The following is a 144,179-nucleotide window of genomic DNA, read 5'->3' as shown; positions in this document are numbered from 1 at the left end:
ATTTAGACATTAGCTAATGTAGAAAAGAATGTGCGAATCAAATTTGATTGACAGTTTTAATTGAACTAAGTCTTTAAATTGCAGTGGATTTTGGAAAACAAGGGACGCTTGTGTATTTCTTTGTGGCACGGAATTTGATTTTGCAATAATATTCCTTTAATGACTTGTTCTTGTAACCTTAGCTACAAGTGGCGAGTAATTTTTGTGCAAGCGTTCGCTCGATGCTCGAGCTGTATCTGAATTGGTTGGATTAAGTGTAGTTGATTTGAAAAAGTTATTTCACTGAGCAAATTTAACGTCAAAATTTTTTAAAGCAGGCCTACTTGCGGTGCGTCCTCTATATCCGGATTAGGTGAGTCAATTGTAGGTTTTTTAGGAGTATGGACTTGCTCTGCGAGTTAATTTAAAATTTTAGCTAAACGTACAGGCGGTGCATGGCTGATGTTGAAAATGTCACTGTCGTTGAAGAATTGTTTCAGAGTAGTGATGTATTCAGCAAATTTGTCATCTTAAAAGAAATTATTTAAATGATTAGTTGGAAAATTTTTTTGTTTTGTAATTTTTTAGCATCAAATTCAATGTTTGAAAGTGTAGCGACTACGAAAATTTTATAATAATTTGATATACTTTTTGCTGATTGATATGAACTCCGGGTAAAGTAGTCCCTTAATTCCATTTTAGCTTGCAGTAAAAGCTCTATTTTGAATTGAAATGGTAGCAGACAATCAACTCACTGCTACAAACGACTGTTATGAGACGCAGTAGAACAAAGTTTTTTAAAAAAAGAATGAAGAGCCTCGTGATCGGTTGTGACTGAAATCTATTTTACCATTTAAATTTATTTTAATTTTCTGAATTGACCAAACTACTCCGAGAGTAATTGAACTCATTTATACTGTATCGTTCTTCATTAAAATCTACAAAATCTCGAAACAAATGACACAGCTTTCCATCCATCGACGGTCTGTTGCTCAAGAGCTGTCCCGAGACCGGAACGTGAAGGGTCACATTTAACCTGTGTTTCGAATTGCCAGTTATAGTGAGTATTATCATTGTGATTTGCAATGACATTAAAACGTGTAGTACGCTCTTCAGTCTAATTGTATTCTACCATTTGTCTAAGTATTGGTCATGAAGTATGCTAAAATTGGGCGAAACTTGGAATAATTTTTTTTGATATAGTGTTAAGGAAGCCAGGGAGGATCGAAGTTTTCAAGTGCGTTTTGTGTGTTAAGTGCAAGGATGAACGATGTTTTTGATTCAAGACGGGAGGTGCCCGACTGAGTTATGTTGTACTCTAACCACAAAATGCCTGGTTAAGCGAAATGTAATTTTGGTTGATTTATACGAGGGTTATCTGCATCAAGTTTTGTAATGCAGTCTGAATTAAATTAAAGTGATCATCTCCGGAAGCTTGGCATAAGATTAATATGTCATCAAGAAAGCAGTGAGTCAATGAAAGTCAGTTTGGAATCTATGTTTGCCTGTTATATCAACTTTTACAATATTAAAATAAATGTTTCTTTTCCGGTATCAGGGTGGAGATTTAGTTGGCTTTAAGTGTTTTTGTGGTCCATAATGAAAAAAAATTTTTGATGCGGTTCGTTTTGATAGTTCGTAAATATTTGTAACGTGGAAATAAATATTGTGTCATTGTTAGGCCTCTGATATTTTTGTGAATAGATTGTTGACAACATTTGAGTCAAGAGCAGATTTTATAGCTTGGTCCTTTTTAACTGTAATAACAACGGATGAAATGAAACACTGATCTGTGCATTTCTTCAGTTTTTCTCTGTTTCCCTCATTAAGTGATTTTTCCATGTCGCTATTGACTCTTTCTTGTAAGTTAACAGATACTCGTCCCCCTTTTTGATGTTTAGGTTGGAATCTTAGGTTGGAAAACTCAGAGTCAACAATGTTTGCTTTTGAACGTCCAATTGGTGAACTTAACTTTGGAAATTGTTTTGCTTTTCTACGTTTTAATGGGCAATGTGGAGTGTTATTGTTGATCATGCTATCTTTTGATTGTGGTTAGAGTTATTTTTATTGAAATAACAAGCGCATGAAACAAATAGCGACCAATGAGAGGTTTTAGGACATCGCGAACTACCACAAATTCAGCATCCTCGATGCTCCAACCATTACTTGCCACTGGAGGAGTTTGGAGCATACCAATTACAGGAATTGGCTCATTCGCAAAAGCTTCTAGCTTTTTCGCGGTTGTGGTTGTTAGCCATCGTGCAAGAGATAAGTTGTTGTAAAATTCTGCAGCTAGTGACTTGTTAGGATGCTACAAAGACTTCCATAATCAAATAAGAGACCCTCATTTGTGTTTCCAATTCGATTTTTCGTATTTTTGGGTTGGCTTTGATAAGTGGTATTCTGAATACTTGCTAGAATTTTGTTATCTAAACCTTCATAATCAGGTTCGCATTCCGGGTTGTAGTTCATATTAGTGATTGCGTTAACTGAATCATCTGTTGCAGCCGAACCGATTTTATTAACATTTGAACGAGGAGTTTTCGGAGGACTAGATTTTTTCTTACGGCACAATCGAGCAAAGTGATTTGTTGAACCAAAATGATTATAAGTCTTACGTTTCGTAATCTATTTTTCTTTGTGATTTAGTCAACAAGATAGGCCACAATTTCAGCAAAACTGATTCGTAGGTCGAGTTTATTGTTGGATATTTAAGCTGGTGTTCGCGTTGCCAAATTAACGTCGTAAAAAATAGCCCTCAGTTGAGGTGTGGATTGAGTATTTCAAAGTTTAATTTGGCTTCGGTAACAAAACTCCATGTTGATTGCCTATCGTAGTGTCTGGCCAAGGTCAACCATCTCTTTTAGAAGTTCTCGCTGAATTTCGGCGCCATGCATTTTAGTAACAAATAGATTCTTTATAAGAGTATCTTCTCAGTTGCCCAAATCACATTTTTGCAAAAATTCTTTCAATTTCCCGTAAAAAAGCTCAATTGATTGTTCTTTTGTTTGTTTTGTCGTGAGTACCATAGAGTAATCAAATGTGATGTACCTGGCTCCAAAACAGGCGCTTCAATGCTGCGCCGGAGTTCTGCTATAGTTAGATTATCCATTACGAGGTGCCAGTTGCGACTACTAACGGTTCTCCCTCCTTCAGTGCCAATGCTAGGAAATATTGCTAAGACATTGCTCCAATCCTCTTGACTCCAGGGTTACCGCCGCATATTATTGCAGTTTCCATTTGACATTGACAACGATTTTCCCAATCCAATTCAGCTGTGCGTTCCGCGCTAATCTTTCGCGTTCCGATTGTGCTGATGGTGCTTCAACGGTGTCTTCATAGATAGATTCGAGTGGGAGTTGATCTTGTTTTGGTTGAGGGCCAAACGGTGTGTCACGCTTTATGTTTTTTTTTCGCTAGGAGGGCTAAACTTAACTGTGTCTACCATCCTTCCTATTCAAGAGGAGGGTCCAAACATGGCTTCCCACAAAAGGGCTTAATGCCTACAGAAGCGGAATTGTGCACTGGATCTTGAGACTCCAGTTGGCTTTCATTTTGTCAGACTGCTGTTTCGCTAGTCGGTGTTTAGTTTTCTACTTTAAACAGAGTGATTCGTTAGACAAATCTTAACAAACTTTTTCTACTATAATTGAGAATGATAACGTCTTGTAGAATTATTGGGTTATAATGGGCAACTGTACGCGAGATACAGAATTAAGGTAGTGGTAAGATATTAATTCCCAATGCTGAAATATGAAAAGCAGACGCTGACATATGCTTGAACAAGGCATGTTGACTTAGGGTATAAATTAACGAGACATGACTTCTTAACAACTGACCTGTAAATAGTATAAGTACATGATATATGATTTTACTGCACTAGAATAAGTATATGATTTAGCATGTACGACATCCGTATTGCGCACGTCCATCGGATTGCTTTACCGCCCGGTTGTAAAACTGCTACCCACTCTCCCAACATCTTCTTCTGAGCCGGGGATTTCATTTGGTAATTAAATGCAAATAAATAAAATTTTAGCCAATCAGAAGAGTATTTTAGATAAGGATATAAATGAATTAAATATATTCTAATATAAGTAGAATGTTCAGAAAAAGTTCGTTTAATTTTGTTTCAAAAATCTAATCACAAAACTTGTCGACTAATACAATATCCGGCCTTATAATTTAGGTTTTTTGGATCCAACGGTACAATTGTTGACCGGCGTTTCACTGACTCGTGATTGGACAAGACATCGGCCAAATGAGCACCAAAGTTGTGGTCTAACGAACCACTCGTTGCTATGTACTGACCAATGTTAATGCGTTGTCTTGATTTGATAGCACGTAGCCTAATGCTGATTTATGCACACGTTGCTTGATATGAAACTTTTGATTGCCTATGAAAAACGTCGAATAAAGACGTCGATTCACTGGTTTATCCGGACTAAATAGAAGTCTTTTCTAGGCTGAGAACCTCTTCAGATCAATGAAGCCAACTTTAAGTATTTCATTTGCGAAGGAATTAATACCCTTTTCCACACTGAGTGAATCATTCTTGAGATTATCCTCGTGGAGATGGGCATGGAGTACAAAAACGGAATTTCAGTTTGGGTTAAACTTTGTGGGCCGAGAATTGATAAATTCTGTTTTTCGGGGAAATGGAGTATGAGAGAAGTGCTCTAGAAGCAAACAAATACCCGAACACATAATTTGTCATTGCATGGACTGCATTCTTTCAAACGTTGCATTGCTTTCTCATCAAATAATTTGTGAAAAAAAACTATTTTCGTCTGAAACTCAAAACTGCAGAACCGTACACTCTCTGCTCCAAGTCTTGCTAGTGAAATTCCACGCTCGTAGTTACTCTGCTTCGCAAAGGAAGATTTTTCCGTTCAATGAGCGGCTTACCCTTAAAGATGACTTTTTGCTTGGCGACCATCAATGCTTTCGACTGCGGGAGATCTATTCCCCCGGTGATTTTATGCACCCATTACAATTTGTATATTGTTACATAGCACGTTATTGTGTAAAGAATAGCACATGCGCGGGGGGCGTAAAATTTATAAACCCACTAAGCTGCGAGGAAGGGAGGGGGGGAGACAGAATAGATCCAAGATACAATAGTAAGTTGAACAATTTGAAACGCTGCTTCCATCACTTGTTAATTATTTTACCCCGCCTGTAGGCCCCCTTTTGATCATTATTAGCTCCATACCTCAAATTGAATTAGTTTTATATGCACGTTGTAATCCCAAACAGTTTAAAAATTGCCCAGTTTTGATGAATAGTATTGACTCTATTGTTATATTGACTCCATTGTATATCTCTATTGTATATAAACAGAATAATAACAGTTTTGTAAAAAAAGATTTTTTGGAAAACGTTATCAAAGTGAACTCTTTAAAACAACCCAAAACAAAAAGTTATGGACTACGTAAAAAGGTGAACTTATGGTGGAAAACAGTTTGCAAAAAACGGGGACTTTTTCAAGGTGTGCCTCCCCCCCCCCCCAATACCTTTTGCACCCCCAGTAACAGAGCACGCGCCATTACATAGTAACTAATTCCCGGGTCGAGGTTTGGCAGTAAGTTTTCGTAAGAAATGCGGTGAAATGCGGAGAAAAGTATAATTTTCACCGCGTACTTCCTATATACTTTGCGGTGAATGCGGTGAATCGTGGTGAATTTTTTTTCACCGCGTTCTCGGTGGCGGTGAATTATTCTTTTTCACCGCTTGGCGCAATTAATTATTTTTGTTCACCGCATCTAGCGGTGAAAATAAATAACTCACCGCTTGAGAGAAAGCGGTGAAAAAAAATTCATAGCATTAGGCGGTGAAAAAAAAAATTATCCGGCACCGAGAACGCGGAGAAAAAAAACAATTCACCGCGATTCACCGCATTCACCGCAAAAAGATGTATAAAATACGCGGTGAAAATATACTTTTCACCGCATTTCACCACATTTCATACGAAAATTCACCGTGTCTTCTATCAATTCCCCGTGCTGAACTTTCTTACCTGAATCAGCGCTTCAGCTGATTTTTTTTGTCAAAGCAGGCATCATCAGACAGCTCACTGCAGACAATCTCCATCAGAAACAATTAATTTTCTTTCACTGTTCAGCAACTTTCACTCATTTTTGGGGGTCGATTTTGTGCTCCATCATATCGAAAAATGGTTTAAAAATAATTTTTTTTGATATTCTCATTATTTTTGTCTGCTTCCAGCACTTTCCAGTTTCATTTGCATCCAACTGATTTTTTGAAGAATTGCAAAAATAATTTGAAAGAAGATTACAGAACGAGTTCAAAAACTTAGGTAGGGGGGTCGATATTTTGCTCCATCATATAGGAAAAACGGTTTGAAAACAAAATTTTTTGATATTCTCACTACTTTTTCCTGCTTTCAACAATTTCCAGTTTCATCTGCATCTAACTGATTGTTTTTGAAAACAAGATGGATACTTCGGCCCACAGCAAAATCTCACCACATAATTTAACGCTTTTTAGCGTTGACACCTAGGCCTGGGGTCGAATAGCGGTGAATTATTTTTTTCACTGCATTCAAAGCATTTCTTACATTAATTTGCCATAATAGTCTATGCGGCAAAAATTTATAAGAAATAAGGCGAATTTGATGGTGAATTTTTGTAAGAAATGCGGAGAAGAGCGGTGAATTATTTTTTTTCACCGCGTTTTTGGTGGCGGTAAATTATTCATTTTCACCGCTTGATGCGATTGATTATTGTTGTTCACCGCATCTAGCGGTGAAAAAAAGTAATTCACTGCTTGAGACAAAGCGGCGATTTATTTTTTTCACCGCATCTAGTGGTGAAAAAAAAGAATTTACTGCTTTCTCTCAAGCGATGGATTATTTTTTTTCACCACTAGATGCGGTGAAAAAAAAATTCATCGCATTAAGAGGTGAAAAAAAATAAATAACCGCCACCGAGAACGTGGTAAAAAAATAATAATTCATCGCAATTCACCGCACTCACCGCAAATAGATGTAAGAAATGCGCGGTGACAAATATTTTTTTACCTCATTTCACCGCATTTCTTACGAAAATTCACCGTGTCTTCTATCAATTTCCCGTGCTGAACTTTCTTACCTGAATCAGCGCTTCAGCCAATTTCTGTGTCAAACCAGGCATCATCAGACAGCTCACAGCGGACAATCGCCATCAGCAACAATTTTCTTTCACTGTTCAGCAACTTTTACTCATTTTTTGGGGTCGATTTTTTGCTCCATCATATCGAAAACTGGTTTAAACATACGTTTTATTGATATTTTCACTATTTTTGTCTGCTTTCAGCACTTCCCAGTTTCATTTGCATCGAATTGCAAAAAAAAAATTTGAAAATAGATTACAGCAAAACTTAGGTAGGGGGTTGATATTTTGCTCCATCATATAGGAAAAATGGTTTGAATATAAAATTTTTCGATATTCTCACTACTTTTGTCTGCTTGCAACACTTTCCAGTTTCTTCTGCATCTAACTGATTTTTTGAAAACAAGCTGGATACTTCAGCCCACAACAAAATCTCACCACATAATTTAACGCTTTATAGCGTTGACACCTAGGTCGGGGTTCGAATAGCGGTAAATTATTTTTTTTCACCGCATTCAAAGCATTTCTGACATTAATTTGCCATAATAGTCTATGCGGAGAAAATTTATAAGAAATGTGGTGAATTTGATGGTGAATTTTTGTAAGAAATGCGGAGAATCTCGGTGAATTATTTTTTTTTCACCGCGTTTTCGGTGGCGGTGAATTATTCTTTTTCACCGCTTGAAGCGATTGATTATTTTTGTAAACCGCATCTAGCGGTGAAAAAAAATAATTCACCGCTTTCTCTCAATTATTTTTTCTCACCACTAGATGCCGTGAAAGAAAATAATTCATCGCATTAAGAGGTGAAAAAAATAATTAATCGCCACCGAGAACGCGGGAAAAAAATAATAATTCACCTCGATTCAACGGATTCACCGCAAATAGATGTAAGAAACGCGCGGTGACAAATATTTTTTTACCGCATTTCACCGCTTTTCTTACGAAAATTCACCGTGTCTTCTATCAATTCCCCGTGCTGAACTTTCTTACCTGAATCAGCGCTTCAGCCAATTTTTGTGTCAAACCAGGCATCATCAGACAGCTCACTGCAGACAATCTCCATCAGCAACAATTTTCTTTCACTGTTCATCAACTTTTACTCATTTTTTGGGGTAGATTTTTTGCTCCATCATATCGAAAACTGGTTTAAACATAAGTTTTTTTTGATATTTTCACTATTTTTGTCTGCTTTCAACACTTCCCAGTTTCATTTTGATTTTTTTGAAGAATTGCAAAAAAAATTTGAAAGTAGATTACAGCAAGAGTACGAAAACTTAGGTAGGGGTTGATAGTTTGCTCCATCATATAAGAGAAATTGTTTGAATATAAAATTTTTTGATATTCTCACTACTTTTGTCTGCTTTCAACACTTTCCAGTTTCTTCTGCATCTAACTAATTTCTTGAACACAAGATGGATACTTCAGCCCACAACAAAATCTCACCACATAATTTAACGCTTTTTAGCGTTGACACCTAGGCCTGGGGTCGAATAGCGGTAAATTATTTTCTCACCGCATTCAAAGCATTTCTTACATTAATTTGCCATAATAGTCTATGCGGCAAAAATTTATAAGAAATTAGGTGAATTTGATGGTGAATTTTTGTAAGAAATGCGAAGATGAGCGGTGAATTATTTTTTTTGACCCTGTTCTCGGTGGCGTTGAATTATTCTTTTTCACCGCTTGATGCGACTGATTATTTTTGTTTACCGCATCTAGCGGTGAAAAAAAAATAATTCACTGCTTGAGAGAAAGCGGTGAATTATTTTTTTTCACCGCATCTAGCGGTGAAAGAAAATAATTAACCGCTTTCTCTCAAGCTGTGAATTTTTTTTTCACCACTAGATGCGGTGAAAAAAAATAATTCATCGAATAATGAGGTAAAAAAATACAATTAACCGCCACCGAGAACGCGTTAAAAAGTAAAAACTCACCGCAATTCAACGCATTCACCGCAAAAAGGCAAAAAGGTGTAAGAAATGCGCGGTGAGAATTATTCTTTTACCGCATTTCACCGCATTTCTTACAAAAATTCACCGTGTCTTCTATCAATTCCCCGTGCTGAACTTTCTTACCTGAATCAGCGCTTCAGCCAACTTTTTTGTCAAACCAGGCATCATCAGACAGCTCACTGCAGGCAATCTCCATCAGCAACAATTTTCTTTCACTGTTCAGCAACTTTTACTCATTTTTTGGGGTCGATTTTTTGCTCCATCATATCGAAAACTGGTTTAAACATACGTTTTATTGATATTTTCACTATTTTTGTCTGCTTTCAGCACTTCTCAGTTTCATTTGCATCGAATTGCAAAAAAAAATTTTGAAAATAGATTACAGCAAAACTTAGGTAGGGGGGTTGATATTTTGCTCCATCATATAGGAAAAATGGTTTGAATATAAAATTTTTCGATATTCTCACTACTTTTGTCTGCTTGCAACACTTTCCAGTTTCTTCAGCATCTAACTGATTTTTTGAAAACAAGATGGATACCTCAGCCCACAACAAAATCTCACATAACTTAACGCTTTTTAGCGTTGAGACCTAGGCCTTGGGTCGAATAGCGGTGAATTATTTTTTTCACCGCATTCAAAGCCTTTCTTACATTAATTTGCCATAATAGTCTATGCGGAGAAATATTATAGGAAATGTGGTAAATTTGATTGTGAATTTTTGTAAGAAATGCGGAGAAGAGCGGTGAATTATTTTTTTTCACCGCGTTCTCGGTGGGGGTGAAATATTCTTTTTCACCGCTTGATGCCATTGATTGTTTTTGTCCACCGCATCTAGCGGTGAAAAAAAAATAATTCACTGCTTGAGAGAAAGCGGTGAATTTTTTTTTCACCGCATCTAGCGGTGAAAAAAAATTCTCCGCTTTCTCTCATGCGGTGAATTATTTTTGCTCACCACTAGATGCGGTGAAAAAAATAATTCATCGCATTAAGAGGTGAAAAAAAATAAATAACCGCCACCGAGAACGTGGTAAAAAAATAATAATTCATCGCAATTCACCGCACTCACCGCAAATAGATGTAAGAAATGCGCGGTGACAAATATTTTTTTACCTCATTTCACCGCATTTCTTACGAAAATTCACCGTGTCTTCTATCAATTTCCCGTGCTGAACTTTCTTACCTGAATCAGCGCTTCAGCCAATTTCTGTGTCAAACCAGGCATCATCAGACAGCTCACTGCAGACAATCTCCATCAGCAACAATTTTCTTTCACTGTTCAGCAACTTTTACTCATTTTTTGGGGTAGATTTTTTGCTCCATCATATCGAAAACTGGTTTAAACATAAGTTTTTTTTGATATTTTCACTATTTTTGTCTGCTTTCAACACTTCCCAGTTTCATTTTGATTTTTTTGAAGAATTGCAAAAAAAAATTTGAAAGTAGATTACAGCAAGAGTACGAAAATTTAGGTAGGGGTTGATAGTTTGCTCCATCATATAGGAGAAATTGTTTGAATATAAAATTTTTTGATATTCTCACTACTTTTGTCTGCTTTCAACACTTTCCAGTTTCATTTGCATCCAACTGATTTTTTGAAGAATTGCAAAAATAATTTGAAAGAAGATTACAGAACGAGTTCAAAAACTTAGGTAGGGGGTTGATATTTTGCTCCATCATATAGGAAAAATGGTTTGAAAACAAAATTTTTCGATATTCTCACTACTTTTGTCTGCTTTCAACACTTTCCAGTTTCATTTGCATCCAACTGATTTTTTTTTAAGAATTGCAATAATAATTTGAAGGTAGATTACAGCAAGAGTCCGAAAACTTAGGTAGGGGGGTTAATATTTTGCTCCATCATATAGGAAAAATGGTTTGAAAACAAAATTTTTCGATATTCTCACTACTTTTGTCTGCTTTCAACACTTTCAAGTTTCATTTGCATCCAACTGATTTTTTGAAGAATTGCAAAAATAATTTGAAAGAAGATTACAGAACGAGTTCAAAAACTTAGGTAGGGGGTTGATATTTTGCTCCATCATATAGGAAAAACGGTTTGAAAACAAAATTTTTTGATATTCTCACTACTTTTTCCTGCTTTCAACAATTTCCAGTTTCATCTGCATCTAACTGATTGTTTTTGAAAACAAGATGGATACTTCGGCCCACAGCGAAATCTCACCACATAATTTAACGCTTTTTAGCGTTGACACCTAGGCCTGGGGTCGAATAGCGGTGAATTATTTTTTTCACTGCATTCAAAGCATTTCTTACATTAATTTGCCATAATAGTCTATGCGGCAAAAATTTATAAGAAGTAAGGCGAATTTGATGGTGAATTTTTGTAAGAAATGCGGAGAAGAGCGGTGAATTATTTTTTGTCACCGCGTTTTTGGTGGCCGTAAATTATTCATTTTCACCGCTTGATGCGATTGATTATTGTTGTTCACCGCATCTAGCGGTGAAAAAAAGTAATTCACTGCTTGAGACAAAGCGGCGATTTATTTTTTTCACCGCATCTAGTGGTGAAAAAAAATAATTTACTGCTTTCTCTCAAGCGATGGATTTTTTTTTTCACCACTAGATGCGGTGAAAAAACTAATTCATCGCATTAAAAGGTGAAAAAAATAGTAAACCGCCACCGAGAACGCGGTAAAAAAATAATAATTCAATGCGATTCACCGCATTCACCGCGAATAGATGTAAGAAATGCGGGGTGAAACTTTATTTTTTTTACCGCATTTCACCGCATTTCTTACGAAAATTCACCGTGTCTTCTATCAATTCCCCCGTTCTTAACTTTCTTACCTGAATCAGCGCTTCAGCCAATTTTTTTGTCAAGCCAGGCATCATCAGACAGCTCACTGCAGGCAATCTCCATCAGCAACAATTTTCTTTCACTGTTCAGCAACTTTTACTCACTTTTAGGGGTCGATTTTTTGCTCCATCATATCGAAAACTGGTTTAAAAATAAGTTTTTTTGATTTTTTAACTATTTTTGTCTGCTTTCAACACTTTCCAGTTTCATTTGCATCCAACTGATTTTTTTTTAAGAATTGCAATAATAATTTGAAGGTAGATTACAGCAAGAGTCCGAAAACTTAGGTAGGGGGGTTAATATTTTGCTCCATCATATAGGAAAAATGGTTTGAAAACAAAATTTTTCGATATTCTCACTACTTTTGTCTGCTTTCAACACTTTCCAGTTTCTTCTGCATCTAACAGATTTTTTGAAAACAAGATGGATACCTCAGCCGACAACAAAATCTCACATAATTTAACGCTTTTTAGCGTTGAGACCTAGGCCTGGGGTCGAATAGCGGTGAATTTTTTTCACCGCATTCGCCGCATTTCTTACATTAATTTGCCATAGTAGTCTATGCGATGGATTTTTGTAAAAAATGCGGTGAATTTGGTTGTCAATTTTTGTAAGAAATGCGGTGAAAAGCGTTGAGTTTTTTTTTCACCGCATTCACCGCACTCACCGCATTTCTTACGAAATTTTACCGCATTCACCGCATTTCTTACAAAAATTCACCAAAAAACCTCGACCTTGGTTAAAATATGGCAAGATATTTTGAAGGGTGCAAATACTATGCACCCACTGAGCTGAAAAGGCGTCAGATGAAAATGTGGCAAAGTATTGGTTTTTCCGATTCTAACCCGACCCCCAAGAACTTGTATACTTGTAGTCAACAATTATGGTACAAATTTGAACACAAGGGTACTATGTTCTACATGCCCACTAAACTAGTCAGGCTAAAATAACAAACAATCTAAGCATGTCAATTCTGATTACCCCAACTAATATTTTGGGCTTTTTCCTATTATAATAGGAATCCCACAAAATTGTAGCGCCACCATTATGATGGTCTTTACCATTATAGCCTACCACCCCAGCTTAGTGCTCAGAAAACCTATACCCCCGTCATGATAAATATACCAAATTGGGGATATAATTTATGGGGAGGGGCGGCTATAATGGGAAAGACCCCATTATAAAAATTATCGTGAGAAGATTATACTCTATATGATCCCTAAGTCGAAGTGGGAAGAGAGATATCACGTGGAGTGCTCAAATTTTGTATTTCAATTTTTAATGCGAAGCTTCTGAGCGCCTTTTATGATTCATTGAACTTTTATTCTAGCAGTGTTACTATTATTTTTCTCCGATATATTGGATCACAAGTTAAGATCTAAAAATAGCGTTTTTTGAATAGACGCCACTTGTATAACACTCAAACAATACAGTGGATCAAAGTTTCCTCCAATTTGAAACACTGGGTTGAAACTGGCAGACTTTTAGCCTTAGGCTCTAACGAAAATTAGTTAGCTTTAACTTTTCTCGGAACTTGTATCTAGCAATACGGCGCATGCGTCATCGCGTAAGGGCTTGAAACTTACTCTGGTGTTCTAGCTTATTAAGAGACCACCTCTATATAAGTGTTATCGAAACTACTACTACAAAGTAGACTATAGCTCTATTGACACTCTAATGACTTTGCAATTCTTTTAAAAGCGTACTCTAAATAAAGTACAACAACAAAGTTTAAGATTTGACATCAAAAAATCGGTACTTCAGTTAAGCGTATGATAATTGACTCCGTCAAATTTCGTTTTTCTGTGGCGATATCGTTAATATGCGCAGTTTAATTTGGCTTTTTGGGGGATTTGCCCGCTTTCCGGAAAAACAATAAAGGTTAAGATCTGTATAATCAGTGCAAATTGAATATTTCCATAATTTTTTTAGAACATTCAACCTTGCATATCAAAGAAGAAAGAAAATAGGGGATATAATTTACGAGGGGGGGGGCTATAATGGGCAAGACCCCATTATGAAAAAAATTACCGTGAGAGGATTATACTCTATATGATCACTAAGTCGAAATGGGAAGAGATATATAACGTGGAGTGCTCAAATTTTGTATTTCAATTTTTAATGCGAAGCTTCTGAGCGCCTTTTAAGATTCATTGAATTTTTATTCTAGCAGTGTTCCTATTGTTCATCTCCGATATATTGGATCATGGGTACTACCCACTTATTGTTACCCATAAACTTACATTGCTTTTATTACACCTAGAAAACGCAATCACAGTGTAAAAACTAATCAGGCGCTTAAAGCTAAAGGAAGGACTAAAATAACTTTTTTTTGAATAGACGTTACTTAAATAACACTAAAACCATAATAAATGGTATCAAAATTTCTTCCGTTTGAAACACTGGGTCTAAACTGCTAGATTTTTAGCTTTGACTCTATAAAAAATTCGATACCTTTAGCTTTTTTCGGGATTGTATGTTGCAATATAGCGTATGCGTCCTCACGTCGGGGTACACAAAGTAATCTAGCGATTTATTCTGGTGTTCCAAATTATGCAGAGACAACCTCTATATAAGTTTTCTACCCAATTCTGCGTTCAGCAAAAACAATTGCGGTTTGAAATTGTATAATCAGTGAAAATTGAATATTAACGTAAGTTCTGCGAACATTGAGACTTGTATATCAAACCTGAATGAAAATCCATATTTAAGCAGCGATTGAGCCTAGATTTTTTTGAAGCTCCAATCAAGAAAATTTAACCAGCAGGAAATTTTCTATTTCACGTAGTGAATACTACCATTTAGAACCTCAAATATTTTTTAATGAGATTCCTATGATAATGTAAAACAGAATTTACAGAATTCTATGCATAAGATTATGTTCATGTTTTGTTCGACTTTTTAATTGATTACTTGTTGATCACGCCTTGATTCTTCTCCTGTATTAGAAGTGAGAAGTTTGAAATCTGTTTTAAATCTCAGTTGAAATTCTTAGTTTGAAAAAAAGGTTCCTTGAGAAGTCGCTCCTACTGAATAGTTATTCCAAAACAGTCTTAAAAAAACCCAGAGAACGGTTTCTTCTGACATCAAAATTTCAAGGTACAGAGCTCAATTTGAAGAATTGAACTTAGACTTAAGGAAGAGATGTCTACTTTTCTTGTCCTAAACTTAATCCCGTAAGTTTGGGACAAAAATAGTCTTTCACTTCTTTAAGACTATAAGTTCAATCTTTCAAACTGCAAAATTAACTTTTGATTCAAACCGTTATAAATAACCAGCTGCTTTTTTATCGGAGATAAAGATGTTTGGTTTAGTTCAACTCCTGTGTATGAAGAAAACATTTCTTTCACTGATCTACAAAAATTGAATCTTCACCTCAGTTCCAAAAGAAATTTAACACTTTCGTACCCTTTGGTTCTCTAGATGAGTTAGAACAAAATTTTCGTACCCCTCGAGCCTCGTGCCCAGCACTCGGGCTTAAGCGCCCTCGTGTCAGGGCACTAACTCCCACGAGTGTATAAGCTTTCGTTCCACCATGCACAGAGAACTACATTTTAAGCCTCACTGATTTGTGTCGGGCTTGGTTTTAACTCAGCTTCGCCTCTTCTCAACTCTGCCCGGTAAACTAATAGTTTCGAACATGAAAGGGTAGTTCTCTAACTATTACTGAGAGCTTTCACAATCTTTTACCGCATTTCAGAAGGATTCCACACCTAATTTTACTCAAAAGAACAACTTAAGAAAATGAAAAGATTGAAACAATTTGGAGTTTTCGTTCTTTTATGGTTCATAAACTCCGACTTAGCGCAACCAAAAGTAATGGTTAATGAAACTTGCGAGTTCAAGGCAACGGATTATTTGCGATGTTATTCCGAGGGTGTTTGGGAGTACGACAAAGAGTTGGGCAAATGTGTCACTGGGTTCTGTGACCGGCCCAAAAGACTCAATTTGTACAACTCGTATGAAGAATGTGTTGGAAACTGCTCTGAATCCAAGCATTGATGTACCTGCTTTACATGCATTTGTTAAAACTAAGTGAGAAACTATATACTACTTGATTTAGAATTTAAACTACAGTTTACTGATTAGGAAAATTTTAAGATCTCAAAGCTGTCTTAAATATATATGAAGATTTAACTGCACAATATAAGTAAATTCCGGCAAATTTTTACGCTTGGTGAGGGAAAAAGGGGAAAAAATTTTGGTAGATATGGAAACTATTTGGAAAACAATTTGGAAAACAAAAAATGCTTCCACGCCGCAGGTGTAGAGTAATTTTGCAAAGAGCAATCAACTGTGAACCAATTTACAGCTGATATCAATTTTCAATTTTGCACTACAAAGTTGACGAAAATTACAATTGACTATAATTGCTTCTCCTAGATCAAGTAATCAAATTCCTTTCGTGGGTCTTTCCCATTATAGCCCCCAGCTTAGTTGTCAGATAACCTATAGCCCCCAATCAAGGTTAATATACACCATAATGAGGGGGCTATATTTTCATGGGGGGGCTATTATGGGAAAGACCCGATTTCGTAATTAAATGTGCCCTTTACCCACTGTTGTTGCGGATACATCCTGATTTGGATCCCCCCATTTGATGAGTTTTGCGAAACCCAGGCACACGTGCCTTTTTATACAAAGTAACGTGCTCGATAACAACACATATTTTGTAAAGGGGGAGGGTTCAAAAAAGCATTGGTGGAGGGGCGAAACAGATCCGATGTTTTTTCTTAACTACATTTCTGATGCTTTGTGAAATTTGCGTAACAAATCGATCTTCTTCTACCGAGAAAAAGTCATCTATTCTCTAACCCTTGAATTAAATTAAATCTAAAGTCAACATTATGACTTGGTGACTCATAATTGCAGTTTTCAGCACGTGCTTTCTGGTACTTTAATCATTTCTTTCATGCAAAATTAGCTCTGTAACAATTAGTCAACTTATTTCACCCATCAGAATGCTTAAAGAAATGCTGAAATTTAATCCTTTTACCCATTTCATTATTCGGATCTTTTCCGTTTGTGCCCCCCCAGCTTAGTGGGTGCATATTATTTGCAACCCCCAGACGCACGTGCAATATTTTTACATAATGATTTACTATGTAATGACACGTGCTCTGTCACTGGGGCGAGCATAACGTACTGGGGGGGCACAAACGGAAAAGATCCCATTATTCTTTGGATCATGAACTTCGTCTTAGCGCAAGCAACAGAATATAGAGTATTAGTAAATGAGAAACTTAATTAGGAACTTGCGAGTTCAAAGCGACCCAATATTTACTATGTACCTCCATGAATAATTGGCAGTATACTAAAGAGTGGGGCAAATGTGTCAATGGGCTCTGTGCTCAACCCAAACGACTCAATTTGTACAACTCGTATGAAGAATGTGTTGGGAACTGCTCTGAATCCAAGCAGTGATGTACCTGCTTTATATTCATTTGTTAAAACTAAGTGAGAAAGTGTATATTAGTTGATTTAGAATTCAAACAACTTGCTGATTTAAAAGCTTTTTATTTTTAGATCACAAAGTTGATTGTCTAAGCTTTCCGGCGAATACTTTGTCAAACGAATAAAGTATAGATTGAAAAGATCCATTAATTCCAGCCAGCTAATGAAAAAGATCCGAAATGCCTTCTGCTATTTATGATGTGCCAACAAGCCTAAATACTGATTTCGGATCTATTCTGTTTCGTCCCCAGTGCTATGTTGTTATATAGCACGTTACTATGCAAGAAAATAGCACGCGCGTCTGGGGGTCATAAAAAAATTATGCTCGTTAAGCTGGGGGGGGGGGGGGCGAAAGAGAATAGAACCCTGATTTCCTTTGTTGTGTGAATATGTTTGCGAAGTTCACATATCACAATATTAAATCACTTATACTTTCTTCATAACTTAAGCTATCTAACTCAATTTGAGCGAGGGCTTTGTAGAAATGAGAAAAACTTCCACAAGACCAATTTATGTGGATCTATTCTGCTACGGCCCCCAGATTAGTGAGCATAAAAATTTTTATTAGGCGCACGTGCTATTTTCTTACATAGTAACGTGCTATATAACAACATACAATTTGTAACTGGGGGTCATAAAAAACACTGCGGGAGGGGCCGTTTGAGTCAGGTACTTTATGTAGTAGCACTATTACATCTTATCCCAGTTTTGAGAGATTTGAAAGTTTTTTCAGGTTGTGGGTATGACTTCTTCTCTGGTTGATCCAGAGTTAATTCTCTACCTGTATCGCTAATTGTTTTTTGTTAACGCATCTGCTACGGCAATAATTCAATATTCTTCAGGTACAGTTGTGTGGTCAAATTCTGCCTCATCAAAGAGCATCTTAGGCAATCAAATGAAATGAACGCTCTTGTTAACGTTTTCAATAGTAAACGGATATATCTGACTAAAAAATTGAACACCGCAGTCAGATATCAGAATAATAACTATTGATAACTATGAAAACAATGCAGGAAACTCATCCCTCCGGGGACAAAAAAAAAGAAAATGACGGTAACAGTTTACGAAAAAAAGCCTCTTAATCTTAATGAGTAAAATTTTTGCCGCTCGGCGCACCAGAATTCAGAGTAAAGATTAGCGTGGACAATGAGATGTTGAATTGAAACGAAGTACTTAGTTTAGTCATTACTATCTATTATAGCGCATAATTGTTTGTATTACTAATGTGAGGAAATAAGCTAACCATTAGCTAATATTGCTAGAGCTATATCGTTAAGCATTTAGCCGCCGCGCTCAGCTGAGCTTGTTGTTGTTCTTGGCTATTCCTCTGTTTCTGAGATTGAACTGCAGCAAATGGATTGTATTCTCGCAGAGTTGGAAAAAGTGCTTTTAGTACAAATTCACTGCATCTTTATAGTGATGGTTTTTACGGTTTACCAGCCGGCATCGCCTGATTGATTGGTTTACTATATCGACGTCAAATGCTTCCACGCCGCAGGTGTAGAGTAATTTTGCAAAGAGCAATCAACTGTGAACCAATTTACAGTTGATATCAATTTTCAATTTTGCACTACAAAGTTGACGAAAATAACAATTGACTATAATTGCTTCTCCTAGATCAAGTAATCAAATTCCTTTCGTGGGTCTTTCCCGTTATAGCCCCCAGCTTAGTTGTCAGATAACCTACAGCCCCCAATCAAGGTTAATATACACCATAATGAGGGGGCTATATTTTCATGGGGGGTTATAATGGGAAAGACCCGATTTCGTAATTAAATGTGCCCTTTACCCACTGTTGTTGCGGATACATCCTGATTTGGATCCCCCAATTTGATGAGTTTTGCGAAACCCAGGCACACGTGTCTTTTTATACAAAGTAACGCGCTCGATAACAACACATATTTTGTAAAGGGGGAGGGTTCAAAAAAGCATTGGGGGAGGGGCGAAACAGATCCGATGTTTTTTCTTGACTGCATTTCTGATGCTTTGTAAAATTTGCGTAACAAATCGATCTTCTACCGAGAAAAAGTCATCTATTCTCTAACCCTTGAATTAAATCAAATTTATAAAGTCAACATTATGACTTGGTGACTCATAATTGCAGTTTTCAGCACGTGCTTTCTGGTACTTTAATCATTTCTTTCATGCAAAATTAGCTCTGTAACAATTAGTCAACTTATTTCACCCATCAGAATGCTTAAAAAAATGCTGAAATTTAACCCTTTTAACCATTTCATTATTCTTTGGATCATGAACTTCGTCTTAGTGCAAGCAACAGAATATAGAGTATTAGTAAATGAGAAACTTAATTAGAAACTTGCGAGTTCAAAGCGACCCAATATTTACTATGTACCTCCATGAATAATTGGCAGTATATTAAAGAGTGGGGCAAATGTGTCAATGGGCTCTGTGCTCAACCCAAACGACTGCATTTGTACAACTCGTATGAAGAATGTGTTGGGAACTGCTCTGAATCCAAGCACCGATGTACCTGCTTTATATTCATTTGTTAAAACTAAGTGAGAAAGTGTATATTTGTTGATTTAGAATTTAAACTACAGTTTACTGATGAGGAAAATTTTAAGATCTCAAAGCTGTCTTAAATATATATGAAGATATAACTGCACAATATAAGTAAATTCCGGCAAATTTTTACGCATGGTGAGGGAAAAAGGGGAAAAAATTTTGGTAGATATGGAAACTATTTGGAAAACAATTTGGAAAACAAAAAATGCTTCCACGCCGCAGGTGTAGAGCAATTTTGCAAAGAGCAATCAACTGTGAACCAATTTACAGTTGATATCAATTTTCAATTTTGCACTACAAAGTTGACGAAAATTACAATTGACTATAATTGCTTCTCCTAGATCAAGTAATCAAATTCCTTTCGTGGGTCATTCCCATTATAGCCCCCAGCTTAGTTGTCAGATATCCTATAGCCCCCAATCAAGGTTAATATACACCAGAATGAGGGGGCTATATTTTCATGGAGGGGCTATTATGGGAAAGACCCGATTTCGTAATTAAATGTGCCCTTTACCCACTGTTGTTGCGGATACATCCTAATTTGGATCCCCCATTTGATGAGTTTTGCGAAACCCAGGCACACGTGCCTTTTTATACAAAGTAACGTGCTCGATAACAACACATATTTTGTAAAGGGGGAGGGTTCAAAAAAGCATTGGTGGAGGGGCGAAACAGATCCGATGTTTTTTCTTAACTACATTTCTGATGCTTTGTGAAATTTGCGTAACAAATCGTCTTCTTCTACCGAGAAAAAGTCATCTATTCTCTAACCCTTGAATTAAATTAAATCTAAAGTCAACATTATGACTTGGTGACTCATAATTGCAGTTTTCAGCACGTGCTTTCTGGTACTTTAATCATTTCGCTCATGCAAAATTAGCTCTGTAACAATTAGTCAACTTATTTCACCCATCAGAATGCTTAAAAAAATGCTGAAATTTAATCCTTTTACCCATTTCATTTTTCTTTGGATCATGAACTTCGTCTTAGCGCAAGCAACAGAATATAGAGTAGTAGTAATTGAGAAACTTAATTAGAAACTTGCGAGTTCAAAGCGACCCAATATTTACTATGTACCTCCATGAATAATTTGCAGTATATTAAAGAGTGGGGCAAATGTGTCAATGGGCTCTGTGCTCAACCCAAACGACTCAATTTGTACAACTCGTATGAAGAATGTGAGAATGTGTTGGGAACTGCTCTGAATCCAAGCAGTGATGTACCTGCTTTATATTCATTTGTTAAAACTAAGTGAGAAAGTGTATATTAGTTGATTTAGAATTTAAACAACTTGCATATTTAAAAGCTTTTTAGATCACAAAGTTGATTGTCTAAGCTTTCCGGCGAATACTTTGTCAAACGAATAAAGTATAGATTGAAAAGATCCATTAATTCCAGCCAGCTAATGAAAAAGATCCGAAATGCCTTCTGCTATTTATGATGTGCCAACAAACCTAAATACTGATTTCGGATCTATTCTGTTTTGCCCCCAGTGCTATGTTGTTATATAGCACGTTACTATGCAAGAAAAAAACACGCGCGTCTGGGGGTCATAAAAAAATTATGCTCGTTGAGCTGGGGGGGGGCGAAAGAGAATAGAACCCTGATTTCCTTTGTTTTGTGAATATGTTTGCGAAGTTCATATATCACAATATTAACTCACTTATACTTTCTTCATAACTTAAGCTACCTAACTCTATTTGAGCGAGGGCTTTGTAGAAATGAGAAAAACTTCCACAAGACCAATTTATGTGGATCTATTCTGCTACGGCACCCAGATTAGTGAGCATGAAATTTTTTATCAGGCGCACGTGCTATTTTCTTACATAGTAACGTGCTATATAACAACATACAATTTGTAACTGGGGGTCATTAAAAACACTGCGGGAGGGGCCGTTTGAGTCTGGTATTTTATGTAGTAGCACTATTACATCTTATCCCAGTTTTGAGAGATTTGAAAGTTTTTTCAGTTTGTGGGTATGACTTCTTCTCTGGTTGATCCAGAGTTAATTCTCTACCTGTATCGCTTATTGTTTTTTGTTAAAACATCTGCTACGGCAAAAATTCAATATTCTTCAGGTACAGTTGTGTGGTCAAAATCTGCCTCATCAAAGAGCATCTTAGGCAAACAAATGAAATGAACGCTCTTGTTAACGTTTTCAATAGTAAACGGATATATCTGACTAAAAAATTGAACATCGCAGACAAATATCAGAATAATAACTATTGATAACTATGAAAACAATGCAGGAAACTCATCCCTCCGGGGACAAAAAAGAAAAGAAAATGACGGTGACAGTTTACGAAAAAAAGTCTCTTAATCTTAATGATTAAAATTTTTGCCGCTCGGCGCACCAGAATTCAGAGTAAAGATTAGCGTGGACAATGAGATGTTGAATTGAAACGAAGTACATAGTTCAGTCATTACTATCTATTATAGCGCATAATTGTTTGAATTACTAATGTGAGGAAATAAGCTAACCATTAGCTAATATTGCTAGAGCTATATCGTTAAGCATTTAGCCGCCGCGCTCAGCTGAGCTTGTTGTTGTTCTTGGCTATTCCTCTGTTTCTGAGATTGAACTGCAGCAAATGGATTGTATTCTCGCAGAGTTGGAAAAAGTGCTTTTAGTACAAATTCACTTCATTTTTATAGTGATGGTTTTTACGGTTTACCAGCCGCCATCGACTGATTGATTGGTTCACTATGTCGACATATACAACGGCAATAGCAGAATAAGATTACATCATATAGGACACAAATGTTTGAGTTGGGTATTGTATGTAGTAGCACTACTACACCCGATACAATTACGTGTTTCCAGGGGACAATTTCGCCCACTACTGTCTGGATGGAAATGTTACTTGAACTGTTCTCGGAGTATAATCATCAAAACTTTAAAATATATCGACTCAAAAAGGTAACCAATAAATAACTTCTTCGATCGAAATAAATGTTAATATATTCAAAGGCCTCTTTTCTTTAATTCGTACAAAGTTTCGCATCAAAAGATTTTAATTTAAAAAAGTTTGGATATTCTATGCTCCTGACTGACATAAACAGCCACTCTTTTCCGTTTGAGCCCCCCACCAGCTTAGTGGGTGCATCTATATTATTTATTATTTGCACGAGCCATATTTTTACATATTGATTTACTGTAATTTCAGGTGTTCTGTAACTGGGGGATAAATATTATACTAGAGGGGGGGGGGGGGACAAACGGAATCCAACTAGGGTATAGGCGTCAGCAATCAATATCAACAATACTTTTGGGTTGTAAAACTTCAAACCGCAGCTTACTGCTTACGCACGTGTGTCTATATACACGAGTATGTAGTTTGAGCTGATATATTTGAAAACAGTATTTGTATTACTAGTCACTTACATTGCAGCATGTCTTACTTTTTATTTTCTTGTGTGTAAATTGTGTGTGTAAACTAGATCAAAAGCTTCGTGGTCAAAAACACGTCCGACTATGAATAAAAAGTTTCCTTTGCTTTTCTTGGAGTTGAGACTGAATCATTTAGTTGGTCGACAACTCAGATTTGGCGAGAAGATTATGTTCAAATCGCTGCAATAAACAAAAAAAAAACTCGGCTGTTCAAATGAACATTTAGAGAACAAAAGTTTTAAATGTTTGACGAAAAATGTTTAAAATGTTTAAGATGTTTGTTTAAGTTGTTTTTCAACTGAAAAGTTCAAAATATTGACTTCGAACTTAAATGTGTCTGTCCTGCTTAACATTTCTTTGTTACAGTTCTGTACTGGACACCCAATTGCTCCATCTGCTGTATTTTGAACATATTTTGGAGCAATACTTAACGCATCTTAACATAAGGTTTGAATTTAATGTTAATATTTTGACTAATAACGATGACAGCAAGGGATCAACTCGTCTACTACGATGTTTTGACATTCATTTATTAAACGAAAAACGAAAAGACACCTACCAGAATCACCCACTATTCAATTTCCTGTTTTGACTCGGCTTTTGCAAATTTTAAAACGGAAACTAAAGTCGAAGAATTGAAAATTATTGATCATTCCGCATTATTCCTAGAACTGGATTTTGAGTCGTTAAATTTCTAATAACAGCAAGAGAAATGAGAACATGAAATAAGTTAAAAGAAGTGCTGCTAGATACAAATTACTGGCTCTGGAATAAATTTTTGGAAGCTGCGCCGGGCATTAAATTCAACAAAATAGAGCAAAATTGGCAAACTTATTGAAAAAACTATCAAACTCATTGATGATAAATTTTGGCCTATTACGTACGCCCCATCTAAAAAAACAGAAAAATGAAAACCGTTGGCTACCTAGCAGGATTAAAAATGGGTTTTGGAGAATAGTAAACTTCTGAAAGAATACAGGAAAAATACCAATAAATTCAATGCAGAAAAATCAGAAATTTAAATTTTTAAAAACTTTGTGCAGGGACAAAATCCCAAAATCATAATCAGAAGTTGAACTGCTCAAGCAATATTAACCTCAAAAAACTTTACAGTAAGATTAACGAGTTAAATTGCAAAAATCTGTTTAAAAAAGTTTCAGATTGTCCAACAGCAGACGATTTTAATAAATTTCTTACCAAGTTAGGAAAAATTTTGCCAAAAGATTTTGATGTTTATAACAATGAAACTCTTTGCTTTGATTTCACGTTATTTCTAGAGGATAAAAATGCAGTAGAGGCTTTCAATATTATTGCCAGCCTGAAAGAGAAAAGCGCAGATTTTTTTTGAACACTGTAATTTCCTTCCAAAGACACTAAATCCTCTCATTTGTGAATGGATTGCAATGTTGGTAAACAGTGTTTTCTTTATGAAATTTTTCCCTGAAATTCTTGAAACAAGCAAAATAACTCCTATGTACAAAAGGGAAAATCAAACGATGTGAATAAGTATCACCCAATCTCTATCATTCTGTCACTGGCAAAAATTTTTGAGAAGCTTCTTTTCAGCCGAATTAACCAATTTCTAACTAAATACAAATTATCAAACCCTCACCCATTAAGCTTCAGGAACAAAAGAAGTACAATTGATACTGTTTTAGTCGTAACAGAGATTATGAGCACTTATATCAGAAAACAATTACAACAATGAACATTAGTTTATTTAACCAAGGCTTTTGATACTGTAGAACACAATATTTTGCTTGTCAAGGGTGAAAACTACGGTTTGAGGGGAGTTATTGGAAACTTGTTACGCTCTTATTTAGAAAACAAAAGCAAAGTGTTGACTTGAACAGACAAAAATTATCGATAGAATTAGTAAGCACTGGGGTTCCCCAGGGTAGTGTACTCGGTCCTCTCTTAGTTCTCATTTATGTAAATGATGTAGGAGTAGATGAGACTAACTGTAACTTGACAATCGTTTGCTTCACAATGATATCTTAGACGAAAGCAACGAAGATAAAAAAATGAAAAAAAAATTGGTTCAAAAACAACACACTAAAACTAAACAGCAACAAAACTGTTAAAAAAAATTTTTCGAGTCAAAATGTTGAATTTTCAAAAAAACTCGTTGACTGAAAGAATTGCAAAAAGAAGCAGATACCTTGGAATAGAAATTGACAAGGAATTGAAAATTGACATAGATTGCAAAAAATTGTTAAAACGTGCTTCTAAGGTAGCATCTAAGATATATCACACGCTTGCCTCATTTCAACAGCAATTTATAAAGCATACACTCAACCAGTTAATCAATATGCAGTATTAATTCACGGTACTGCAACTAAATCAATTTTAATAAAGATTCGGAATTCAATCAACTTTAAAAAATATAAAAAGCTTGCTAATATTAAAAAATTCAAAATCTGCTACATTAGAGAACCAAATTTCTACGAGTTGTTTAAGTTATTGACAAAAGTTCTGAGACAACAATCGGGATACCCCGATGTTAATAACTTCATAAACGAAGTATCAAAGTTGCAAAATAGCACTAGTAGGCTGAAAGTTTTGAGAAAGGAAAAATTAACTTGAAAAAACTTATAATCACAACTTGAAAAAATGAGAATAGTTCACGATTACTTTTCAATACATGTGTTTAGTTGCAAAAAAATTTTTTGCAATCCCTTATGAGATGCAAAAAAGAAGGGTTGGATAAAACCAAAAAAAATGCACGGGCTTAATTTTACGGTTATATGGCACTAAACTAGGAGTCGTATTTACTTTTTGTAATTATCACTGGAATGAGGCTCATCCATTGTTTGCTCAACAGACATCACTCGAAGGACTAAATGTTTGCATGATGCTCTCAAAAGGTTGTAAATTTTGCTAAATATGTACTTTGACTGTGTTTTAAGCCTTTTGAAAATTTTATTATAAAAAAGTTTTTGCTCTTATACTCTGTTTAAACATCAAGCTAAAAGTTACTTCAAATTCATTCTGTTCTTTTAATTATGCATACATACGGTTGCAGTTTTCCATGCTTACATTATTTTCACTATTGGACATTTCCATCGCCATAACTAGCGTACGTACATCTTAGTACGTAATCTTTAGTCTCAATGGATTTAGTGCCATGACACGATGGGCCAAAAATTAGGAGCTCTTTCGTGAACAATTTGCAAAAGGTCAAACGCAAGATTTTGTACGAGAACGCGAACAACTATGTAGAGGGTCAAGGATTAACGGCTTTGTAGGGCAGCTCAGTGGGTACAAAAGCGACAGATGCGAAGTGAAAAAATATTTATATTGCGAATTGTTACTCACGTGAGTTTCACGATTTAGTTTCCAGTAATTGACCCAGTCGAGTTATCTCGGAGTTTTTGAGCCTGACTTCTTTTTACCCTTGTTTCTCTAATCCGGTCAGAACAAGCTCGGAATTTCAACTCAACTTTGAATTTTTGATTCCGCTCATTAGTGTCAAGGCTTATGGGTTTTTGCCATCAGTCCTGAGCCTAAATCTATTTTAGTAATTTAATGACCTTACACGTCCAATACCAATTTTATTCAAACACTATTTAGAACACTGCACAACGCGCTTTCATTAACCTGAAAGGTTCCATTTAAAAAAAAAACAAACTAATATCGGAAGAATTGCTCTTGAACGACAGGCGAGGCAAATTAATTCAGGGGCTGTAGCCGAGATCAATTTCTTCATGGGTGCAAAAATAGTTAACCACGACGGGATTCAAACCATGGAACTTCCAATCCCCAACCAGAAGCACTGCCCACTTGGCTATCAGGCCCTTCTTTTTGCTATGCTGAAACCGATTTTATATTAGCATCAAGCTTTACTTCGGAGTGAAAAGAATAGAGATCACTCAAAAATGAACGAAACCGTAAAAAAGTCACTTGAGAAGTCAGAATGTTCTAGAAGAAAAGCGCAGAACAGTCAAGCAAACAAATTTGCATAATAAAGACTAACGCGTCTACAATACTTGCTATGAACTTCGTTCAAGAAAACGTAAAAACCATTTGCAGTGATGCTAAACTTATATAGTCTTTTCATTAATAGTGAAAGCTTTTTTGCTGATTTTGTACTTATAAGAGAAACATCAAATTGATCGCAACATAACCAACTAATATCCAGCGAATTGCTCTTAAAAGACGGATCGAGGGGCGTGGGCGAATTGGGGTAGCAAGTGAGGCGATTCAGGGGTGGAGGGTGGCTAGCGAGTTTTTCCTCAGCTGGCGAGTTGTGTACTTAAAAACTAATAAAGCTCAAAAGAGCTCCTCGCGACTTAAACTTTTTATCCCATTTTGAAGGCCGAAAAGTCAAAAGCGTCACTCGAAAATCACAAGACTAGGACAATTGCTACAGACTATTGCAATTAATCACTGCTCAATCAAAAAAATTTTTGTTCTTTTGCAAAAAATGTTTTGAAAAGCAATTTCGCAGAAAATCAGTCAATTAATAAGTAGGGAAATCACTAATCGAAGATAAATACAAAAATAAAGTACAAATAAATGACTATTTACAATATTTACAAAAATAGAGTAGTTATGATGATGCTTGCAATTGGAAACAAGTGTGCTCAATTCAATAGAGTCCAGAAGAGTAGACAGGAATAGAGAGAAAGATACAAATTGAGATCTTTTCAACAAATCCCCCCCCCCCCAAAAAAAGAGGGCTATTCTTGAATAAAATTTCAACAAGCGATTTATTGACCATCAGAGAAGAGTATTAGCGGTCCGCACTTGTAGACCAAGTAATATTGTGCTAAAGTAGAGCCCATAAGGGGTGTTTTCCTCTAGGTATGGAAGGGGGAAATTGTTGAAAAGATCACAAAATGTTTTGAGCCAAAACTGACAAAAAACATGCTTTCCTCAAATCAGAACCCGAACCTTTTAGATTTCACATCGATTGAACCAATAAAAACTATATTTCAATTTTGGGCTGATAAAGGACGAGGAAAGCAATTTGTTTAGATTTTGTAATCACTCCTAAGAGTGATTAATGATGGCAGCACAATTTTTGACATCTTGAAATAAAGTATCACCGAAATTTTCACTCAATTCTAATTCATGTTCTGAAATAAAAACTGAAAATTTATTTAACGTGTCGACAATCTTTTACAGGAATATCACTAATTAAAACTATTTTCGACAAATTTCTCCTAAAATTAAATTTTCGATTCTAAGCAACATAACCCCGGATGATATGCTCGACCCAAAACAGGTATGGGCCGAAATTTTGCATATACTAGGAGTTCGTTCGCACCGGAATCCCTGACCATGACCCAAGACCGTCTGGCCCATACCCGTCTTGGATCGCATCCTGGGGAAGTCAATTTTCAAATCTTTTTCCTCTGAAAATGTTCCTAGAAAACCCCAGAATGCCTCACCGACAAAATTTCTGAGCAAAGAATAAACTTGTGAACATTTAGTCTTGAGTTAAAATTTCATAAAGGTCGACGATTAACTTCACATAGCACTTAAACACGTCAATTTAGCTTATATTATATTTTTCTGTAGCTTCTATAACATTACGTGTCGATCTTGCATGAAGGCACTTTTTGGGTCAGGGTAAAAGAGACTCCACTCCTTCTGTTCACAATTGACCAAACGAGGCAAGAGGTGTCTGTGTTCTGGTAGATGAGATATGACACAGAAGTCGTCCAGTGCAAAGTGGCTCTCAACTGAGTTGCGTCTCGCTTTGTCTCCGAATACCATGAATTGCACTTTCAGAACCATTTTGTCAGCTGGGTCGAATACCTGAAAAAAAGACAAGATATGGCTAGAAAGAGACGCGAGATAGAAAATCCGGATCTATTCTGTTTCGGCCCCGCAGTGTTTTTTATGACCCCCAGTTACAAGTTATATGTTGTTATATAGCACGTTGCTATGTAAGAAAATAGCACGTTCGCCTGGGGGTCATAAAAAATTTATGCTCACTAAGCTGGTGGGGGGAAGGAAACCGAATAGATCCGAAAAACCTCTGGAAAATAATGAAAAGCTTGGACAAAAATGATCGAGAAAATTGGAGCTGGATCTTGTAATGGTCTCTTGTTACCGATAGTTCTTCGTAACAATTCTCGCTAAAACATTACAACTATATGTTTGTAAGGTTGATTAAAACAAGAGCACATTTTAGAATGCTGAAAATCTGCAGTGCCAGAAGTTCCTATATACATAGCCAGAAGTTGACTTCCATGAATTTCCGTCATTTCAAACCAACAATTTGCGTGTTTGAATCAAAGTTACGCGACTCTGCAGAAGTGGCTTTGAAATTCTGGCTTCACATGTCTAACCACTAAGCGGTTCCCAATAAACGCCAAAGTTCTCAGTGACTTCAAGCAGAGTCACGTAACTTGTACTTCGCGCACTGTATTTACAACACTAGCTCGTCATCGTGTAAACAGTAGAAAAGCACTCTTGTTCTTAAACAATCATTCTTTGTTTCACTTTGCATAAAAAATCTTTCATTACAGTACAGTTGGGGTCAAATAAACAAATTTGCTCAGCAGTTCTCAATAAAAAGCCAGAAGTTCTCACGATCAAGCATTCGTTGGTGAGTTATGTAGGTAAACTTGAAAAGGGAGTTTCTTTCATGTTGGTAAAAATCAAAATTTTTATCCTTACTTCGAATAGCCATTCCTGTTTGGAACAGTTCGCATTGAACTGTATTTGAAATTCCTGTTTCATCATCACACTGTTCTTCCATGCCCTGTGTTGCTGTTCGTAGGTAGGGGGGTCCTCTTCTGAACTCATTTGAGACAAATAAACTGAGAAGAAGAATTGCTGAAACAGAACATGAATCATTTAAAAAAAAAACAAATTTTTTCCTGCTCAAATATACACAGTCACATAACGTATCCCCCCCCCCAAAAAAAAAAATTCTCGGTGTCTATTTATAGTTAATGCTGCTATAATTAAAACATACCCGTCAAACTGCCGGAAAATAGCCACCGTCGACCTGCAAAAGAAAACATAACGTCGCGCGAATTGTTCTCGAATGACTGTCGACCAGAAAGAATGTTCTAGAAGAAAACGGTAAAGTAATTGTGCATGAAAAAAGACACACGTTTACAATAAGTGCTTTCAAGCTTTGTTCGTTCGTTCAAACTTTAAACAAAAAAAAACAGATATTAGACTGCTTCAAGGCATCGCTTGACTAGGCTTTCAAGCCCAATGATGACCTGCCAAATTGTGCTGTGTTAGCATGCATGCAGTTCATGATATGTTCTTAGATTTAAAAACCAAATTTCCGTACGAAATTTCCGTGAAGCCCCAGGTTGACCACCTTAGACGAAACTTTGAAAACTTACTAAGACTTATACGGTGCCGTAGAAAACTTACAAAACTTTGTACGGCACCGTATAAGGCCGTAATAAGTTTTCTACGGCACCGTATCCAGTTGATGTAATTGCCAATTTCTAAAGTCTACCTTCCTAAAATTGGTTTTTAAAAAAACGATTATCTCATACAAGTCATTTTTTTCAATAATTTTTGGCACTTTTCACATCTATGAAAAATTAAAAAACTTAGTACGGTGCCGTATAAGGCCGTACCAAGTTTTGTAATTTTTCCAAAGTGTTTTTTCAGACATTAATTTGCTCTGCCGGTACACATAACGTTCAATAATTTTACCTTGAATTAGTTTGAAATAGCAAAAACCTGTTACGCCCCTTGTGAGGCCGTGCAAAACTTTGGAAGTCTAATGATATCTTCTGCAGTTCATGTCATTAATCAACCAGAAAAAAATTCAATTCCAAATATCCACAGTAGCTGGTGAATAAATACCTAAAAACAGGCCCACAGTTTATAGGAAAGAAAAGAAAAATTAAAGTGTTTGGTTTGCGTTCGTTTCAATTAAATCTGTTCTGGTTTCAGAAGAAAATTTTTTATTCAAATTTTGGCTCATATGAAAAGTCAGTTACTTTTGGGCCTTCACAACAGCAAGAGCCGTCTTGCAGATCTACAATAAGATAGTTTAAACTATTTACAAGACTGATTTAAGAAGAATCTTCAAATGAGCAACAATAAATGCATTTGATCGCTTTAAAAAAAAGTAAATCGAGGTTTTATCTTTTTTGGACTTCTATATAGTTTTGGCATCTAACTGGTTTATCAGCAGCGCAATTGTTGGCGCTTAAATTGTTACTGCATGCAATGTAATTTTTTTGTCTTGAATTTTTGTTATTGAACGGTTATTCAAGATTCAATCCTGAGAACAGTGTCCGATCTCAGATTCTATTGGCTGAGGTGTGCCTTTTGTAATCGAACAAATTTTTTGCGTGCAATTTGTGTTTTCCAGGCAATACTCAAGTCTCTTAATTTGACTATATCAATGGTTGTTGGTATTTCAACAATTTTCTATTTTTATTGTTTTGTCAAATTTCGGTGTATGTTGTTTTGTATCAAAACTGATGAAACACCATAACCTTCATGGCGAGGCGGGAAATTTTTTCCCATCTTACCATGAAGATTTGTCTCAATTGGGAACGCAAAGATGGACTGAGTTTACTCCCAAAAACACGCAAGAGGTACCTTTTAACCACGTCAAGAATTTTTTCGGCATTTTTGGGCTCTAAAAATAGCTGAAAAAATGGGGTATACTTAGGGATCTGTTAAATGCTCCTGAAGTACTGAACCAAATCTCTTCGGCATAGTCGCATTTTGATAGCACCAAACAGTTCATGTTTGCCCTGCTCGCTGCTTTCTTCATTCATGCCGGTAAAAAAATTATTGACAGCCAAACTTGAAATAAAAACTATTTTTTATAAAGATTTTAGCGTCGATAACGTGTTTCAAATACTTGTTTTCATGAAAACAGTTCAATGATCGTTTAAATAGTTCAATCTGTTCTTACCAAAGGTGATGGAAGTGGTAAATACTCAAAAAGTCAAACAAAGGCATCTAGTGCGTTCCAGCTTATGATAAATAATTTTTTATTCGACTTTTTGTTCTGTTAAAAAATTTTACTATTGTCCCATCGTTTTGAGTCCTTATTAGGTAGCAAGTACTACAAAAAACAATTGTCAGCAGTCAGTTGAGAGTGATAAATCACATTGTGTCTGCAAAATAGTCAATCATGCGTTTTGTGTTGCGATAACATCGTATATCGCCGATAAAATAGGTAACTGCCGAAAATCCTAAATGTGAATATGTCTCAAACCTTTTAATCCCTTCTAAACTCATTCTGTAGCCAAATGGGACTTCTGCTGAAGCCAAAACAATATTGAAATGGGAATAAGGGCTCGAAAAATGGGGAAAATTTATAACACATTGAAAATTTTTTGATTTTTAAATGTTGTAAATAAGTGAGGGTAAAGTTTATCAAGGATAGTTTTTGATACTTTTTCAATAGACTTTCGCTCTTTATGAAGCACACAAGTGAAATAATATCAACACTGCAGATATCGTAACAATCGTAACATGTAAGAACTCATTTTGTCGTTTTTTAAATTTTAAAACTAATAAGATTTCAAGTAATCTTCTTTCATCCATAATAACCCGAAGGAAAACTTTTGTATTGCAAGTGAACTCAATCATCAAATTTTCATTTCTTCCCAGTCCTCATAATGTCTATCAACGTCATGCAACTTCAAAACTTCAATTGTTGAAAGAACGCAGCACTCGAACTATGCTGCACTTTAAGAACTAGAAAAATTAAGTAAAATCTTAAAAAAAGTTCCGACTGTTTTTTCAATTGTAAATGATTGTTTTTAGTTTTTTGACGCCTCTTTCGTTTGCTATTGTTTGTTTCATCAATTTTCTTTCATTAGCTTCTTGAAAGATTCATAATAGCTATTGGTAATGGAGAACTACAACAGTTTTTTCCTGAAATGACAATTTATCAAATTTTTTTGTGTGAAAATCATTAGGACACGCTATTTAAAGCAGCTGTTTCGCAGTTAAAAGTTTCTCCTAATTGGTTTTTATCATTCCAGGCCTAAGAACAGATTAATGCCCGGGTGAATTGAAATATTTACGGTGGATGTTCCGGCAGAGTCTGCAAATGCAGAGGAACGAAGTTTGTTTCGTCGCATAAAAAAGGCACTCCGTTTTTGGCCTTTTTTCTTGTTTCTCTGTCAAATATTAACCAAAATGGGTAATTTAGAGCGCATTCTCTTCCTTTTAAGCCCGTCTTTGATGAAATTATTGGTCGCCTTCCTAAAAAGTTTTTGTGAAAGGGTAATTTAACAGTGAAAGCTGGAAAACTTAACAATTCTCAAATTTTAATCGATTAGTGCTGTTTTGCGCAAAGAACAGGTTTTTCGGCGTGCAATTTGTGCTTTCTAGGCACCATTTAGGTCTTTGGAGCTACTTGTATTAATTGATGAGCTTAATTCAACAATTTTACTTTTTTCACGATTTCATCAAATTTCTGTTGATGTTGTTTTATGTCAAAACACACAAAACACCATAAACTTCATGGTGAGGTGGGAAATTTTTTCCTACCTCACCATGAAGGTTTGCCGTGACCTAGAATGTGGAAGTGGACCAGAATTACACCCCCAAATACGCCGGGAACGCTGTTTCACGTTGTTTTACGTCGGTTCCGGAGATCTTGGGCTTCGATTTTAGCCCAAAAAATGGGGTACAGAACAGTATTTTCTTAATACCTCCTAAAGTACTAAACCAAATTAAACCGGAGTATTCGCATTTTGTTAGCACTGAACCCCTCTTGCTTGCAGTGTTTGGTTCGTTTCCCAAATCGGCCTAATCAAAAAGTTATTAATGTTCAAATTTGAAATAGTTCGAATTTTCGGGCTATTCTGGGTGACCCAAATTTCGGTACAACAAAACACGCGATTTACCCAACAAGTGTTAGTGATTTAGAATCCCCAGTTAGTGGGGAGTCTCCCCATATATATTTTGTATGTAGTTTTACGTAGTCCAGGTGGTCAATTTTAGCGAAACCTGCGCCGTACTTGTCCTATTTAGTCATTTGGTACGGTACCTTTATGTTGGAATATCTCCTCGTAGAGTGAACCGATTTTTGATCTGTTTGTTGATTTGAACTCAGCGTGAGCCGTACTTGAATCCCTGTAAATGGCGTTTTGTTCCTTTCAGCCGTTTTCGAGAAATTGGCCAGGACACATACCTCCATTTTTACCTATTCGTGTCCGGGTACATTTCAGGTATGTACATGTTAGACCAACAAAAATGACGAATTTAGCCCCGCGAATTGGTTCTCTAGACTCCCCTGATAGTGAGGATTCTCCTCATATATGTTTTATAGTGCGTTTTCCGTAGTTCAGAAGGTCAATTTTAGCTCTGAAAGTGGCGTATCTCTCTTCTAGGGTCATTTGGTACGGTACCTTATTTTTTCTATAACTCCTTGAAGAATGCACGGATTGGGCTCATTTTTTAATATGATGCGTATCTCAAGCAGTGCTAATAACTGTTCTAACGGCGTTTGTTTTTGTTCGGTCGTTTTCGAGAAATTACCCTGTAAACTTGACCCCATTTTGAACCCCAGAAGAGGATGACTGCCAGGTCTGATCATCTGGTGACCTCTGAATATCGTCATTAAACTGTCCGAGAATTGGTTGTTTAGACTCCCCTGATAATGGGGATTCTCCCCATATATGTTTGGTTGTTTTAATCATAATCGTTGATGAAGGTGTTGGGCATTTTGGATCATCCAAGTCCTTTTTTGGTGCATTTGGCACCAACGGCTCGATCGTTAATAACTCTGCCTACACGAATTTTTTTTCCCATTGAGTTGCATAATCAGAGAGCTCGTTATGCGTGCTTTCTTTTGATATAATGAAACCTGAAAAAATATTCACCAGAAGTTGTAAATTTGAGTACGAGCATGGGAAACGTCCCTATTTTCGATCGGACTCGGTCGATTTTTGCTAATAACTCTGTGTATAGAGGGAACTTTTTCATTTTGTTTAGTGATATGAACAGCTTAGTTCAAGACGGTTTCAATGGTATACATATCACACAGTGTTGTTTTCAAAAGTAATGAAATCAGCCCGCGAGTCGACCGTAATTTGGGTCTTTTTGGACGTTTCTGACGTCCGTTCGTGACGTAACTTCATCGTAACTTATTCTCGTATCCATTGCAAAATGTATTTCCATGCTCTCTGAGTTCCATGGCAATGTTCCAGAACTCATGCCAAAATTTGGCGTTGGTCGGTTGGTGTTTTTTTGGGGGGGGTCGTTTGGGGGGGGGGGGGGGGGGTTCGGCGGCCGGGGGGGGGGGGGAGCGGTCGCTTGGTGGGGGTGGCCGTGCGTCTCGTGTGTTGTCTTTGATGTTCTTTTATGTATACTAACAAAATGTGTTTTCAGAGTTTGTTTTGGCTTCTCTTCTGTCTGCTGTCGTCTCCTGCAGGTGAGTTCTTCGCGCTTCTTTGCTAGCTAGCTTGGCTAGCTGTTGCTTTCTTTCGGTCTGGTTTGCTCTGCATCGCAGAGCTGCGGTTTTCGGAACGGTTTTTTCGGTCCGTGTTCCCACATCGTGGGAATGTGTTCTTGCAAAGCAAGAAGGTTCGCTGAAGCTTTGCGCTCTTCTTGGATTTTCAATTTTGCGCTTTTTTTGTTTGCTTCCGTTTTTTTTTTGGTCTGGTTTGCTGTGCACCGCACAGCTTCGGTTTTTACAGCTTAGGTCTTGTTCAACGTTTTTGATATTCTACCTAGGAGTGTCTTAGTCCTAGTAGGCTATGAAAAAGGACTAATTGTTGCTCTAACTGGTCTGAGAAAAAAGTTCTTAATACGTTGTCAAATTTCGAGCTCAAAAATTATTCTTGTGCGTTTCATAAAGTCTCTTTCAGTATAGTCAAGGACTTGTTCAAATGATCTGAGGGTCTACGTAGGAGTGTCATAGTCCTATTAGGTTCTGATAGAGGGCTAATTGTTGATCTAGCTGGTCTGAGATAGAAGTACTTAACACGTTGTCAGATTTCGCACTCAAAATACCATCTTTGTACAGTTTAACAAAAAGTGTTTTTCAATATAGTGAAGGACTTGTTCAAATCATTTGAAGGCCTATGTAGGAGTGTGAAAGTCCAAATGGGTTCTAAATGAGAAGGAATTATCGTTCTAGGTGGTCTGAGAATAGAAGTACTTAACACGTTGTCAGATTTCGCACTCAAAATACCATCTTTATACAGTTTAACAAAAAGTGTTTTTCAATATAGTGAAGGACTTGTTCAAATCAATTGAGGGCCTAAGTAGGAGAGGGAAAGTCCAAATGGGTTCTAAATGAGAAGGGATTATCGTTCTAGGTGGTCTGAGATAGAAGTACTTAACACGTTGTCAGATTTCGCACTCAAAGTACCAGCTTTATACAGTTTAACAAAAAGTGTTTTTCAATATAGTGAAGGACTTGTTCAAATCAATTGAGGGCCTAAGTAGGAGTGGGAAAGTCCAAATGGGTTCTAAATGAGAAGGGATTATCGTTCTAGGTGGTCTGAGATAGAAGTACTTAACACGTTGTCAGATTTCGCACTCAAAATACCATCTTTATACAGTTTAACGAAAATATAGTATTCGCATTTTGTTAGCACTGAACCCCTCTTGCTTGCAGTGTTTGGTTCGTTTCCCAAATCGGCCTAATCAAAAAGTTATTAATGTTCAAATTTGAAATAGTTCGAATTTTCGGGCTATTCTGGGTGACCCAAATTTCGGTACAACAAAACACGCGATTTACCCAACAAGTGTTAGTGATTTAGAATCCCCAGTTAGTGGAGAGTCTCCCCATATATATTTTGTATGTAGTTTTACGTAGTCCAGGTGGTCAATTTTAGCGAAACCTGCGCCGTACTTGTCCTATTTAGTCATTTGGTACGGTACCTTTATGTTGGAATATCTCCTCGTAGAGTGAACCGATTTTTGATCTGTTTGTTGATTTGAACTCAGCGTGAGCCGTACTTGAATCCCTGTAAATGGCGTTTTGTTCCTTTCAGCCGTTTTCGAGAAATTGGCCAGGACACATACCTCCATTTTTACCTATTCGTGTCCGGGTACATTTCAGGTATGTACATGTTAGACCAACAAAGATGACGAATTTAGCCCCGCGAATTGGTTCTTTAGACTCCCCTGATAGTGAGGATTCTCCTCATATATGTTTTATAGTGCGTTTTCCGTAGTTCAGAAGGTCAATTTTAGCTCTGAAAGTGGCGTATCTCTCTTCTAGGGTCATTTGGTACGGTACCTTATTTTTTCTATAACTCCTTGAAGAATGCACGGATTGGGCTCATTTTTTAATATGATGCGTATCTCAAGCAGTGCTAATAACTGTTCTAACGGCGTTTGTTTTTGTTCGGTCGTTTTCGAGAAATTACCCTGTAAACTTGACCCCATTTTGAACCCCAGAAGAGGATGACTGCCAGGTCTGATCATCTGGTGACCTCTGAATATCGTCATTAAACTGTCCGAGAATTGGTTGTTTAGACTCCCCTGATAATGGGGATTCTCCCCATATATGTTTGGTTGTTTTAATCATAATCGTTGATGAAGGTGTTGGGCATTTTGGATCATCCAAGTCCTTTTTTGGTGCATTTGGCACCAACGGCTCGATCGTTAATAACTCTGCCTACACGAATTTTTTTTCCCATTGAGTTGCATAATCAGAGAGCTCGTTATGCGTGCTTTCTTTTGATATAATGAAACCTGAAAAAATATTCACCAGAAGTTGTAAATTTGAGTACGAGCATGGGAAACGTCCCTATTTTCGATCGGACTCGGTCGATTTTTGCTAATAACTCTGTGTATAGAGGGAACTTTTTCATTTTGTTTAGTGATATGAACAGCTTAGTTCAAGACGGTTTCAATGGTATACATATCACACAGTGTTGTTTTCAAAAAGTAATGAAATCAGCCCGCGAGTCGACCGTAATTTGGGTCTTTTTTGACGTTTCTGACCTCCGTTCGTGACGTAACTTCATCGTAACTTATTCTCGTATCCATTGCAAAATGTATTTCCATGCTCTCTGAGTTCCATGGCAATGTTCCAGAACTCATGCCAAAATTTGGCGTTGGTCGGTTGGTGTTTTTTTGGGGGGGGGGGGTCGTTTGGGGGGGGGGGGGTTCGGCGCCGGGGGGGGAGCGGTCGCTTGGTGGGGGTGGCCGTGCGTCTCGTGTGTTGTCTTTGATGTTCTTTTATGTATACTAACAAAATGTGTTTTCAGAGTTTGTTTTGGCTTCTCTTCTGTCTGCTGTCGTCTCCTGCAGGTGAGTTCTTCCCGCTTCTTTGCTAGCTAGCTTGGCTAGCTGTTGCTTTCTTTCGGTCTGGTTTGCTCTGCATCGCAGAGCTGCGGTTTTCGGACCGGTTTTTTCGGTCCGTGTTCCCACATCGTGGGAATGTGTTCTTGCAAAGCAAGAAGGTTCGTTGAAGCTTTGCGCTCTTCTTGGATTTTCAATTTTGCGCTTTTTTTGTTTGCTTCCCTTTTTTTTGGTCTGGTTTGCTGTGCACCGCACAGCTTCGGTTTTTACAGCTTAGGTCTTGTTCAACGTTTTGATATTCTACCTAGGAGTGTCTTAGTCCTAGTAGGCTCTGAAAAAGGACTAATTGTTGCTCTAACTGGTCTGAGAAAAAAGTTCTTAATACGTTGTCAAATTTCGAGCTCAAAAATTATTCTTGTGCGTTTTCATAAAAAGTCTCTTTCAGTATAGTCAAGGACTTGTTCAAATGATCTGAGGGTCTACGTAGGAGTGTCATAGTCCTATTAGGTTCTGATAGAGGGCTAATTGTTGATCTAGCTGGTCTGAGATAGAAGTACTTAACACGTTGTCAGATTTCGCACTCAAAATACCATCTTTGTACAGTTTAACAAAAAGTGTTTTTCAATATAGTGAAGGACTTGTTCAAATCAATTGAAGGCCTAAGTAGGAGTGTGAAAGTCCAAATGGGTTCTAAATGAGAAGGAATTATCGTTCTAGGTGGTCTGAGATAGAAGTACTTAACACGTTGTCAGATTTCGCACTCAAAATACCATCTTTATACAGTTTAACAAAAAGTGTTTTTCAATATAGTGAAGGACTTGTTCAAATCAATTGAGGGCCTAAGTAGGAGAGGGAAAGTCCAAATGGGTTCTAAATGAGAAGGGATTATCGTTCTAGGTGGTCTGAGATAGAAGTACTTAACACGTTGTCAGATTTCGCACTCAAAGTACCAGCTTTATACAGTTTAACAAAAAGTGTTTTTCAATATAGTGAAGGACTTGTTCAAATCAATTGAGGGCCTAAGTAGGAGTGGGAAAGTCCAAATGGGTTCTAAATGAGAAGGGATTATCGTTCTAGGTGGTCTGAGATAGAAGTACTTAACACGTTGTCAGATTTCGCACTCAAAATACCATCTTTATACAGTTTAACGAAAAGTTGTTTTCAATATAGTGCAGGACTTGTTCATATCAATTGAGGGCCTAAGTAGGAGTGGGAAAGTCCAAATGGGTTCTAAGTGAGAAGGAACTATTGTTCTAGGTGGTCTGAGATAGAAGTACTTAACACGTTGTCAGATTTCGCTCTCAAAATACCATCTTTATACAGTTTAATAAAAAGTGTTTTTCAATATAGTGAAGGACTTGTTCAAATCAATTGAGGGCCTAAGTAGGAGTGGGAAAGTCCAAATGGGTTCTAAATGAGAAGGAATTATCGTTCTAGGTGGTCTGAGATAGAAGTACTTAACACGTTGTCAGATTTCGCACTCAAAATACCATCTTTATACAGTTTAACAAAAACTTGTTTTCAATATAGTGAAGGACTTGTTCAAATCAATTGAGGGCCTAAGTAGGCGTGGGAAAGTCCAAATGGGTTCTAAATGAGAAGGAACTATCGTTCTAGGTGGTCTGAGATAGAAGTACTTAACACGTTGTCAGATTTCGCTCTCAAAATACCATCTTTATACAGTTTAACAAAAAGTGTTTTTCAATATAGTGAAGGACTTGTTCAAATCAATTGAGGGCCTGAGTAGGCGTGGGAAGTCCAAATGGGTTCTAAATGAGAAGGAACTATCGTTCTAGGTGGTCTGAGTTAGAAGTACTTAACACGTTGTCAGATTTCGCTCTCAAAATACCAGCTTTATACAGTTTAACAAAGTGTTTTTCAATATAGTGAAGGACTTGTTCAAATCAATTGAGGGCCTAAGTAGGAGTGGGAAAGTCCAAATGGGTTCTAAATGAGAAGGGATTATCGTTCTAGGTGGTCTGAGATAGAAGTACTTAACACGTTGTCAGATTTCGCACTCAAAATACCATCTTTATACAGTTTAACGAAAAGTTGTTTTCAATATAGTGAAGGACTTGTTCATATCAATTGAGGGCCTAAGTAGGAGTGGGAAAGTCCAAATGGGTTCTAAGTGAGAAGGAACTATCGTTCTAGGTGGTCTGAGATAGAAGTACTTAACACGTTGTCAGATTTCGCACTCAAAATACCATCTTTATACAGTTTAACAAAAACTTGTTTTCAATATAGTGAAGGACATGTTCAAATCAATTGAGGGCCTAAGTAGGAGTGGGAAAGTGCAAATGGGTTCTAAATGAGAAGGAACTATCGTTCTAGGTGGTCTGAGATAGAAGTACTTAATACGTTGTCAGATTTCGCTCTCAAAATACCATCTTTATACAGTTTAACAAAAAGTGTTTTTCAATATAGTGAAGGACTTGTTCAAATCAATTGGGGGCCTGAGTAGGAGTGGGAAAGTCCAAATGGGTTCTAAATGAGAAGGAACTATCGTTCTAGGTGGTCTGAGATAGAAGTACTTAACACGTTGTCAGATTTCGCACTCAAAATACCATCTTTATACAGTTTAACAAAAAGTTGTTTTCAATATAGTGAAGGACTTGTTCAAATCAATTGAGGGCCTAAATAGGAGTGGGAAAGTCCAAATGGGTTCTAAATGAAAAGGAACTATCGTTCTAGGTGGTCTGAGAAAGAAGTATTTAACACGTTGTCAGATTTCGCTCTCAAAATACCATCTTTATACAGTTTAACAAAAAGTTGTTTTCAATATAGTGAAGGACTTGTTCAAATCAATTGAGGGCCTAAGTAGGAGTGGGAAAGTCCAAATGGGTTCTAAATGAGAAGGAACTTTCGTTCTAGGTGGTCTGAGATAGAAGTACTAATCACGTTGTCCGATTTCACTCTCAAAATACCATCTTTTTACAGTTTAACAAAAAGTGTTTTTCAATATAGTGAAGGACTTGTTCAAATCAATTGAGGGCCTAAGTAGGAGTGGGAAAGTCCAAATGGGTTCTAAATGAGAATGAATTATTGTTCTAGGTGGTCTGAGATAGAAGTACTTCACACGTTGTCAGATTTCGCACTCAAAATACCATCTTTATACAGTTTAACAAAAAGTTGTTTTCAATATAGTGAAGGACTTGTTCAAATCAATTGAGGGCCTAAGTAGGAGTGGGAAAGTCCAAATGGGTTCTAAATAAGAAGGAACTATCGTTCTAGGTGGTCTGAGATAGAAGTACTTAACACGTTGTCAGATTTCGCTCTCAAAATACCATCTTTATACAGTTTAACAAAAAGTTGTTTTCAATATAGTGAAGGACTTGTTCAAATCAATTGAGGGCCTAAGTAGGAGTGGGAAAGTCCAAATGGGTTCTAAATGAGAAGGAACTTCTGTTCTAGGTGGTCTGAGATAGAAGTACTTCACACGTTGTCAGATTTCGCACTCAAAATACCATCTTTATACAGTTTAACATAAAGTTGTTTTCAATATAGTGAAGGACTTGTTCAAATCAATTGAGGGCCTAAGTAGGAGTGGGAAAGTCCAAATGGGTTCTAAATGAGAAGGAACTATCGTTATAGGTGGTCTGAGATAGAAGTACTTAACACGTTGTCAGATTTCGCTCTCAAAATACCATCTTTATACAGTTTAACAAAAAGTTGTTTTCAATATAGTGAAGGACTTGTTCAAATCAATTGAGGGCCTAAGTAGGAGTGGGAAAGTCCAAATGGGTTCTAAATGAGAAGGAACTTTTGTTCTAGGTGGTCTGAGATAGAAGTACTTATCACGTTGTCAGATTTCGCTCTCAAAATACCATCTTTTTACAGTTTAACAAAAAGTGTTTTTCAATATAGTGAAGGACTTTTTCAAATCAATTGAGGGCCTAAGTAGGAGTGGGAAAGTCCAAATGGGTTCTAAATGAGAAGGAATTATTGTTCTAGGTGGTCTGAGATAGAAGTACTTCACACGTTGTCAGATTTCGCACTCAAAATACCATCTTTATACAGTTTAACAAAAAGTTGTTTTCAATATAGTGAAGGACTTGTTCAAATCAATTGAGGGCCTAAGTAGGAGTGGGAAAGTCCAAATGGGTTCTAAATGAGAAGGAACTATCGTTCTAGGTGGTCTGAGATAGAAGTACTTAACACGTTGTCAGATTTCGCTCTCAAAATACCATCTTTATACAGTTTAACAAAAAGTGTTTTTCAATATAGTGAAGGACTTGTTCAAATCAATTGAGGGCCTGAGTAGGAGTGGAAAAGTCCAAATGGGTTCTAAATGAGAAGGAACTATCGTTCTAGGTGGTCTGAGTTAGAAGTACTTAACACGTTGTCAGATTTCGCTCTCAAAATACCAGCTTTATACAGTTTAACAAAAAGTGTTTTTCAATATAGTGAAGGACTTGTTCAAATCAATTGAGGGCCTAAGTAGGAGTGGGAAAGTCCAAATGGGTTCTAAATGAGAAGGGATTATCGTTCTAGGTGGTCTGAGATAGAAGTACTTAACACGTTGTCAGATTTCGCACTCAAAATACCATCTTTATACAGTTTAACGAAAAGTTGTTTTCAATATAGTGAAGGACTTGTTCATATCAATTGAGGGCCTAAGTAGGAGTGGGAAAGTCCAAATGGGTTCTAAGTGAGAATGAACTATCGTTCTAGGTGGTCTGAGATAGAAGTACTTAACACGTTGTCAGATTTCGCACTCAAAATACCATCTTTATACAGTTTAACAAAAACTTGTTTTCAATATAGTGAAGGACTTGTTCAAATCAATTGAGGGCCTAAGTAGGAGTGGGAAAGTCCAAATGGGTTCTAAATGAGAACAAACTATCGTTCTAGGTGGTCTGAGATAGAAGTACTTAACACGTTGTCAGATTTCGCACTCAAAATACCATCTTTATACAGTTTAATAAAAAGTGTTTTTCAATATAGTGAAGGACTTGTTCAAATCAATTGAGGGCCTAAGTAGGAGTGGGAAAGTCCAAATGGGTTCTAAATGAGAAGGAATTATCGTTCTAGGTGGTCTGAGATAGAAGTACTTAACACGTTGTCAGATTTCGCACTCAAAATACCATCTTTATACAGTTTAACAAAAACTTGTTTTCAATATAGTGAAGGACTTGTTCAAATCAATTGAGGGCCTAAGTAGGAGTGGGAAAGTCCAAATGGGTTCTAAATGAGAAGGAACTATCGTTCTAGGTGGTCTGAGGTAGAAGTACTTAACACGTTGTCAGATTTCGCACTCAAAATACCATCTTTATACAGTTTAACAAAAAGTTGTTTTCAATATAGTGAAGGACTTGTTCAAATCAATTGAGGGCCTAAGTAGGAGTGGGAAAGTCCAAATGGGTTCTAAATGAGAAGGAACTATCGTTCTAGGTGGTCTGAGATAGAAGTACTTAACACGTTGTCAGATTTCGCTCTCAAAATACCATCTTTATACAGTTTAACAAAAAATTGTTTTCAATATAGTGAAGGACTTGTTCAAATCAATTGAGGGCCTAAGTAGGAGTGGGAAAGTCCAAATGGGTTCTAAATGAGAAGGAACTTTCGTTCTAGGTGGTCTGAGATAGAAGTACTAATCACGTTTTCAGATTTCGCTCTCAAAATACCATCTTTTTACAGTTTAACAAAAAGTGTTTTTCAATATAGTGAAGGACTTGTTCAAATCAATTGAGGGCCTAAGTAGGAGTGGGAAAGTCCAAATGGGTTCTAAATGAGAAGGAACTATCGTTCTAGGTGGTCTGAGATAGAAGTACTTAACACGTTGTCAGATTTCGCCTTCAAAATACCATCTTTATACAGTTTAACAAAGTGTTTTTCAATATAGCGAAGGACTTGTTCAAATCAATTGAGGGCCTAAGTAGGAGTGCGAAAGTCCCAATGGGTTCTAAATGAGAAGGGATTATCGTTCTAGGTGGTCTGAGATAGAAGTACTTAACATGTTGTCAGATTTCGCACTCAAAATACCATCTTTATACAGTTTAACAAAAAGTTGTTTTCAATATAGTGAAGGACTTGTTCAAATCAATTGAGGGCCTAAGTAGGAGTGGAAAAGTCCAAATGGGTTCTAAATGGGAAGGAACTATCGTTCTAGGTGGTCTGAGATAGAAGTACTTAACACGTTGTCAGATTTCGCTCTCAAAATACCATCTTTATACAGTTTAACAAAAAGTTGTTTTCAATATAGTGAAGGACTTGTTCAAATCAATTGAGGGCCTAAGTAGGAGTGGGAAAGTCCAAATGGGTTCTAAATGAGAAGGCACTTTTGTTCTAGGTGGTCTGTAATAGAAGTACTAATCACGTTGTCAGATTTCGCTCTCAAAATACCATCTTTTTACAGTTTAACAAAAAGTGTTTTTCAATATAGTGAAGGACTTGTTCAAATCAATTGAGGGCCTAAGTAGGAGTGGGAAAGTCCAAATGGGTTCTAAATGAGAAGGAACTATCGTTCTAGGTGGTCTGAGATAGAAGTACTTAACACGTTGTCAGATTTCGCCTTCAAAATACCATCTTTATACAGTTTAACAAAGTGTTTTTCAATATAGCGAAGGACTTGTTCAAATCAATTGAGGGCCTAAGTAGGAGTGGGAAAGTCCAAATGGGTTCTAAATGAGAAACAAATATTGTTCTAGGTGGTCTGAGATAGAAGTACTTAACACTTTGTCAGATTTCGCACTCAAAATACCATCTTTATACAGTTTAACAAAAAGTTGTTTTCAATATAGTGAAGGACTTGTTCAAATCAATTGAGGGCCTAAGTAGGAGTGGGAAAGTCCAAATGGGTTCTAAATGAGAAGGAACTATCGTTATAGGTGGTCTGAGATAGAAGTACTTAACACGTTGTCAGATTTCGCTCTCAAAATACCATCTTTATACAGTTTAACAAAGTGTTTTTCAATATAGTGAAGGACTTGTTCAAATCAATTGAGGGCCTAAGTAGGAGTGGGAAAGTCCAAATGGGTTCTAAATGAGAAGGAATTATCGTTATAGGTGGTCTGAGATAGAAGTACTTAACACGTTGTCAGATTTCGCTCTCAAAATACCATCTTTATACAGTTTAACAAAAAGTTGTTTTCAATATAGTGAAGGACTTGTTCAAATCAATTGAGGGCCTAAGTAGGAGTGGGAAAGTCCAAATGGGTTCTAAATGAGAAGGCACTTTTGTTCTAGGTGGTCTGAGATAGAAGTACTAATCACGTTGTCAGATTTCGCTCTCAAAATACCATCTTTTTACAGTTTAACAAAAAGTGTTTTTCAATATAGTGAAGGACTTGTTCAAATCAATTGAGGGCCTAAGTAGGAGTGGGAAAGTCCAAATGGGTTCTAAATGAGAAGGAACTATCGTTCTAGGTGGTCTGAGATAGAAGTACTTAACACGTTGTCAGATTTCGCCTTCAAAATACCATCTTTATACAGTTTAACAAAGTGTTTTTCAATATAGCGAAGGACTTGTTCAAATCAATTGAGGGCCTAAGTAGGAGTGGGAAAGTCCAAATGGGTTCTAAATGAGAAACAAATATTGTTCTAGGTGGTCTGAGATAGAAGTACTTAACACTTTGTCAGATTTCGCACTCAAAATACCATCTTTATACAGTTTAACAAAAAGTTGTTTTCAATATAGTGAAGGACTTGTTCAAATCAATTGAGGGCCTAAGTAGGAGTGGGAAAGTCCAAATGGGTTCTAAATGAGAAGGAACTATCGTTATAATTGGTCTGAGATAGAAGTACTTAACACGTTGTCAGATTTCGCTCTCAAAATACCATCTTTATACAGTTTAACAAAGTGTTTTTCAATATAGTGAAGGACTTGTTCAAATCAATTGAGGGCCTAAGTAGGAGTGGGAAAGTCCAAATGGGTTCTAAATGAGAAGGAATTATTGTTATAGGTGGTCTGAGATAGAAGTACTTAACACGTTGTCAGATTTCGCTCTCAAAATACCATCTTTATACAGTTTAACAAAGTGTTTTTCAATATAGTGAAGGACTTGTTCAAATCAATTGAGGGCCTAAGTAGGAGTGGGAAAGTCCAAATGGGTTCTAAATGAGAAGGAATTATTGTTCTAGGTGGTCTGAGATAGAAGTACTTAACACGTTGTCAGATTTCGCACTCAAAATACCATCTTTATACAGTTTAACATAAAGTGTTTTTCAATATAGTGAAGGACTTGGTCAAATCAATTGAGGGCCTAAGTAGGAGTGGGAAAGTCCAAATGGGTTCCAAATGAGAAGCAACTATCGTTCTAGGTGGTCTGAGATAGAAGTACTTAACACGTTGTCAGATTTCGCTCTCAAAATACCATCTTTATACAGTTTAACAAAGTGTTTTTCAATATAGTGAAGGACTTGTTCAAATCAATTGAGGGCCTAAGTAGGAGTGGGAAAGTCCAAATGGGTTCTAAATGAGAAGGAATTATCGTTCTAGGTTGTCTGAGTTAGAAGTACTTAACACGTTGTCAGATTTCGCTCTCAAAATACCAGCTTTATACAGTTTAACAAAAAGTGTTTTTCAATATAGTGAAGGACTTGTTCAAATCAATTGAGGGCCTAAGTAGGAGTGGAAAAGTCCAAATGGGTTCTAAATGAGAAGGAACTATCGTTATAGGTGGTCTGAGATAGAAGTACTTAACACGTTGTCAGATTTCGCACTCAAAATACCATCTTTATACAGTTTAACGAAAAGTTGTTTTCAATATAGTGAAGGACTTGTTCAAATCAATTGAGGGCCTAAGTAGGAGTGGGAAAGTCCAAATGGGTTCTAAATAAGAAGGAACTATCGTTATAGGTGGTCTGAGATAGAAGTACTTAACACGTTGTCAGATTTCGCACTCAAAATACCATCTTTATACAGTTTAACAAAAAGTGTTTTTCAATATAGCGAAGGACTTGTTCAAATCAATTGAGGGCCTAAGTGGGAGTGGGAAAGTCCAAATGGGTTCTAAATGAGAAGAAATTATTGTTCTAGGTGGTCTGAGATAGAAGTACTTAACACTTTGTCAGATTTCGCACTCAAAATACCATCTTTATACAGTTTAACAAAAAGTTGTTTTCAATATAGTGAAGGACTTGTTCAAATCAATTGAGGGCCTAAGTAGGAGTGGGAAAGTCCAAATGGGTTCGAAATGAGAAGGAATTATTGTTCTAGGTGGTCTGAGATAGAAATACTTAGTACGTTGTCAAATTTCGAGCTCAAAAGTTGTTCTTGGGCGTTTTCATAAAAAGTCTCTTTCAGTATAGTCAAGGACTTGTTCAAATGATTTGAGGGTCTATGTAGGAGTGTCATAGTCCTAATGGGTTCTACCGGAGGGCTAATTGTTGATCTAGGTGGTCTCAGAAAAAAGTACTTAATACGTTGTCAAATTTCGAGCTCAAAAGTTGTTCTTGGGCGTTTTCATAAAAAGTCTCTTTCAGTATAGTCAAGGACTTGTTCAAATGATTTGAGGGTCTATGTTGGAGTGTCATTGTCCTAATAGGTTCGACCGGAGGGTTAATTGTTGATCTAGGTGGTCTGAGAAAAAAGTACTTAATACGTTGTCAAATTTCGAGCTCAAAAGTTGTTCTTGGGCGTTTTCATAAAAAGTCTCTTTCAGTATAGTCAAGGACTTGTTCAAATGATTTGAGGGTCTATGTAGGAAAGTCATAGTGCTAATGGGTTCTACCGGAGGGCTAATTGTTGATCTAGGTGGTCTCAGAAAAAAGTACTTAATACGTTGTCAAATTTCGAGCTCAAAAGTTGTTCTTGGGCGTTTTCATAAAAAGTCTCTTTCAGTATAGTCAAGGACTTGTTCAAATGATTTGAGGGTCTATGTAGGAGTGTCATAGTCCTAATAGGTTTTACCGGAGGGTTAATTGTTGATCTAGGTGGTCTGAGAAAAAAGTACTTAATAGGTTGTCAAATTTCGAGCTCAAAAGTTGTTCTTGGGCGTTTTCATAAAAAGTCTCTTTCAGTATAGTCAAGGACTTGTTCAAATGATTTGAGGGTCTATGTAGGAGTGTCATAGTCCTAATGGGTTCTACCGGAGGGCTAATTGTTGATCTAGGTGGTCTCAGAAAAAAGTACTTAATACGTTGTCAAATTTCGAGCTCAAAAGTTGTTCTTGGGCGTTTTCATAAAAAGTCTCTTTCAGTATAGTCAAGGACTTGTTCAAATGATTTGAGGGCCTATGTAGGAGTGTCATAGTCCTAATAGGTTCGACCGGAGGGTTAATTGTTGATCTAGGTGGTCTGAGAAAAAAGTACTTAATACGTTGTCAAATTTCGAGCTCAAAAGTTGTTCTTGGGCGTTTTCATAAAAAGTCTCTTTCAGTATAGTCAAGGACTTGTTCAAATGATTTGAGGGTCTATGTAGGAGTGTCATAGTGCTAATGGGTTCTACCGGAGGGCTAATTGTTGATCTAGGTGGTCTCAGAAAAAAGTACTTAATACGTTGTCAAATTTCGAGCTCAAAAGTTGTTCTTGGGCGTTTTCATAAAAAGTCTCTTTCAGTATAGTCAAGGACTTGTTCAAATGATTTGAGGGTCTATGTAGGAGTGTCATAGTCCTAATAAGTTTTACCGGAGGGTTAATTGTTGATCTAGGTGGTCTGAGAAAAAAGTACTTAATACGTTGTCAAATTTCGAGCTCAAAAGTTGTTCTTGGGCGTTTTCATAAAAAGTCTCTTTCAGTATAGTCAAGGACTTGTTCAAATGATTTGAGGGTCTATGTAGGAGTGTCATAGTCCTAATGGGTTCTACCGGAGGGCTAATTGTTGATCTAGGTGGTCTCAGAAAAAAGTACTTAATACGTTGTCAAATTTCGAGCTCAAAAGTTGTTCTTGGGCGTTTTCATAAAAAGTCTCTTTCAATATAGTCAAGGACTTGTTCAAATGATTTGAGGGTCTATGTAGGAGTGTCATAGTCCTAATAGGTTCTACCGGAGGGTTAATTGTTGATCTAGGTGGTCTGAGAAAAAGTACTTGATACGTTGTCAAATTTCGAGCTCAAAAGTTGTTCTTGGGCGTTTTCATAAAAAGTCTCTTTCAATATAGTCAAGGACTTGTTCAAATGATTTGAGGGTCTATGTAGGAGTGTCATAATCCTAATACGTTCTACCGGAGGGCTAATTGTTGATCTAGGTGGTCTGAGAAAAAAGTACTTAATACGCTGTCAAATTTCGAGCTCAAAAGTTATTCTTGGGCGTTTTCATAGTGATTTTCAGTATAGTCAAGGACTTGTTCAAATGATTTGAGGATCTATGTAGGAGTGTCATAGTCCTAATAGGTTCTACCGGAGGGTTAATTGTTGATCTAGGTGGTCTGAGAAAAAAGTACTTAATACGTTGTCAAATTTCGAGCTCAAAAGTTGTTCTTGGGCGTTTTCATAAAAAGTCTCTTTCAGTATAGTCAAGGACTTGTTCAAATGATTTGAGGGTCTATGTAGGAGTGTCATAGTCCTAATGGGTTCTACCGGAGGGCTAATTGTTGATCTAGGTGGTCTCAGAAAAAAGTACTTAATACGTTGTCAAATTTCGAGCTCAAAAGTTGTTCTTGGGCGTTTTCATAAAAAGTCTCTTTCAGTATAGTCAAGGACTTGTTCAAATGATTTGAGGGTCTATGTAGGAGTGTCATAGTCCTAATAGGTTCTACCGGAGGGTTAATTGTTGATCTAGGTGGTCTGAGAAAAAAGTACTTAATACGTTGTCAAATTTCGAGCTCAAAAGTTGTTCTTGGGCGTTTTCATAAAAAGTCTCTTTCAGTATAGTCAAGGACTTGTTCAAATGATTTGAGGGTCTATGTAGGAGTGTCATAGTCCTAATGGGTTCTACCGGAGGGCTAATTGTTGATCTAGGTGGTCTCAGAAAAAAGTACTTAATACGTTGTCAAATTTCGAGCTCAAAAGTTGTTCTTGGGCGTTTTCATAAAAAGTCTCTTTCAGTATAGTCAAGGACTTGTTCAAATGATTTGAGGGTCTATGTAGGAGTGTCATAGTCCTAATAAGTTTTACCGGAGGGTTAAATGTTGATCTAGGTGGTCTGAGAAAAAAGTACTTAATACGTTGTCAAATTTCGAGCTCAAAAGTTGTTCTTGGGCGTTTTCATAAAAAGTCTCTTTCAGTATAGTCAAGGACTTGTTCAAATGATTTGAGGGTCTAAGTAGGAGTGTCATAGTCCTAATGGGTTCTACCGGAGGGCTAATTGTTGATCTAGGTGGTCTCAGAAAAAAGTACTTAATACGTTGTCAAATTTCGAGCTCAAAAGTTGTTCTTGGGCGTTTTCATAAAAAGTCTCTTTCAGTATAGTCAAGGACTTGTTCAAATGATTTGAGGGTCTATGTAGGAGTGTCATAGTCCTAACAGGTTCTACCGGAGGGTTAATTGTTGATCTAGGTGGTCTGAGAAAAAAGTACTTAATACGTTGTCAAATTTCGAGCTCAAAAGTTGTTGTTGGGCGTTTTCATAAAAAGTCTCTTTCAGTATAGTCAAGGACTTGTTCAAATGATTTGAGGGTCTATGTAGGAGTGTCATAGTCCTAATAGGTTCTACCGGAGGGCTAATTGTTGATCTAGGTGGTCTGAGAAAAAAGTACTTAATACGTTGTCAAATTTCGAGCTCAAAAGTTATTCTTGGGCGTTTTCATAGTGATTTTCAGTATAGTCAAAGACTTCTTCAAATGATTTGAGGGTCTACGTAGGAGTGTCATAGTCTTAGTAGGTTCTACTGGAGGGCTAATTGTTGATCTAGGTGGTCTGAGAAAAAGTACTTAATACGTTGTCAAATTTCGAGCTCAAAAGTTGTTCTTGGGCGTTTTCATAAAAAGTCTCTTTCAGTATAGTCAAGGACTTGTTCAAATGATTTGAGGGTCTATTTAGGAGTGTCATAGTCCCAATGGGTTCTACCGGAAGGCTAATTGTTGATCTAGGTGGTCTGAGAAAAAAGTACTTAATACGTTGTCAAATTTCGAGCTCAAAAGTTGTTCTTGGGCGTTTTCATAAAAAGTCTCTTTCAGTAGTCAAGGACTTGTTCAAATGATTTGAGGGTCTAAGTAGGAGTGTCATAGTCCTAATAGGTTCTACCGGAGGGCTAATTGTTGATCTAGGTGGTCTGAGAAAAAAGTACTTAATACGTTGTCAAATTTCGAGCTCAAAAGTTGTTCTTGGGCGTTTTCATAAAAAGTCTCTTTCAGTATAGTCAAGGACTTGTTCAAATGATTTGAGGGTCTATGTAGGAGTGTCATAGTCCTAACAGGTTCTACCGGAGGGTTAATTGTTGATCTAGGTGGTCTGAGAAAAAAGTACTTAATACGTTGTCAAATTTCGAGCTCAAAAGTTGTTCTTGGGCGTTTTCATAAAAAGTCTCTTTCAGTAGTCAAGGACTTGTTCAAATGATTTGAGGGTCTAAGTAGGAGTGTCATAGTCCTAATAGGTTCTACCGGAGGGCTAATTGTTGATCTAGGTGGTCTGAGAAAAAAGTACTTAATACGTTGTCAAATTTCGAGCTCAAAAGTTGTTCTTGGGCGTTTTCATAAAAAGTCTCTTTCAGTATAGTCAAGGACTTGTTCAAATGATTTGAGGGTCTATGTAGGAGTGTCATAGTCCTAACAGGTTCTACCGGAGGGTTAATTGTTGATCTAGGTGGTCTGAGAAAAAAGTACTTAATACGTTGTCAAATTTCGAGCTCAAAAGTTGTTCTTGGGCGTTTTCATAAAAAGTCTCTTTCAGTATAGTCAAGGACTTGTTCAAATGATTTGAGGGTCTAAGTAGGAGTGTCATAGTCCTAATAGGTTCTACCGGAGGGCTAATTGTTGATCTAGGTGGTCTGAGAAAAAAGTACTTAATACGTTGTCAAATTTCGAGCTCAAAAGTTGTTCTTGGGCGTTTTCATAAAAAGTCTCTTTCAGTATAGTCAAGGACTTGTTCAAATGATTTGAGGGTCTATGTAGGAGTGTCATAGTCCTAATAGGTTCTACTGGAGGGCTAATTGTTGATCTAGGTGGTCTGAGAAAAAAGTACTTAATACGTTGTCAAATTTCGAGCTCAAAAGTTATTCTTGGGCGTTTTCATAGTGATTTTCAGTATAGTCAAAGACTTCTTCAAATGATTTGAGGGTCTACGTAGGAGTGTCATAGTCTTAGTAGGTTCTACTGGAGGGCTAATTGTTGATCTAGGTGGTCTGAGAAAAAGTACTTAATACGTTGTCAAATTTCGAGCTCAAAAGTTGTTCTTGGGCGTTTTCATAAAAAGTCTCTTTCAGTATAGTCAAGGACTTGTTCAAATGATTTGAGGTTCTATTTAGGAGTGTCATAGTCCCAATGGGTTCTACCGGAGGGCTAATTGTTGATCTAGGTGGTCTGAGAAAAAAGTACTTAATACGTTGTCAAATTTCGAGCTCAAAAGTTGTTCTTGGGCGTTTTCATAAAAAGTCTCTTTCAGTATAGTCAAGGACTTGTTCAAATGATTTGAGGGTCTAAGTAGGAGTGTCATAGTCCTAATAGGTTCTACCGGAGGGCTAATTGTTGATCTAGGTGGTCTGAGAAAAAAGTACTTAATACGTTGTCAAATTTCGAGCTCAAAAGTTGTTCTTGGGCGTTTTCATAAAAAGTCTCTTTCAGTATAGTCAAGGACTTGTTCAAATGATTTGAGGGTCTATGTAGGAGTGTCATAGTCCTAATAGGTTCTACCGGAGGGCTAATTGTTGATCTAGGTGGTCTGAGAAAAAAGTACTTAATACGTTGTCAAATTTCGAGCTCAAAAGTTATTCTTGTGCGTTTTCATAAAAAGTGATTATCAGTATAGTCAAGGACTTGTTCAAATGATTTGAGGGTCTATGTAGGAGTGTCATAGTCCAAGTAGGTTCTACTGGAGGGCTAATTGTTGATCTAGGTGGTCTCTGAAAAAAGTACTTAATACGTTGTCAAATTTCGAGCTCAAAAGTTGTTCTTGGGCGTTTTCATAAAAAGTCTCTTTCAGTATAGTCAAGGACTTGTTCAAATGATTTGAGGGTCTATTTAGGAGTGTCATAGTCCCAATGGGTTCTACCGGAAGGCTAATTGTTGATCTAGGTGGTCTGAGAAAAAAGTACTTAATACGTTGTCAAATTTCGAGCTCAAAAGTTGTTCTTGGGCGTTTTCATAAAAAGTCTCTTTCAGTAGTCAAGGACTTGTTCAAATGATTTGAGGGTCTAAGTAGGAGTGTCATAGTCCTAATAGGTTCTACCGGAGGGCTAATTGTTGATCTAGGTGGTCTGAGAAAAAAGTACTTAATACGTTGTCAAATTTCGAGCTCAAAAGTTGTTCTTGGGCGTTTTCATAAAAAGTCTCTTTCAGTATAGTCAAGGACTTGTTCAAATGATTTGAGGGTCTATGTAGGAGTGTCATAGTCCTAACAGGTTCTACCGGAGGGTTAATTGTTGATCTAGGTGGTCTGAGAAAAAAGTACTTAATACGTTGTCAAATTTCGAGCTCAAAAGTTGTTCTTGGGCGTTTTCATAAAAAGCCTCTTTCAGTATAGTCAAGGACTTGTTCAAATGATTTGAGGGTCTAAGTAGGAGTGTCATAGTCCTAATAGGTTCTACCGGAGGGCTAATTGTTGATCTAGGTGGTCTGAGAAAAAAGTACTTAATACGTTGTCAAATTTCGAGCTCAAAAGTTGTTCTTGGGCGTTTTCATAAAAAGTCTCTTTCAGTATAGTCAAGGACTTGTTCAAATGATTTGAGGGTCTATGTAGGAGTGTCATAGTCCTAATAGGTTCTACTGGAGGGCTAATTGTTGATCTAGGTGGTCTGAGAAAAAAGTACTTAATACGTTGTCAAATTTCGAGCTCAAAAGTTATTCTTGGGCGTTTTCATAGTGATTTTCAGTATAGTCAAAGACTTCTTCAAATGATTTGAGGGTCTACGTAGGAGTGTCATAGTCTTAGTAGGTTCTACTGGAGGGCTAATTGTTGATCTAGGTGGTCTGAGAAAAAGTACTTAATACGTTGTCAAATTTCGAGCTCAAAAGTTGTTCTTGGGCGTTTTCATAAAAAGTCTCTTTCAGTATAGTCAAGGACTTGTTCAAATGATTTGAGGTTCTATTTAGGAGTGTCATAGTCCCAATGGGTTCTACCGGAGGGCTAATTGTTGATCTAGGTGGTCTGAGAAAAAAGTACTTAATACGTTGTCAAATTTCGAGCTCAAAAGTTGTTCTTGGGCGTTTTCATAAAAAGTCTCTTTCAGTATAGTCAAGGACTTGTTCAAATGATTTGAGGGTCTAAGTAGGAGTGTCATAGTCCTAATAGGTTCTACCGGAGGGCTAATTGTTGATCTAGGTGGTCTGAGAAAAAAGTACTTAATACGTTGTCAAATTTCGAGCTCAAAAGTTGTTCTTGGGCGTTTTCATAAAAAGTCTCTTTCAGTATAGTCAAGGACTTGTTCAAATGATTTGAGGGTCTATGTAGGAGTGTCATAGTCCTAATAGGTTCTACCGGAGGGCTAATTGTTGATCTAGGTGGTCTGAGAAAAAAGTACTTAATACGTTGTCAAATTTCGAGCTCAAAAGTTATTCTTGTGCGTTTTCATAAAAAGTGATTATCAGTATAGTCAAGGACTTGTTCAAATGATTTGAGGGTCTATGTAGGAGTGTCATAGTCCAAGTAGGTTCTACTGGAGGGCTAATTGTTGATCTAGGTGGTCTCTGAAAAAAGTACTTAATACGTTGTCAAATTTCGAGCTCAAAAGTTGTTCTTGGGCGTTTTCATAAAAAGTCTCTTTCAGTATAGTCAAGGACTTGTTCAAATGATTTGAGGGTCTATGTAGGAGTGTCATAGTCCTAATAGGTTCTACCGGAGGGTTAATTGTTGATCTAGGTGGTCTGAGAAAAAAGTACTTAATACGTTGTCAAATTTCGAGCTCAAAATTTGTTCTTGGGCGTTTTCATAAAAAGTCTCTTTCAGTATAGTCAAGGACTTGTTCAAATGATTTGAGGGTCTATGTAGGAGTGTCATAGTCCTAATGGGTTCTACCGGAGGGCTAATTGTTGATCTAGGTGGTCTCAGAAAAAAGTACTTAATACGTTGTCAAATTTCGAGCTCAAAAGTTGTTCTTGGGCGTTTTCATAAAAAGTCTCTTTCAGTAAAGTCAAGGACTTGTTCAAATGATTTGAAGGTCTATGTAGGAGTGTCATAGTCCTAATAGGTTCTACCGGAGGGTTAATTGTTGATCTAGGTGGTCTGAGAAAAAAGTACTTAATACGTTGTCAAATTTCGAGCTCAAAAGTTGTTCTTGGGCGTTTTCATAAAAAGTCTCTTTCAGTATAGTCAAGGACTTGTTCAAATGATTTGAGGGTCTATGTAGGAGTGTCATAGTCCTAATGGGTTCTACCGGAGGGCTAATTGTTGATCTAGGTGGTCTCAGAAAAAAGTACTTAATACGTTGTCAAATTTCGAGCTCAAAAGTTGTTCTTGGGCGTTTTCATAAAAAGTCTCTTTCAGTATAGTCAAGGACTTGTTCAAATGATTTGAGGGTCTATGTAGGAGTGTCATAGTCCTAACAGGTTCTACCGGAGGGTTAATTGTTGATCTAGGTGGTCTGAGAAAAAAGTACTTAATACGTTGTCAAGTTTCGAGCTCAAAAGTTGTTCTTGGGCGTTTTCATAAAAAGTCTCTTTCAGTATAGTCAAGGACTTGTTCAAATGATTTGAGGGTCTATGTAGGAGTGTCATAGTCCTAACAGGTTCTACCGGAGGGTTAATTGTTGATCTAGGTGGTCTGAGAAAAAAGTACTTAATACGTTGTCAAGTTTCGAGCTCAAAAGTTGTTCTTGGGCGTTTTCATAAAAAGTCTCTTTCAGTATAGTCAAGGACTTGTTCAAATGATTTGAGGGTCTATGTAGGAGTGTCATAGTCCTAATGGGTTCTACCGGAGGGCTAATTGTTGATCTAGGTGGTCTCAGAAAAAAGTACTTAATACGTTGTCAAATTTCGAGCTCAAAAGTTGTTCTTGGGCGTTTTCATAAAAAGTCTCTTTCAGTATAGTCAAGGACTTGTTCAAATGATTTGAGGGTCTATGTAGGAGTGTCATAGTCCTAACAGGTTCTACCGGAGGGTTAATTGTTGATCCAGGTGGTCTGAGAAAAAGTACTTAATACTTTGTCAAATTTCGAGCTCAAAAGTTGTTCTTGGGCGTTTTCATAAAAAGTCTCTTTCAGTATAGTCAAGGACTTGTTCAAATGATTTGAGGGTCTATGTAGGAGTGTCATAGTCCTAATAGATTCTACCGGAGGGCTAATTGTTGATCTAGGTGGTCTGAGAAAAAAGTACTTAATACGTTGTCAAATTTCGAGCTCAAAAGTTATTCTTGGGCGTTTTCATAGTGATTTTCAGTATAGTCAAAGACTTCTTCAAATGATTTGAGGGTCTACGTAGGAGTGTCATAGTCTTAGTAGGTTCTACTGGAGGGCTAATTGTTGATCTAGGTGGTCTGAGAAAAAAGTACTTAATACGTTGTCAAATTTCGAGCTCAAAAGTTGTTCTTGGGCGTTTTCATAAAAAGTCTCTTTCAGTATAGTCAAGGACTTGTTCAAATGATTTGAGGGTCTATGTAGGAGTGTCATAGTCCCAATGGGTTCTACCGGAGGGCTAATTATTGATCTAGGTGGTCTGAGAAAAAAGTACTTAATACGTTGTCAAATTTCGAGCTCAAAAGTTGTTCTTGGGCGTTTTCATAAAAAGTCTCTTTCAGTATAGTCAAGGACTTGTTCAAATGATTTGAGGGTCTATGTAGGAGTGTCATAGTCCTAATAGGTTCTACCGGAGGGCTAATTGTTGATCTAGGTGGTCTAAGAAAAAAGTACTTTATACGTTGTCAAATTTCGAGCTCAAAAGTTGTTCTTGGGCGTTTTCATAAAAAGTCTCTTTCAGTATAGTCAAGGACTTGTTCAAATGATTTGAGGGTCTATGTAGGAGTGTCATAGTCCTAAGAGGTTCTACCGGAGGCCTAATTGTTGATCTAGGTGGTCTGAGAAAAAAGTACTTAATACGTTGTCAAATTTCGAGCTCAAAAGTTATTCTTGTGCGTTTTCATAAAAAGTGATTATCAGTATAGTCAAGGACTTGTTCAAATGATTTGAGGGTCTATGTAGGAGTGTCATAGTCCAAGTAGGTTCTACTGGAGGGCTAATTGTGGATCTAGGTGGTCTGAGAAAAAATTACTTAATACGTTGTCAAATTTCGAGCTCAAAAGTTGTTCTTGGGCGTTTTCATAAAAAGTGATTTTCAGTATAGTCAAAGACTTCTTCAAATGATTTCAGGGTCTACGTAGGAGTGTCATAGTCCTAGTAGGTTCTACTGGAGGGCTAATTGTTGATCTAGGTGGTCTGAGAAAAAAGTACTTAATACGTTGTCAAATTTCGAGCTCAAAAGTTGTTCTTGGGCGTTTTCATAAAAAGTCTCTTTCAGTATAGTCAAGGACTTGTTCAAATGATTTGAGGGTCTATGTAGGAGTGTCATAGTCCTAATGGGTTCTACCGGAGGGCTAATTGTTGATCTAGGTGGTCTCAGAAAAAAGTACTTAATACGTTGTCAAATTTCGAGCTCAAAAGTTGTTCTTGGGCGTTTTCATAAAAAGTCTCTTTCAGTATAGTCAAGGACTTGTTCAAATGATTTGAGGGTCTATGTAGGAGTGTCATAGTCCTAACAGGTTCTACCGGAGGGTTAATTGTTGATCTAGGTGGTCTGAGAAAAAAGTACTTAATACGTTGTCAAGTTTCGAGCTCAAAAGTTGTTCTTGGGCGTTTTCATAAAAAGTCTCTTTCAGTATAGTCAAGGACTTGTTCAAATGATTTGAGGGTCTATGTAGGAGTGTCATAGTCCTAACAGGTTCTACCGGAGGGTTAATTGTTGATCTAGGTGGTCTGAGAAAAAAGTACTTAATACGTTGTCAAGTTTCGAGCTCAAAAGTTGTTCTTGGGCGTTTTCATAAAAAGTCTCTTTCAGTATAGTCAAGGACTTGTTCAAATGATTTGAGGGTCTATGTAGGAGTGTCATAGTCCTAATGGGTTCTACCGGAGGGCTAATTGTTGATCTAGGTGGTCTCAGAAAAAAGTACTTAATACGTTGTCAAATTTCGAGCTCAAAAGTTGTTCTTGGGCGTTTTCATAAAAAGTCTCTTTCAGTATAGTCAAGGACTTGTTCAAATGATTTGAGGGTCTATGTAGGAGTGTCATAGTCCTAACAGGTTCTACCGGAGGGTTAATTGTTGATCTAGGTGGTCTGAGAAAAAAGTACTTAATACGTTGTCAAATTTCGAGCTCAAAAGTTGTTCTTGGGCGTTTTCATAAAAAGTCTCTTTCAGTATAGTCAAGGACTTGTTCAAATGATTTGAGGGTCTATGTAGGAGTGTCATAGTCCTAATAGATTCTACCGGAGGGCTAATTGTTGATCTAGGTGGTCTGAGAAAAAAGTACTTAATACGTTGTCAAATTTCGAGCTCAAAAGTTATTCTTGGGCGTTTTCATAGTGATTTTCAGTATAGTCAAAGACTTCTTCAAATGATTTGAGGGTCTACGTAGGAGTGTCATAGTCTTAGTAGGTTCTACTGGAGGGCTAATTGTTGATCTAGGTGGTCTGAGAAAAAAGTACTTAATACGTTGTCAAATTTCGAGCTCAAAAGTTGTTCTTGGGCGTTTTCATAAAAAGTCTCTTTCAGTATAGTCAAGGACTTGTTCAAATGATTTGAGGGTCTATGTAGGAGTGTCATAGTCCCAATGGGTTCTACCGGAGGGCTAATTATTGATCTAGGTGGTCTGAGAAAAAAGTACTTAATACGTTGTCAAATTTCGAGCTCAAAAGTTGTTCTTGGGCGTTTTCATAAAAAGTCTCTTTCAGTATAGTCAAGGACTTGTTCAAATGATTTGAGGGTCTATGTAGGAGTGTCATAGTCCTAATAGGTTCTACCGGAGGGCTAATTGTTGATCTAGGTGGTCTAAGAAAAAAGTACTTTATACGTTGTCAAATTTCGAGCTCAAAAGTTGTTCTTGGGCGTTTTCATAAAAAGTCTCTTTCAGTATAGTCAAGGACTTGTTCAAATGATTTGAGGGTCTATGTAGGAGTGTCATAGTCCTAACAGGTTCTACCGGAGGGTTAATTGTTGATCTAGGTGGTCTGAGAAAAAAGTACTTAATACGTTGTCAAATTTCGAGCTCAAAAGTTGTTCTTGGGCGTTTTCATAAAAAGTCTCTTTCAGTATAGTCAAGGACTTGTTCAAATGATTTGAGGGTCTATGTAGGAGTGTCATAGTCCTAATAGATTCTACCGGAGGGCTAATTGTTGATCTAGGTGGTCTGAGAAAAAAGTACTTAATACGTTGTCAAATTTCGAGCTCAAAAGTTATTCTTGGGCGTTTTCATAGTGATTTTCAGTATAGTCAAAGACTTCTTCAAATGATTTGAGGGTCTACGTAGGAGTGTCATAGTCTTAGTAGGTTCTACTGGAGGGCTAATTGTTGATCTAGGTGGTCTGAGAAAAAAGTACTTAATACGTTGTCAAATTTCGAGCTCAAAAGTTGTTCTTGGGCGTTTTCATAAAAAGTCTCTTTCAGTATAGTCAAGGACTTGTTCAAATGATTTGAGGGTCTATGTAGGAGTGTCATAGTCCCAATGGGTTCTACCGGAGGGCTAATTATTGATCTAGGTGGTCTGAGAAAAAAGTACTTAATACGTTGTCAAATTTCGAGCTCAAAAGTTGTTCTTGGGCGTTTTCATAAAAAGTCTCTTTCAGTATAGTCAAGGACTTGTTCAAATGATTTGAGGGTCTATGTAGGAGTGTCATAGTCCTAATAGGTTCTACCGGAGGGCTAATTGTTGATCTAGGTGGTCTAAGAAAAAAGTACTTTATACGTTGTCAAATTTCGAGCTCAAAAGTTGTTCTTGGGCGTTTTCATAAAAAGTCTCTTTCAGTATAGTCAAGGACTTGTTCAAATGATTTGAGGGTCTATGTAGGAGTGTCATAGTCCTAAGAGGTTCTACCGGAGGCCTAATTGTTGATCTAGGTGGTCTGAGAAAAAAGTACTTAATACGTTGTCAAATTTCGAGCTCAAAAGTTATTCTTGTGCGTTTTCATAAAAAGTGATTATCAGTATAGTCAAGGACTTGTTCAAATGATTTGAGGGTCTATGTAGGAGTGTCATAGTCCAAGTAGGTTCTACTGGAGGGCTAATTGTGGATCTAGGTGGTCTGAGAAAAAATTACTTAATACGTTGTCAAATTTCGAGCTCAAAAGTTGTTCTTGGGCGTTTTCATAAAAAGTGATTTTCAGTATAGTCAAAGACTTCTTCAAATGATTTCAGGGTCTACGTAGGAGTGTCATAGTCCTAGTAGGTTCTACTGGAGGGCTAATTGTTGATCTAGGTGGTCTGAGAAAAAAGTACTTAATACGTTGTCAAATTTCGAGCTCAAAAGTTATTCTTGTGCGTTTTCATAAAAAGTGATTATCAGTATAGTCAAGGACTTGTTCAAATGATTTGAGGGTCTATGTAGGAGTGTCATAGTCCAAGTAGGTTCTACTGGAGGGCTAATTGTGGATCTAGGTGGTCTGAGAAAAAATTACTTAATACGTTGTCAAATTTCGAGCTCAAAAGTTGTTCTTGGGCGTTTTCATAAAAAGTGATTTTCAGTATAGTCAAAGACTTCTTCAAATGATTTCAGGGTCTACGTAGGAGTGTCATAGTCCTAGTAGGTTCTACTGGAGGGCTAATTGTTGATCTAGGTGGTCTGAGAAAAAAGTACTTAATACGTTGTCAAATTTCGAGCTCAAAAGTTATTCTTGGGCGTTTTCATAGTGATTTTCAGTATAGTCAAAGACTTCTTCAAATGATTTGAGGGTCTACGTAGGAGTGTCATAGTCTTAGTAGGTTCTACTGGAGGGCTAATTGTTGATCTAGGTGGTCTGAGAAAAAAGTACTTAATACGTTGTCAAATTTCGAGCTCAAAAGTTATTCTTGTGCGTTTTCATAAAAAGTGATTATCAGTATAGTCAAGGACTTGTTCAAATGATTTGAGGGTCTATGTAGGAGTGTCATAGTCCAAGTAGGTTCTACTGGAGGGCTAATTGTGGATCTAGGTGGTCTGAGAAAAAATTACTTAATACGTTGTCAAATTTCGAGCTCAAAAGTTGTTCTTGGGCGTTTTCATAAAAAGTGATTTTCAGTATAGTCAAAGACTTCTTCAAATGATTTCAGGGTCTACGTAGGAGTGTCATAGTCCTAGTAGGTTCTACTGGAGGGCTAATTGTTGATCTAGGTGGTCTGAGAAAAAAGTACTTAATACGTTGTCAAATTTCGAGCTCAAAAGTTCTTGGGCGTTTTCATAAAAAGTGATTTTCAGTATAGTCAAGGACTTGTTCAAATGATTTGAGGGTCTACGTAGGAGTGTCATAGTCCTTGTAGGTTCTGATAGAGGGCTAATTATTGATCTAGCTGGTCTGAGAAAAAAAGTACTTAATACGTTGTCAAATTTCGAGCTCAAAAGTTATTCTTGTGCGTTTTCATAAAAAGTGATTATCAGTATAGTCAAGGACTTGTTCAAATGATTTGAGGGTCTATGTAGGAGTGTCATAGACCTAGTAGGTTTAACTGGAGGTCTAATTGTTGATCTAGGTGGTCTGAGAAAAAAGTACTTAATACGTTGTCAAATTTCGAGCTCAAAAGTTGTTCTTGGGCGTTTTCATAAAAAGTGATTTTCAGTATAGTCAAAGACTTGTTCAAATGATTTGAGGGTCTATGTAGGAGTGTCATAGTCCTAGTAGGTTCTACTGGAGGGCTAATTGTTGATCTAGGTGGTCTGAGAAAAAAGTACTTAATACGTTGTCAAATTTCGAGCTCAAAAGTTATTCTTGTGCGTTTTCATAAAAAGTGATTATCAGTATAGTCAAGGACTTGTTCAAATGATTTGAGGGTCAATGTAGGAGTGTCATAGTCCAAGTAGGTTCTACTGGAGGGCTAATTGTGGATCTAGGTGGTCTGAGAAAAAAATACTTAATACGTTGTCAAATTTCGAGCTCAAAAGTTGTTCTTGGGCGTTTTCATAAAAAGTGATTTTCAGTATAGTCAAAGACTTCTTCAAATGATTTCAGGGTCTACGTAGGAGTGTCATAGTCCTAGTAGGTTCTACTGGAGGGCTAATTGTTGATCTAGGTGGTCTGAGAAAAAAGTACTTAATACGTTGTCAAATTTCGAGCTCAAAAGTTATTCTTGTGCGTTTTCATAAAAAGTGATTATCAGTATAGTCAAGGACTTGTTCAAATGATTTGAGGGTCTATGTAGGAGTGTCATAGTCCAAGTAGGTTCTACTGGAGGGCTTATTGTGGATCTAGGTGGTCTGAGAAAAAATTACTTAATACGTTGTCAAATTTCGAGCTCAAAAGTTGTTCTTGGGCGTTTTCATAAAACGTGATTTTCAGTATAGTCAAAGACTTCTTCAAATGATTTCAGGGTCTACGTAGGAGTGTCATAGTCCTAGTAGGTTCTACTGGAGGGCTAATTGTTGATCTAGGTGGTCTGAGAAAAAAGTACTTAATACGTTGTCAAATTTCGAGCTCAAAAGTTCTTGGGCGTTTTCATAAAAAGTGATTTTCAGTATAGTCAAGGACTTGTTCAAATGATTTGAGGGTCTACGTAGGAGTGTCATAGTCCTTGTAGGTTCTGATAGAGGGCTAATTATTGATCTAGCTGGTCTGAGAAAAAAAGTACTTAATACGTTGTCAAATTTCGAGCTCAAAAGTTATTCTTGTGCGTTTTCATAAAAAGTGATTATCAGTATAGTCAAGGACTTGTTCAAATGATTTGAGGGTCTATGTAGGAGTGTCATAGACCTAGTAGGTTTAACTGGAGGGCTAATTGTTGATCTAGGTGGTCTGAGAAAAAAGTACTTAATACGTTGTCAAATTTCGAGCTCAAAAGTTGTTCTTGGGCGTTTTCATAAAAAGTGATTTTCAGTATAGTCAAAGACTTGTTCAAATGATTTGAGGGTCTATGTAGGAGTGTCATAGTCCTAGTAGGTTCTACTGGAGGGCTAATTGTTGATCTAGGTGGTCTGAGAAAAAAGTACTTAATACGTTGTCAAATTTCGAGCTCAAAAGTTATTCTTGTGCGTTTTCATAAAAAGTGATTATCAGTATAGTCAAGGACTTGTTCAAATGATTTGAGGGTCTATGTAGGAGTGTCATAGTCCAAGTAGGTTCTACTGGAGGGCTAATTGTGGATCTAGGTGGTCTGAGAAAAAAATACTTAATACGTTGTCAAATTTCGAGCTCAAAAGTTGTTCTTGGGCGTTTTCATAAAAAGTGATTTTCAGTATAGTCAAAGACTTCTTCAAATGATTTCAGGGTCTACGTAGGAGTGTCATAGTCCTAGTAGGTTCTACTGGAGGGCTAATTGTTGATCTAGGTGGTCTGAGAAAAAAGTACTTAATACGTTGCCAAATTTCGAGCTCAAAAGTTATTCTTGTGCGTTTTCATAAAAAGTGATTATCAGTATAGTCAAGGACTTGTTCAAATGATTTGAGGGTCTATGTAGGAGTGTCATAGTCCAAGTAGGTTCTACTGGAGGGCTAATTGTGGATCTAGGTGGTCTGAGAAAAAATTACTTAATACGTTGTCAAATTTCGAGCTCAAAAGTTGTTCTTGGGCGTTTTCATAAAAAGTGATTTTCAGTATAGTCAAAGACTTCTTCAAATGATTTCAGTGTCTACGTAGGAGTGTCATAGTCCTAGTAGGTTCTACTGGAGGGCTAATTGTTGATCTAGGTGGTCTGAGAAAAAAGTACTTAATACGTTGTCAAATTTCGAGCTCAAAAGTTCTTGGGCGTTTTCATAAAAAGTGATTTTCAGTATAGTCAAGGACTTGTTCAAATAATTTGAGGGTCTACGTAGGAGTGTCATAGTCCTTGTAGGTTTTGATAGAGGGCTAATTATTGATCTAGCTGGTCTGAGAAAAAAAGTACTTAATACGTTGTCAAATTTCGAGCTCAAAAGTTATTCTTGTGCGTTTTCATAAAAGTGATTATCAGTATAGTCAAGGACTTGTTCAAATGATTTGAGGGTCTATGTAGGAGTGTCATAGACCTAGTAGGTTTAACTGGAGGGCTAATTGTTGATCTAGGTGGTCTGAGAAAAAAGTACTTAATACGTTGTCAAATTTTGAGCTCAAAAGTTGTTCTTGGGCGTTTTCATAAAAAGTGATTTTCAGTATAGTCAAAGACTTGTTCAAATGATTTGAGGGTCTATGTAGGAGTGTCATAGTCCTAGTAGATTCTACTGGAGGGCTAATTGTTGATCTAGGTGGTCTGAGAAAAAAGTACTTAATACGTTGTCAAATTTCGAGCTCAAAAGTTATTCTTGTGCGTTTTCGTAAAAAGTGATTATCAGTATAGTCAAGGACTTGTTCAAATGATTTGAGGGTCTATGTAGGAGTGTCATAGTCCTAGTACGTTCTACTGGAGGGCTAATTGTGGATCTAGGTGGTCTGAGAAAAAAGTACTTAATACGTTGTCAAATTTCGAGCTCAAAAGTTGTTCTTGGGCGTTTTCATAAAAAGTGATTTTCAGTATAGTCAAGGACTTGTTCAAATGGTTTGAGGGTCTATGTAGGAGTGTCATAGTCTTAGTAGGTTTTACTGGAGGGCTAATTGTTGATCGAGGTGGTCTGAGAAAAAAGTACTTAATACGTTCTCAAATTTCGAGCTCAAAAGTTGTTCTTGGGCGTTTTCATAAAAAGTGATTTTCAGTATAGTCAAAGACTTGTTCAAATGATTTGAGGGTCTATGTAGGAGTGTCATAGTCCTAGTAGGTTCTACTGGAGGGCTAATTGTTGATCTATGTGGTCTGAGAAAAAAGTACTTAATACGTTGTCAAATTTCGAGCTCAAAAGTTGTTCTTCGGCGATTTCATAAAAAGTGATTTTCAGTATAGTCAAAGACTTGTTCAAATGATTTGAGGGTCTATGTAGGAGTGTCATAGGCCTAGTAGGTTCTACTGGAGGGCTAATTGTTGATCTAGGTGCTCTGAGAAAAAAGTACTTTATACGTTGTCAAATTTCGAGCTCAAAAGTTATTCTTGTGCGTTTTCATGAAAAGTGATTATCAGTATAGTCAAGGACTTGTTCAAATGATTTGAGGGTCTATGTAGGAGTGTCATAGTCCTAGTAGGTTCTACTGGAGGGCTAATTGTGGATCTAGGTGGTCTGAGAAAAAAGTACTTAATACGTTGTCAAATTTCGAGCTCAAAAGTTGTTCTTGGGCGTTTTCATAAAAAGTGATTTTCAGTATAGTCAGACTTCTTCAAATGATTTGAGGGTCTACGTAAGAGTGTCATAGTCCTAGTAGGTTCTACTGGAGGGCTAATTGTTGAACTAGGTGGTCTGAGAAAAAAGTACTTAATACGTTGTCAAATTTCGAGCTCAAAAGTTATTCTTGTGCGTTTTCATAAAAAGTGATTATCAGTATAGTCAAGGACTTTTTCAAATGATTTGAGGGTCTATGTAGGAGTGTCATAGTCTTAGTAGGTTCTACTGGAGGGCTAATTGTTGATCTAGGTGGTCTGAGAAAAAAGTACTTTATACGTTGTCAAATTTCGAGCTCAAAAGTTATTCTTGTGCGTTTTCATGAAAAGTGATTATCAGTATAGTCAAGGACTTGTTCAAATGATTTGAGGGTCCATGTAGGAGTGTCATAGTCTTAGTAGGTTCTACTGGAGGGCTAATTGTTGATCTAGGTGGTCTGAGAAAAAAGTACTTTATACGTTGTCAAATTCCGAGCTCAAAAGTTATTCTTGTGCGTTTTCATGAAAAGTGATTATCAGTATAGTCAAGGACTTGTTCAAATGATTTGAGGGTCTATGTAGGAGTGTCATAGTCCTAGTAGGTTCTACTGGAGGGCTAATTGTGGATCTAGGTGGTCTGAGAAAAAAGTACTTAATACGTTGTCAAATTTCGAGCTCAAAAGTTGTTCTTGGGCGTTTTCATAAAAACTGATTTTCAGTATAGTCAAAGACTTCTTCAAATGATTTGAGGGTCTACGTAAGAGTGTCATAGTCCTAGTAGGTTCTACTGGAGAGCTAATTGTTGAACTAGGTGGTCTGAGAAAAAAGTACTTAATACGTTGTCAAATTTCGAGCTCAAAAGTTATTCTAGTGCGTTTTCATAAAAAGTGATTATCAGTAGTCAAGGACTTTTTCAAATGATTTGAGGGTCTATGTAGGAGTGTCATAGTCCTAGTAGGTTCTACTGGAGGGCTAATTGTTGATCTAGGTGGTCTGAGAAAAAAGTACTTAATACGTTGTCAAATTTCGAGCTCAAAAGTTATTCTTGTGCGTTTTCATGAAAAGTGATTATCAGTATAGTCAAGGACTTGTTCAAATGATTTGAGGGTCTATGTAGGAGTGTCATAGTCCTAGTAGGTTCTACTGGAGGGCTAATTGTGGATCTAGGTGGTCTGAGAAAAAAGTACTTAATACGTTGTCAAATTTCGAGCTTAAAAGTTGTTCTTGGGCGTTTTCATAAAAAGTGATTTTCAGTATAGTCAAAGACTTCTTCAAATGATTTGAGGGTCTACGTAAGAGTGTCATAGTCCTAGTAGGTTCTACTGGAGGGCTAATTGTTGAACTAGGTGGTCTGAGAAAAAAGTACTTAATACGTTGTCAAATTTCGAGCTCAAAAGTTATTCTTGTGCGTTTTCATATAAAGTGATTATCAGTATAGTCAAGGACTTGTTCAAATGATTTGAGGGTCTATGTAGGAGTGTCATAGTCCTAGTAGGTTCTACTGGAGGGCTAATTGTTGATCTAGGTGGTCTGAGAAAAAAGTACTTAATACGTTGTCAAATTTCGAGCTCAAAAGTTATTCTTGTGCGTTTTCATAAAAAGTGATTATCAGTATAGTCAAGCACTTTTTCAAATGATTTGAGGGTCTATGTAGGAGTGTCATAGTCTTAGTAGGTTCTACTGGAGGGCTAATTGTTGATCTATGTGGTCTGAGAAAAAAGTACTTAATACGTTGTCAAATTTCGAGCTCAAAAGTTGTTCTTGGGCGTTTTCATAAAAAGTGATTTTCAGTATAGTCAAAGACTTGTTCAAATGATTTGAGGGTCTATGTAGGAGTGTCATAGTCCTAGTAGGTTCTAATGGAGGGCTAATTGTTGATCTAGGTGGTCTGAGAAAAAAGTACTTAATACGTTGTCAAATTTCGAGCTCAAAAGTTGTTCTTGGGCGTTTTCATAAAAAGTGATTTTCAGTATAGTCAAAGACTTGTTCAAATGATTTGAGGGTCTATGTAGGAGTGTCATAGTCCTAGTAGGTTCTACTGGAGGGCTAATTGTTGATCTAGGTGGTCTGAGAAAAAAGTACTTGATACGTTGTCAAATTTCGAGCTCAAAAGTTATTCTTGTGCGTTTTCATAAAAAGTGATTATCAGTATAGTCAAGGACTTGTTGAAAAGATTTGAGGTTCTATGTAGGAGTGTCATAGTTCTAGTAGGTTCTACTGGAGGGCTAATTGTTGATCTAGGTGGTCTGAGAAAAAAGTACTTAATACGTTGTCAAATTTCGAGCTCAAAAGTTATTCTTGTGCGTTTTCATAAAAAGTGATTATCAGTATAGTCAAGGACTTTTTCAAATGATTTGATTGTCTATGTAGGAGTGTCATAGTCCTAGTAGGTTTTACTGGAGGGCTAATTGTTGATCTAGGTGGTCTGAGAAAAAAGTACTTAATACGTTGTCAAATTTCGAGCTCAAAAGTTATTCTTGTGCGTTTTCATAAAAAGTGATTATCAGTATAGTCAAGGACTTGTTCAAATGATTTGAGGGTCTATGTAGGAGTGTCATAGTCCTAGTAGGTTCTACTGGAGGGCTAATTGTTGATCTAGGTGGTCTGAGAAAAAGTGCCTAATACGTTGTCAAATTTCGAGCTCAAAAGTTATTCTTGTGCGTTTTCATAAAAAGTGATTATCAGTATAGTCAAGGACTTGTTTAAATGATTTGAGGGTCTATGTACGAGTGTCATAGTCATAGTAGGTTCTACCGGAGGGCTAATTGTTGATCTAGGTGGTCTGAGAAAAAAGTACTTAATACGTTGTCAAATTTCGAGCTCAAAAGTTAATCTTGTGCGTTTTCATAAAAAGTGATTATCAGTATAGTCAAGGACTTGTTCAAATGATTTGAGGGTCTATGTAGGAGTGTCATAGTCCCAGTAGGTTCTACTGGAGGGCTAATTGTTGATCTAGGTCGTCTGAGAAAAAAGTACTTAATACGTTGTCAAATTTCGAGCTCAAAAGTTATTCTTGTGCGTTTTCATAAAAAGTGATTATCAGTATAGTCAAGGACTTGTTTAAATGATTTGAGGGTCTATGTAGGAGTGTCATAGTCCTAGTAGGTTCTACTGGAGGGCTAATTGTTGATCTAGGTGCTCTGAGAAAAAGTACTTAATACGTTGTCAAATTTCGAGCTCAAAAGTTGTTCTTGGGCGTTTTCATAAAAAGTGATTTTATTTTCAGTATAGTCAGACTTGTTCAAATGATTTGAGGGTCTATGTAGGAGTGTCATGGTCCTAGTAGGTTCTACTGGATGGCTAATTGTTGATCTAGGTAGTCTGAGAAAAAAGTACTTAATACGTTGTCAAATTTCGAGCTCAAAAGTTATTCTTGTGCGTTTTCATAAAAAGTGATTATCAGTATAGTCAAGGACTTGTTCAAATGATTTGAGGGTCTATGTAGGAGTGTCATAGTCCTAGTAGGTTCTACTGGAGGGCTAATTGTTGATCTAGGTGCTCTGAGAAAAAAGTGATTAATACGTTGTCAAATTTCGAGCTCAAAAGTTTCTTGTGCGTTTTCATAAAAAGTGATTATCAGTATAGTCAAGGACTTGTTCAAATGATTTGAGGGTCTATGTAGGAGTGTTATAGTCCTAGTAGGTTCTACTGGAGGGCTAATTGCTGATCTAGGTGGTCTGAGAAAAAAGAACTTAATACGTTGTCAAATTTCGAGCTCAAAAGTTATTCTTGTGCGTTTTATAAAAACGCACAAGAATAATTTTTGAGCTCGAAATTTGACAACGTATTAAGTACTTTTTTCCCAGACCACCTAGATCAACAATTAGCCCTCCAGTAGAACCTACTAGGACTATGACACACCTACATAGACCCTCAAATCATTTGAACAAGTCCTTGACTATACTGATAATCACTTTTTATGAAAACGCACAAGAATAACTTTTGAGCTCGAAATTTGACAACGTATTAAGTACTTTTTTCTCAGACTACCTAGATCAACAATTAGCCCTCCAGTTGAACCTACTAGGACCATGACACTCCTACATAGACCCTCAAATCATTTGAACAAGTCTAACTATACCGAAAATCACTTTTTATGAAAACGCCCAAGAACAACTTTTGAGCTCGAAATTTGACAACGTATTAAGTACTTTTTTCTCAGACCACCTAGATCAACAATTAGCCCTCCAGTATAACCTACTAGGACTATGACACTCCTACATAGACCCTCAAATCATTTGAACAAGTCCTTGTCTATACTGATAATCACTTTTTATGAAAACGCACAAGAATAACTTTTGAGCTCGAAATTTGACAACGTATTAAGTACTTTTTTCTCAGACCACCTAGATCAACAATTAGCCCTCCAGTAGAACATACTAGGACTATGACACTCCTACATAGACCCTCAAATCATTTGAACAAGTCCTTGGCTATACTGAAATTCACTTTTTATGAAAACGCAAAAGAATAGTTTGAGCCCGAAATTTGACAACCTATCAAGTACTTTTTTCTCAGAACACCTAGATCAACAATTAGCCCTCCAGCATAACCTAACCTACTAGGACTAGACACTCCTACCTAGACCATCAAATCATTTGAACAAGTCCTTGGCTATACTGAAATTCACTTTTTATGAAAACACACAAGAATAATCTTGAGCTCGAAATTTGACAACGTATTAAGTTCTTTTTTCCCCAGACCAGCTAGATCAACAATTAACTCAATTTCGGCACCTATTAGGGTTTTGACACTCCTAAACATCGTTAGGCGGACCCCTATTTTGACTTAATAGTATTAATTTTGGGAGATGTTTCCGGCTCCCAAACCTGTTGTAGTCTAGAATTTGAAGTAATTTTTAGTTCATAAGATCCGTATTGATACCAATATTGTTTGCACAAAGTTTGGGATTTATATCCTGATTTGGTTATTGATTTACTATCATTTTTAGGCTGATATTTGGTTTTCTCAAATTGTTTTATAAAATAAACTTGGAAGTTTGCTTTGGTAATCAGGGTTGGGTAGTCTCTTTTTGTCGATGGCATGGGTTAACTGAGATTCCTAACTAACCAAAAAGTCCTCTAATAACTTTGGTGACATTTGCTAGTTTTTGGAGAAAATTTTCAAATGAATTATCAACTAATAGTCAAATCGTTTCTTCGACATTAGAGCAAAAAAACGATACAGCAAAAAGAAGAGCCGCACGGATGGCTTCTGTTTAGTCAAATTTTAATTCGTACCAGCGATAAAATTGGGACCACTCAGCCCCGGGTATCAGGGGACACCACCAAGTGTAAACTGGGACCACCACCACAGGTTTATGTGGGACCACCCAGCCCCGGGTATCAGGGGAACTATTACTTAGGGGTTACCTTTTGTTCAAGCGTTTTTTGTTTTAGTAACATGGACAATACAGTTCTAATTCTTGGTGACCCTCATCTAAAACGAATGGGAGAGAACTTCAGATTCCCTGATTGGTTTGATGTGGTGGGCATATCCGGGGGCAAAGTTCAAATTTGGGAAAATTTCAAGGATGAAATTAGGAGCAATCACATTCTGGTGATAGTGGCAGGAGGCAACAATGTCACTGCCAAGCCTTGGGACCCTCTGCAGTCCAAGGAAAGTCTGAAGACTACGATGGAAAGCTTCGTTGAACTAAGGATCTTCTGCAAATTTGCCAGTACCAGTCTCATCATATGCGAAGTTTTCCATAGAAAAAGTTCTCTGGAAAGTGTGTTTGATCCAATCCGGAAACTCAATGGGCGTCTACAGAAAAAAACTCTGAAACCGAATTATAGAAAATTTAGTTTTCATCCTATTCTCTCTAATGATGATGTTCATCTTACTTCTGAAAGCTATGAATCAGCTTGCCTTGATATTTTGGAATTTGTAGCAACTCCACCCTTGGCGCGTCCCGAGCTCGCTAATTTGAGTAAGCAAAATGTTGTTTAATGTGCAGATTTGCTTCTTGTGAAATGTTAATTTGCTGCCTTTGTTTTTCGATAACAGCAAGTTTATATCAAGAAAACTACTGTAGGTCGTGCAATTACAGCAGTTAAATATTAAATCTTAAATGATCCTAATTGTAGCACACAGAATTGGGTTTTTGCTAATTCTACAAAAATAGGTTCCAAAATAGAATTGGATCAGCCATCTGATCAAGTTGGAGGGAATGAAACTTTTTCGTTTTTGCGCTGTGAAAAATTAAAGCAAGAATTCTTTGGCTATCTGACTAAAGTGGAGGTCTTAAAATTCTTACCTGGATGGTTGGCCTTGACTTTTATTCTATAAAAAAACGATGCGAGTTGGTCTCATCTGATTGAAGTGGAAGGAATCAACAAGTATCGTAGCTAATTTAACAAAAAAGACTGAAAAACAGAATTGGTTCACCCATCTGATCAAAGCGGAGGGTATGAGTTTTTTTCATTTTTGCGCTTTAAAGAACTGAGCAAGAATTCTTTGACTATCTGACTGAAGTGGAGGCCTTAGATTTCTTACTTGGGTGGTTGTCCATGACTTTCGTTCTATGAAAAGCGATGCAAGTTGATCTCATCTGATTCAAGTGGAGAGAATCAACTAGTATCGTTTCTCAATATACAAAATAGTGATAAATGGAATTGGTTCACCTATCTGATCAAAGTGGAGGGAATGAACCTTTTTTCATTTTTGCGCTGTGAAAAATTTCAGCAAGAATTCTTTGACTATCTGACTAAAGTGGAGGTCTTAGCTTTCGTACTTGGATGGTTGCCCTTGACTTCCGTTCTATGAAAAGCGATGCGAGTTGATCTCATCTGATTCAAGTGGAGAGAACCAACTAGTATCGTTTCTAAATATACAAAATAGAGTGATAAATGGAATTGGTCCACCCATCTGATCAAAGTGGAGCGAAAGAACTTTTTTCCATTTTTGCGCTGTAAAAATTTTCAGCACGAATTCTTTATCTGACTAAAGTGGAGGTCTTAGCTTTTGTACTTGGATGGTTGCCCTTGACTTTCATTCTATGAAAAGCGATGCGAGTTGATCTCATCTGATTCAAGTGGAGAGAATCAAGTAGTATCGTTTCCAAATATACAAATTAGAGTGATAAATGGAAATGGTTCACCCATCTGATCAAAGTGGAGGGAATGAACTTTTTTCATTTTTGCGCTGTAAAAAACTTCAGCAAGAATTCTTTGACTATCTGACTAAAGTGGAGGTCTTAGCTTTTGTACTTTGATGGTTGCCCTTGACTTCCGTTCTATGAAAAGCGATGTGAGTTGATCTCATCTGATTCAAGTGGAGAGAACCAATTATTATCGTTTCTAAATATACAAAATAGAGTGATAAATGGAATTGGGTCACCCATCTGATCAAAGTGGAGGGAATGAACTTTTTTTCATTTTTGCGCTTTAAAAAATTTCAGCAAGAATTCTGTGACTTTTTGACTAAAGTGGAGGTCTTAGCTTTCGTACTTGGATGGTTGCCCGTGACTTCCATTTTATGAAAAGCGATGCGAGTTGATCTCATCTGATTCAAGTGGAGGGAATCAACAAGTATCGTAGCTAATTTAACAATAAAGACTGAAAAACAGAATTGGTTCACCCATCTGATCAAAGCGGAGGGTATGAGTTGTTTTCATTTTTGCGCTTTAAAAAAAACTGAGCAGGAATTCTTTGACTATATGACTAAAGTGGAGGTCTTAGATTTCTTAATTGGCTGGTTGTCCATGACTTTCGTTCTATGAAAAGCGATGCGAGTTGATCTCATCTGATTCAAGTGGAGAGAATCAACTAGTATCGTTTCTAAATATACCAAATGGAGTGATAAATGGAATTGGTTCACCCATTTGATCAAAGTAGAGGGAATGAAACTTTTCATTTCGCGCTGTAAAAAATTTCAGCAAGAATTCTTTATCTGACTAAAGTGGAGGTCTTAGCTTTTGTACTTGGATGGTTGCCCTTGACTTTCATTCTATGAAAAGCGATGCGAGTTGATCTCATCTGATTCAAGTGGAGAGAATCAAGTAGTATCGTTTCTAAACATACAAAATAGAGTGATAAATGGAATTGGTTCACCCATCTGGTCAAATTGCAGGGAATGAGCCTTTTTTTATTTTTGCGCTGTAAAAAATTTGAGCAAGAATTCTTTGACTATCTGACTTAAGTGGAGGTCTTAGCTTTCTTACTTGGATGGTTGCCCTTGACTTTTGTTCTATGAAAAGCGATGCGAGTTGATCTCATCTGATTCAAGTGGAGAGAACCAACTAGTATCGTTTCTAAATATACAAAATAGAGTGATAAATGGAATTGGTTCACCTATCTGGTCAAATTGCAGGGAATGAGCCTTTTTTATTTTTGCGCTGTAAAAAATTTGAGCAAGAATTCTTTGACTATCTGACTAAAGTGGAGGTCTTAGCTTTCTTACTTGGATGGTTGCCCTTGACTTTTGTTCTACAAAAAACGATGCGAGCTGATCTCATCTGATTCAAGTGGAGGGAATCAGCTAGTACCATTGCTAACTGTACAAAAGGTAGAGTCAAAAATGGCATTGGTTCACCCATGTGATCAAAGTGGAGGGATTGAACCTCTTTTCATTTATGCGCAGTAAAAAATTATTCATATAAACAAATAAACTGAACAATATACTCAAAGTAATTGACTACCAAACAAACGCATTACAATTTTATTTTGGAGAGCATGTAGGGTACTATATGTCTTCAGATGGGAACATACTTTGATCAGATGGGTGAACAAATTCCATTTTTCACTATGTTTTGTATATTTAGAAACGATCCTAGTTGTTTCTCTCCACTTGCAACAGATGAGATCAACTCGTATCGCTTATCATAGAACGAAAGTCAAGGACAACCATCCAGGTGAGAATTCTAAGACCTCCACTTTAGTCAGATAGTCGAAGAACTCTTGCTCAATTTTGAGCAAGAGTTATCCGACTATCTGACTAAAGTGGAGGTCTTAGAATTCTCACCTGGGTGGTTGTTCTTGACTGTCGTTCTATGATAAGCGATACGAGTTGATCTCATCTGTTGCAAGTGGAGAGAATCAACTAGGATCGTTTCTAAATATACAAAACCGAGTGAAAAATGGAATTTGTTCACCCATCTGATCAAAGTATGTTCCCATCTGAAGACATAGTGCCCTGCGTGCTCTCCAAAATAAAATTGTAATGCGGTTGTTTGTTAGTCAATTATTTTTAGTATATTGTTCAATTTATTTGTTTATATGAATAATTGCGCGCTCTCTCTCTCTTTCTCTCTCCCTCTGCTTTTGAAGCAAAAAGTAGACAGATTTTTGCTTGTCTGTTTCGTCATTAAGTTTTCTCCCCTAAATTGAGGTTGAAATTTTTCTGAACTTCACATCTTTTTGATTATGAGTCAGCTGAGTTCACAATTGCTTGATCCTAAAAATGAGAGAAAATCGCGGTGTCAACAGAAAAGAAGTGTTCACTGATGCGGAATACAACAGGGCTCTCAAGTTGCGGTGGGTGTTCTTTTGCCGGTATGACAAGTCTGTATTGCCATTGTACCTCAATCATTATGCCTGGCCCACCAACTTTGGGTTTCATGACAAGGTAAATATTGAGAAAGGGACTGTCCTCTCTCTGAAAACGGAAGATGGAATTTTCGACTGCCAATTTGTGGAGACGTGTTTGCAGAAGGACTATAATGCCCGATCAGTGCGAGCGATGAGAATACTTGAGAAAGCGAAGTCGAATAACATCTCCATTGCAGAGCTGACAATGTCCCTAGAGTTAGCGGTTTTTCTACACCTTAGTTTCTAGGCAGCAGGTTCAATCAATCAACTAAAAATTTTTATTCGTAGGTCTACTTTGGAAGATATTTGCAAACTAGGTTGCGTCTGTGTTTGATGACAATTGGTTGAGAAAAGTCAAAAATGAATAATTACATTGTAATGCTAACGATGTCTGAAGATTTATCGGCTCCTTTCTCAATTTTTTTCAAAAGTAGATTGAATCAAATCACTTGATTCTTAGACCCAAAGTCTGATGAAAACTGATATTTTCTAATATAAGTGGAATTTTTGTTTATGATGGAAATTATGAGAGTTGATTAAGAATTCCCTCTTTTATTCTCTGTTTCAGTGATCAAGAAAGTGAAAATATTGACCCTAAAACTAATGGGAAACAGGTAGCAGATCTGTTTGTTGAAAACGATGCATCACCTCTGACAAGTACTCAGAGAAAGAAGAAGGGCAGGAAAGCCACGTTGGCTGATTATGATGATGAAGATGCGCCGCCTCCAAAGGCGCGAAAGAGGCTTGGAGAGCCGGTTTTGTCGCTAGGAGAGGAACTGTATAATCCAGTAGACGACAATGCAAGTCCTGTTACAGCCTTGTCCCCTTTAGTTCAGGATTCAAACAAAGATGATGAGGTATAATGTTTCTCTTCACTTCGTTTTTCTTTATTTTTGGAGATGAGTTGAACAATTTTGTGCACCAAAGAAAAGTTTTCATCCCAAAATTTCATCTATTTCTTGTGCTATAATTCCAATTTTTAAATATGGTATGTACAGGTCTGCAAAATGCTTTAAATGTGGTCCCGCTTTTGTAAGACCGTTTTTGGTTTTTTGAAGGTCTTGGCTCTTCTGAGGGAATTGGTTGCTGACCAGAAGAAACAAAATGAGATGATGTTGGATAACCAGCGAAAGTTCTGTGACCAGATGTTGAAAATTCGTAAAGCTGAAAAAAGAGAGTTTCTCAACATCTGGGCAGCCCATCTCAATGTTAACACCATTGGAGCAGAAATTGCCAACAATACGGAGAGTTCTCATCCTCCGCTCATATATAAAGAGTTCGACTTGATGACGCTTTACGCACCCGAAAAGCCAAGTATCTTGGGCCGTGAGCTTGCGCGTCGCCTCTTTGGAGTAGGAGAGAAGTGTGAATTAGTTCTTCTCATCATAGGAAAGAAAACCAGCCGTGAGACTGTAAGAAAGCCGTGCGATGATTTTAGATATCAACTTTTCAAAGGTTTAGTATGGTATTGTGTATTTTTATTTTCAAGCAAGACAAACGAATATAGATAAACAATCGTGTTTGACAATCATTTTATAAGGAACATTTTATGGACTTTTTGTATCTTCGATTTTGCTAATATCATTGATAAGTTTTAAAGGTGTAAATGGGCCCCAAAATAATATTATAAGACTGCACTCCCAACTAACTTGAGGTCACTAACCAACTTTTGCTGTCCAACAAGATTTCAAAAACCTTACGATATTTAAGAAATTTATGTCAATGGTTTTTATAATTATGGAGACTTATATGATTAGAATTTGTTTAGAGTGTGTCGCAAGAAAATATCCTCGAGCCCCAGAAACTGCTTTTGCCAATGCACGCGACGCAGCCAACCAATATGGGCTTGATCAAAAAGTAAGACATGGTGTTGAAAGTGCAGCAAAGATTATAAGAGATAAAGCAATTGCGGACAATAATGCTGAGGAAAATGAAAACGAGGAAACCTAAGCCATCTACATAAAACCTCCTGAACATCAATTATGAGTTTTTAACATGATACTCAATTTTGCATTATAAGTCTGATAGTTGAACTTTTTCAACAAAGTTTCGAATCATAATAGCATTTTGTTGTTTGATGATCTGAGGTTCAAGCTATTTATTTCCTGCTTAAAAGCAATATGCGTTTTAATCAAAAGCGGTGCGGATATCTGTCATATCTTTATAGCGTCTTTCACTGGCGTCTGATTTTCTAATTCCTTCATCTGTGCTTTTTGTCAATTACTGAGTTTTATCTGTATCATTTGTACGTTATACCTCTACTTTGCTCTAATACTACGTGCTTTGAGTTCCGTACTTCTGATTTTGCTCTGTTTTTCGTTCATGCTTGTTATCAATGTTGCAAATGTTTTCTCAAGAAATATTGGTCTCCCAAGTTTTGTTTGCTGAGAAACCGTTTTGTAGGCTTGAATGCATTTAGGTTAGCAGTACCAGATTTTTTTTTCACTGATAATGAACTTGGTTTTGAAATTGCGTCACAGTAATTTTTTTTTCAAAAAGTGTACCGGAAGTTTTTCTTACTCTCATTTTCTATTCTACTGTAAAACGTTTTATACAAGTGTTCCTTTTATTTTTTTTTGATTTCAGAGTCATGAGTTTTAATTTTTTGGCGAGAAGTCAAAAACACAGTTTACTTTGTCAAGTAGATGGACAGATATGTCGCACTTTTGGTTTTGCAAATCCGGATATAAAATCGTTTGTTGCTTTGATCTCGGAAGAAGAATACGATGATTTGAAGAACACAATTTCATCAGTCGAATCGACTCACAATCTATTAATGAAAGCTTATCATCAAATGAAGGTTGAGAACTGCGTCATACGGCCAGACTTTTTTGACGGTCATGGTTTGTTCTACCAAGGAAAGAAAACTCTTGAAAAAAGGCAGAGGATTTCGATTTTGGGCTATTTGGAAAAAATTCCAAAGAAAGACGAGCCCGACTTTTCAAACCTGTCCGTAATGGCTCCAAGAGAAGGCTCAAAATTGAGCCGCGTAATGGTAGGTCCTGCACGTTTCGTAAATCATAGTTGCAGACCAAATTATCAGGCAGTTGAAATTAATGGGAAAAAAGCTGTTCAAATTGTTACGCGACAGCAGATTTTGACGGGAACAGAGCTGCTCTGTTTCTATGGAACTGACTTTTTTGGACCTGGTAATCGAGATTGCAAATGCCCTAACGAGAGTTTTCATGTAAGTGTAAGCCCGCCTGCCACTAATGCACCAGAAGCTTCCGTTGAATTGTCGCCTATTGCAGGTAACTCAAATGTAACAGAAACTCAAGTTATCTTTAGGATGAGGAATTTTAAGCGGCAATATCGCCATCCAAATCTTCCGGTGACTCCCAAAAAGACTTGCTGGATTGATCTGAGGCTTCCTGATGGTGAAATAAGTGATCATTCATGTAGCGAAAGTGATCATTCAAGTGAGGAAAGTACCCAGACTTCTACGGCTGCATTGGAAAACGAATTTTCTTCATCACCAGCAACTACTGTTAACCAAGCCCCTGAAAGCCGAAGACTTGCAGAATCAAAAGCTCCGAATTAACCAGAAAATGAAAAATTTGATATTATGGATTTTGAGCCAATCAACAACAGTACAAAGATATCAGTTGATCATTTCATTTTCTGCGTTGAAAGCCTTGCGACACTTCATGGAACTTCCGATAAGGAAGCGGGAAGTTGGCTGCGCTTGTGCCGTCTAACTCATCCAAACACTTCAATTCCTTCTTTCAAAACGCTGAAAAAGCGAAATGTTCTTGAAGCCCGTCGGCGGGTTGTGAAATCGGAAGCGTCAAAAGAAGGAGAATGGTGTGTTCTGAACTTCGTGGAGGAGATCGAAAATCTTCTGAAGCGCAATATTGATGTAATCGTCAAATACAATGAGAACAAAGATGCCAGCAGAGACTTGAAATTGCCTAATACCATCGAAAAAGGCTCGGGGAAATTGAACATTTTTCTGATTTTAAATGCCGACGGTGTTAAAGTTATTCAATGTCGCCACAACTCGCTTTGGCCTGTATGGATTGCTATTGCAAATTTGCCTCCTATTTTGCGGTCTGCTTTCAAGAATATAATTCTTGCGGGGTTGTGGTTTGGCACTGATAAGCCTCCTTGGACATCTTTTCTCAAAGCAATCAGTGAGCAGTTAAAACCGACAACTTTCAAGCTTGCAGGAACTCAATATACCGTGGTTTTGAAGCCTGTTTTCCTTGTCGCCGATACTCCTGCACGCTACTCCCTTCTCAATTGGACTTCTTTCAATGGTTATTATGGTTGTTGTTATTGCTACAACGAAGGGAAGCGATACGGAAAAATTCATTTCTATCCCAACATAGAGACCAAAATGAGAACGACTAAAGAATATGAACATAACGTGAAGTTTGTCCGAAAGCATCCTTCTTTAAAGAATTGGGAAGGTGTGAAAGGTTTCAGTGCTGCGAGTTTTATTTTGCCAAATTTGCCCCTATCCATGCCTATCGACTATATGCATCAGATTTCACTTGGGGTTGCGCGAACAGTTCTCGATCTGATTTCGACAGAAATCAAAGGCATCTGCAAAGAGGGGTTACGAAGAGCAGTTAAAAATCTTAAAGTTTATTGTATATAATTCTTTTTTTCAATTTGTTGATTGCTTGGTTGTTCGATTGTTTTCATAGGTTCCTCATGAAATCAAACGTTCCCCCAGGAGTCTTTCCGATCTACCTTATTTCAAAGCAAGCGAGTGTAAAGACTGGCTTCTGTATTTTGGTCCTGTATTTTTCCAATTGAATATTTGCCCCGAAAGTTATGAACGGTTCATGTGTCTGAGCTATGCAATTCGACTCCTTCTAACAGACACAAATTATACTGAGGAAGCTGGAAAACTTCTCAAGCGATTTGCAAGAATGACGGAATCACAATATGATGAATATTGTTTCACAATCAATGTCCACTTTTTGTCTCACTTGAGCTGGCAGGTCCGAAACTTTGGTCCGTTGTGGTCGACGTCAGCATTCATGTTCGAGTCTGCTAACCATTTGCTCAGCAGGCCTTTCACAGGCACAGTTAATCATCTGGATCTGATAGTAGAGCGCTATGTTCGGCGTAAAAAGTGAGTGCTAACTGATTTGAAAAACGATGATTTGCTTCCTTTTGCGCAGAGCATTTGCCTTTCAAAGAAAACGTTCCCCGAGCATAAGATAATTGATGAAACAGCACTACCAATACACTTTGATCCCACAGATACAACTTTATATTCAACCATGTCCACGCGCACGTTCAATTTGGATTCACTTGCATATTCAACAAATAATAACGCTTACGTCAGTTTCAAGCACGCGGATCAGAAGGAGTATGGTGAAATTGTGTTCTTCCAGAAGTCAGAAATAACTACTTGTCTATTAAACGTGTTCCGAATCGTCAAATGTGTCTCACATAAAGATTCCAGCAAAGAAACTGAAATTTTGAGTTTTGTTGAGGTCGAGTATGCTGGCTACCAAAAAGAAATCTTCACCAGTGATATCTGCAACAAGCTTCTTCGCATCGATCTCGATAATAGAATTTTTATGTCTGTTATTGTTGATCATTTTGAACACGATTAAAGTTGATATACCTTGTTTTTTGTTCATCTTTCAATAATTATGATTCAAAAGTTATATATACTCTTGCCCTCGAGTTAAATTTTTCTCTTAGTTGAGATTTTTCGCTTATTTGGAAATTCTAGTTTAAAACGTCTTTTTTCCAATGGGGTCTTAGAGTTGTTGAAAGCTAACGAAAAGCAACGTAGGAGTCTCACTTTTTATGTGGGTCTAAGTGCGAAGAGAATTTTTGATTTAGCTTGTATAGAAAAAAAGTTCGTCTCTTAGTTGAGGTTTTTGGCTTATTTGAAAATTTTATTTTAAAACGTCTTTTTTTGCAATCTGGCCTTAGAGTTGTTGAAACCTAACGAAAAGCAACGTAGGAGTCCCAATTTTTATGTGGGTCTAAGTGCGAAAAGAATTTTTGGTTTAGCTTGTATAGAAAAAAATATCGTCTCTTAGTTGAGGTTTTTCGCTTATTTAAAAATTTTATTTTAAAACATCTTTTTTTCCAATCGGGTCTTAGAGTCGTCGAAAGCTAACGAAAAGCAACGTAAGAGTCCCACTTTGTATGTGTGTCTAGGTGCGAAAAGAATTTATGGTTTAGCTTGTATAGAAAAAAAGTTCGTCTCTTAGTTGAGTTTTTTCGCTTATTTGAAAATTCTAATTTAAAACGTCGTTTTCTAATCGGGTCTTAGAGTTGTCGAAAGCTAACGAAAAGCAACGTAGCAGTCCCGCTTTTTGTGTGGGTCCAGGTGCAAAAAGAAATTTTGGCTTAGCTTGTATAGAAAAAAGTTCGTTTCTTAGTTGAGGTTTTTCGCTAATTTGAAAATTTTATTTTAAAACGTCTTTTTTTTGTAATCGGGCCTTAGAGTTGTCGAAAGCTAACCAAAAGCAACCTAGGAGGCCCACTTTTTGTGTGGGTACAGGTGCAAAAAGAATTTTTGGTTTAACTTTTATAGAAAAAAAGTTCGTCTCTTAGTTGAGGTTTTCGCTTATTTGAAAATTTTATTTTAAAACTTTTTTTGCAATCGGGCCTTAGAGTTGTCGAAGGCTAAACAAAAGCAAGGTAGCAGTCCCACTTTTTGTGTGGGTCCAGGTGCAAAAAGAGTTTTAGCTTGTATAGAAAAAAAGTTCGTCTCTTAGTTGAGGTTTTTCGCTTATTTGAAAATTTTATTTTAAAACGTCTTTTTTGCAATCCGGTCTTAGAGTTGTCGAAAGCTAATTAAAAGCAACCAAGGAGTCCCACTTTGTATGTGTGTCTAGGTGCGAAAAGAATTTATGGTTTAGCTTGTATAGAAAAAAAGTTCGTCTCTTAGTTGAGTTTTTTCGCTTATTTGAAAATTCTAATTTAAAACGTCGTTTTCTAATCGGGTCTTAGAGTTGTCGAAAGCTAACGAAAAGCAACGTAGGATTCCCTGTTTTTGTGTGGGTCCAGGTGCAAAAAGAATTATTGGCTTAGCTTGTATCGAAAAAAGTTTGTCTCTTAGTTGGTTTTTCGCTTATTTGAAAATTTTATTTTAAAACGTCTTTTTTTGCAATCGGGTCTTAGAGTTGTCGAAAGCTAACCAAAAGCAACCTAGGAGTCCCACATTTTGTGTGGGTCCAGGAGCAAAAAGAATTTTTGGCTTAGCTTGTATCGAAAAAAAGTTCGTCTCTTAGTTGAGGTTTTTCGCTTATTTGAAAATTTTATTTTAAAACGTCTTTTTTTGCAATCGGGTCTTAGAGTTGTCGAAAGCTAACCAAAAGCAACCTAGGAGTCCCACATTTTGTGTGGGTCCAGGAGCAAAAAGAATTTTTGGCTTAGCTTTTATCGAAAAAAAGTTCGCTCTTAGTTGAGGTTTTTCGCTTATTTAAATATTTTATTTTAAAACGTCTTTTTTTGCAATCGGGTCTTAGAGTTGTCGAAAGCTAACCAAAAGCAACCTAGGAGTCCCAATTTTTATGTGGGTCTAAGTGCGAAAAGAATTTTTGGTTTAGCTTGTATAGAAAAAAATATCGTCTCTTAGTTGAGGTTTTTCGCTTATTTAAAAATTTTATTTTAAAACATCTTTTTTTCCAATCGGGTCTTAGAGTCGTCGAAAGCTAACGAAAAGCAACGTAAGAGTCCCACTTTGTATGTGTGTCTAGGTGCGAAAAGAATTTATGGTTTAACTTTTATAGAAAAAAAGTTCGTCTCTTAGTTGAGGTTTTCGCTTATTTGAAAATTTTATTTTAAAACTTTTTTTGCAATCGGGCCTTAGAGTTGTCGAAGGCTAAACAAAAGCAAGGTAGCAGTCCCACTTTTTGTGTGGGTCCAGGTGCAAAAAGAGTTTCAGCTTGTATAGAAAAAAAGTTCGTCTCTTAGTTGAGGTTTTTCGCTTATTTGAAAATTTTATTTTAAAACGTCTTTTTTGCAATCCGGTCTTAGAGTTGTCGAAAGCTAATTAAAAGCAACCAAGGAGTCCCACTTGTTGTGTGGGTCCAGGTGCAAAAAGAATTTTTGGCTCAGCTTGTATCGAAAAAAAGTTCGTCTCTTAGTTGAGGTTTTTCGCTTATTTGAAAATTTTATTTTAAAACGTCTTTTTTTTGCAATCGGGTCTTAGAGTTGTCGAAAGCTAACCAAAAGCAGCCTAGGATTCCCTGTTTTTGTGTGGGTCCAGGTGCAAAAAGAATTATTGGCTTAGCTTGTATCGAAAAAAGTTTGTCTCTTAGTTGGTTTTTCGCTTATTTGAAAATTTTATTTTAAAACGTCTTTTTTTTGCAATCGGGTCTTAGAGTTGTCGAAAGCTAACCAAAAGCAACCTAGGAGTCCCACATTTTGTGTGGGTCCAGGAGCAAAAAGAATTTTTGGCTTAGCTTGTATCGAAAAAAAGTTCATCTCTTAGTTGAGGTTTTTCGCTTATTTGAAAATTTTATTTTAAAACGTCTTTTTTTGCAATCGGGTCTTAGAGTTGTCGAAAGCTAACCAAAAGCAACCTAGGAGTCCCACATTTTGTGTGGGTCCAGGAGCAAAAAGAATTTTTGGCTTAGCTTTTATCGAAAAAAAGTTCGCTCTTAGTTGAGGTTTTTCGCTTATTTAAATATTTTATTTTAAAACGTCTTTTTTTGCAATCGGGTCTTAGAGTTGTCGAAAGCTAACCAAAAGCAACCTAGGAGTCCCACATTTTGTGTGGGTCCAGGAGCAAAAAGAATTTTTGGCTTAGCTTTTATCGAAAAAAAGTTCGCTCTTAGTTGAGGTTTTTCGCTTATTTAAATATTTTATTTTAAAACGTCTTTTTTTTGCAATCGGGTCTTAGAGTTGTCGAAAGCTAACCAAAAGCAACCTAGTATTCCCTGTTTTTGTGTGGGTCCAGGTGCAAAAAGAATTTTTGGCGTAGCTTGTATCGAAAAAAAGTTCGTCTCTTAGTTGAGGTTTTTCGCTTATTTGAAAATTTTATTTTAAAACGTCTTTTTTTGCAATCGGGTCTTAGAGTTGTCGAAAGCTAACCAAAAGCAACCTAGGAGTCCCACATTTTGTGTGGGTCCAGGAGCAAAAAGAATTTTTGGCTTAGCTTTTATCGAAAAAAAGTTCGCTCTTAGTTGAGGTTTTTCGCTTATTTAAATATTTTATTTTAAAACGTCTTTTTTTTGCAATCGGGTCTTAGAGTTGTCGAAAGCTAACCAAAAGCAACCTAGGAGTCCCACATTTTGTGTGGGTCCAGGAGCAAAAAGAATTTTTGGCTTAGCTTTTATCGAAAAAAAGTTCGCTCTTAGTTGAGGTTTTTCGCTTATTTAAATATTTTATTTTAAAACGTCTTTTTTTTGCAATCGGGTCTTAGAGTTGTCGAAAGCTAACCAAAAGCAACCTAGTATTCCCTGTTTTTGTGTGGGTCCAGGTGCAAAAAGAATTTTTGGCTTAGCTTGTATCGAAAAAAAGTTCGTCTCTTAGTTGAGGTTTTTCGCTTATTTGAAAATTTTATTTTAAAACGTCTTTTTTTGCAATCGGGTCTTAGAGTTGTCGAAAGCTAACCAAAAGCAACCTAGGAGTCCCACATTTTGTGTGGGTCCAGGAGCAAAAAGAATTTTTGGCTTAGCTTTTATCGAAAAAAAGTTCGCTCTTAGTTGAGGTTTTTCGCTTATTTAAATATTTTATTTTAAAACGTCTTTTTTTTGCAATCGGGTCTTAGAGTTGTCGAAAGCTAACCAAAAGCAACCTAGGAGTCCCACATTTTGTGTGGGTCCAGGAGCAAAAAGAATTTTTGGCTTAGCTTTTATCGAAAAAAAGTTCGCTCTTAGTTGAGGTTTTTCGCTTATTTAAATATTTTATTTTAAAACGTCTTTTTTTGCAATCGGGTCTTAGAGTTGTCGAAAGCTAACCAAAAGCAACCTAGGAGTCCCACATTTTGTGTGGGTCCAGGAGCAAAAAGAATTTTTGGCTTAGCTTTTATCGAAAAAAAGTTCGCTCTTAGTTGAGGTTTTTCGCTTATTTAAATATTTTATTTTAAAACGTCTTTTTTTTTGCAATCGGGTCTTAGAGTTGTCGAAAGCTAACCAAAAGCAACCTAGTATTCCCTGTTTTTGTGTGGGTCCAGGTGCAAAAAGAATTTTTGGCTTAGCTTGTATCGAAAAAAAGTTCGTCTCTTAGTTGAGGTTTTTCGCTTATTTGAAAATTTTATTTTAAAACGTCTTTTTTTGCAATCGGGTCTTAGAGTTGTCGAAAGCTAACCAAAAGCAACCTAGGAGTCCCACATTTTGTGTGGGTCCAGGAGCAAAAAGAATTTTTGGCTTAGCTTTTATCGAAAAAAAGTTCGCTCTTAGTTGAGGTTTTTCGCTTATTTAAATATTTTATTTTAAAACGTCTTTTTTTGCAATCGGGTCTTAGAGTTGTCGAAAGCTAACCAAAAGCAACCTAGGAGTCCCACATTTTGTGCGGGTCCAGGAGCAAAAAGAATTTTTGGCTTAGCTTTTATCGAAAAAAAGTTCGCTCTTAGTTGAGGTTTTTCGCTTATTTAAATATTTTATTTTAAAACGTCTTTTTTTGGCAATCGGGTCTTAGAGTTGTCGAAAGCTAACCAAAAGCAACCTAGTATTCCCTGTTTTTGTGTGGGTCCAGGTGCAAAAAGAATTTTTGGCTTAGCTTGTATCGAAAAAAAGTTCGTCTCTTAGTTGAGGTTTTTCGCTTATTTGAAAATTTTATTTTAAAACGTCTTTTTTTGCAATCGGGTCTTAGAGTTGTCGAAAGCTAACCAAAAGCAACCTAGGAGTCCCACATTTTGTGTGGGTCCCGGAGCAAAAAGAATTTTTGGCTTAGCTTTTATCGAAAAAACGTTCGCTCTTAGTTGAGGTTTTTCGCTTATTTAAATATTTTATTTTAAAACGTCTTTTTTTGCAATCGGGTCTTAGAGTTGTCGAAAGCTAACCAAAAGCAACCTAGGAGTCCCACATTTTGTGTGGGTCCAGGAGCAAAAAGAATTTTTGGCTTAGCTTTTATCGAAAAAAAGTTCGCTCTTAGTTGAGGTTTTTCGCTTATTTAAATATTTTATTTTAAAACGTCTTTTTTTTGCAATCGGGTCTTAGAGTTGTCGAAAGCTAACCAAAAGCAACCTAGTATTCCCTGTTTTTGTGTGGGTCCAGGTGCAAAAAGAATTTTTGGCTTAGCTTGTATCGAAAAAAAGTTCGTCTCTTAGTTGAGGTTTTTCGCTTATTTGAAAATTTTATTTTAAAACGTCTTTTTTTGCAATCGGGTCTTAGAGTTGTCGAAAGCTAACCAAAAGCAACCTAGGAGTCCCACATTTTGTGTGGGTCCAGGAGCAAAAAGAATTTTTGGCTTAGCTTTTATCGAAAAAAAGTTCGCTCTTAGTTGAGGTTTTTCGCTTATTTAAATATTTTATTTTAAAACGTCTTTTTTTTTGCAATCGGGTCTTAGAGTTGTCGAAAGCTAACCAAAAGCAACCTAGGAGTCCCACATTTTGTGTGGGTCCAGGAGCAAAAAGAATTTTTGGCTTAGCTTTTATCGAAAAAAAGTTCGCTCTTAGTTGAGGTTTTTCGCTTATTTAAATATTTTATTTTAAAACGTCTTTTTTTGCAATCGGGTCTTAGAGTTGTCGAAAGCTAACCAAAAGCAACCTAGGAGTCCCACATTTTGTGTGGGTCCAGGAGCAAAAAGAATTTTTGGCTTAGCTTTTATCGAAAAAAAGTTCGCTCTTAGTTGAGGTTTTTCGCTTATTTAAATATTTTATTTTAAAACGTCTTTTTTTTGCAATCGGGTCTTAGAGTTGTCGAAAGCTAACCAAAAGCAACCTAGTATTCCCTGTTTTTGTGTGGGTCCAGGTGCAAAAAGAATTTTTGGCTTAGCTTGTATCGAAAAAAAGTTCGTCTCTTAGTTGAGGTTTTTCGCTTATTTGAAAATTTTATTTTAAAACGTCTTTTTTTGCAATCGGGTCTTAGAGTTGTCGAAAGCTAACCAAAAGCAACCTAGGAGTCCCACATTTTGTGTGGGTCCAGGAGCAAAAAGAATTTTTGGCTTAGCTTTTATCGAAAAAAAGTTCGCTCTTAGTTGAGGTTTTTCGCTTATTTAAATATTTTATTTTAAAACGTCTTTTTTTGCAATCGGGTCTTAGAGTTGTCGAAAGCTAACCAAAAGCAACCTAGGAGTCCCACATTTTGTGCGGGTCCAGGAGCAAAAAGAATTTTTGGCTTAGCTTTTATCGAAAAAAAGTTCGCTCTCAGTTGAGGTTTTTCGCTTATTTAAATATTTTATTTTAAAACGTCTTTTTTTGGCAATCGGGTCTTAGAGTTGTCGAAAGCTAACCAAAACCAACCTAGTATTCCCTGTTTTTGTGTGGGTCCAGGTGCAAAAAGAATTTTTGGCTTAGCTTGTATCGAAAAAAAGTTCGTCTCTTAGTTGAGGTTTTTCGCTTATTTGAAAATTTTATTTTAAAACGTCTTCTTTTGCAATCGGGTCTTAGAGTTGTCGAAAGCTAACCAAAAGCAACCTAGGAGTCCCACATTTTGTGTGGGTCCCGGAGCAAAAAGAATTTTTGGCTTAGCTTTTATCGAAAAAAGTTCGCTCTTAGTTGAGGTTTTTCGCTTATTTAAATATTTTATTTTAAAACGTCTTTTTTTTGCAATCGGGTCTTAGAGTTGTCGAAAGCTAACCAAAAGCAACCTAGGATTCCCTGTTTTTGTGTGGGTCCAGGTGCAAAAAGAATTATTGGCTTAGCTTGTATCGAAAAAAGTTTGTCTCTTAGTTGGTTTTTCGCTTATTTGAAAATTTTATTTTAAAACGTCTTTTTTTTGCAATCGGGTCTTAGAGTTGTCGAAAGCTAACCAAAAGCAACCTAGGAGTCCCACATTTTGTGCGGGTCCAGGAGCAAAAAGAATTTTTGGCTTAGCTTTTATCGAAAAAAAGTTCGCTCTTAGTTGAGGTTTTTCGCTTATTTAAATATTTTATTTTAAAACGTCTTTTTTTGGCAATCGGGTCTTAGAGTTGTCGAAAGCTAACCAAAACCAACCTAGTATTCCCTGTTTTTGTGTGGGTCCAGGTGCAAAAAGAATTTTTGGCTTAGCTTGTATCGAAAAAAAGTTCGTCTCTTAGTTGAGGTTTTTCGCTTATTTGAAAATTTTATTTTAAAACGTCTTTTTTTGCAATCGGGTCTTAGAGTTGTCGAAAGCTAACCAAAAGCAACCTAGGAGTCCCACATTTTGTGTGGGTCCCGGAGCAAAAAGAATTTTTGGCTTAGCTTTTATCGAAAAAAAGTTCGCTCTTAGTTGAGGTTTTTCGCTTATTTAAATATTTTATTTTAAAACGTCTTTTTTTGCAATCGGGTCTTAGAGTTGTCGAAAGCTAACCAAAAGCAATCTAGGAGTCCCACATTTTGTGTGGGTCCAGGAGCAAAAAGAATTTTTGGCTTAGCTTTTATCGAAAAAAAGTTCGCTCTTAGTTGAGGTTTTTCGCTTATTTAAATATTTTATTTTAAAACGTCTTTTTTTTGCAATCGGGTCTTAGAGTTGTCGAAAGCTAACCAAAAGCAACCTAGTATTCCCTGTTTTTGTGTGGGTCCAGGTGCAAAAAGAATTTTTGGCTTAGCTTGTATCGAAAAAAAGTTCGTCTCTTAGTTGAGGTTTTTCGCTTATTTGAAAATTTTATTTTAAAACGTCTTTTTTTGCAATCGGGTCTTAGAGTTGTCGAAAGCTAACCAAAAGCAACCTAGGAGTCCCACATTTTGTGTGGGTCCAGGAGCAAAAAGAATTTTTGGCTTAGCTTTTATCGAAAAAAAGTTCGCTCTTAGTTGAGGTTTTTCGCTTATTTAAATATTTTATTTTAAAACGTCTTTTTTTGCAATCGGGTCTTAGAGTTGTCGAAAGCTAACCAAAAGCAACCTAGGAGTCCCACATTTTGTGCGGGTCCAGGAGCAAAAAGAATTTTTGGCTTAGCTTTTATCGAAAAAAAGTTCGCTCTTAGTTGAGGTTTTTCGCTTATTTAAATATTTTATTTTAAAACGTCTTTTTTTGGCAATCGGGTCTTAGAGTTGTCGAAAGCTAACCAAAAGCAACCTAGGAGTCCCACTTTTTGTGTGGGTCCAGGTGCAAAAAGAATTTTTGGTTTATCATGTATAGAAAAAAAGTTCGACTCTTAGTTGAGGTGATTTAATTTGTTTTATTTTAATTTGATTTATTTTAATTTGTTTTATTTTTGGAGATGGAGCTTGAGCCCGGTTTTTTTATACCGAATGCTCTGCTCAAAATCTCCTATAGTTGTTTGTTTGTAACTCCGCCATAGCCGGTCCCCAGCCCGGTTGAGATAAGGAGGAGGGAAACACACCCAGAACATACTGGAAAAGTCTCAAAAAGTCGGTTTTTCAACTTGACTGGAGCCTTTTCCGACAATTTTCCAGCTATTATTTCACCTTTAAAACCTTATTAATCTTGGTACGGCCTTAGTACGGCACCTTATTAATCTTGGTACGGCCTTAGTACGGTACCTTAGAAATCTTAGTACGGCCTTACTACGGCCCGTAGAAAACTTAACAAGATCTTAGTACGGTTTTGATCAAAGACTTATACGGTGCCGTACTACGGCCTTACCAAGTTTTCCAAGTTCGGGCAACCTGGGGCTGTCTGTGTGAGGATGAGCTCTTACTTAACCATAGCTTCAGGTTGACCATAGCCTGACCAATGTTGGCTGCAATGATGGTACCACGTGAAAGATTCAGACGCAAAAAAGTGACCATCGTCACCAAAAAAGAGCAATGCTGCTCATAAAAAGAACAGTCTGAAATGTGGGGAATAATAAGAAAAAGGGCAGCTGAGAACAGGCCATTGTGGCCTAATGCTGTTCCGCTGCGACTACGCAAGAACAAATTATTATTATTATTAAAAAGATGCCTGCTTACCGTTTGATTGGGTGTTTTTGAGTGCTGCTGAAAGTAGTGTTGATTGAATGGGGCGTATAGAGTGACACTTCTGTCAAATTGGGAGACCCAGTTGTTGTAGGAACGAGACACGTTCTCCTTACTGTCAAATTTTGTCGTCACCTGACACGAAAAAAGTCATCAACATTAATTTAGACAATAAAGCACATAAGTCCCAATAAAGAGCACTTAAATATGAAGAACTTTAAAACTGCCTATAAATGCAATGTGTTAAAAAACGAAAAATCGTCATTGTTATTTCAAGAGAAATTTTTCGTTTCAAGGTCAGAATACATTATCAAAACCCTGTACATAAAAGTAGTATTAAGTCTAGATTTCATTTAAATATCGATTTAATGAAAAAAACAATATTTTAACAAGTTTATTCAATAAAAAAAATCAAATTAATTATTGACTAATAGAAAAATTTGAAAGAATAGAAATAATACAAACAACCAACTTCTTCAGATCCGGTATCAATGCTAGATCTTCGCAAATTTTCACCAATTTGCGTAGGGAGGAAAGCATCTTTCCCATTAAAGCCTATAATTTCGGGGGAGGCTACAAATGGAGAGACCCAAAATACGAACTATAATACTCACCCCTCCTATTCCTGTGAACACATTTGGGTCATAGAAGTCCCCTCTCTCTTTCCTCTTTTCTTCTCTCCGCCTCACTTTGGCTTGTATCAGTGCAATCTAAAATCACCCCAGTGATTCTGGAATTTTTATCGTGTGAGATCTGATAAGATGCTGATCAAAAATCTTTATCGTGTAAGATCTTATCTGGTCTTACACGATAAAAATTTCGAAAAAATGAATTGTTTATTCATTGGGCATCAATTGATTGTAAATGAGGTTAGTACGTAACGGAACCTTGAAATGAAAATTGAGACTAGTCTGTAATTGACTTGAAAAAAAAAAGAAAATATGAGAAGGTTTTTTAAAAACAGCTCTCAAATAGAATTCGATTTTTTAAATAGTATATTTCCCTATGAGACCATAACTAGCCTTTTTATTGCCTTTCGTCTATTAAGAACACAAAGTTTTTTGCTTTTGTAATATAAAATGTAATTTCGAATTAAAATTTTAATAGAAAAGATCTTTTAATATTTTAATAGAAAAAACGAAAATTCTCCTAAAAGTAAACAAAATTATGCCAAATATCACGTGTTCGCACAAAACTTTAAAATGTGATGGTTTCAAAGAAACATCAAGAAACTTAGAAGTTTTCTTTATTAAGGTTTCAAAGAACAAAAGAAGAACTTACCTGACGAACTTCATTGCTGTGTCGATAAGTAATGGCCACAAAACTAAATTCAATTCTATATTTGTTTTGGCGCTATCATTATCTTATTGACCTATAAATCATATGTCAGAAGTAAATTCTCCCACCAACAGAAACCTGATTCTAACATCCACCGACCTCCAACTAATGAACCCGATTGTACCAAAGCCATATATGATTCTCATGAAATGTTGATGAAAATAGAAAATCATCTCCGGGATTCGGAGTTAAGATCTATTTCACATGCCAATCATGTAAAATATTTTTAGCTAATCTAAAATTTCTCTGTATATTTTCGCATAGATAACTACTATAAATACAAGCTAATTTTTGTATATTTTCAGTTCGAAATTTAATTTAAACTTCAACTTATTGAATTCTTTGATCCGTGTTATCGACCACGACAATGATGTCCAGACCAGCTACAGACAGACAAATTTTGGATCTACAGATTGCAGAATCAGCTACTGCGTGGATTATGTCTTTTGTGGCGAAATGTTACGCAGAGAAGAAAGAGGACAAGGTCAACACCGATGGTACTGTACAGGACCTACAGGTAACCAATCTCTTCCTTAGTATGTGCGGGCAAGATGCAGTTATTAAAAGGGGTCGAATGGAGTCTAAGGAGCCCAATGAGTCCTAGGAGTTTGATAGACACTCCGTATAAAGACATCAGATTGGCGATTCAAAATTATATTTCTAAAGAGAGAGTAGTAACGGTAGAAAGGGCTAAATTTCTGTCCGTAATACAAGGTGTAGGGGAGTCAGAAGACGACTTCCTAACACGTCTTAGAGAAGAAGCACGCTATTGTGACTTCGAAAAACTGAAAACAGCGATCAACCCCGAAGAGGAGTTGGTAAAAATAAAGTATCTCAGGTTTGAGGGACCCTGAAGCAAAACTTAGACTACTAGACGGTATTAAAGCAAAAAAAAACAATGTCGGTTACTGAAATGACCGAGAGCTCACAGTTTAGAAGTCAAGCAATGGCTTTTGCAAGTTCTTCATCAGGTAATAAACCCTTTACTGTGAAAGAAGAAGTTGGGTTCAACTTCAAAAAGACCTTTCGAACAAAAAATTACGGCTAATAAAAACAACAACATGTGCACTAGATGTGGAGGTAAGTCACACTCTAGTAGACCCTGTCCAGCGCTAAGTAAAAAAAATGCAACACCTGTGAAAAGGTGGGACACTTCTCAAAAATGTGTAGAAGCAAACCCCAACCGAATTCAGCTAAGTACAATAAACAGAATAACTTTTGCGAAGAAGAAAATGTTTCTTCAGAGCAAGCATCTCCAGCATCGGAACAAATCTTTAGCATGTCTGTGACATGGGAAAATATCTCAATAAATAACTGCAAAGTAAAAATGCAGGTAGACACAGGTGCAGATAGCACAGTGATATCATCAAAAATATGGACTGAGCTTGGTAAGCCTCAGTTGGATGGTAAGATAAGACATCTCGAAGCTTATGATGGTCATCAATTAACGCTTCTGGGATCACTTACTTGTGACATTGAGTGGAACGGAAGCAGGCTCACGCAAAAACAACTAGCAGTTGTGCAGTCTGATAAAGAATTTGGACTACTTGGTAGAGACCTTCTACCCAAGCACTGTGTGAACAACATCACAGCCGAGCACCCACCTGTTGTGAAGGGTTACAAAGCTCATGTGAAGCTGATACCAGGAACACAGCCAATGTTCTGCAAAGCCAGAAAAATACCTCTACCTCTTCAGGACAAGGTCACAGAGAAGCTGGAACAAATGGTCAGACAAGGCATCCTTGAACTGCTACAGCCAGGAGGAGTCACTAATGCATCTCTAGTGGTGTGGCAGAGAAAGAAGAGTAGAGAACTTAGACTTTGCGTGGACTTGAAAGTGCACATCGATGGCAATGTCATGGATGAGGACTACCCAAAACCAGACAATCTTCCACAACGGAGACGATCTTCCACAACCTACATGGGGCCTCATACTTTGGCAAAATTGACCTCTCAGATGCCTAATATCAAATTGAACTTGACGAAGAAGCAAAAGATATATGCACAATCAACACATCTCGGGGACTGTTCAAGATGTGCCGACTACCTCAGGGATTGAAAAACCCTTCTTCGATCTTCCAGAATTGCATCGAATCAACACTCAAAGGAATCAAAGGTGTTGTGATCTTTCAAGACGATGTATTGGTGTATGGAACTACCAAGGAGCAGTTTGACAAGAGAATGCTTGCAGTCAAGAGTCGACTACGTGAGAAAAATTTACTATTAATGAGAAGAAATCTAACTCAAAACCAGTCGATAGCGTTAGCTTTTTGGGATACTCCATTTCAAAGGAGGGAATAGCACCAGATCCCAAACATGTTGAAAAAATAAAAAAATGCAAAGGCACCAACTAACAACAAATAACTCGAACTGTTTGTTGGACTAGCTAATTTTTACGGAAGATTGATTCCTGATTTTGCAACAAAAATGCTACCCTTAAATAACATGAGAAATAGCGATTTCTCATGGGGCAAAATGCAACCAGAAGCCTTTGAAGACATAAAAAATGAATTATGTGCTAACTCACTAGTACAGCCATATAGTCTACAAAAAGAAGCAACAGTTACTACTGACGCCTCGGAAAAAACCATTGGCGGGATTCTTTCCCAACAAGGACATCCAGTCATGTATGTATCAAGAAAATTGACTCCAGCGGAATAAAACTACTCGAACAAAGAGCGGGAAGCACTGGCAATTGTGTTTGTGGCCACAAGACTTAAGCAATTGCTTCTTGGAAGACGATTTACCCTACAGACTGACCACAAACCACTCAAATATCTCTTTGCACCAAACGAGGAGATCCCGAAGACAGCATCAACGAGAATCACAAGATGGGCAATAGCTCTAATGGGTTTCGACTATGAGTTGAAGTACACACCAGGAGAGCAGATACACCATGCAGATGCTTTGAGCAGATTGGATTTTGACGAAGACGAATCGGACAACGATCGAGTGTGCTTCGCTATCAATAACATCTACTTCGCCCAGAGTGATTTGGTTACTCAAGCAGAAATCAAAACTGAACTTGGAACAAAGAGACTCTTCCAGGACACAGTGAAACAAATCAAAAGCGGCAATTGGAAACAATGTTCAGAAGTGGAAAAAGAATTCGAACAACAGAAAAATGCACTTCCTTTACATAATGGAATCATCTTCAGAGGTGTTGTTCCTTTCATTCCACCCAAACTACGACACTTGGTTTTGGCAAAAGCGCATGAGACACATCCCGGGAAGAATGCAACTGAGGCATCAGTCAGAATGATAGCATGGTGGCCTGGTATTACCCAAGACGTTCAACACTTTGTTAGTAAATGTAAGAATTGTCAAAAGAACAGGCCTCGCTTGGAAAAAACAGTCTCTACGTGGCCTGAAGCCGACGTTTGGGAAGGGCTCCACGTGGACTAGGGTTATGTTAAGGACCAAGGCAATATATTAGTAATTGTTGACGCGGGTTCTGGTTGGATAGAAGCTTTCCCCGCGGGAAATAGAACATCAGAAACAGTTAAAATATATCTTAGTCAAATCTTTGCAAGATTCGGAATACCGAAAACTTTAGTATCTGATAATGGTCCTGAGTTAAGATCTATTCACATGCAAATCATGTAAAATATTTTTAGCTAATCTAAATTTTCTCTGTATATTTTCGCATAGATAACTACTATAAATCCAAGCTAATTTTTGTATATTTTCAGTTCAAAATTTAATTTAAATTTCAACTTATTGAATTCTTTGACCCGTGTTATCGACCACGACATAAAACTCGATTACTCTTTTTAATTTCGAATCTTTTTAATTTCGAATTCTATGATGGACGAGCTTTCTAATGATACCATTCACATTTCTCTACGATGAATATATCGATCGGCCAAAATTGACTGAACAAAAAACCCATTTGAGTATATAGTTCCTCCCTCCCCCACAAGTGGGGTCGGAACAACCATCACAACCGAAAAAAAAATATTGCGACCGCAATTCAATGTTGGTAATTTTTTTTCTAAGAGGTTTGATTTCTAGATGCTTAAAATTGTTACCTCCTGTTGTAATGGTTTCTCGTGCTCGTGAGCAGGTGGCTCTTCCTTCATAAGAGACAGAGTGATGACGTCAGAGGAATAGTTGTCGTGAGTGAAGAAGTGGTCAGCTCTGACTTGCACCGCCTCCAACTCGTCTTCTAAACAACAAAAACACCAATCAAAACTACTCACCTGAAAACAACATTGCCTTATAAACATGAGGATAATGTATTATACACAAAGCGTTTGGATCCGAACAAAGAAATTTACAAAATTTTAGGCACGCAAACTCTTTTTGGCCAGTTTTTGTTGATAAAATTTAGACCGCCATTGAAGAATTAAGGTATAAAATACACTTCTAATTATATTCATAAATTACTAGCAGGCCCGCAAAAGTATAACAAGATCATTTGAAAATAGAAGTTTTAAAATTCATTTTTTTTTCTACCACCTCGGGCTGGAACAAATGCCCCTCGTTCAACAGCCATAGGTATTACGTTACGTTACCTATGAGTTTGGTTTAGTATAATACCTCCAAATCCCAGCAATTTTGTGTTCAACTTTTTTCGGCTTTGCTGGCCCTTATAATTAGGGAGCGCTAAGACTTGTACAGATAACGAAATTCTACATGGTGTCGTAGCGTAACGCATGTAATACGTTAGGCTGCATTTTTAAGGAGCGTAAAAAAGAGAAGAAACAAGATATGGAGGGAGAGAAAACAGAAAAAAGAAAAGAAAGACAAAAAGGAATGAGAAAAGAAAGAAACGAAAGGGCGAAACGAGACAGAAGACAAAGGAAAGACAGAAAAAAGAAAAAGGGCAGCAAAACAGAACAGAAGAAAAAGAGAAAAGAAAGACCGAAAAGACAAAAGAAAGAGAAAAGACAGAAAAGAAAGGAAGAGAAAGAGAAAAGCAAGATAAAACGAGAAAAAATGACCGAAAAAAGACAAAATAGAGAAAAAAGATGGGTGGACGAAAGAGGAAAAAGTCAAAAAAGACAAATGAAACATAGAAAGAAAAACGAACGAAAAAAAAGAGCAAGAGAGAAAGGAGGGAAAAGAAAAAAAGGACACAAAAGAAAGAGAAAAGAAATACAAACAAAAGAGAGAAAGTAAATCGAGAAACGAAAGACAGAAGAGAGAGACAAAAGACAGAAAAGGAAGAAAAGAGAAAAGCAAGAGAGAAGTAAGAGAGAAACACAGGAGAGAGACAGAGAGAGAAAAGGCGAAAGGAGAGAAAGAAGAGAAAGAGGGAGCAGAAAGAAACAGATGAGAAAAGAAAGGAAAAAAGAACAGAAAGGAAAAGAAAGGGAGAAAAGAGACAGAATTGAAAGACAGGAAAGAGAAACTCGAGATAAAAGAAAAAGAAATTAAGAGAGAAAAGAAAGACAGAAAAACACAAAAGAGCGCTAGAAAAAATAAAAACAGAAAGGAAAGAGAAAAGAAATAAAGAGAAACGACAGAGGAACGAAAGAGAAAACGAATGAAAACAAATAAAGGCAGGAAAAAAACAGAAAAAAACAGACAAAAGCAATAGAGAAAAGAGAAATGAAATACAGAAAAGAAAAAGGAAAACGACAGAAAGCAAAATAGAGAAGAAAGCAGAAAGAACAGAAAAGAGAACGAGAGAGACAGAAAAGAAAAACAAAAAACGAAAAGAGGCGGAAAATACTATCAGAAAGAATGAGAGAAAAGAAAAACCAAAGACAGAAAAGGCAGAGAAAAGCAAGAGAAAAGAAAGACAGAAAAGTGAGCGAGACAAAAAAGAGAGAAGCTAAACAGGAACAAAAGAGAGAAAGGATGAGAGAAGGCAGAAAACAACAGAAAAGAGAAAACAAAGAGAAAAGAAAAGCAAAGAAAGAGTACAGTAGGACAGAAAAGAAATAGAACGGAAAAAGGAAACAACGACAAGCCAAAGAGAGGAACGAAAAAGAGAAAATCCATTAAGAAACTAAAAGGAGAAAAGAAAGAATTAAAAACAAGACAAGTACAGAAAAAGACAGAAAAAAAGCAGAACGACAGAAAAGAAAGAGAGAAAAAAGCGAAAGAAAAGGAGAGATAAAGAAAGGAAAAAAGAACGAGAAAAGAAAGTGAAAGGAAAGATAAAAGGCAGAAGAGACAGAGAAAAAGAAATTTAACCAAAAACAAAACAAATGAAGGAGAAAATAAAAGAAAAAGAAGGAGCAAAGAAAGAAAGAAACGGAAGAGAAAAGATCTTCCTTCGAAAATAAAAAAAGAAAAATAGACCAAATTCTTCACAGCCTAAATTTTGAAAAAAAAACAAAAGATGGCAACAAAAGATTCAGTTAATTAAACTTCAGTTGTTCAAAACTTTTATGAGACTGAGATCAAGCAAAACTGAAAACAAAAGAAGCAAAAGATTGTTTAAAAATTGGTCACGCAAACATTCAGCGTAAAAAGTTCCCATTAAAAACATCCGCGGCTATCCAATCATTGACCTTTATTGCATAAATTACTTTTCAGTCACTGACTTTTTGACAATGACAGCTCTTCGGTCATCGGCAGCTTTTCCAAAAATGAACCATTTTTACATTCAGTATTCAGTCATTGACCTTTACGGCATAGGTAACATTTCAGTCATTTACTTTATGGCAAGGTCAAGTTTTCGGTCATTGACCTTTCTCAAAATACATGCGAATCAAAACGCTTTGATGTATAATTAAGAGGCCTTAAAACATGTGAAGATTAGGAGCTTCAACATGGTGGTATAGGTATTCGAATTATTTTTAATATGTAGATTGATAGAAGATATATAGTGACAGGAGAAAGGCATGGAGCACAAAAAATTGTGAAAAGGAGGGAATTGGAGAAAGTGGAAACGGATGCGACGTTAATGCACAAAAATCCCGATAAATACGCGGCTCATCTGTTTCTTCGCTCAACTCATTGCGCTTTTGCCTCTTAACTCACGGACCCCGGTTCGAATCCGACTGTTTCCAGTCGCTTTTTGCCGCAAAGCATATTTAGGGGCTGTTAAAACATGTAAAGATTAGGAGCTTAAACATGATGCCTTTTATGTAGACACTGAATTATTATATAGAAGATATAGATGACAGCTTTTCGGTCATAGGCAGCTTTTCGAACAATGAACCATTTTTACATTCAGTATTCAGTCATTGACATTTACGGCTTAGGTAACTTTTCGGTCATTAGTTTTTGGCAAGGTCAAGTTTTCGGTCATTGACCTTTTTCAAAATACATGCAAATCAAAACGCTTTGATGTATATTTAAGAGGCCTTAAAACATGTGAAGATTAGGAGCTTTAATATGGTGGTATAGGTATTCGAATTATTTTTAATATGTAGATTGATACAAGATAGATAGCGACAAGAGAAAGGCATGGAGCACAAAAAATGTGGAAAAACGGAGGGAATTGGAGAAAGTAGAAACGGATGCGACGTTAACCGACAAAAATCCCAATAAATACGCGGCTCATCTCTTTCTTAGCTCAACTCATTGCGCTTTTGACTCTTAACTGACATACCCCGGTTCGAAACCGACTGTTGCCAGTCGCTTCTTTCGAAAAAGCATGTTTAGGGGCTGTTAAAACATGTAAAGATTAGGAGCTTAAACATGGTGCCTTTTATGTTAACACTGAATTAAAATATACAAGATATAGATGACAGCTTTTCGGTCACAGGCAGTTTTTCGAACAATGAACCATTTTTACATTCAGTATTCAATCATTGACCTTTACCGCATAGGTAACTTTTCGGTCATTTACTTTTTGGCAAGGTCAAGTTTTCGTTCATTGGCCTTTTTCAAAATACAAGCGAATCAAAACGCTTTGATGTGTAATTAAGAGGCCTTAAAATATGTCAAGATTAGGAGCTTTAATATGGTGGTATAGGTATTCAAATTATTTTTAATATTTAGATTGATACAAGATAGATAGTGACAGAAGAAAAGCATAGAGCACAAAAAAAAATGTGAAAAAGGGAGTGAATTGGAGAAAGTAGAAACGGACGCGACGTTAATGGACAAAAATCCCGATAAATACGCGGCTCATCTGTTTCTTAGCTCAACTCATTGCGCTTTTGACTCTTAACTCACATAACCCGGTTCGAAACCGACTGTTGCCAGTCGCTTTTTGCATAAAAGCATGTTTAGGGGCTGTTAAAACATGTAAAGATTAGGAGCTTAAACATGGTGCCTTTTATGTCGACACTGAATTGATATATAGAAGATATAGATGACAGCTTTTCGGTCATAGGCAGCTTTTCGAACAATGAACCATTTTTACATTCAGTATTCAGTCATTGACCTTTACGGCTTAGGTAACTTTAGGTCATTAACTTTTTGGCAAGGTCAAGTTTTCGGTCATTGACCTTTTTCAGAATACATGCGAATCAAAACGCTTTGATGTGTAATTAAGAGGCCTTAAAATATGTGAAGATTAGGAGTTTAAATATGGTGGTATAGGTAGTTGAATTATTTTTAATATTTAGATTGATACAAGATAGATAGTGACAGGAAGGCATGGAGCACAAAAAAATTGTGAAAAAGGAGGGAATTGGAGAAAGTAGAAACGGATGGGACAATAATGGACAAAAATTCCGATAAATACGCGACTCATCTGTTTCTTAGCTCAATTCATTGCGCTGTTGCCTTTTCACTCACGGAGCCCGGTTCGAATTCGACTGTTGCCAGTCGTTTTTTGCCGAAAAGCATGTTTAGCGGCTGTTAAAACATGTAAAGATTAGGAGCTTAAACATGGTGCCTTTTATGTCGACACTGAATTAATATATAGATTTAAATCTTATATAGTGAATTAAAGTTTTAATACACTGTTAATGTAATTCATTTGATATTTAAACGTTTTGCGTATATTTTGAGTACTTATGCGTACATGGAACGTCAAATGGGTCAGAAACATTTTAGAGAAACACAAACTGAAAATTTCTTCAAGAATTGATCAGCATCTTAGGAGCTTTTCGATGGTAACAGGCTTGTATATCTCTACCAATTCTATCGATAGCAATCAGCCAAAAAACGGGCCGGAATAAACTTCCTTACTTCAAAATAGGGTTTTGTAATGGACAAGGAGGCTCGGTAATCTACCATCGCACATAAAGATCCGATCCCGCTCAGTCACATTTTTGGCATAATTGTCTACCAAATGAGGAACAGATAGCAAAACCCAAAAATTCAAGTATTTAAAAAAATGTATGAACGAAAAGATAGCCACCAAAGCAAATAACTCACTGGAGCAAAAAATGCACTAGATTGATGAGATATGCCAATATTAAGAAAGCGAGTTAATACGAACAGCAAAATTAAACAACAACAACAAACATTAATAATTACATCAAAAACTTTATGTCCGTTTTCAAAAAACAAAATAACAAAGACAACATAGCGTCAGATAAAACTCAGACTTAACAAAATAATTTTTAATTCACCAGAAAAGATATGGGACCAGTCCATAAAAAGGCTTGGTAACATATAGACAAAGAACAAAACCAGCAAAGTTGAAAAAATTCGCTTATTTTTAAAAAAAACAATTAATCTCGAAGTAATGAAAACCATTAGAATTCAAGTAAAACATCTCATAGGTTTACGATTATCGATGCTTCTCTAGAAGGGCGATAGGACCTGTCCTTATTCAATTTTTTATGCCTTTAAAAAAGAACAACAAAAAAAAGACATTAAATAAAAATTCGATTAAAACTTGACAGAAAACGCTGTCGAAGCCGTAAAGCCATATTTTGGCCCTCAAAAAATGCTCGATTGCGCCTTCTTCGAACACAAATAATGTAGTATGAGAGTAATGTAGTATCAGTATTAATGAGACTAGAAACAAGTACACAAAAAGAAAAAAAGGGGCATACTTAGGTAAAAAAACACTTGTTTTTTTTTCGAAACATAATTAATTCCAAAGTTATGAAAGCCATTAATAACAAAAGCAAATATTTAAATAGGTGCATTTATTCGTCCCATAGAAGGGCTTGAAATGACCTGTAATTATTTAGAGTATGTCTTACGTCTACAAAAAGAACGTCAAATACGACAAAAAACAAAAATCAGTTTTCTTTTTTTGTGAAAAACCCGTGTCGAAGCCAGTAAATCCATATCAAAATCTTTAAAAACATCAGTTTTTATACTATTGCACTTTCCCTTGACAAAAAATATGTCAACTGAAAATATCATAAATGAGACAAGGTAACAAATGGACACAAAGGAACAAAAAGTATTTTTTTATTTTTGAGAAAAACCCGTGTCGAAGCAAGTAAAGTCATAACGAACTCTTTAAAAACATTAGATTTTGTGACACTAATCCAATTTGACACCTTCCCTTGACACCAATAATATCATATTTGACCTGTAATAAACCAGAGTAGTTAACAAATAGATAATAAGAGAACAAAATTGCGAAGTTTAAGATTTTTTTTAATTTGGAAAACAATTGTTTTCAAAGTCATGAAAGCAATCAGCTATCTACTTACAACAGAATATCGGCTAAATCTTTTCTTCCACAAAAAGCTAATGAAACCTCTCATTATACAGGAAATTTCATACGGCTAAAAAGACAAAGTAAAAACGACAGTTGAAGACAAAAATTAAAAAATCAATTAAATTCTTCAAGAAAGTAATGTCTAAGCCGTTAAAAGCAAAGTCTCTGTCTTTCATGATTTTAATTTGTTCAATTGTGCCTAATTTTGAATGCCAATAACGTGATGTGTGATCTGCCAATAAAATGATACTGCTACAAAACTGTGATAATGTTACAAAGACAGAAAACCATAACCTAAGGCGTAAAACCGCAATAAAGATTAAATTTTAAATCAATAGATAAACATTATTTCTTTGCTGAAACTAAGCTAAAAGTTGATCAAATTAAGAAAAAACAGATGCGAAGTTCAATAAGCCATTATTTATTTTAAAATCAATTTTCAAACTTAAAACGACCATAAGCTTTCAAGTAAAAAGCTAGATTCATTAATTTGGAGCTGCTTAGGAAACCAATTAGACCTATCACAACTGAGCTTTGATTTCAAATATTCTGTTCTTGATTTAATACAAAAAAGATCATTTTTTATACTTAAAAAAATACCGACTGATTACCGACCGAAATCTTTTTGGATTGTAACAGTCGAAGATCTGTCCAAAACTAGCCCTGCTAATGGTGTACGTCCATTAGGAACACTTAATTTTTCGAATGTTATAAATATAGATAATTTGTTAAAAAATAAAGTAAAAAATCAAAAATAAATGCTGCGTTTTTGATGAACAATGAGTAAAGTTAGCAGAAAAGGGCAAAGTTTTAATTACACAGCACTCTCAGCGGAAAAGCCCCCTTTTGAGTCTACAAATATTGTATTAGTGGTTTTTGGGGTGTACTTCCGGCAAATTTATTCAAACTGAACCAAAGAGGCTTATTTCGTGCTGTTTTTTGATGAAGAGGGCTGAATTTTAAAATATTTAGCCAAAAATTTTTGACAAATTTAATTAAAAAACTCGAAAATATTTTTTATCGTTTAAAATAAAATCCACAACACTATTGTTCAAAATTTTTAAAAATTTTTAGCAAAATTGACAAAATTTTAGGCAAAAATTCCGGAAAATGTGAATAAAAGCAACGAAATTCACTCTAATTTTCTCAGAAGTTTAAATCCCTCGATAACTCCCTGTAAAAAAAACAAAAAATCAAAAAAATCTTTTTAATTCCATATTCGACGCTGGACGCGCTTTCTAATGATACCAGTCTCAACACTCTACGATGAATATATCGATCGGCGAAAATTGTCTGAAAAAAACTCATTTGAGTATATAGTTCCTCCCCCTCAAGAGGGGTCGGAACAAAAAACGGATATGCGCACTAACGGAGAAGCGTAAGTTCATTCCGCAATCAGTATTTTGAGGCACTTTTATGACACTATTTACAAATTAGGTTTTCTTTGATTTCTGCCAATTTATCATCTTGTTGTTATGTTTCGCGGAAAACAGTTGCAAGTGCCAGCGCATGTATATACTCGCTAAAAGCAGCTATTTTCCAATTAATCTGTATTAATCAAAATTATGGCGTAGATGCAGAAAGCTTGCCGCACCACAAGCAAGTTGTGGATAGATAGTCACACACAACTAGTAATATATCTATTATTATTATGATAAATGCAGCTAGGGAACCAGTTAAAAACGGTAATAAGCGCCTGTATCCCGCCAAAATTACGTGCGAAATGCAGCTCTGTGCGACAGCTACATCAACGACAACTAACCATGATTTGGGAAGAGATATGGCATGATGACAGCGGCAGTGATGTACTTCAAAGGCTTCCCTAGACTCTTCTTCGAATCCAAATCATCGAACTTGTAATGGTAGAAATTGAGCCAGAAATTATCCCAGGACAGTGGAATGTTGAGTGAGATGTTGTGGATTCTTTTGTGAAGAGATGATTCTGCAAAGTTGATGGCTGATAGAGCAACTGCTGAGTCAAATTTCCGAGCGAAGAACCTCGGCCGCCTGGTAATCTAAAATTGGAAGCACTGCTTTTAACAAATAGAATTTTATAAAATCGGTACGATAAGGTAGTTAAGATGTTCAATGCTATTTCTATGTCGTTCAAAAAAAAGTTTCAAATTCAATGCTCCATATTTTCTCGGTTCTCCGCTTGAGTATTTTCCATTACCCCTCAATTCCCCCCCAAAAAACATATTCGGATCTATTCTGTCCCCTTCCCCTCTCCAGCTTAGTGGGCATATATATGTTATGTATGTGCATATATGGACAAATAGATATGAATAGACTAGATCGATTCACGAAGTTAAACCCCAGCCGCTGAATAAGCCAAACTCAAAACGCAGGGTAAAATATTCTCAGAATTTTTTCTTGAAATCACTCAAGAGCGTGTAAAATACAAACGCATACAATGAATGAAATTATCATCTTTTTCACTCTGTAAATAAAAAATGAATGCAATTTCGGCACTAAATAAGCTGAAACAAGTCATGCAACATTCATGCGATTCTGAGGGGGGGGGGGGGGGGGGGTCTTGACAACAGACAATGACAGATAGTACCCACATTTGTATAATTTAGAGAGTTCTGAAAAAGAAGAGAACAGATCATAGAGAAAAAGAGAAAAACAAATTAGAACTTTTATATTATTGGATTAATCATGAAATAGAAGACACATTTACAAACAACACGTCTGCCGATGATAAATTCATATTCATACAAAACGTAATTTTTATTTTGGAAACTTTAGCAGAACTGGTGTTTTCTGGTTTGTCTCTATGCCGTCGAGCTCTGCATACAACTTATTGTTAAAGATGATGATGATGATGATGATACTTTTTTAATAACAGCTTAGAAATGAAGAAATGATTGGTTTAAACCCGGAATAAACCTAGAGAAACTGATCAGGGTGTGAGGTGTAGCAAAATTATGATTTACCCATTTTCCACCCCCCCCCCCCCCCCCACGGATACAAAATTAAACCACATCCATGCATGTTCTGATTTGAAAGAAAACCATTATTTTTGATTTTTTGCTATTTATCTGCTTCGTATCAGATCAGCTTTCTTTTTTATTTGAGCAGCTAATTATTCCAAAAATGTTTTATTAGCTGTTTGTCAATGAAATGGAAATTCAAACGAGATGTCTCGTTGAAATCATCTGGAACAACAAAGTGATTATCTGCTAAGATCCTTAAGCGACAATGATCGGTTCCTATAAAAACCGATAACTGGCAAAAAAAGATATGAAATAACGGTTTTCTTTCGCGCAAAAAATAAACTTTGAACAAGATGGCTCGTTCGCGTCTGTCCCTGTCAACGAAATGTCCAACGTTGACAATAAGGCACAAAACATGAGTTGGAGAAAGAAACCAAATTCACAACTAAGTTAGAGCAATCATTGTGAAAAAGAATAATTGAGAAGCCATTCATCGGCCTGCTTAACTTAAAAAAGTAGGTTCAAATTATTTTCATGGCCAGTTTTTTTCGTGGCATCATGACATCTTTTTATTCGTCATTTCGAGCAATATTTTTTCTAATTATCCGGCTAGTTTCCGAATAGGGTTAATTCTCTTCGTTAACCGAAATAATTCGAAATCCAACATTTTAATCTTTAAAAGCTTTTCATGGAACACTGCAAGAAAGTTCGAAGTGAATAGGTTAGGCTCACTAACAATCGATTTAAGAAATGAGGGCCACTCTTTCTTATTCAAGCCCTTAATTAAAACAAAAGTTTAATTATCTCAAGCTCATCATCTAGCACAAACAAACGAATCATCTAGCTCTCAAATTTAACTATCAGCTTAATTTTGACGCAAGGGTTTTTTAATTTTAGTTTTGACGAGAACAGATTAAATATAATTAGCTAGTCGTCAAATCGCCTCAACTTCATCATCCATTTATTAACTTTTGTCTGTTAAAACCAACTGCCAAATAGCTTTGAGACATTCGCTTTGCCCCAAATTAAACCATTGAAAATCGAAATAGTTAAAAACAATTAACACAAAGCATAGAGTCTTATCAGTGAGCGCAGAATTAAAATTATCCAATTAAGTTACGACAACTGTGATCCACAATTTCATGAAACAAAATTATGGTAACAAAATAAAAAAAATGCAGCTACAGCCTCTAATATCATTGAAAAATAAGACAACGCATAGAAAAATCAAAAAAGCTGTTAAAAAACCAAAAAAAATAAAAAATAAATGAGTTTTGTTTGACACCACCTTCCATACAACGCATTAAACAACTTTGACGAACACATATTAAGGATAAAGTAATAAAAAAGACAAAATTGCTTTTTGAAACAAAGGGGATCAAATCCGTGAAACAAAAATCACAAAAAACCAAAATACCAAAAAAATCAAATCAATGGCTTTGCCAAAATTTTTCATAAGCAAAGGTTCTATTTGTCAAAAAATAGTCGCAAACTAAAACCTTGAAATAGTTTGCGCTATGCCAAATGGGCAAACGATGAGACCTCAGTTGGTGCGATAAGTAGACATGACAAAACAAGAAGGCAAAATACAGTCAGGACTGTTTAGTTCAGTCGCAACAGAAACCCGATGCGATCAATAAGCATCAGGCTGAGCAGAAAATTTAGCGGAGACCATTTAGATAGTAAAAATTAAAATCGACTAATAATTCGAAAACAAATAGTGTGAAAGCTATGCAAAAAACAATGGCTACATAGCAAACCATTTCAACAGAAAAAGTGAGTTTCGTTATTAAAACCGCTTACAATTCACAAGTTTACACGACTAGCTGACGAGCAAATAAGAGAAAGGGAAAAATGTAAGGATAAATTCAAAAAGTTAAACAAATTTGGAAGTCATGACAACTATTTGCCAAAAAATGCAAAGAACTTGAAAGACTAAATTGGGCCTCATTAGACAGACAATAAAGCCTTCTGCTCGTGTGACCAACTGATAAAGCAGCAAGAAGAAAGAACTTTAGATACTATCAAAGTTGAAAAAGCCACAATATTTTTGGAAGCAAATTAATTCGAAGTTAAATAATCAAAAATTACAAACTGAAACAATTCAATAGTTTGCAAAACCTTCCCAGAAAGCCAAGAAGATCACGTTGATTATTATTTGTAGAACTACTCAAGAAAAATAACAGTGAAAAGAGAACCCATTGTGACACATTTTACAAAAACAGTAAAAAGCAAAACAATTTTATACATTTTACAAGTTCTCTCGTGACAAAAAAATAAAAATTTATATTACCCATTGATTACTTCACTTTAAAACAGAAAAGAGAATTTCAGTCTTTTATTTTACTTGCGTTATCGTTTCCTTTAATATTCAACGCCGAATAGAACCATAGCTCCTATTTGACTTCATACTGAAAACAGCCGCAGATTGCCGGAAAATAGCCGCCATTGACGCACTTGATGCACATCGGGATTGAAACAGAAAAAGAAACAAAGAAAAAAATTGACTGAAGTTTCTTCTGTTTTTTTAGTGTCAAAAAGTGTTATAATTTGGCGTGCACCTTTAGTTAGATTCTAAAACTATAATTATCCAGCTTCTAAACTGGAAACTTATAAGCTTAATACCGATATCAGCTAGCAAACACTCTAACGAACTTTGATAACCTAATTCTCAAGGACTTAATGACCGGGCTTTATCGGTTTATCTCGTCTCTTTCGATTTTGCTCGTTTGACTTCGACTGTATTCACTATATTGAGTAACTCAATGCATGAAATAATTTCAAATTCATCCAGCTGGAACAGTGAGTGAAGTAAGTCAGAAGTCAAACGTGGAAAACGTTACTTCTGTAAAACAAAAAACGTGACCAAAAGATAGAGCGAATTAAAAGAAGGAGAGCGCTTAAATAATAGCCGTTTGAGAGGTTGACGGCGGCTATTAATAAAATGTTTTAAAAATTTGTGAAAAATTAAAATTATTTAACATCTTAAAAAGACGGCAACCAGAAACTTCAAGCTAATTGAGTAGGAAACCAAACCTTGAGACCCTCGCTATCACTTGCAGCGAATTTGCTATAAGTGCTCAGGCAAGGTATAATGTGTTTGTGTGCTAGTCGTCAAATCGCCTCAAGTTAATCATCCATTTATAAAATTTGTCTGCTAAAACCAACTGCCAAAAAGCATTGAGACATTGACTTTGCCAAAAAAGTAAACTATTGAAAACAGAAAACAAAGAAACAAAACGGTCGCTCGGAAATGTCGCTTTCGACTCTATGATAAAAAATGTTACGCTACTATTCCATTGATTTATCAGAATTGATCATTTGACACCTATCAAATTACTTCTAAGCTTATTCATTTTTTGCATGGCTAGAGTTTAATATGAGCAACACTGAAATGAAGTTTATGCGGGGTCCAATATATGACTTTGTATAGAAAAATTGCAGCTGTCTGGCCATCTTTCCTCAATTCTTAAACAATAGACCTTTTGTCTATAATTCCAAACAAAGTTATTTCGGCAAGTACCAGCAGCAGGAATTTCACATTTGTTGTAGCAAAAACAACAGATGGCAAATTACGGAGCGAAAATCAGTGATATGACAGAGCCTCAAATTAAAAATTACGAATCATTTTAAAAAGAATTTACACAACTGACATAGCCAGCAGTGAGGTAAGTGAGAAGTCAAATGTGAAAATGCCAAGTATGTAAAAAGCAAAAATGTAAAGCGAACTAAAAAAGATAACCCTTGAATAATAACCCTTGAAGTGCTGATAGCGGCTATTAGGAAGCAGCGGCTATTAGTCATCTAAAATTTCCACTTTCCTTGTTTGAGGAAGATTTTTAGGATCTATTCTGTTTCGGCCCCCAGTGTTTTTTATGACCCCCAGTTACAAATTATATGTTGTTATATAGCACGTTACTATGTAAGAAAATTGCATGTGCGCCTGGGGGTCATAAAAGATCTATGCTCACTAGGCTGGGGGCCCCAACAGAATAGATCCAATTTTTTTATATATCTTCCACAAACAAGGAAAGTCGAATTTAACATGATTAATATCCGCCACTTCCTAATAGCCGCCGTCAGCCTCTCAGGGGTTATCACTCACTGTTTGGAATTCAAGCATTAAATTTCCACTTGGGCCAGGACCAAAAAGACAGAGAAGGTAAAATGGCGGGAAATAGCCACCTCGATTGATTTCCCAGAATTTTATTGAGTCTGAAAAAATTAAAGAGAAAAAGGCAAAGTGCCGGCTTGGTAATCTAAAAAATTGACTTCTTTGTTCCAGTTGATTTGGTTATTATTGTTCTGTAGATTTTCCAAAATTAATCGTGCGTTCATCAGTATAAAAATGAGGTTTCATAACGACAATTGCATTGCATTTTTCCCCAAAATATCATGTCCTGTTTTTGTTTGCAGAGATGCCGATCTACTTTGGTATTCTAGTCAATAACAAAAACTGACACTCAAAACCTGGATGTCTTTGCGACAATTTCCTCCTCATGTGCTCCATGAAATGAAAGCATAACCGAACACAAAAACAATTTCTCTTGAACGTGGGAGGATGGTCAATTGTATTGTAACCTGCCTGTGTCGTGGGGATATTCAACTTGCAAGGGGTGGGGCAAAAAGTTAACAAACGACCTCATTAGAGGTTTTTATAGACCACTATTAAGATTTAAGGAGAGAAAAAAAAACAAAATTTGATGCACTTTTCAATTCAGGTTTTGTAATATCAGGCCGCTAATTGCTCCGACCCTACTTGAGGGGGCAGGAACTATATACTCAAATGGGTTTTTTTGTTCAGTCAATTTTGATATTCATCGTAGAGAAATGTGAGTGGTATCTTTAAAAAGCTCATCCAGCGTAGCATTCTGAATTTTAAAAAAGTTTTTTTTGAATTACGTTTTATTCCGAGGAGTTATCGAGGTTTAAAGTTTCATGTGAACACGGATCCTTTTGATCACTTGTACCGTAATTTTTGATGAATTAAGATTTTTTTCTATGAAAATTTTGATTCAAAATTACATTTCACGCCACAAAAAAATCAATTTTCCGTTCCTAATCAACGAAAGTCAACAAAAAAGACTAGTTCTGGTCTCATAAGGAAGTTTACTATAAAAAAACGAACTCTACTTTGGAGCTTTTTTTAAGAAACTTTTGCATATTTTTTTTGTATTTTCAAGTCACTTAGAGACTAGGTACTTTTCATATCGAGGTTCCGTGAATGACAAACCTCATTTACAGTCAAATGAAGCTCAATGAACAAAAAAATTGTTCCCAAGGAATCGCTTATGTTTTTTTTGAATTCGTATCTCAGTTTTCGTAATTTTAAACGAAATTTTGACTCTTTTTGAGGTTTCTTATTAATTTTTGGAATCCTATGGCATAAAATCGTTGACTAACAGCGGAATAGGTTTCGTAATGAGCATTAAGTGAACCTATCTAGTGCTTTGAGTGGACAGCTAATGGCTGTTAAGACTAAAAAAAAATTTCGAAATTTTTTTTAACATCAACTAATTATAAATTTATTTTTGTGAACTGTAAGTCAGTCTCAGTAATGAAAAGAGCCCCCTCCTTCCTACTGCTACCAAAATTATTCTCTTTAGTGGTTTTATTTTCTAACTTTTGGTTATATGACTTCAATGCTACAAGATTTCAATTTTTTTTTTAATTTTTGGACATTTCGTATTATTGGTTCCTTTTGAAATCTTATCACGTTATGCTAATAATGATGGCCCCCAATGTTTTAGCTAAGACCTTCAATGAATCAAAAATAAAGTTTTCAGAGAAAAACTTTATGGTTTAAATGGCCTTTCTTCTCGCACTTACGAGAATTTTTGGTTTTTATATGTAATTGTTTTTCTTTTCATAATCATAATACATATTGTCATGTCTTATTGATTGCCTATGCATTGATTACCTATGCATGAAACACATACTTGTACTCGCACCGTGGCATAGCTGAGAGTCTTTGTTGACTTCCATTGAAAGCTATTGAATTTAATGGCTTTTAAGTCTTTAAAAATACTTTTTGACTTCGATGCGCGAGTTTTGATAATTCTTTAATTTTTTAATATTTTTTTCGTCATTTTGGTTCCAATTGAAATCTTATTACATCATTCTAATAATGAGAGTTCCCAGTGGCGAAGACGTTCAATGGATCGTAGAAAACGTTTTTAGAGAAAAACTTATGGTTTAAATGGCTTCGACACTTTCTTCTCGCACATTTCCACTAAACTTTTTGGCTTTTGTCTGTATTTGTTATCGAGACCACAAAATTTTTGAGAAAACCATGAAAAAAACGTCATAAAATTCAATAGCATTCAACGGAAGCCATTCAATACGCTAATTTATGCTTAGATGTGACAAGGATTGTTGTCATTTAAAAGTTATCAATAAAGACATTACAACAAGTCTTTGAATATGAAAACAACGTCTCATTGATAACTTTTAAATGACAACAACCCTTGTCATCACATCCAAGCATAAATTAGCGTCACATCCAAGCATAAAATTCCGTTGAAAGCTATTGAATTTTATGACATTGATACCATAGGTTTTCTCAAAAATTTCGTGGTCTCGAAAATTTTTTCATTGCCATACGACCTATTGCGATGAGTTATCGATAACTTATGAATGAAAAAAATCCTTACCTTCCCATCGAGGAAGAACTTAGCGTGTTCATTTAATACCATCAAAAGCTATTGAATTTAATGACTTTCATACTAGTGGTTTTCTAAAAAAAAAATTCGTGGTTTTCATATATGTGTTTAAATTTGTTGTTTTTCATGCAATTTTGTAACAATTAAACCAATCCCACTACTGTGGAACAATTAATGTTAAAAATAGAAAAATTTTTACTGCAAACTTTATTTTCTAATGGCTTTGACCCTGCTCGGTTTTAATTTTTTTTTGAATTTGCTGTTTTTGCCTTTTTTTATACTTTAGGTAGCCGTTAAATGCTGACCGGTCTCATAAACTTGTAATTATCGATTAAACGAATGATGTTACTCAAAGTCGTTAGTATATAGCAAATAGACTTAAAGTTTATATTATTCATTTTCAAAGATTTTTCAAACTTTTCAGTTTTTGTTGTTCTTTTCGTCAATTTGTAATTTATTCTTGTCATTGAAAGGTCCCATCCAACTCCTTGAATTTCAAAAATTTACACGTCTGCTGATATTATGTTGTAACTGATGTTTTGTTTGGTGGACAAGATTCGCTTTCATTACAGTTTTTTATGAGTGGTGTATTTGTGTTTCTTTTTCTCTTCTTTTAGCACATTCAGGTAAAAACAGATCACAATGATTTTCATATGTGGCCCGAATGAACTTATATATTCTTTCAGTATAATTTAAGCTGAATTAGTATAAATAAAAACCGAAAAAAAACAATGTTCAGATAAAAGCTAAAGATTTTAATTTAATGGCTTCAATAATAATTAGTGTTTTTGCAAATTGTTCGTAATTTTTTTGAGATTTTCTGCGTCTTTAGTCCGTTCCTATGACTGAGTCTAACCAAAGTCTGGTTCCATTGATTTCATGATGACTTTTTAGTAAATTTATCAAGAATTATTTTGTTATAAGCTAGATTTTTGAAAATATTTGGTTTAAAAAATGTTGATTGATTTTTTATTTCAACCTCATTTTTTCCTCTCTTTGTCGAATTGTTACCTAGTCTCATTAAGGAAAACATCCATCTGCTGTATAGTTAGGAAAAACTAAATTTATGTAAAATTTTGTGTTTGCTTATTTTGTTGTTTTGTTTTTTCTCGTAATCTTTTCAATGGCAGATCTCGTGAGCGCTGTAATGAGGCATGACACTAAGTAATTCAATTTTTAGTTAAGTTTAGTAACAATATTTTTAACCTCAAGCATCTATTTTTGTTATGTCTTCATTTGGTTGACAATTAAGTCAAAAATGTAGATGAGCTCGGTTCGGAACATCATGTGCGAACGCACATTAACGAGCCTCCTTGTTGAGTTCAGCTGCCTAAAACTGAATGGAAGGACTCGTTTAGTTATGGAAAATTCAATGTCACGGACAAAAAAATCAGTCCAAGGGTTAAAACGTTCAAGCAAGAATTTTGACGAATAGAAAAAACACACACAGGGCCACAATGATTGCATCAAATTTCGCTCGAGAGCACTTAAAAACAAGCTGAGTTTTTTAAATGAGAAAACACTACGTACATACGCACATTTTCTACCCTCTTAATGCAAAATGTTTTTTTCGCATATTTTGAGCTGTTTTCTCATATTTCGTGAGCATTGGCTAGTACTCTCTTTACTTGCAACTTACGTAGGAAAGGGAATAAATTTTCTCGGATCTATTCTGTTTTGCCCCCTCCACCTTATTGAGCTTATTTTTAGGCCCCCAGGCGCACGTGCTATTTTTTTACGTAGTAACGTGCTATATAAGAACATATGATTTGCAACGGGGGGGGGCAAAACAGAATAGATCCATTTTCTCTCTCTGATTCGGTTGAACATCATCAATGTGCTTTTTGTTCTGATTTTTGTAGGTCTGATTTATACTTTTGAGCATACTGTTTTTGGAGTTTGATTTGTACGTGTAATTTAACAGAATCTTAAGAGTTTTTTAATGTAATTTGATAATTATGGATAACTTGGAGTTCTTCACCCCAAGTTACAATTAACTGTGATCTCATTAAGTGTGGGTATTTTTGCATACGGCTCCAATTGAATTAATAAAATCAGCTAACCACTATAGTTATTATACCATTAACAGGGTGTATAAATCTCAGTTATAAGAGGTTCCCTAATCTAAGTCGACTTACACTTGAGTTGAGAATATCAGTATGGTAGAATAAGAATCGCGATACATTCCGGATGACAAGAGGAGAACATCCACACCAGTCCACAGATGACTTCTCGGCACAAGAACATCCGGTCTTGTTAGCCCAATGGGCGAATTTGAGATCTGTGTTTCGAACGTGATTACACCACGGCGACATCTTCACCAACGTCGAGAAAAACGACTGAAACAATCATGACGATGAAAGGTAACCCTGAATTCTGTCTTTATTTTCAAGTAAAACTATGAGGGTTCGGATCTATTCTGCCTCGGCCCCTAGCTTAATGACCATATAACTTTTACGCCAACCCCAGGACTACGCAATATTTTCGCATAGTAACGTGCTATATTACAACATAGCCGGCAGATTGCCGGAAAATAGCCGCGATAGACGCTTGGGGCCTTCCATGAATTGAAACAACTAAAGTGATTAAATAGACAGATCGACCACCAGTCCTTTAATAGACCACTAGACTTTTTGGGTTAGCTTTGGACTGTCATTTTTGAGACACAAGCTCTATAAGGAGAAAGCCCTAATAGGGCTTTTTAAAATTAGGATATTTTCCGTTTTTGCCCCCTCAGCTTAGTGGGCGCTTATTATTTGCACCCCCCTCAGATGCACGTGCAATATTTTTTACACAAGGACTTACTGTAATGGCACTTGCTCTGTAACTGGGGGGCGCATAACTTACTGGGGGCACAAACGGAGAAGATCCCAAAATTAATATTCGAAATCAAAAACTCAAGACTAATAATCAAGAATTAGGGCATATATGTTTGGCTCGAAATGTTCATAAAATTTAAAGTTCCATAAGTGAAATCAGAAGTCATTTTTCTGAGAGAGGTAAGTCATTGAAAAAGTCAATTCCAAGAAGTCAGGGTAAGACAAAACAAAAATCTGTTAGACGAAGTAAAAAAAAACATAGCAGGACAAGTCCTGACGTGCAATTCAAAGAATTTTCATTGACTAAACAGAAAACTAGACCTAGAAGGGACTATGAATGGATTGGAAAACCCATTTAGGAAAAAATCTGGGTCTTTCCCATTATAGCCCCCCCCCCCCCCCCCATGAAAATATAGCCCCCCATTATGGTATATTTACAATGATTGGGGGGCTATAGGTTATCTGACCACTAAGCTGGGGGGGGGGGGCTATAATGGGAAAGACCCAAAAATCCCATCCAAAAAACCGAAAAAAGTAAAAATCAAAGTGAAATTGCCGCATGTGAACAAAAAACCACTAGCGAGAAAGCGAATTTTTGTTCAAACACCGTTTTCTCAATCTACTTTAAGAATTAGAGCAAAAAAATTCACGCCGCAAAACCACTCGCTTTTTCGCTCCACTTCCTGTTTCGGCGTGAGCGAAATCACCACTCCAATTTGACTTCAAAAATTATGAAAATGTGTGAACAGATCTTAAAGAAAAGACAGCGCCCCAATACAATTCAAATTCTTTGAACTGTAAAAAAAATTTAGGAGCGCTATAATAGCCGCCTGGAATTGAGGACACGGCTATTAAAAATACATAAATTACAAGTGGGTGCATAAAAACACGGGGGGGACTTGAAAAATTAATGGGGGATTATTAAAAAACACGGGAGATAGGGGGGGGGGGGTTCAGAATAGATCCAAGAGTTCTATCAATTGCTTAAAACAAGAGCTCAAAGGCATAAAACAAGAGCATTTAGAACCTCTTTCATTGTCAGCTACATTTCAAACATAACCGACTAAACGTCGGAAGAATCGCTCTCGAACGACTGGTGGGAGCTCTAAATGAACTGTAGCCTGCTTCAGTCGTGGGGGGGAGGGGAAGAGGGAGCCTAAATGGGACTAAGAAGTTCAATAGTGGGCTTCAAATAACCACAATAGGGGTTAACATATACCACTATTCAGATTTAAAGTAAAAAAAATGGCATCAGTTTCGGTGCACTTTTCATTTGACTTTAAGTATTAAATTGCCACCAATTGCGTTGAGCTGCTTGAAATAGTGATTGAGAGCGAATTTTAGATCACACGAAACGCAAAAAGTCAAGGGCGTAACAGTCACTCCAAAAAGTCAAAATTGTCAAGCAAAAATTTTGCATAAAAAAGACACACACGTTTACAATAATTGCTATGAATTTCGTTCAAGAGCAATTAATAACTATGCAACAATCGCAAATAAAGATTTTGTTTCCCAATGTTTGTGGGGAGCACCATCACGCCAGAATCAAGGACCGGCAAGGGATCTTTTCCCTTTGTGCCACCCCCCCCCCCCCCCCCCCCCAGTTACAGAGCACGTGCCATTACATAGTAAACTATTATGTAAACAAATAGCACGTGTGTCTGGGGGTTGCAAATATATACTCCCACTAAGCCCGGGGGGCACAAACGAAAAAATCCGAGAAAAGAGAATTTAAAACTGATGGAATCTAAGCCAGACATACCTCAGAGGGTAGCAGTGAGAAGGAGTAGAAGCGACTGAGTGGATCCATGAGTTTGTCATCTGCGGGAGTATTCACCAGGTACTCGATGAAGTTTCTCGCCATCACGAACCAATCACTACCGCCCCCAAAGTCCACTCCACGTGGAGTCCTAAACAGTTTTGGCACATCATCTAGGAAATTGATTATAACCGCCGAAAACTTTTTGCATTTAAAATTACGGGATCTATTCCCCCCCCCCCCCCAAGCTTAGTGAGCATAAATTTTTCATTACCCCCAGGCGCACGTGCTATTTTCTCACATAGTAACGTGCTATATAACAACATATAATTTGTAACTGGGGGTCATAAAAAACACTGGGGGACTGAAACAGAATACATCCAAATTATGAAAGCCTCAATGCATCTCATGAGAATTTGACTGTTCGCTCATCGACAAACCTCAGACAGGGTGGCCGAGTGGTTAAGGCGTTGGACTGCTAATCCAATACGGTCTCCGTGCGTGGGTTCGAATCCCATCCCTGTCGACTTTTCATGCTTTGTTAAGTAAAGCAAGTTATTGAGAGCTCTTTAAACAAATCATTTTTTAAAGTTTGCAGAATGGATAGCAGACAAAACATCCGAAATTGTCATCAAACAAAGTCTCAACTCAAAAAAGACACAAGAAAAATTGGTTGAAAATAAAAAGGGATAATTAGTCCTTCTAACGTTTTATAGACAAGGCGGCCGAGTGGTTAAGGCGTTGGACTGCTACGTTGGAAAGAAAGCAAACATTTTCAAAAAACATCTTAACATTCGTAAAAAGACAACGCTGGTCGTAAAACTATCAACTCGAAAAACAAAGAGTAACAAAAAAACATTAATAATTAGTTCTGCCTAAGGTTTGCAGACAGGGTGGCCGAGTGGTTAAGGCGTTGGACTGCTAATCCAATACGGTCTCCGTGCGTGGGTTCGAATCCCATCCCTGTCGAATTTTTCGATTTTTTTTATTCCAGCAAATTTACATAGGCGTGTGTAATGACCCAGCTTGTGGTATATCAAGCTACCAAAGTTGCTACTTCAGCAGAGCTTTTGTGCAACAGTAGCTTACCTGGCCGCGGTTCTGCAGATAGTAAGTTCGTGTCCTCTAAGCTTCAATTCTTTAGCAGTATATGGAGTTACCTAATACCACAATTGGGTTGTTAAACGTGTATAAACTTTTTTTTTTACAAAATTATTAAAAGTTTGAAAATTATAGATTTAAGTTTTAGTTCGCTAAGACTTCACACAAAGTTAATTGAGAAAAGTTAAAAGCAAAAATCTTTCCGAGGTCTAGAGTGTAGTACATACGCTCAAACCAAAAAAAACCAATTTATTATTCAACTATTGAGAAAATACAGCATGTCTTTTAGGCCATTTATATACCAAATTCCAAAGTTCATGAGCGCCTGACAGGTACCTGACTTTGAGTATTTTTTTAAAAAACGAAAATAGCTTCGGCTATCTGTAATTATTTTTGAGACAACAAAAACCTGTTTCTGAGAAAAAAAGGAACATGACAAGACAAAAATGGATTTTAAAAATCAAGTTTAAACGAATAGAATAATTTCATTTAACTCTCATTTTTAGATAGGAAAAAAGATGACACAGGCAGAAATAAAAGTCTCAACATGAAAAAAAAATAACTTTTTACTACCGGCTCGTAACTTTTTTTAAAAAAAAAGACAAATAAAAGAAAACCTCTCCCCTAAAACGGAAACGGTAGTCGGTCAACTCCGGGGCAGCAACTCCTATGTCTATTATAAATGCTGACAGTAGTCAAAACTGCACTACTTTTGGAAAATCGAACTAAGAGTAATCATCTGCCAAAAAATTCAAAACACACACAAGAAGGCTAAATTAAAAAATCCATTACTACGATACAGAGGCCGTGATATTACCAAAGGAGAACTATTTTTCCGTGGAATATAGATAGAAAAAGATAAAATCGGTGGAATTGCTGATGCAAAATATAATGTCTATCTAACAAACTCAAAAGTGTTAAACTTTCTTTGGGAGAAATTAAAACTACTGATTTGATTTTGGCCGAAATACTTCATTATAACAGTTTAGAGTGGCACAGTTTAGAGCACTATGATCAAGCCATCACGCAATTCAGCTTAAAACTGGCATTCAATTAGCTAAGACATAAACCGACTAACGACAGCCAGATTGATCTCGGACGACAGGCGGGGCAATTTAATTCTAGGGCATTTGCCTAGATAAATTTTTGTTTATAGGTGCAAAATCATCTAACCAATGTGAAATTTGAAATTTCGACCTCCGGAGCCCTCGACCGCAGCATTTAGCTATCCAGCTATCGGCTATGAATCCCTCGACAGAAGCCTTCAGCTATTGGCTATGAGTCCCTTGTGATCTCCTCTGCTACAATCACTTTTACTTTAGTAGCAATTTTTACTTCGGAGTAAGCGCGCATCGAGATCTCTCGAAAATGAAGAGAAGCGTGAAAAAGTCACTTGAGAAGTCAAAGAATGTTCTAGAACAAAGCGCAAAAATGGTCAAGCAACAATTTTGCGTAAAAAAAACACACGTTTACAATAATTGCTTCAATCTTCGTTCGAGAACAATTTAAAGATTAAGCTTCGAGGTTGGCGACCTGAATGTAAATCGAAAACGCGGAGGATACGACGAAGCAAAACATATCACCACAAGTATTGCACAAATTAAGGGTTATTGAATTGACGAAGTGGAAAAATTAGACTTCAAGATGATCGTCAATGAACTTCGAATTTAGAAACATTTAGAAACCGATAAAAATTCGAAAGAAGAGTGAAATCAGAAATCAAATAGAAGATCGCAATAAAAAACGACGACCAAGAAAACGAATTGCTGTATTCTGTTTTTCATTCAATTTTAAAATTAGATTGGAAAAGATTTCACCCCGTAAAGCCACTCGCTCTTTTCCTCCCTTTCCTGTTTTGGCGTGCTTAAATTCAATAAATACATTTCACTTCAAATATCAACCTGGCGTGAACAATTTATAGCAATACTAATTTATAGCATCACTCCAATACTAATCAGCACCGACAAATACTTTGCCAGATAACTTGGTAGCTCCATTTTCCCCTTTTTTGACGCTATAATTTACCTTCAATGAAACTGCACAAAAAATTGTTATTTTAATTGGGCAAATTGGGAAATTTTGAAGAACCCTTCTGTTTTGACAGATCGAACGACAAGGCGTCTTGCATTGATATGTACATGTATGTGTACCCCCCCCCCCCCCCCCCATGATTCCAAGTGAAGTGTTGCACCTGTTTTAAGAATAGTGAAATTGATCAATCACAAACCTGCGCGTGGATATTCTGAACATGTGTCCGTCACACTGGTAGAATGTCTGATTAACTCCCTGTCTCTTCATAAACTTCCCTCTTCCTATATTGTGACTGCCTGTGATGAAAGACATCCCTTTGTTCACTGACAGCATCTGTTCCATCTCCTTGATTGGCCTGCGTGAACAAAAAAATTAGGACTAATTTTAATTAAAAAAATTAGATTAGGCCATAAAAAAGCCATTCCGTGTTCAGCTGACATTTTAATTCGTTAATTCTTTCTCCATTATTCATGAAAATTTCGCTCAAATCCACATGAAATTTTATCTTATATTATTTTACCCAATCGAATGAAGTTTTTTTTTTCACGTAATAGCTAGCTATTCAATTCAAATGTTTCTTTCTGAGGAGAACACCAGAAAGATTCGCTCTTTGAAAAAAAGTGATTCAGAGGTTTAAAAAGGTCTTAGAAGGGGGATCCTAACCCCTACCCCTCCCCTTAAAAAACCACCAGTCATATGGAAATTCAGGATCTATTCTGTCCCCCCCCCCAGTGTTTTTTGTGACCCCCACTTACAAATTATATGATGCTATATAGCACGTTACTATGTAAGAAAATAGCACGTGCGCCTGGGGGTCATCAAAGATTTATGCTCACTAATCTGGGGGGGGGAGGAGGAGGGGGAGCAAAATAGAATAGATCCGAAATTCATAATTACTCATGTTCGATAACTACTGACCTAATAGGAACATCAGATTCGCTGAGGTTGATGACGAAGTCCACTTGTGGCCACTTTTCCATGGCTTCTCTGTACCCAGCCAACTGCATCAACATCAAGTGACTGGAACCCCAGAGTGTCTGGAACCTTGCCTTCATCAGGTGGATATTACCCCCTCCGAATCTAGCCGTCAACTGCGTTAGATATGTGTGCATGTATTCAGAGTCCTAAACAGTCCCTTTTCGAACTGAGTAGCGGAAGCTATATTGAAAGATTAACCGAAAAACGTCGGACAAATAGCTCTCGAACAAGCTGGGAAATTTAATTAAGAGGGGGGGGGGGTGCCAAGCAAAAATCAAGAAGTCAAGTGTGAAAATGTCACTCGAGAATTGAAATCGGAAGAATCTTCTAGAACAAAACGCTCATGCGAAAATTTAAAATTTGTGGGTTACACTGAAGCATGCATGTGCAAGTTTTAAAAGGCCAGATCTCTAGAGTGCGAGATCATTCCAAAATGTCAGATTTTTATGAACAGCGCAAGATTTCAAAGCAATTTGTGTTTCCAGCAAGGTTGGGTGACTCTGTTACACTCACTTCAAAAATCTGATATACATCTCAAACCATTTATCGGTTCTCGATTAGTGCCAGATTTCTCAGTGGCATCATTAGAGTCTCGCAATTTATACATCTGCACATCAATCATACATAAACCATCAAATCTTCAGAAAAAACTTGATTTCTCTTGAACACAAATTATATGACCGCAGAAACTGTACGGTTTCAACTTGAAATCAGAAAACTTAGTTATTTTTAAAAATCATACACTAATTAAAATTGCAATATCGAGTAAATTAAAATTATGAGATATCAGCAATGAAAATATGCAAAATATATACAGCAAAAAAAGGGAGCTTACTACCAACATAATGAGAAAGTTTTATACGGAATAGCAAAGTGCATGCTTTGCTCTGGATGAAAATTTCCCCGATGAAGTTACGATCAACTCAGGAAGTTACAATCTTTGATGATCTCCCCTCTCGTTGGGTGAGATTACAAGCTTTAAAAGAGTATATAATGAACAGTCTTTAACCCACTCATTGGGTGGTGAGGATGCTTGTGCAAATGAAGCTACGATCAACTCACAGTGTCAACATGCAAGAGGTATCCGTGATTAGGTGAGTAGATAGTCCTGAGTAGTCTCTCCACTTGTCTCTCTGATCTGCCAGCCAGTTGCAACAGAAACACGATGAACACTTCAGACGAGAAACCAAACTCTCGGGGTAACTTCAGAGGTGCTGAAAAGAAACAACCAGCTCTGAAAAAATAAACAAGGGAATTGCGCCGATTTAGTTCATATAATGGTCTCAGTTCTATACAGTTTCATTTGTTTTTTTTTCTGTGGGATTCCAAGTTAATTCAACCTTGCTTCCAAGATCAACAGTTTGCATAAGTATTAGTCTTTCTGTAATCCCCTGTTGAGCACAGAAAGGTGCATTAAGTTATAAATACATCAATAAATAATTTCCTTAGTTAGACATCTCTGTATGGAATCTTAGTTAATCTTAGACATCTCTTTATGGAATCTTAGTTAATCTTAGACATCTCTTTATGGAATCTTAGTTAATCTTAGACATCTCTTTATGGAATCTTAGTTAATCTTAGACATCTCTTTATGGAATCTTAAGTTAATCTTAGACATCTCTGTATGGAATCTTAGTTAATCTTAGACATCTCTTTATGGAATCTTAGTTAATCTTAGACATCTCTTTATGGAATCTTAGTTAAGCTTAGACATCTCTTTATGGATTCTTAGTTAATCTTAGACATTTCTTTATGGAATCTTAGTTAATCTTAGACATCTCTTTATGGAATCTTAGTTAATCTTAGACATCTCTTTAAGGAATCTTAGTTAATCTTAGACATCTCTGTATGGAATCTTAGTTAATCTTAGACATCTCTTTATGGAATCCTAGTTAATCTTAGACATCTCTTTATGGAATCTTAGCTAATCTTAGACATCTCTTTATGGAATCTTAGTTAATCTTAGACATCTCTTTATGGAATCTTAGTTAATCTTAGACATCTCTTTATGGAATCTTAGTTAATATTAGACATCTCTTTATGGAATCTTAGTTAATCTTAGACATCTCTGTATGGAATCTTAGTTAATCTTAGACATCTCTTTATGGAATCTTAGTTAATCTTAGACATCTCTCTATGGAATCTTAGTTAATCTTAGACATCTCTGTATGGAATCTTAGTTAATATTAGACATCTCTTGATGGAATCTTAGTTAATCTTAGACATCTCTTTATGGAATCTTAGTTAATCTTAGACATCTCTTTATGGAATCTTAGTTAATCTTAGACATCTCTTTATGGAATCTTAGTTAATCTTAGACATCTCTTTATGGAATCTTATTTAATCTTAGACATCTCTTTATGGAATCTTAGTTAATCTTAGACATCTCTTTATGGAATCTTAATTAATCTTAGACATCTCTTTATGGAATCTTAGTTAATCTTAGACATCTCTTTATGGAATCTTAGTTAATCTTAGACATCTCTTTATGGAATCTTAGTTAATCTTAGACATCTCTTTATGGAATCTTAGTTAATCTTAGACATCTCTTTATGGAATCTTAGTTAATCTAAGACATCTCTTTATGGAATCTTAGTTAATCTTAGACATCTCTTTGTGGAATCTTAGCTAATCTTAGACATCTCTGTATGGAATCTTAGTTAATCTTAGACATCTCTTTATGGAATCTTAGTTAGTCTTAGACATCTCTTTATGGAATCTTAGTTAATTTTAGACATCTCTTTATGGAATCTTAGTTAATCTTACACATCTCTTTATGGAATCTTAGTTAATGTTAGACATCTCTTTATGGAATCTTAGTTAATCTTAGACATCTCTGTATGGAATCTTAGTTAATCTTAGACATCTCTTTATGGAATCTTAGTTAATCTTAGACATCTCTTTATGGAATCTTAGTTAATCTTAGACATCTCTTTATGGAATCATAGTTAATCTTAGACATCTCTTTATGGAATCTTAGTTAATCTTAGACATCTCTTTACGCAATCTTAGTTAATCTTAGACATCTCTTTATGGAATCTTAGTTAATCTTAGACATCTCTTTATGGAATCTTAGTTAATCGCAAAGTTATAATCAGTTCAAATCATCAACAGATCTGATTGTCGTCGAAACACATCTTGGAATTGTAATCCACACAATCGGGTTTTCAATGTTACAGTTTAATCTTCATGACCACACTGAACTTGTAGTTTGGTAGTTAAATTCAGTCTTCCCGCTCAGTGGGTGATACTACAGGGAAACCAAATTTCTGCATTGTTATAAAGTAGTTTAATCCGCTCTCCCGGAGGAAAATTTTCACCCCTTTTTTGGGAAACAATTTAATTAAGCCAATCTTAGTTTGATGCAATAAAGGTTGATTAGAAATATTTTGAAACTAATAGGTTGATCCTCGATTAGATGCCCAAATTAACAGCGCTTTCTTTTTTTTTGTTACTTTGCTACAAAGAAATTCGATCAATCTCACCTCTCATTGGGTGAGATAAAGTTATGAGAGTTTTAATCTAATAACTAATAATACACAGAAGGATAAATGCCATGATCAGAACCACTTGCAAGTAGAAAATCCATAATGAAAATACCATGATCCATCACTGATATAGCTTGCACTAGGCTTCGGGCTCTCATTGGACGGAATTTTTTCCTTGCTTCTCAACTTACTCAATCGTGTGTCCCTGTCCAACCGACAGTAAGTAGGCAGGAAGTTCATGTGGGTGGGGTAGAGTGACATCTTCTTGATATTACACCCCACAACTCCCAACTCCTTTTTACACTGGGGTGTCTTGGCTCTGTCTATTGCTGAGAAGAATGCTCCATTGTGTCCTCTGTCTGATCTCAGTAAATTACAATCTTCCAAGTATTCATTTAGACGATCATCTTTGATCTCTAAAAACGATTAAATAGGACTGTTAATAGAAAACTCATTTTAAAATTGAATTTAATCTTTATTAAGCGTTCAAAAATCTTCAGGTGTACGCAGCTCTTTGGTACCATAGCCTAAATTAGTCACACAACACACCGAAGGTCACATTAAACACATTGAGTAACGGGCTATGCAATAAAAATATAGCTGGCAGAAGATTGCCAGAAAACATTCCAGTGCCATACCGTAAATATAGTGCTTCCAGTCTCCAGATTATAAATTAACCTCACAAATGATAAAGGGTACTAAATACTGACAAAAACAAAATAAGCCAGAAATACAAGATTGCATTTCATTATAAACTAGCAGGTTCGTAACAGCAAGCTAAATAAACTTTATTTAAAACTCACAAACCTCTGCAAGAACAAATGTGCTCATTCCACAAAATAGCTAATTCGGTATATAATTAGAAGTTTAATGTGTTCTGTTCTGACGACAATGAAACAGCCGACAAACATCCGAAGAAATAACCTCGGAATAAAGTAAGGGCAACCTGCCGTTGCTGTAAGCTATAAACCTCTCCGAGCAGCTTAAAGTAATATCACAACCTCCTATAAACAACCCAAAACTTGGTGCAATTCTTACGACACTTTCCTGTTTTGAGCGATAAAAAAAACTGCATGAGAGCACAATTTAGATCTCGCAACAATCGAGAAATCAAAGACAAACAAGTATATCGAAAATCAAGATCCGTCAAGCAAAATCATTGCATGAAAAAATCCTTGGAAAGCAATTTAACAATAAATCAGGGGATCATGAGCAAAAGATCGTAAAACTCCCTAAGCCAACAAAACCTAATTCCCAAAAGCCGAAAAAAAGAGGAGTGTAACCTCATGTGGTCGGCACATTGTCGAGAAAATTTAAAAAATGAAGTAAAGGCCAATTATAGCTCCACTCAGCTATCGTTGTTGCAGCTATGAATAGAGAGAAGCGAGGAGAAAAAAATCCTTGCTTCAAAAGAATAGTTTTCCATCAGAATTTTCTTTAGAAACTACTCTCAGCATAAATTCCTAATTTATACAATTTTTTTGGCCGCTGACTTTACTTGCATCCTTTTTTTCTCGGCGAAGGAACCCTCAGGCATCTGCGTTTTTCGGCCCTTGATTAATTCAGCATTTCGGCCAATGACTCTTCCTCAATCTGCGCTTCTTCGGAAATAGCCGTTTTAAGATAGCAGCTTCCGGTCATTGACCTCTCGTGATCTGTCCTTTTAACCATGCTTGAGAGCTCTTAAACATCTTCTGCTAGAGCTCTTAAACAAGCTCTTCGGAGGCATCTTAGACATGCGTTTTCGCCTTTCGCTTGGTATGGTACCTTATAAATTGTCGTATTTAATACATAAGATTAAACTGTGGTATATATGTTATTGACAAAAAAAACAATAATACTTATTTCCATACAATAACATTTTATGAAACATCAACCGACAATAGTGAAGCTTAGAGGTGCAAAAAAATCTACCCTACTCGGGCTCGTACCCGAGCTTCTAGGGTGGTTGCCCGACATCTTACCAATTCGGCTACAATGCCATTGATTTCTATTCGCTAAAAATCGCTTTAAGCAAAGAACTTTATATCAGAACGAAAACAAACTGGATCACTCAAAATGCAGAACTAGAGTGTGAAAAAACCACTCAGGAGGTCAAAGAATGTTCTAGAACAAAAGCGAAAAAACTTCAAGCCAAAATTCTGCTTAAAAACAAGCTCGTTTACAATAATTGCTTCAAACTTCGTTTTAAAGCTATTAAAAACAAGCAATGTAGACAAAATTGCCATCGCAGTATTATGAAAGCTACATATAAAACGGATTAACACTATGCTCAAGTTGTATCATGAACTTTAAACTCTCCAACAAAATTGGTGCGCTGTGCTTCGTAGCAACAAGTAGAGCTTCAAGAAAGCTGGGCTGTGGCTTAATGCCCTCTTTCATTATCAGCTTATCAAATGTTTAAAAAACAAAACTCACTAATGAAATTCTAGAACAATTGATGGCTCCAAATTCTATGAATAAAGGTTTTTATAGACCGCTGAAAAGATTTAAAATGAATTTAAAAAAATCGCTTTTGGTGCACATTTTATAAAATTTTATGGCAAATTTTCTTTAATTGATAGCAGATGCTTGGAATTGGGAAAGAGTTGAATAACATCAGCAAAATTTAGGCTACAATTTTTATCGGGCAACGGCAAAAAATTTAACCGAGATATCAAATCGGTCAAACAAAAAATTAGCACAATGGCACAATAATTGCTTAAAATTTGCTTCGAGGAATTCAATCATCACTCAAAATCGTATAAATGAGTAAGATAAAATTAGTTTGAACAACAAAATACAACAACCAACGAAGTTGAAAACTCTTGAAAAACATGAGAGGGCCAAAAACTTAACTCAGCTATCACAAATGCAGCCTAAAACAAATGCCGTAATAGAGGGTAAACATCTTCGCTTGTTGGGGGTATCCTGAATACTTTCTTAGAACCTAACTACAGAAAGTTTACATTTAGGTGGCTAACGGTGCAAAGATTGTTAGTTGTCTGTTTCTGCTCCATAAAAAGTTTTTAAGATATTTTCTTTTTGAGAAAAAAGGTCCCTTGACCAGTCCCCTTGTTCACTTCATCTTACATTGGATTTTGTTTTAGTAACAGACATACTTTATGAATGCACGAAATTTAGGTCACACAAAAAAACAAGAACCAAGCGTGAAAAAGTGACTGAAAACGTGAAGCGACAGAATGTTCTGAGCATACAGAAATAAACAAAAAGCATCAAATGACGAAAAAAACCAGAAAGTACCGCAATATATCTCCGCTCAGCTTACAGCTTCACGGCTATAATAAGCAGGAAAACACTTAAAAATTTACCTCATAATGGTTATTTTTAACTAGTATACCGGAAAACTGCTCCGGTCAATCATCGCTCGCCAAAACAATTTGAGATATGGAAGGCAGCTCATAATTTTCGATGTTTTGTCCTTTAAAAACATTTACATATTAGTTTTTAATCGTTTTCAATCATTTTCACAGATATTACAAAAAATAAGCACTTTTCTGATTGCGTCTCCATATCTATTAGACCTAAAAATCTCACTTTTAAAAAAATGGTTTTACTGCCTCACTACGCCTGGGGTAATAAATGCAAGAAAAATAAATTTTAAATTTATCCTGAAAACCATAATTTTTCATTTGTTTTTTTGCCAAAGGATTAAAAAAATTTGCCTTTTGTAACCATGTTACACTGAAGATTGTTATGATCACTATTATCACTCTATAAATATTTCCTATCGCCGTTCTCGTGGTATAAAGTCGAGATAATAATTTTTGAAATTTTTTCCGAATCTTCGTATTTTTCTGTTTTAATAAAATTTTTAATCGTCACCTTTAGTGCTCATGGCTTGGACAAACTTAAGTTTAGCTCACAAAAATTAACCAAAATACATATGTGCTAGATCATAGTCATCGACAAAAAAAATATCTTTTTTCTTTTTTACAACGAAGAAAATCACTGATTGCTTTTTTTGCTGAAAGGTTTTTACAAGACATTTTGATTTGCATAAGATTTGATAAGTCAAGATATAATCTAACCAGCTATGTTTTTAAAACTGCGTAGAAGAAAAACATCTCAATTTATTTTCAGTTTTGGGTTTTGGTTGCAAGTGGGCTGTCTGGGTTCTGGCTACTAACAACTGCTAATAGTAATTTGAACTGAGCATTTTGATTCAAGTGCACTTTTAGTTAAGTCTTCGGAATAATAAAACTTTGGTTCCTGAGAACGCAGTTAATCTCACTCATTGCTTGGTCGATGATTTTTCCGTAGAACCTGGTCATCTCTGGGTTCTCCAGCTGTCTCACTGAGTCTGGCTCTGGTAATTTGCTTGGCAATGGCTCATACTTCACTTGATTTTTCTCCAACTGCTCAATTGCAGCTTTCAAAAGAGGATAAGTTGCACGCATCTCCCAAAGCTGCACAAAACAAACAAATCACGTCCAAAATAGAACCAAAATAAGTTTTAAAAAGGAAAATCAAAATTGGATCTTTTCTGTTTCCTCTCTCGGTTTTGTGGGTATTACAAGCAATTTTAACACCACCCCAACCCCCTCGCCACGCACAGACACGTTCGTATATATTAAATCGTAACCGGCGATATAACAACACATGAGGGGCATGAATGGAGGGGGGGGGGGTATTTAGATCCCTCCCACGACAAAGATCGAATAAGAAATACTAATAAAAACGAAGTTGCGTTCATGCTTCAGGATTCAGATTCTGCTATTACACAAAAAATCAAAACATGTGCTCGTGGAGAAAAATAAGATGGATTTTTTTCTATTTGTGCCCCCCCCCCCCCAAGCTTAGTGAGCGAAAATTATTTGCATTTCTTACACGCACGCGTCATATCACAGTAATTATTTACTATATAATGGCACGTGCTCTGCAACGTACTGTAACACATGCACGTGCTCTGTATAACGTACTGGGGGGGGGGGCTGGGGAGGGGAACAAATGGAAAAGATCCAAGAAGTTATATACCCAAGAAGTCATGAAACGTTAGAGTCGAACCAAAATAGATCCAAAAAACTGCAATTAATGCTGAAGAAAAGAGTGATAAGAAAAATACAAACCTAAATAGAGAAATAACGTAAAGAGCAACAGAAGCAGATGAACTTCAAATTCAGATTTAATCAGAGAACTCACTATCAAGAACGAATCTTCTGTAAAGCGACATCAGTCGAAATAACATTCCAAAACTGCGAAAATATTAATTTTCAAAATAATTTTTAATGGTTCTATGGATTTTACTTAAGCGTTCCCGTATCTAACTCTCGGCCGAATTCAGTACTGAATCAGAGTCAAATTCAGTTGACATTTTGCACTGAATTTGTCTGATTCAGAGCTAATTCAGTGATTCATTCTGAATTATATTCTGATTCAGAAGAATGCAGAATACTTTTTTTGCAACAAGTAAATTAAAATTATAACCATACTGTTAAAAACACTTGAAACAAAAAAATACTTCAAATCCTTCAAACGAAATAAAGTAATAAGCATCAACAAATTTCTTAGAGAATCACATTATAAAATTTTCTTCCCATTGTTTTCTTCCTAAAAATAAAAATAACTTTTAAAAGCTCCTACGTTACTATTCAAAGGAATTTTTCATGTTGTGAGAGCAAGAAATCATTTAACGTTTTCTTAAAAACTTTTCCATTTTTTGCCAACCGAGGCCACTGTGGTAACTTATTCCATTTTTGTACGCATTGACGAACGATCCAATTCATTCCAAAGCAGGTTCTGGCATTCTGTCTAATTTTGAATTGTTTTGTTGGAGTATTTTGATGAAGATTCAGATACCCCTGAGAATTTTCAGAATTTTTTGGCCTGGCTATATCATAATGAAATTTGATTAGCGACATTTTTGCTATTATTAGCTCAGCTGGTAGGGTCTTTGTCTGGATTAGCAGATCTCTCGCTTTGTCATACTTTTTGCGTAGAAAGCACACCTTTATAACCCAGTTAATCTGTCGGTTGAGGCGTTTTAGGTTTTTTGCAGATAAAATTTTGAAAAAAGACTGCCAAAAATCATAAATGTGAAAGCACAAGTGATTTTAGAATAATGCGCGCGTTCAGGGGAATTTGATGTCCTAAGTAAATTGATCTTATAGCATGAGCCATCTTTTTTAAGGTTTTATTCAGCTGCTCATCGAAACTAAGATTCCTGTCAATTTGAATACCAAGATATCTGCAACTTTTTTCTGTTGTGAGAACTTCGTTTTTGTAAAAAAATAGATCCGAAATCAGAATTATCGCGCGAGAAAAAGATTAATTCGGTTTTGTTTGTATTCAAAGTTAGTTTGTTCATCTCTACATATTCCTCTGTTTTTTGTGAAATTTCCATGACTTTTCCATGTAAGCTACTTTTCTGTCCACAACAGACAATACTTGTCATCTACGAATTGAATCACTTTTTCCGTTGTGTTTATTTTAGATCAGAAATCGTTCACATATAAAAGAAAAATGAGTGGTCCTAAACAGTTCTTTGTGGCACAACGTGAATCACAATTTCACAATCAGAGAACATGCCATTAAGTTTTACTTTTTGTCTGCGGTTGGCGAGAAATGAAAACAGTAATTCTTTTGCTTCCTGGGAAAAAACATACATCTCAATTTTTTTAAGGAAAATGTTATGGGAAATGGAATTAAACGCTCTAAGATCTAGAAAAATAGCAACAGTTTCTTTGCTTTGATCTAAATTAGAGGAAACTGTTTCAACCAGTTCTAAAGTCTGTCGCTGACTTTTTTCTGAAATCCAAATTTCTTTTTATTAATACCTTTATGCTTATCAATGAAATCCATCATCTGAGTCAGAAGGAGGCGCTCAAAGATTTTTGCAAAAACTCGGAGTTACAGAAATTGGTCGATAGTTTGTGCTATCTAATTCATTACCTTTTTTGAAAATTGGTGTTACATAGGCTAGTTTCATTTTTAATGGGAAAATTTTCTCCTTAATGCACTCATTTAAGGCAAACTGTAGATGTACGCCTATAGCTAATTTGCAAAACTTTATGAGACGAATTGCGATTTCACCAGGTCCCTCTGCTTTGTTTTCATCCAGCGAGTCAATGACTGAATAAAGTTATTTTCTAGTCACAGTTCTGAATGTGAATTCAAGTATATAAGTTTAGCAGGGTATTTACAAGCAATATACGAACCTTTGAAAACACCTAGATTAGCAAATGATCTATTTAGACAATTGACGATATTTTTTCGTTCCCTTGAAATTTCACCACTCTCTAATCTGATTTCATCAACCGTGACACTTTTTTCACTCGGACTGATCTTCTGTTTAATGAATTTCCACTGTTCCTTACTTGTTGGTAGTTTTTGGAAAAAATTCAATCAAAAATCGTTGTGCGCCTCCCTTAATCTCCTATTAACTAAGTTTCTTAAACGCTTAAATTCTTTGTACGTCTCGCTGTCAGGACTTTTTTTCCATTTATTGAACAGAAAATGTTTTTAGGCAATCGAATGCGTCAATTCTTAAGTTAACCAGGGCTTAGTGTTCTTAAAATTTTCTACCCCTTTTTAACAGTCTGAATTGGTGCGTGTTTCTCAACAAACAATTTTCTCATAAATATCGATGAATGAATCAAACATATCGTTGCCATTCTGACATTGTTACATCCTCCACCGTTCGGCAAGGGCAAGATCTCTGTTTAATTTAGAACGTGAGAAAAGACGAAAATTTCTTATCGTTATTATGTTGTCACTCAGAATTCAATTAGGGGTTTGATTCGAAGATAACAAGAAAATGGTCGGAGTTAAAAGGAGTTGTTGTGACATTGTAGGCAATAATCGGATCTTTCGAAATAAAACTGTGATCAATAAGTGTAAATGTTTTATCAGTACATCTGGTTAACAATTTCTAATCCTGAATTTGACGCAAAAATGTCTAGTTTACTTTTTTCTGTCTTATTTAAATAATTCAAGTTGTAATCTCCCATCAAAATAACGTTATCTGTAACGCTATATGCCCCCAATAGTTCGGTACTTAACTGATCAATAAAATACTCCCCAAGACGTTTGTTTGGGCAATAAGAAACGTTAACAAGTAATTTTTAGTCAGAGGATCAGTTATTTCAACCCAAATGGATTAAAAAAAACTCTCATCAACCGTTTCAATGCTTGAGTTAATACTGGCTGAAAACTTTTTCGGAACATAAAATACAGTCGGAACAGGAAAATACCTACTCCTCCGCCCTTTGAAGCCCCTGTTTTGTCTGATCTACATTTCCCAAAAAATGAAAGCGATGCTGTTAAAAATTATTTTCAATATTACAATTAGTGTCCAACCAGGTTTCAGTTACAGCGACAAACGTATTAATGGGTGCTGTTTGCAGAAAGTTTTAAAACTCTTCAAACTTGTTTTTCAGGCTTTGACAATTAATAAGGTAAAGTAATGGCAAAAGGCTTGATCCTCTGTTTTTAAGTAACTTGAATACTCAATCAAATTTTCCAGTTGAGGCCCTGGGTTCAACTCGATGTCACCTGGCAGCATGAGACGTACAAATGAACAAAAAACTAACAGTTTTAGGAAGAAAACAAAAATGTATGAATCAGCTGTTTTAAAAAAAATAACAAACATTAGGTTTGTTGGAATAATACTTTTCAAATGTTCGCCTATGAATTTCAGTATGATTTTCTCTTCCCATAAATATACTGAAAAAAAAATTTCAAGAAAAGTTCACTCAATAAAAAATTTCACTCACCTATATGTTTATACAATAAAATTGAGGACCCTTCTATAAGTTCAAATGCCATGGAAAATTTTGAAATTCTTCTACTTTTTCCAGGACATTTTACGGCCCAAAAAATCTAACGGAAACTGATCACGCCACAAGCTGAGACAGAACCAAGTAACAAGTTATTCAGAACTTATTTTCAGCAAATTTAACTGGCCTTACGTCATTAGATATTACCTAAATAACACCTAATACCTATAAAATGCACATTCAATCAACAACTCGTCGAATAATACGGGCTGTTTTATTACAGCTTTTTTTGTTCCGACGCACTTTAGTGGAGGGGGGAACTATATGCTCAACTTGATTTTTTTTATCAGTCAATTTAAGCCGATCGATATATTTATTAATCGTACAGATTTTGAGTGGTTTCTTTAGAAAGCTTGCCAAGCGAAGAATTAAGGTTTCTTGAATTGCGTTTTTTCCGAGGAGTTAAGGAGGTTTAACGATTCGTGAACGTTAGCCTCACTTGCGTTGTTTTAGTTGCCATTTTTATTAATTTTTGCCGAAATTTTCGTCAATTTTGCTAACAATATGATGAAATTGTTAACGAAATTGGTTTTGGTTTAATGCTTAAAGATAAAAGAGAATTACTGAATTCTTTGAACTGACTCTTTTCGGCCAAAACGTTGGCTAAATTTTCGAAATTTTAACATATTTTTTTAAATGAAAAATGGCACCAATTATGCGTCTTTAGACCACTTTGTCCAACTTGACGAGTAGTGACACTGTTCAAACAATAAGACATAGAGACTGTTCGAATAATTTTTGCTTACTCAAATGAGACCTATTTGTGCCTCTGGTTCTTAGGAAAGTGTTCTGTAACTAACAATTCGACGGCTTTTCGCATATTTAAATCGATATTTAACAAAAATGCCTGATATATACTAAGATTTTCATTTGCCAAAAAATTTGTTGAGCAACTATTTGCAACAATTAAGTATTACAACAGGCGCACAGCGATATCAGGGCCAGCGCTGTTCTCATTAGTGATTTTCGCGATACAACCGATTCGGACTGCCTTTTGGCTCTGCACACTTTTAAATACTTCTACGTTTTTAATCGAAATTACAGCCAGAATGTCTTCCTTTAATGTTCCACTTAGTGATTAATTGCATGTTTGTTCTAATGAGGCCCACTGATGTAGCATTATGTTTTCTGAGTAATGCTTACGGTTTTTATGGCTCAGGCAAAAATTTTTGTAAATTTTTAATGAGTTCTTGAGTTTCGCCAGCATTTTCAGTTCTTTCTGTATTCTCAAGATCGAGTCCAATTAATCAAAGGTCTAGTTTCCCATCTAGGGAGCAATTAGTGAAACTATCTAATGCTTTCAGATGAGACCTAATATTTTGTGGTCAAATAACTCGATAATTATCCAAAACAGATCATTTAGTTTTGATACATTGAAAATAAACTTTTGTGAGAGTAGATATTTCCCAAACATTTTTTGAAAAATTACGTGTTACCGAACAAGCAGCAACGGAAAGGCTAGCATTGGTCTGATTGCGGATTTTTAAAATCCAAAAATATTTGGATTGTAATGGGGCACTGTCCTTTTTTCAGTGAAAAGCTTTAATATTTTTTTGGCTTCAGTATTGCAATTGCGTAAAATTGTTTAAGAAACTTTGGTTTGCGCCTGTATCCGTTGTTGTTTTAATTTAATTCTCAAGATGATCGGTCGATATTTCTACCTACGCAATTACAAATGAAATAAACATATTATTTTTTCAGATGAGTTTATGCTTGTTACTTTTTCAAGATTGTATGTTTTCGAGAAAAAATCAACACCTGCGCGAGATTTACATTTTATCTTAATTTTGGCGCCTTGCCGCGTAATGAGGTTTCACATGCTCTTTCAAGTGAGTTAGAAAGTAAATTTTCAGTGCGTTTCTACTTCATATAATGAATTTTTTCGACTTTGATAAGACAGAGTTCTCTTATCTTGATGAGACTTTTAATTGACTTTTTGGACATCTTCGATTCTTTGAGCTTCTTTTTACTGTTTTGTCACATTATCACATTATTAACAAGTAAGATATAATTTTAATGGCGTTGAACTAAGGTGAAATTGATTGTATTTGATGTTCTTAGTGAATAGATAATGATATTAACGCCTTTGATAACGTTTCTTTGTCAAAGTTTAATTGATTGTTTAAAACTATTTGACTATTTGTTCTTTGTAGGCTTAAGACATTCTAGGTAATGACGCGTCTCAGTGGCCTCCTGTGGATCAATGATTGAAGCTATTTAATAATATTCGTTGACGGCTAATAGTTTTTGTTAATTTGAATCTAATTAATTTCAAAAAGTATACAAGTAGTTTTAATCATTGCCTTTTTATGTTACTTTCAGACCAGAATATTTTCAAATCAAAATCAAGTTGACGTTCGAATGAGTATTTTGAGCGAAAAGCTTCCACATTTTTCGTGTTTCATGTATTTGTGAAAGTTTACTCGTGCCTGTTGTTCTCTTTTGACTTAATCTCACTAATAACGGGTCCAATTGGATTCTTATGCGGCTACGAGCAAATCAATTGAGAGTTTAGTTGAAAATTATGGTTGTTATGACTGTTTCTTCAATAAAATAACGATTTTTGAGCTTTGCCAATTTTCATCCTATTTTTGTCATCTTGCAGTGTTAGCTCAGCATAGAAAGAGAATGATTTTCAAGTGAATTAGAGTGGAGTCCTCTTCAGTTTTTATCTTTTAAATTACGTTTATTACCTTTGAATGAAATTACGAGTTCTAATAACTATGATTCAACTTTTAGACATTTTTGAAGTTTTAACGATATTTAATGCTCGTTAGTTCCAATATCACGTTTTTAACACGGTCAAATATCACATAAAAGCCGTTAAAAAGATGCGATCAATTATATTGACTTTATTTGTGAATAGCTGATTTTAAGTCTTTGGACACCGTTTTCTCGCAAAATTTATACAAATGTTCGATACCTGTATTTGGAGTTCTTTTTAGTCTCCTAACTCATTATCTTAATTGACAGATCTCATTGGTTTGTAGGTATAGGTGTGGTTTGGACGTGTAGGTTAACCCATTTAATGCCCCTATGATAGCTAATGGTCTTCATGACTTTGAAATTATATAATTTCATGACTTTGAAGTCATGAAATTAGATCAATTAAGTCATGCATCAATTAGGTCATGAACATATATGGCTTTGAAATTATATAATTTCGAAATGTAAAAACGTATTGTTTAATTTTGACCTGTTTGTTTCTTTGTTTGCCAGTTAATTGCTCTCGAGAAAGACAGGTCCCATAAGTTTTTTGAAAATAAAGTGAATTTCTTTAGTTCAGTTTTTATTAGATGTTTTTTTACTTCATTAGTAATTTTTTTTAAAACAAATAGACATGGAGTTTTGTTCGTAATTAATCATTGTTCTTATTTGATTTTGTTGTTTCTCTTATTTTTTAGTCTTGCTAATGGCAAGTATCATCGGCCCTCTACTGAAGTTTCATTTAATTCGTTTAGTGGTTTAAGTTCAATGCGATTTTTTAAATGGATACAGCAATTATTTTAAATCTCTCTCTCATGTGGTAGACAATTACGTCAAAAATGAAATGTGGTTGAGTGCGACCCGTACATTATGTGCGAACGCACATTACCGAGCCCCCTTTCTGTTTACGTTCAAAGTTTTAACTAAGCTAACACTACTCCTACGACTGCTATGAGAAGAGTGGCAGGAAACGACTGATAGAAAGTTAGTCGATTCGAAAAAAATGTAAGTTACCAATCCATAATGCCAGGTTGTCGTTAATTATATTATCAAAAACAGTAGCAAAAACAAAAAAAATGCTATAACGATTTCTTCGAACTTAAAAAGAATAAGAGAATTTGCGGCATTGTCATTTATACCAATCATGTTAATTCTGTCAAAATACAAGTATACGTTTGTGAAAAAGGCCAGTTGAGGATGAAGACGAGATCTAACCATTTTCTGTTTACATTCAGGGAGGCACTCACAACATTGTTCTTTCGTAATCTAGCAAAAAAAGCAAATAATCATTTCACCATATACAAATAACTAATTTCATGAAAAATTCTAACAATATATTTTTTTAAAAGTGCCTTTCCATCAGTGAAAAAAAGCTTCGGTGTAGCTATGCTATTATACTTGAAGATATTTTACTTCTAACGAATCAACAATTCAATTATTGAGCAGCCAACCCAGTGAGGTTGTAAATTACAGCGATTAGGGAAACCATTTTATTACAAATGTTCCCATCAAAAGTTCTTTCACAATTAGAAACCAAAAACTTGATGTAAATTTAAATTTATTTTATTAGAAAGTAATAAATCCTAACACTGCTCCACATGAGAATATGGTTAAAAAAAACATCCTTGAAATCAAAGTTTTTAAATAGAAGCTACAAAACCATTGCGTGCTCAGAAACGAATTTTGAATCTAGCACAAATCTTGAAAAAAAATAGAAAACAAAAACTCAATGCAAGTCGTAATTTAATTATTATTTTAATTAATTAACATGATTAATAAAGAATCACGAGGATGCATCGCTATCCTTAATATTTTCTTAAGTTTGCCCCACTTGACGATATCGCTAAACGTTCTCTCTGTGGTTTTAAAACTTTTTTTTTAGTTTTTGTAGGTTTCTTTAATAGAAAGCACAAGAAACAATTGTGCAAATCAATTTGTTTAGAAGCACTCACTTTTCTGTTAAACGTCTTGTTTGCAGTTTTCTCCAACTGCGTGTCAATAATGGAGGAACTTTTCGACTCTTTGACCTTTGGTCTCCTGCCCCTCGGTGCAAACGCATCTTTCGAATCCACATCCCATTGTAATTTCTCATGAACATTTACAACTGTAGATTGATGATGTTGATGACTGAGTGATAAAATCAAGTGGGAAGCAAATAGCACACAGGTTAGAACTATCACTAAAAGTAGGGCAAATTTTAAGGAAGTGAACCGGGGTGGTTTGGTTAAGATGGTTATTCGCAGTGGTCGCACCATCTTTGTGCATGGGCTGGCAAGTGAACAAATAGTCGTTCACGAGGGGTGAAAACAAATTGGGCTGTTGGGAAAACCCGAATTTTTCCTACAGCCTCATTAAGACCTGAAAATAAATAAAAACAGTTGATAATAAATCTTCAGCGATGGCGTCAAATTGGGTGATTGAGAAAACGTTTTCTCTTACATTAAGAGAACATTTCGAGAACATTTGTCTTTAAAGTTCATTTTAAGAATTAATTAAATCTAAATATTACAGAAGAAGGATAAAATAAACCAAGTAGTAAACCGAAATTGAACAGGTAAAAATTTATACACTAATAATGATAGCTAGAAGGAACTGTAAACCTTTTACGAATAAATTGCAAAAAAGCGAATACAAATTTATGAATTACATTCCACCATTTCTCAGTAAAAAGAGTCAATATTTCATTGCAAAAAGCATGGAAACGCAAATGAAACTGTAATTTCATTAAAAATTAAATTTCTCACACCATGTGCGTGTGTGTGCGGCCTCATTGACAAAAAGGAAGCAAACATATATCAATATAAACATCAATCATGAATTATGCCTCCATTAGCCTAGCAACATTAGCCTAGGAAGCCTCCAGTAGTCTGTAAGATAAATACTTGTATTTTCAACATGAAAACGTATCTACCATTGGCGATAGACCAAAAGGAAATAAATCTGTTCGCTCGATTGACTTTAGCCTCGTTCATGCATCGATACGTCTAACTTCACAAAATTAATATTATTTCTTTAACTGCCATTTGTGCATGACCATTCAAACTTAGTGTGACCAACGCAATGTAAATGTTATAAAATTGAGGAAACAAATTTAAAATGAGTAATTCATGTTGAAATACGCGATAATTGTTCGGACCCATTAAGATTTCTTGGGCAAGACTTCCAGTCTTTTTTATTCAAGCAGATTTCAGAAGGGAGAATTGGTAATCAGCGTTTGCATATGACGTTGAAACCCTCTCTTATGCAACGTTAAAATAATAATTTTGACCACATTTTCAGACTGGCACAAGTTTAAATAGAATGTTAGAAGGTTGAGAGAGAACAACCTAATGTAAATGTGTATAAGATATGCTTGATATCGCTTGACAAGAAGCTCTACTTGCGCATCGTATACTTGGCTAGGGAAACGAAGCCTTGAGGAACAAAAAGAACGTGAGAACGGAGTATAAGAGATGCCCAAGTTCACGAGCTAAAAGACCAGTTAGTATATGTGGGCAGCAGACTAGGCTTGCAAGTAAGATATTGCTGGTTCGAATCCAGCACTGGCTGTATAGACCCCCTAACATAGAACGTTAAGAAGTCAAATTCAAGAAAGAGTCCTGAGCAACTCTGCAAACTATTACAGAACTCTTCAACAATAAATGGCGGAGAAACAAGTAAAATGTGAACAAAATCTTCCGATTTTGGTTTTTCGTCTCGTTCTCTCAAAGAATGGTTTTCTAAAGTTCAAAAAAGGGAAATTCGTTCATAAAACAATAGTTTTTGCTTAAATTTTGCCGATTCCACTTTTTAATAAAATTTTTCTGTTTCCGTTGTAGCGGAAATTTATTGACCAAAAAACAAGTAATAAGAGTTTAAGAACCTGTAAAAAGTATAAAATCGTCCCTCAACGCCACCAATACTCGTCCTTTTTCTGTTTGCCTATCATTATTTTAAACATACGATAAAATTGGTAGATTTTTATAATACAACAAAAGTAGCCACTTAGGGCTACAAAATGACGTTTCTTTCTTTCTCTACCATTCGCAACCGAAGTGAAAATTTGACTGCAGACAAAATTCTTCTCGACACGATCAATTCCAGGTGTTGTTTAAAAACTTAAACTACATTGCATTTGGAAGCACGGAAAAACTTTCATTAGTGCGATTAGGGTCTAGGTAACAAAAAAGCCCAACAAACGAAACAAAAATGCTCTTTCAAAAGAGCTGTAAATAAGTTCATCTTCCTAGATAAGACAGAGGTTTTATTAAATTCTTTTCCGCATAAACCAGCCCTAATAACGAGTATGTATCTTGCGTGCTTGGTAATTGAACGACATTTTCGCAGGCAAAAATTTTCTTAGAATGAGGTATCTTTTTTCCTTAATGCAGGTTGTAAAACCATATTTTTGTTATAATTAAGTGGTTAGTCTGTTGTGTTGCGTATTCTTGCAAAAAGTCTGTAATCTTTTCCGTATATTTGTTCTAGCTTCAAAACCTGATGAGCTAACAAGATGCGACAGTAGGTAAGTGGTAGGCTAACTTAAATGAAACGGCAAATAGTATTTCAGATACAAACAAACGATAACAAACGATTAGGAGCTATGATTTGGTTTTTAATTCTCCGCCTATCTCTCCCAATCTATGGAGAATTATAACTTATTATTAAACGAAATTCAAGGCAAATTATATTTGCAAAAATGAAATTGCACTGATAATCGGATCAGTACAACTTATTGAATGAAATAATATTAAATTTTGTCGAATAAAATTATAAAATCAAATAAAATATTTTGAGTTAAAACTTCGAAAAATAATTTTATGTTAGCCTCCAGTCGTATTTGAAAGTGAGCACCGCCATTCTCTGAATCAACTCTCGATTTAAATTTCCATCTTCTCGAACTAAACAGTCGCTGATCGAAAGATATTTTGAATATGATAAATTTTCAAAACTTTGGATTAATTTTTCGGCCAATTCTATTTCGTCTTCGTCACCTTCTGATAAAAAGATGAAAGCTTTCAGTTTTTCAAAAGTTTTCACAAATTTTGATAAACTGTCCAGGTTTTCTGACATTAAATATGGCCATGTTAGGACAAATATTTCCACCGATAACAGATTCGATGCTTTAGAAACCGATTCACAGAATACATGTAAGCTAACTGGGTTTGAGGTCGGCCAATAATCGACGTAAAGCTCTTTCAATCCTTCGTTAATTTGAATGGCTTCAAAAGCATTCACATTTGTCTTCAAAGTTTGCAACGAACAAGGCAAAAACTCATAAAGCTGATTTGCTGGAAGCTTATCAACCTTTTTGGGCATCCATTCCATGTATTGTAACTTCGGGGCATGAGTCTTCAAAAAATAAGGACACGTTACTGTTGTTAATTCACCGCCTTCCACTTCGAATTTTAACAAGGAAGGAAACTTCGGATTTTGGCTTCCCGAATCATTTTTCCCAGGAAACGCGGAGTAAAAGTATTGCCAGCAATTCACAGCTACTATTTCTGCTAAAAATTGCAATTTGGGCAAACTTGCGATAGAAAGCGAAATAGCCGAAGGGCTTTTAACAAACATTTGTTCAATATTGGGGAATAGAAAAACCGGGTTCTCATCCTCCGAAAATAAACTGTCAACTCTGCAGTCAATTTGGCTAACTTGGTCCCGTTTTTCCAGCTCCCCTAAGTTGTAGCTGGATGACGGAACGTGCAATTCAATTTTAGACTGGCTGTTACAGATACAAGTTTCAAGCTCGTATGAGTTCCAGTGGGTCTCACAGTCAAAATTTCTATATCTCAAAACTTTCAGATCTTTCTTCAGATAAACTGCGTGCCAATTTAGTAAAATTTTAGCCCAATTTGGGTTGATGTAAAAATTGATGCTGATTTTCTCAATCTTCCACAAAGTTTTCTCGGCGATAAATTTCAAAAAGTTTCTTATAGCTGGCCTTTTGCTGATAAGATCATCGAGCTCGTAAATGTCGTAAGGCCAGAAATTTAGATTAAAAATCAAAACTGAGTCAAAAACCAGGCTTTGAATGTATGTACAAGATGATGCAAGCGACAGTATATTTCGAGACTTGATAAAAATGTCCATCGAATCGTCTAATAAATGTTGACAAATATGTTGAATTATATTTGGGGGCAAGTTGAGAAAATTTGGGGCCTCTGTTTCACTGGTAGTTTCTGAGACAGTCTCACCAGTTGACATTTCAAACCTGAAAAACAACATGATGACACTCGGTATGCCGATCGGTTGCGCGGCGTATTTAAAAATCAGGATCTTCTGTTTACACACCCTCTATTACGATTTACACCACCCATTATAGAAACTATGCAATTATACAGCAAATCTTTATGTGACAGAATAGCACAAGAAAAACCGACTAACGTCGGGCAAATTCCTCTCAAACGACTGGCGAGCGGTTGGCTGCTACAGTAGCTAGCGGCGCCTTAGGGAGGCTAGCTTTGGCTTTATTGAGGATGCAGCATTAGGGGGGGGGGGGTAAGCGCGCGCGTGGGGGGGATTGTTTGCGGGGCTACGGGCGGAATGAGGTAGCGGAGGTTGAGTGGGGGTGGGAGGAGGATGGGGGGAAGGGAAGGGGGCTCACTTAATTGTGGGATGTAAGTAAAGTGTGTGTGTGTGTGTGTGTGTGGGGGGGGGGGTTGCTAAAGGAGGCGCAAACTCTAAGAACCGCCCTTTACACCAAGAATTTATGTCCCCTTGACTGTTTCGATGAAAAATTTAATTATTCACTCCATCTTGCAATCAAATATTAGAGAAAATTTTTACACAATTGATCTAAACTTTTGGTCGTGCCTACTTATAAAGTTTAGAAAATACGCAATGCTAACCTACCAGATGATCCAATGTAAAGTTGAAGAACTCCATCCCAGTCTCACAAGAAAAAAGTGGTCTGAAAATATGACGTGTTTTCACGTTTGTTCAACTATGATTGACTTTGCATTTGCATTAAACATTAAAGAGAGAAAAGATGTGTAAAAGGTGATTTCATGTTAATTTTCTGCTTTGTGAGGCTCGGATGGAGTTCACCAACATTGTTTTTACATTGGTCCATCTGGCAAATAACAGGCAAAACCACTAGTGTACAGAATCAATGGCGTAAACATTTTCTGAAATTTCCGAAATTTGATGGCAAGATGGAGTAATATTGCGTCAAAAAATGAATCTTTTCTTAGTAAAACAAGGGGGTACTAACTTATTTTTGGCGTTCAGTATACCTAGAGACTAGTGAGAACTTAATGGAATCCGCTCTTTACCTTTTTATCCAGTTTTTGAGGACGAAAAGTCAAAAGGGTCAGACGAAAAATTGGTCAAGCAAAAAATAGCCTTAAAAAACACAGCAGGACTAACATAACTGCTACAAATTTCATTTCAGAGCAATTAATATATAGTGTAGCATCTTCTGGTTGTATTGCTATTTCGAATCAAACCAGAAACATTAACTAGTATCTTTTATGAACTTCAGAATATTGTCAAAATCAATGATAGCAAAAGCAATAAAAAACTGTGTGTAATATAAGTCCAGAGACACAACGAAAAATATTTAACAGACAACATACACAGACGGCAACAAAAGAATTTCAGTTGAGAACATGAAAATCATTCCGTTCACTGGCATGAAAATAGTTTCCAATGAATCTGTTTATAGGAGCCATTTTATGTCGCAGAACTATTGATTTCATAAGAAAATAATTGATTGCAAAATGAAAACATTGCATTGTATTTAGAATAGAGCTAACAACCAAGCAAAGATTAATAGAAATAATTTCAGCCTCATTACAAATTCTAAATTAATCCCTGTACAACAAATTTTTGGCAAAATTCCAAGTTCGAATAAAAAAATGCAAAACGGTCAACACTTGTTTAGACAAATTGAATAAATAGAATTGTAGCAGTAAAAACAAAGCAGGTACAATACATAGGTCTAAAACTAAAAAACAGAAATTTTTGCAGAACAAACTAAAGTTTCTCAAATTTGTCTATTTTCTATAGCATTAAAAATATAAAATTAAAGGAATAACTGTCTCACTTAAAAGACACTGTCACTTTCAATTTCACTTACCTTTGATTATGGTATGATTTCCTTAGCTTAACAAAAGCTCTCCAAATTGAATAGAAACACGTAGTCATAACAGTGAGTCCAGTCATTTAAGGAAATACACTCCACCCAACGAACAAAATAAATATTAGTTAAGATAAAAAAGAAATGGATTACAGATCAAAAATCAAAAATGCAGAAGCAGGAGTAAAAAAACAATTAATATTTCAATTTGAATTAATATTTCAATTTGAGAATTAATATTTCAATTTGAGATCCTCAGCAAAAGCAATCAGATAAGACTCAAAGACTAAAGATAAGAAAGTTTTCGTAAATATAAAATGTGGATACATATAGCACATAACAGCATTAGCTAAAAACTTGCTCACAAAATTACTTTCGACCACCATCTAAGAACTACTTCTATAGATTTGAAAAATTATGCTTCACCAAAAGCGTTGTGTTGCTAACAGTTAGGCTTGAACTAAAACTTTTTAACTGGAACTTTATTTTTTGCGGAAATGTTAGAAAACAAATTCAGGAAAAAAATGAGAGGACAACTATACAACTCATGAAGAGTAACATATCATAGTTGAAACCCGCTCCAGGGTTCATCAGGTTAATTAAGTATTGAAGTTCTCAACATCGCCTACCTAAAGCAGAATTAGAACTTTAATAAATCCCCGCTTACACCTATCATGATATCGGATACCTAAAATACGAGGTAGAGGAAGATTTATTCTTACATTGGAAAGGTTCCTACCATATTTCAAAACAAATTACATAACTGTTTCCATAGCTATTTTCTGAGTTTTTCTAAACGAATACGGTGATCAGATAAATTTCTTCGCTCCTATACCGTGTTTTCATAATATCTTTGCATTGACAACAAAAACCGGTCCTACTAGATTTGAATAAGAGCAAAATCAGAAAGCGT

The 144,179-nt window shown here is 36.1% G+C and overlaps 1 protein-coding gene and 2 non-coding genes across 4 annotated transcripts; 2 read left to right on the top strand and 1 right to left on the bottom strand.

Annotated features, from left to right (window-relative positions):
- Nucleotides 1-28,612: 28,612 nt before the first annotated feature.
- On the bottom strand, nucleotides 28,613-137,559 carry LOC142348401 (xylosyltransferase sqv-6-like). 2 transcript variants are annotated; one of them, XM_075399741.1, is made up of 15 exons: nucleotides 137,157-137,559; nucleotides 127,956-128,130; nucleotides 123,913-124,137; nucleotides 121,296-121,447; nucleotides 120,174-120,379; nucleotides 119,452-119,610; nucleotides 116,127-116,274; nucleotides 113,684-113,884; nucleotides 104,512-104,532; nucleotides 103,707-103,959; nucleotides 95,493-95,629; nucleotides 90,738-90,833; nucleotides 90,118-90,258; nucleotides 29,871-30,029; nucleotides 28,613-29,003 (listed from the first exon to the last, which is right to left on the bottom strand). In XM_075399741.1, exons 1-15 carry the CDS (start codon nucleotides 137,457-137,459, stop codon nucleotides 28,767-28,769), a joined length of 2,613 nt encoding a protein of 870 aa, XP_075255856.1. In that variant the 5' UTR covers nucleotides 137,460-137,559; the 3' UTR covers nucleotides 28,613-28,766. The 2 variants fall into 2 exon arrangements, with proteins under 2 accessions (XP_075255856.1, XP_075255857.1); XM_075399742.1 differs by lacking the exon at nucleotides 104,512-104,532 and having other exon boundaries at nucleotides 28,615-29,003.
- On the top strand, nucleotides 116,568-116,649 carry Trnas-gcu (transfer RNA serine (anticodon GCU)). Its single transcript has one exon. It is a non-coding gene; the product is annotated as a tRNA-Ser (tRNA).
- Trnas-gcu (transfer RNA serine (anticodon GCU)) lies at nucleotides 117,011-117,092 on the top strand. Its single transcript has one exon. It is a non-coding gene; the product is annotated as a tRNA-Ser (tRNA).
- Nucleotides 137,560-144,179: the final 6,620 nt, after the last annotated feature.

Source organism: Convolutriloba macropyga, chromosome 10 (genome assembly GCF_964194025.1).
Source record: "Convolutriloba macropyga chromosome 10, txConMacr16.3, whole genome shotgun sequence".
NCBI lineage: Eukaryota > Metazoa > Xenacoelomorpha > Acoela > Convolutidae > Convolutriloba > Convolutriloba macropyga.
This window is presented reverse-complemented; position numbering and strand designations above follow the sequence as displayed.

Bases quoted from the DNA above. Each gene is read 5' to 3' on its own strand.
- LOC142348401 (XM_075399741.1), bottom strand. From the start codon at position 137,459: ATGGTGCGACCACTGCGAATAACCATCTTAACCAAACCACCCCGGTTC. The intron at 95,630-103,706 runs GTTAGTTGTCGT...TTTGTTGTTTAG, and splicing joins ATATCTCTTCCCAAATCATG to AAGACGAGTTGGAGGCGGTG. The intron at 90,259-90,737 runs GTGAGTATTATA...TTTTCGTGTCAG, and splicing joins TGTTCACAGGAATAGGAGGG to GTGACGACAAAATTTGACAG.